The sequence below is a fragment of the Rhinichthys klamathensis genome, unplaced genomic scaffold (assembly GCF_029890125.1).
Source record: "Rhinichthys klamathensis goyatoka isolate OS25496 unplaced genomic scaffold, OSU_Roscu_1.1 h1tg000250l_1, whole genome shotgun sequence".
Classification (NCBI taxonomy): Eukaryota; Metazoa; Chordata; class Actinopteri; order Cypriniformes; family Leuciscidae; genus Rhinichthys; species Rhinichthys klamathensis.
The window spans coordinates 415-143511 of record NW_026606772.1 but is presented as its reverse complement, the minus strand read 5'-3'; the positions used below and the strand labels follow the sequence as shown (position 1 = coordinate 143511).

The window sequence follows — 143097 nt, the reverse complement described above, 5'->3', positions numbered from 1 at the left end:
TCTGTCTTTCCTCTGAAATAAAAGGCAAAAAACAAAATATTTATACTTATTCTTAAGAATAGGTCTAAATATTTAGATTTAGGCATTTATTTATGAATAAATGGATTATATATAATGGCGAAACCAGATATACACTACAAGTAAAAAAAAAAAAAAAAAAAAGTAAGTAAGAAAGAAGTTTGGCAAGAAACTTTCTCTGACTTATGAAATTGGTGTTTATTGCTCTCTTTCAGGGATTTTTTGTGTCCATTATCTACTGCTTCTGCAATGGAGAGGTAAGTGTGGGTGGAACAACATTAATATTTTAAATACTGACACTTTAGCAAAGTTCGTATTCAAAGTGTTCCTGTCAACCTTTCAGTCAAAGACAAAGATTTTAATGTAAGTCCACAACATTGGGTTTTGCTCATGATCCTCGGTTCTATCCTAAGGTCCAGACTGAAATCCGGAAGACTTGGCTCCGTTGGACGCTTGCGTTTGACTGGAAGGTTCCTGTAGTTTTAGCGAACTACCGCTACGGGTCGGTCCTGAACAGCAGCGGCGCCAGCGTCCAGTCCCAGCTGACCTCTGTGACCCGCAGTTCTGCCCTCCTCACCAGCAGGGTGTACCGTTGCGCCGGTCGAACCAGTGTCAGCTCGCACACACACGCCTCGCATATACACACCACCTTGCCCGGGTACGTCTTCAGCAACTCGGACATTGAGAGCCTCCCGCCTTCGATTCCGGAGGAAAACGACGAGGAGGCCAAACACATCGATGACATCACGCTCAAAGAAAGCGCTAAAAGCGTTAACGGCATCACCGTACGACAGGATGCCCTCAGCATCTGTTTCGAAGAGAGTGGACAAAGCACAACCCACGTGGATTCTGATGACATCATAAAGAGGGACGATGACGCCACCCCTAAGGAAATCACTAAATGCACTGATGACATCACGCTGAAGGATTCTTTATATGTGAGGTACTACAGTTTGGATCAAGAGAAAGAGGAAGTACTTTAAAAAGCAGACTTAATTTAACGTGAATTGCCATTTGCAACCCATTTAGTTTGGTCAACGTAAAAGGAAAGTCGCCTCAGAAGAAAGAGCTTGGGGGGGAAGTACAACATGGATTGATTCATTGTAAGACCCAGAATGTGTATTAAGAAAGTATATGGGGTCCATTTTGATTTAATGCTCACTTGCCATTTGCAACCCATTTTACTTTCATAATGTGACGTATTTACAATTGAAACAGGATATTCAACAACAAAACAACTGGACATTTTCCTTCAGAAATGTATTGGATCTTTTAGAATGACATGCATTGATTCATAGTAAGACCAGAGCCCGTCTATTAGCCCCATTGTGTATCATCTTGGTTGCAGTTCCATTAGAATTCCACTGGAGGTGATCGCGGGCGAGTGCAGAATGAATGGGAGTCTATGGAGCTAGACGGCTAATTGTATCTCTTTCTCCTGCTTGTCGTTGAATCAACATAGATTTTATTGTTGATTCCGCAAGTTCAATATAGATTATAGGCCAAAAGTCGAATGAACGAGTACTTATGTCCTTTCGATTTCTTACAGGTTAGGCCGTTGTTGGCCGGAACACGCTAGCATTCTGCTATTATGTGACGTCATCACATTTTTTAAAGGGTTTTTAGAACAGATAAGTGATCTTAAAAATGCAATTTTCAGCTGAGTGTATTATCTTAGCCCTCCCTTTTGAATGCAACTTTCAAATTACTTGACAAAAAATTACATCCTGGGAAAAGTGGATTTCTGGGGGTGAAACCCCATAGACTCCCATTCATTCTGCACTCGCCTGCGAGCGCCCCCGCATGGAAAGAGACGTGTTACTGCAGCCAGTTCAGAACCCGGAAGTAACCAGACAGTGCCAATTCTCTTCAATTAGACATTCTCTGGTAAGACCCAGAATGTGTATTAAGAATGTAAATGGGGTCCATTTTGATTTGCTTACTTCAAAAATCAGTCATTTGCCATTTGCAACCCATTTTACTTTCGTAATGTGACGTACTTACAATTGAAAAAGGATATTCAACAAAAAAAACTGAATTTTATCCTTTCTGGAATTGAATGGATTGTCAAATTGGTCATACATACCAAAATGGAGCCAGACCTGAATGCGACTTTGCTGTGCCTAAACAGCACCGCCTAAGATGTCAGCGTAAAAGGAAAGTCACCTTAGAAAGAAGAGCTAGTTCTGGGGGGGGGGAGTATTTCTTTGGAATGACATGCATTGATTCATAGTAAGACCAAGAATGTGTATTAAGAATGTAAATGGGGTCCATTTTGATTTAATGCTTACTTCAAATTTTCACAATGAATTGCCATTTGCAACCCATTTTACTTCCGTAATGTGACGTATTTGCAATTAAAACAGGATATTCAACAAATAAGCCTAGATTTTATCTTTCAGGAATTGATTGGTCATATACCAAAAATGAAGCCAGACCTGAATGCGTGTTTAAGAATGTGTATTAAGAAGTTAACGGGGTCCATTTTGATTGCATCTTTACTTAAAAAATGATCACAAGCAAGTCAAACAGAGGCTATACGTGTTGTATAATGCATGAAAATACTGGTTTTGGTTTGGTTTGGATCAACTGGTTTCACTCATTTCTAGGCCTTGCGTTCAAAGCCCAGTTTGCGAGAAAGACTAATTTCTTTGCTGGAAATCAGCATCATCGCACTGCCGTACAAGATTTGCGTCATTTGGTAAATTAAGTGTGTGTAAATATTTCCTTCACAAAGTGTCACTGTGTTTTTTTGCGATCAAATGATGTTGTTCAGTCAAACAATGTGATTCATTCATTAAACTCAAGCTGAATGAATTTCTGTGCAAGTAGTTTGTAAAATCATTCTTACATGTTCTTAGTTTATGCAAGAATGCTTTTGCAAATCTTTTCCACAAATTCCTTCCGCTTGTTTTATGTTTGTAAAATTGTTCGCAAAACCATTTTGCATAAGTTGGTTTTACCAATAAATTTAGACAAATATGTGTTCTGCTCGTGTTTTATGAATGCGACCCAATGTTCAGAGTTCTGCTTTGCGATGTAAGAATTTGATTATGCTTTTAGTAAGACAATCAGTTGGTCGCTGCTTGGCATGAATGTTTTATTGTACAAATTTTGTATCGAGCTATTTTTTTACTGCGGTTTGCCAGTAAATGATTTTCTTAAATTGTTTTAAATGTATTAAGGTTTCACGCAAAGGTGTAATAAACGCAATTAATCATACATTGTATTTCAGAATATGAACTAACAATATAGCATGTGCATGCAATGTGCATGTCAACAAGAACACTTAAATTTACATTGTAAAATGTAAAAAAAAAAAAAAAAAAGATTTCAAGAACACAGAAATAAGTATATAACACATTGTAATATAGTTTAAAAAATATCAAAAAGATTTGATATAACTGGACTAAAAATCACAAATTTATATATTGCCAAAAGTATTGGGACACCCCTCCAAATCATTGAATTCAGGTGTTCCAATCACTTCCACGGCCACAGTTATATCAAATCAAGCACCTAGGCATGCAGACGCTTCTACAAACATTTATGAAAGAATGGGTCGCTCTCAGGAGCTCAGTGAACTCAAGCGTGGGAACGTGATAGGTTGCCACATGCGCAATAAGTCCATTCGTGGTAAGTCCATATTTCCTCACTACTAAATATTCCACGGTCAACTGTTAGTGGTATTATAACAAAGCGGAAGCAATTGGGAACAACAGCAACTCAGCCATGAAGTGGTAGGCCATGTAAAATCACAGACTGGGGTCAGCGCATGCTGAGGCGCACAGTGCGCAGAAGTCGCCAACTTTCTGCAGAGTCAGTAGCTACAGATCTCCAAACTTCACGTGGCCTTCAGATTAGCTGAAGAACAGTGCGTAGAGAGCTTCATGGAATGGGTTTCCATGGCCGAGCATCCAAGCCTTACATCACCAAGCGCAATGCAAAGCGTGTGATGCAGTGATGTAAAGCACACCGACACTGGACTCTAGAGCAGTGGAGACTTGTTCTCTGGAGTGACGGATCACACTTCTCTGTCTGGCAATCCAATGGATGAGTCTGGGTTTGGCGGTTGCCAGGAGAACAGTTTGGGGATGCCCCCTTCCTGTTCAACATGACTGCGCTCCAGTGCACAAAGCAAGATCCATAAAGACATGAATGAACGAGTTTGGTGTGGAGGAACTTGACCTCAACCCGATAGAACACCTTTAGGGTGAATTAGAGCGGAGACTGCGAGCCAAGCCTTCTCGTCCAACAGTGCCTGATCTCACAAATGCTTTCAGAAGAATGGTCAAAAAATCACATAAACACACTCCTAAACCTTATTGAAAGCCTTCCCAGAAAAGTTGAAGCTGTTGTAGCTACAAAGGGTGGGCCAACTCCATATTAAACCCTACGGATCAGGAATGGGTTGTCATTAAAGTTCATGTGCATGTAAAGGCAGACGTCCCCAAAACTTCTGGCAATATATATGTGTGTGTGTGTGTGTAGTCAACATTTGTCATGTATAATATCAACATATGGACATCTTCTAAAATGTAAACCCTTTTACGTATGTACAAATCTTTACAAATACGCAAATTATGTAGATGTGTTTTAACTGCATACTGTATAATGGAATTAAATATGTATAATCCAATTTATTATAAATACAATAAAATAAACATGAATTCCAGAAAGATAAACTTAAACAGAGGAGTCATACAGAATTCTACTTCTCTAAAGTTCTTACTATGAAAATACGTAACAATTCATATGTTGATATTGAATGTACTGTATCAATCCAAACGTACAAAATGAATCGATATGTCAATACAAACATAAAAAAATGCTATAATGTTGCATTTGAATACTTATGAAGACTATAGGTTCACGTTAAAATATGATCATACAGGTGATAATTATGATGTATATCTAAAGCACAACATGTTTACTTGTTCCAGTGAATACGCTAGCTGTATCTGAAGATTACAACAGGCCACACACATTTGTGAGATAGTATAGTTAAATGTAATTTGAATTTGAATAAGCTTCATCCTGAATAGCTGAATTAAAAGAAAGCATTAATAGACTCAAGTGTTTACCGTTCTGTACCCCAGGGTGCCCTTAATATGTCTTGCTCCGAGCTTAAATCAACTGCACAGCCATTTATGGCCCCGTGGGAGTCGGGTTATGTGTTCGTTCTGTGATTACAGTTATATAACCTTTCCCAACAGGGCTCCTGTTTAATCACAGAGAAAGTTTAGTTATAGAAAATAAATAATCAAGTTTAGGCTTACAACCGCAGGGTTAGGTGTTTCTACATATACATCAGTGTTATTCAGATATCATTTCCCTCTGATTTTGGGTTATTTTAGGACTTGTCTTTGAGGAACATGTCTTGCTTGGCAAAATCACGGTGACCAGAGATATTTACATAGGCTACATTTCAGCTATTTAACTAGCCTGGTTAAAACCAGACCATTCTCAGTTGTAACTGAGTTATGGTCTGGCAAAGCGTCATAGACAAATCATTTCCAGAGGGGCGTCACCAACGGACGTCGCAGATAGACCTAAAACCAATCAAAGCGATGAAGGAGATGATGTATGCAGTGCGGCGGAGAAACATCTCCGAGTGTTGTTCTTTGCTCGGTTTTTAACAAAAAGGAAACGTTCAAATCGCTTAAAACAGACGCGATAGCTGATTCGAACGAGTGTTGTTCGACGGCGGCATCCATCTTTGTAATGTAGGCTACAAAATCTGCTTCAAAATCCCAGCGCTGTCGTCATCATGAAAAGCCCGCCCCAACGTTTCTGATTGGTGCCTCGATTTCGACGGATTGGAAATGGGCTTGAATGAGCTCTTTGCCAGACTAACTTTCAGAGCAAATCTAAATTTGCCAGAAGTTGTCTGGGTTTTCCCAGGCTTCTATTTAACATGCCAGAAAAAAAAGAAAAAAATTAGACATTTTTACTTTCTCAGTTGCTTGTCATAGAAGCAATGAAATTAACCCTTTACCTGTCACCCCCCCCCCCCCCTCCCCCCTTTTGATAATTGACATTAAAATGCACTATACAAACTTAAATGGTTGTAGTTCAAGAATGCTTTGGAATATATACCTAAGTTTGGTCTTGTTTTAAAGAAAACAATCAGCAGATTATTACTGAAGTGAACGCACTTCAAAAAATAAAAGTATGAAAAAGTTATGGAAGTTATAATTTACAGTAAATCAAATATACTTTATTAATATTTTTTTTAATATAAAATAAATATTTTACAAAATATTTTTTACTATAAAATTACTATAAAATGAAAGATATATATCTAACCAAGTTGTGTTCCAAATTTAAAGTTGATATCACAAAAATTGAAGTTCCCATGAGATTTTGTTTAGACGTTATACCAAAAATAGCCACCGGGTGCCATTGAATTCCATTGAATTTAATTGTATGCATTTTGCCATAACAAATTAATAAATTTCTATCCAAATATCACTTCTGTCACTAAATATGGAACATTGAGACTCAGACCTTTCTGAAAATATGTGTTTTGTCAAGATTAGAAAAGGTTTTGATAATAAATTATGAAAGATGATGCCCAAAAGGGGAGGGGCCTAATAAAAATACCGTTTCTATGGTAACGCAACGTCCAATTTCAAAACGGTTTTCACAGGATGAATTCTGAGTTCGTAAGCTTTCAAATGATACCTAATTTATGATAACTACTAAAATATGATATAATAATAATAAAAAAATTATTATTATATATAGCTATATAATATATATTATACTTTTTAGAGGACTTCTTACTTTACTTTTTAAAATATAATTTTATCTTTTTTTATTGACAAATACTAGATTATGTTTTATTATGAACTTTTTGCACTAAAAACCAAAGTTTCAATTATTAAAAGTGTGTGCGTCGACTTTTTGTGACAAAGGTCAGAAACTCCTGTAATGACGTCGATTTTTTGAGGCGCACTCTTGTCACAAATTCATATATTACTGTTCATTCATAATTTGTAAGAAAAAAACAGCTCTAAAATATCTATTTAGGAACCTTTCCAACGATATATAGTTTGTCATGACTAGATTAGGATTTAATAGTAATATAGTGAAGTGAATTTGAAAATGGTAACCGAATTTAGACTTTTATATAAGTTTCCTGACTTCCAAGATTTTTCAGATCCAAAAAATTGAATGAAATGTGGTTGTTTCAGATGATACTGATGTGTGCAGAAGAAACTACAAAATTCTCTACAATTCCATGCAAATTATCTGAGCCATGCAATGCATTTTAATTTTAATTTAATTATTTTATAAATATATATTATAGTATCTAACTATATATATACTGTATATATATATATACACACACAGTATACACATTAGCACAAGTTATTCATTTTTTAACTCTTTTACTAGTCTATTGAGTCTATTGAGTCATAGTCATGACTCATTTATGTCTCTTAGGAATGGAACTAAACTCCATAGGAATGAAAGAGCAACATCTGAACATTGTCCTTTTGTGGATCATACATTCTGAATTCCATTTCGATTGGTCGATGGTAGACATTCTTGTCTAAACTGCAAAAAGCAAGCCACATCCATCCAATTTCCCCTATAAAGAAGCTGAATAGATGTCCTCAGACTTGTGCCAATATTGATTTGCCTCCTGTGAAAAGCAACTGATTCGTTGCCCTTTTGAACATGCACACAAAGTCTTTTCATAGAAAGGAAATGGAAAATGATTAACTTTAATGATGGCCATTGAGTAAGAGCAGGTGACAAAATGTCGCTTTCTCACAAATTATTATACCTTTTTAATGCCCCGTCATCGCTAATCTTCCGAATTTCTGTCTCCATTAGCAAGCACATCAATGCAAAGTCTCTCACCTCCCCCTTTCCTCTTTTAATCATCCCTTTCCTGTATGTTCTGTGCTTATTAGCCACTACGACAAGCTCAGCCGGTGAAACCGATGTTAATGGGCTTCATGTGCAACAACTCTTTCGCTTCAGCGAGGACCCCTGGGTTACTTTGCCCATTGGACAAAAAAAAAAAAACACCCTTCTGAATGCTTGTTTCTCTGTAACTCTTGTGTAGAAGTGCCAGAAGCATTGTTATTTCCATGCAATCTGTGAAAAGAACATCTCTTTTTTTAACAAAAGGAAGAATATTTCAGGCGATGGCAGAAATCACATTTTCCCCATGCACCACCGGTGCAAAAAACTATGTGTTTTTTTTGTCTTTTTTTATTATTATCTTGTCTAGCATGTAATTAACGGCTTGAGGCATAATTCATACGGTTATAAGACTTGCCGCCAAGCCATAGTTTCATATCTCATCACTGTATCCAGTGAGGCGTAACTTGCAGATGATGGCTTCATTACAGACACTAAACACTTTTATCTTATCTGAATGGTTTCATTTCTGCAGGTGTGTTTTTTTTTATCTGCTGATTGATTTTTATTTGAAGATGAATCTTTATTGCTCAGAGATTGCACTTTATTCTCTGTTATGATTCAAATAAGCCTCAGTAGCAATGGTTCCATCCACCGATTTTCATGCAAATTTTAGGAAATTTAACCTGATCTCACGAGAAAACGTAACTATGTTACGGGGTGGCAATTCGAATGAATTAGTACAATGTGACTCATACAAAAATGTTATTGGAAAAAACTTAAGTTAGCTCCAGCCCTAAACATACCTGTCACTGGGGTGTAAGCAGATAACGTAGTCAAGTCAAGTCAAGTCATCTTCATTTATATAGCGCTTTTAACAATGGAGATTGTTTCAAAGCAGCTTTACAGAGATAAACATACAATTTACGGCGTTCTCTCTAAACAGACTTTAAACGCGAACCTGTGACCTGATGGTGTTCACATGCGCATTAAAAATTGATTCTATAGTTATATTCGTTTGAATATGTGTACGCAGGTTTGTAATTTCCAAACACGCCATGCCTAAACAAACTACTTGTCTTGCCTATAAATTTGATACAGAATTTTATTTTATCACTTCGAGGTACGCGAACCGGATTTTCAACAACGCTTTATCTGTAGAGTGGGAAAAGGGATCCTCCATAGGGAGAGGATAGTTGACACTTCAGCACTGCATTGTCATCGGGTCCAGGCGAATCTCCTTCGTCAGATCTGGATACGGCCTGGATCCGGCAGGCTGCAGGAAAACCTCGGGATAAACAAAGACACTAAAGTTAGCGTAGATGCCATTCTTCTTATGATGTAACGAGTACATCTGGATTTAAGGGAAGTGTTCCCAGTTCCGGCTGACCTAATCTATGCAGCCTAACATTGAATTATAGAAGTCTATAATGTATTATGTGTATGCTAGGTCAAAGAGATGTGTTTTTAGTCTAGCTTTGAACTGACAGAGTGTGTCTGCTTCCCGGACAATGGTAGGAAGACTGTTCCAAAGTTTTGGTGCTAAATAAGAAAAGGATCTACCGCCTGCAGTCGATTTTGATATTCTAGGTATTATCAACTGGCTGGAGTTTTGAGATCGCAATAGACGTGAAGGACTATAATGTTTTAAAAGTTCACTCAAGTACTGCGGAGCTAAGCCATTTAGTGCTTTGTAAGTAATCAACAATATTTTAAAATTTATACGATGTTTAATAGGCAGCCAATGCAGTGTTGACAGAACCGGGCTAATATGGTCATATTTCCTGGTTCTGGTAAGAACTCGAGCTGCTGCGTTTTGAACTAGCTGTAGTTTATTTATTAAGCGTGCAGGGCAACCACCCAGTAGAGCATTACAATAATCTAGCCTTGATGTCATGAACGCATGAACTAATTGTTCTGCATTTGTTAATGAGAGCATATGGCGTAATTTAGATGTTTTTAAGATGGAAAAATGCGGTTTTACAGATACTAGACACGTGTCTTTCAAATGAGAGATTGGTATCAAAGAGCACACCCAGGTTCCTAACCGACGACGAAGACTTGACAGAGCAGCCATTAAGTGTTAGACAGTATTCTAGGTTATTACGTGTGGAAGTTTTTTGTCCAATAATTAGAATCTCTGTTTTTTCAGAATTTAGTAGTAGGAAATTACTAGTCATCCAATTTTTTATATCAGCTATGCATTCCGTTAATTTTGTGAATTGGTAAGTTTCGTCGGGGCGTGAAGAAATATACACCTGAGTATCATCGGCATAACAGTGAAAACTAATTCCATGTTCCCTAATGATAACTCCTAATGGTAGCATGTACAGAGTGAACAGCAATGGTCCTAGTACTGAGCCTTGTGGTACACCATACTGAACTTGTGATCGATAAGACATATCTTCATTTTTTGCTACAAACTGATAACGGTCAGATAAGTATGATTTAAACCATGCTAGTGCAACTCCACTAATGCCAACATAACTTTCGAGTCTATTTAAAAGAATGTTGTGGTCAATAGTATAAAATGCAGCACTAAGATCAAGTAACACTAATAGAGAGATACAACCACGATCGGATGATAAGAGCAAATCATTTGTGACTCTGATGAGTGCTGTCTCGGTACTATGGTACGGTCTGAATCCTGACTGAAAATCCTCGCAGATATCATTTCTTTCTAGAAAGGAGCACAGTTGTGACGATACTGCTTTTTCTAATATCTTTGATAGAAAAGGCAGATTCGAGATCAGCCTGTAATTGACTAATTTTGTATGATCAAGTTGCGGTTTTTTAACAAGCGGTTTTATCATAGCCAGCTTAAAGGTTTTTGGTACGTATCCTAGAGACAAAGACAAATTAACGATAGTAAGAAGAGGATCTATGACCTCTGGAAGCATCTCTTTCAGTAGCTTAGTGGGTATAGGGTCTAACATACATGTTGTCGATTTAGATGATTTAACGAGTTTAGAAAATTCGTCCTCTCCTATGGCAACAAATGAATCAAATTTTTCCTCATGGACACTACAATGCACTCCGTAATGCGATACTGTGGTAGACGGTTGCATAGTTATAAGATTGATAATATCAGGGACAAAATTATAAGTAAAGAAGTTCATAAAGTCATCACTGCTGTGTTGCTTGGACACTTATGCGGTTGAAGCTTTCTTTTTCGTTAGTTTAGCTACTGTTTCAAATAAATACCTAGGATTATGTTTATTTTCTTCTAATAGGGTTGAAAAATAAGCAGATCTACGTAGAATGAGATTGAACGTATGAATGAGATTATACGAATTCATACTAATTAGCCACCAATCGGCAAAACGTAAAATAGTTACGAATTGCCATGAAATTGTGTTAGGATATCACATAGAAAAATAGCAAGATGTGCATCAATTCTTAAAATGCGCATAAAAAAATGTATGCACTCAATTGAGGCGGATCATTTTTTATCCGATAAGAAGACAAGCACATTAACTACAATGGAAACCGAATAAATACCTAAAAAAACAGCGTCGACAAAGCATGTGATTGGGTAACTGGACTAACCAATGGACCAATCGCATCGCACAGCCTCTCAAATATTGCTTCGGTCGCTCTTAAAAACCTGAGCCAAAGTTGTCATCAAAATGGTTTGGTATTGTGACCTCCCAAAACTGTCTCACACGATTGCGTTCAGGCATCGGAACGCAAGATATCGTGGCAGCGTTTATTGTTTCGGCTGCATGTAGGCTACTGAAGTGCAAGTCATTAATCATGTAGGGGAAAAAAGCCACGGATTCTTCACTGATTGCAGCAACTTCCATTTTCATTTTTATTTTATTTTGCGCCAATTTCCCAGGAAGTGACATGACATGACTTTTGACCAAATTATTCAAAAACGAAAGGTGCTTTGACTACACTGAAGCTAAATACCATGTGTTTGTTTGCAGATATTTTTGAAACATGCTAAGTTCTCTGGAAAAAAAAAATTCTTTGAAAAACAATGCTACAGGCAGTTATTTTACTTTGAAGTGTGCGTTCTGTGACGGAATGTCTGTTTTTGTTTTGGTCCGTGTGATTCTCGCCCTCTGCCAATTTACCCAATAGTATTTCGCCACCACAGGTTGCCAGTTGGCGGAAAACACAGCGTATTGCAGCCATGGAAGCCAGCAAACAAACTGCGTCAGTGGACGCAGATTCTACCAGACCTAAAAAGCCTCGGCAGTCGGCATCCATCTAAAGTCTCCTCGCCTTCCATTGTCAATTGCGCTAGCTCTTTTTGCGTGTCCTCAAGAAGAGGAGGAGGTGGGGAAACAACTCTCGACAATTTAGAATTTGGACTGCAGTGCCCATTTCAACCACTAGCTGTTAATATTACATACTGCACCTTAAAAAACTAAGTGAATATGTCAATTGTTTAGCCTACCAGTATATGGTGCAGTCATCCTTCTTTTAAAGGATTAGTTCACTTCAGAATTAAAATTTCATGATAATTTACTCACCCCACGTCATCCAAGATGTTCATGTGTTAATAAATCACATTCAAAGGTCACGTACATAGGCGGAAGTACCGACCTAGTGTTTACGAAGCGAACCTGCAAAGACTAAGTCAAACTCCATTTACTAAAAAATAAAAGGTAAAACAACAAAGTCGGACGATTTTGAAGTTGGAGGACAAAATGAGGTAGGCCCTATCCTATATTTTTGAACCGGAACACGCGTGACCTTTCAACGTGATTACGTAATGAGTGGCGCATCACAGAGCTAGTGCAAGACAAGCATTTGAGGTTAAAAAGTATAGAAATGTTTATATTTTTTAGAAAATGACCAATGGTTTCGCTAGATTAGACCCTTATTCCTCGGCTGGGATCGTGTAGAGATCTTTGAAGCTGCATTGAAACTGCAATTTGGACCTTCAAACCCTTGGACCCCATTGAAGTCCACTATATGGGGAAAAATCCTGGAATGTTTTCCTCAAAAACCTTAAATTCTTTTCGACTGAAGAAAGAAAGACATGAACATCTTGGATGATGGGGTGAGTTAATTTTTAGGAAATGTTCATTCTGAAGTGAACTAATCCTATAAGGTATCTTTGTGTTAAAGATCCCAACAAAGTTTCTAAAAGGAGGAGGAGGAGTAGCAAAAAATGGTGTTTACGTATAAATCCAAGATGGCCACCAATTTGACGGATGTTTTTCACAGAAACAAAGACACAAAATATTAATCATATAGCCCAGAAAAAATGAAATATTTGAGTTTATTTTGAGATCTCTTACTTTTGATTGCAGATCTTGGCAGCAAAGTTTGAAACTTTATTGAGATTCTGAAACTCATGTGTGGGGGGTGTGTTTCTCAGAAGTAGGAGCCTTAAGCACAAGTTAATTTGCGATCCAACTGAGAAACCAGATATCATTTGTGATTTTGCTTGCTTATGGACTATGAAAACCAGCACCAATTTAGGAAATTCAACATTCGTTATTTCTGGTTGTTACTCACATGCACTTGCATGCAAAATAATGAACACCAAACAAACCCAATAACAATAGAAGAAGAAAAAAACACTTGAGATAATGAGATCGCACTTATACACACATATATAACGAGTTTTCCATTTCAGAACCTTGAACATGGGGTTTCCAAGTGCTCGGTTGATATTTGCACCTGCTAATTATACAGCAAGAGGCCATGCATAGAGCGATGATTCAATAAAATTAAGCTTTACACGCACCACAGCTTTGTTTCCCTTTTTGTTGTGTTGTGATCTGGAACATCAGAGATTCTGATCTACATCGGGTGGGTGTTGTGATGGATGGAATATATGGGATTTGAAAAAGAATGTGATGATAATTGACATAATGAGCTGAACGGGCCCAGTGGCATGGAAATCAACATAATGTGAGTCTTCAGGGAGCGACTCCTTCCTTGTTTTCTGTTCTTTGATAATGATGTTCTCAGGATCTGTGCTAAACAGAGGTTGCAAATGCATATTCACTGAACGTAAAGGGCTGGTTCACGCAAGAATGAAAATACTGTCGTCAGTTATGTGTCTTTATTTCGTGGATTATAAAGGAATGTTTGGGCTGCTCAATCTTTTCTAGAGCTGGGTAAAAATGTGTTCCGAGTCATCGCGATCTTCACTGGTTTATGAGATGAAGTCAAGATTATGAAATAAGTCATTAATATGACATAAAAATTTTAAATTATGACACACTAAGTCAAAACTGACTTAAGTCATAACTATGACATTAAAAGGTCATGACATAAAGTCGAAATTAAAACGTGCTTTTTGAAATTAAGTCAATTATGAGATGAAAAGTCAACATTATGACAAAAGTTGGCATTATGAATTAAAAAATAATAAGTCATAATTTTGACACAGTGTTTCATAATTATGAAAAAAGGTTGAAATTATGAGATAGATACTGTAGGTCATAATTATGAGATACAAATGTGAGTTATTACATAACTCAATTATGAGTTACATGACACAATTATGAGATTAAAAACCCGGAATTTTAACTTTCTACGCAATAATTATTTATGTCAGAATTTGTACTTTTTGTCATGAATTGTCAACTTTTCATTTAATATGACGTCATCATTTTGACTTTTATATAGTATATCATAATTTCGACTTTTCATCCCAAAACTAGAACTTAGCTTCTCTTTTGACTTTTTATCTCAAAATTATGACTTAATATGTCATCATTTTGACTTTTCGTCCTATAAATAGGATTTATCTTGTCATAATTTCGACTTTTCGTCCCATAAATAGGATTTATCTTGTCATAATTTTGACTTTTTATCTCATGATTATGACAGTATATATCATCATTTTGACTTTTCATCTCATAAATAGGATTTAGCTTGTCATAATTTGCAATTATGACTTAGTATGTCATAATTTTGTCAATGTTGTTAATTCCCCTGTTGTTTTCCACAGAAGTCAGTCAGTCATGCAGGTTTGGAACAACATGAGGAGAATAAAGACAGAATTTAAATGTTTGGGTAAACTATTCATTTAATTTCTCATTGTATATGTGTGTATATCCATCACAATGGCCTTCTGGCTGTCTTATTACAGTTTTCTTGCTCCAAATGTCCCTGTCTCTTCGTTGTGACACATCATTAGATGCCATTCACACCTGTTGCCCACAATGCAATTTTAGGGAACAAGATTTGGCTCGCTGTTTTCCCAAAACGTCCCTATCATTCAGGTATGATAAAAGATTGTGTAGTCAGCGAACTATCACATATTCAGATAGACAATACTCAATCACACCATATTGATGTTCTCCCACGATACTCCATTTGTTATGCTGCAATGCATTGTGGGTGATTGATTTTCACTGTCTTGTCTTACTGAAGGCATAACTGATAAGAGATTGTGTGACTATGCTTGACTAAAGAGATACAATCCAAGAATGAGAAGTTGAGAAAGAAGAAAAGAAAAGTTCCAGAAAAGAGAAGGGAGAGGTGTACTAAAACTACCCATAAGCCCGTAGGTTTTCTATTAACTGGAAAGAGACTGACAGTGGACTACATCATTTCAAAAGAACTTACAAAAGAAACCCATGTTCTTTGCAGTCCAATTCCCCCTGAATGGTAAGTGGAAATTCAAGAGAAAATCAGTTGTACTGCACATTTTTTGTTCTCATTTTGTTCTTACTTGACAGAAAATACAGTCTGATTACCCGAGCCCTCCGTTTTTCTTTTACTCATGGTCTAACTGTATAGTACATCATTATCAGTGTTATCATTATCAGAGTTCAGTACCAGTTAGGCCAGAATCACTAGTCGACACACATATAGCACATGATCTCGTTGTACATAATAGGCTAATATTACATTTTGACCATTGCTCTCATGTCTCAAACGTTTTTAACTGCAAAAACAATGTGTGAACGGGCCCTTAAGTGTGTCTTGCAGATTTTCTTCCGATCGATATTTTCATTTCTTTTGCTTGAACATAAAACTCATGAGCGTTTAACCATCTACCAAATGTTTATGCTAAAAAAACAAAAGTTATACTGAAGTCGTCCATGGCCAGTTGTTTGCGTAGTTAGTTGCGTTAAAACGAACGTGTGATTTGATACCAGCAGACAGATGAGTACGCTTAATTATGCAGTAGTGATTTGCAAAAATATAGATTTGTGAAATGTAACACGTAAAATATTTAATTCATACCTTCGAAACAGTGTGTATTTTGCTCCTATGCAGTGTCTTGCCCATAGATGTCCATTCATGTCATTTTAAAGGGACACTTCACCCAAAAAATGAAAATCATGTCGTCATTTACTCACCCTTATGTTGTTCCAAACCTGTATGAGTTTCTTTCTTCTGTTGAACTAAAAAGAAGATATTTTGAAGAATGTTGGTAGCTACTTGGTAACCAGACAGTTGCCATTGACTTCCAGTAGGAAAAAAAATATGGAATTTCTGAACTATAGTTCATCCAAAATCACCCAAAAATGAAAATTCTGTCATCAAAATGATAGCACACGTATACATGATAGCATACGTACATCACGGAGACGTCTATTTGATGTGCGTGTTTACATCTGGAAGACGTATTTTTTAGAGTGTTTGCTCATCTGCAATACATCTATAGGACGTTTCCTGTCAGATGTCAAATAGACGTTTAGAAAATGTCTTTAAGATGTTTATGATTTAGAATGTACGTAAAACTGACATCTTAAAGACGTCTATCAGATGTTAGTAAACAGCTAGCACACGTACGTCTGCAAGATGTCTGTTAAGATCACTTCATCTGGAAAGCATCTGATGTTTACTAACATCGGATAGACATCTTTAAGATGTCAGTTTTACGTAAATACATTCTAAATCATTTCATCTTAAAGACATCTTCTAAACGTCTATTTGACATCTGGCAGGAAACGTCCTATAGACATATTGCAGATGAGATGAGCAAACACTCTAAAAAATACATCTTCCCGATGTAAACACACACTCAAATAGACGTCTGATGTACGTGTGCTAATTCTCGCGGTGTTTGTTGCCGTCGATTTCCACAGAACGCAATTTTGATTTGTCGACTGCCTGGCTCACACTACAGGAGTTTTAAAATCCTAACCGATTGTGAAATCTGGTTGCAGCACACACTTAAAGAGAATCTTTGCAGATTTTCTTACCTGAAATCTTAAACATGCTCATACTACAAGATTTGAAAATCCTGGCGCATCACACACTACAAAATGTTATTAAGATTATCGGGCCAGAGGAAGCGCCTCACGTGATCTACGCAGCAGATCGGAAGTGGGAAAGCGGATGTAAACAAAATGGATACTGTAACACGAAAACTTGCTGTATCAATAATAATCGTTTGTTGTGAGAAAAACCAAAAGCGTAAGAATAAACGAGTGTGGATGAGAAAATGGTTGAGGAGACGGGCTCAACATGGATTGTCAGTTCTTCAGCGAGAATTGGAGGTAAGAATTTAATTGACCTTATTACTATCGTAGTGTGCTAGAATTTGTACCGTTATAATATTGACTGCCTAGGTCAAAAGCGATATTGGCACCTGCTACAGTGTAGATCTGTGCAGTAAAATGAAAATACAATTGGTGCTATTAGAAAGAAATGTGTCTACTAGTACATTTAACAATGGTTTGTAGTTTTCTCTCTCTCTCTCTCTCTCTCTCTCTCTCTCTCTCTCTCTCTCTCTCTCTCTCTCACACACGCACAATGACAATCCCCTCTCTTTCACTATCTATCTATCTATCTATCTATCTATCTACATAATTATTATTAATATTGCTAGTGGGACTCAAATGGCTATGAAATTACTAATTCAAGGGTTAAAATGTAGTTTTTTGTTTGTTTCATATATAGTTGGAGGATAGGTCAGGCTTCAGGGAGCTGCTGCGCATGACCTCAGAAGAATTTGAAATTCTGCTAGGGAGAGTAGAGCCACTTATCACCCGACAGGACACCAAGATGAGGCGGGCAATTACAGCCAGGAAGAGGCTCTCCTTGACCCTCAGATTCTTGGCAACAGGTTTGTATATATAAAAAATGCACAGGTCTGTCTCTTATGTTTTCATTTTGCAGTAATGTTAACTTTCTGTTGAAGGCGAAACCTACAAATCACTGAGTTTTCAGTACAGAATTGGGGCCACTACTGTATCTTATATAGTGAAAGACACGTGTGCAGCCCTACATCATGTCCTCAAAGATGATTTTCTAAAGGTTAGACATCCTTAATACTTTTATCATCAGTATCACAACAGCAAACATTCTGACATGCAGTATGTACAAATATGATAAAATACATTTTTGTTTGTCTTTATGAACTATGCAAGATATTATGCTTGACTGGGGAGAATTGATTGAACAATTTAGTTACTGCTGAAATGGAAAAAATGTGTGTGTGTGTGTGTGGTGGTGGGGGAGGTGACTTGAATTAATATATTTAGAAATTCAGCACAATGCTTTTATATTTTCAGACACCAAAATCAGAGGAGGAATGGCGTGCAATTGCCAAGAACTTTATGGAGAAATGGCAATTTCCACATTGTCTAGGTGCCCTTGATGGCAAACACATTTACATCCAGCCCCCAGCCCACAGTGGGAGCATGTGGCACAACTATAAAGGCAGATTTTCTGTTCTCATGATGGCAGCTGTAGATGCTAATTATAAATTCATTTATATTAGTGTTGGTACTCAGGGCAGGGTCTCGGATGCTGGGCTTTTTGCCCATTCTGACCTGAAGAAAGCACTGGACCAGGGTCTCCTGAATGTTCCTCCTCCAGAAAAGCTCCCCGGTTCTGATATTGTGCTGCCCTATAAGTTTGTGGCGGATGAGGCGTATCCTCTGAGAACAGACCTGATGAAACCCTACCCCTTCAGGCAGCTGGACCACAACCAGAGGGTCTATAACTACCGGCTCTCACGGGCGCGCAGAGTTGTCGAAAATGCCTTTGGCATTCTCGCCAATAGGTTTAGAGTGTTCCGCTCCACAATCCTCCTACACCCAGAGAGTGTCACTAAGATCACCCTTGCTTCAGCATGCCTCCACAACTTCCTCTGTGATCGTCGTTCAGAGGCCTACATGTCTCCAGCACTGGCAGACTGGGAGGATGCAGGCCACAGAGTCAATGAAGGAGCATGGAGGAGAGATGGTCTGGGGGCCATGCAATGTGTGCCAGCTGAAAGGTCACGTAACCCTAGCCTAGCTGCTAAGCAGCAGCGTGAGCTACTTAAAGATTACTTTGTGTCACCTGCTGGCCAGGTGCCATGGCAAGAAAAATACATTTAGGCAATGGACAAACAGAAGTGTTTGCTAGTTGTACTTTAGTGACTTGTAATGTAATCTGTTAACTATGTACATTATTTTTGTTGTTTTCCTGTTGATTTATTTGTTGGTTGTGATCTAAAACACTACTATTTTATTCTGCTGTCCTGTATTTTGATGAGATTTTATATTTTTATAATTGAATCTCGTATAGCTTAATTTTTTAATGTTTTAAATAAAGACAGCATTCATGATCACATTTCAGTTGTTTATTGAAGTATTTTCAACATAAAAAAGGATTAAATTGCCAAATTAACATTTCAAACCATTCATGCAACTCAAAAATGTTAATTTTGACTCACAAAAGTTTTAATAGCAATATATAATAACATATTATACATTACAAGAGTTGAGTAACCAATAAATAAATAAATACATAAATAATGTGCAAGTGAAAATGTGTGTAATGCAACTACTCTTCCAAATCTAGCATCCTCAAAAATGTTTGAGGCTGAACAGGGCCCTGGGGAGGCTTGTATTGATGGTAGTGTTGAGGCATCTGTGTGTATACAGGGGTTGAGGAGGCCATTTGTGCAGGTGTAAGAGAAGGGTATATGGCTGGTGGCATGTGTGAGGAACTAGATTGGTCAGCCTCCTGGGCCTCAAACAAAGCATTCATAATTTGTCTTTTTACCTTGGTCTGTATACTTATATTTTTTATCAACCTGAGTTCAACAGCAACCTGACTTCCAAAGGAATGGCATGCATCTGGAGGGGCAAGAACAGAAGCAGACATCTGCTGTAACAGGTTGAGTTTTTGTTGCTCAAAAGTATCTATGTCACTTTTGCGGCGTTTCTTTGCAGGCCTGGGGGTGGGAAAAGGCGATGTTCGGTCTTCATCCCCTTGTTGGGTAGAGGGACATGGTCCTATGGTTGATGAGATAAAAGATTAAATTATAACATTATTAGTAGAATTTCTATCAAAGTAAGTTTTTGCATACGGCCAGAAGTATTTGTAAACTTTTACAAATACTTCAAAGACAGAAATATAGAAAAGCCAAAATAATTTTAAAAAGATGGGGGTAAAAAATCACATGAATTCCTCCTGACTTGCTTTGCAAGTTAGTCTCCCATTGTTCTGACCAAGTTGATGTGTGATGTGTGTGCATTGCACACTGACTCTGATGTAATCCGAAAATCATCTATTTAGCTTATGAAAAATGTCTAAAACCATCCTGTGCAGTACTAACATACTATAATTATTATGACCACACAGTCAGTGTGTAATACTATGAGAACTGGTGATATCATATGAAGCAGATTTGGCTGTTGAGGAAATTTGAGTTCTTCAAGAAGCATAAACAATCCTAGTAATGAATAATAGAATAACCACACTATTTGAAACACATAAAAAGTAATTACCTCTAGATTTGCGCAACTGTACACCCTAAATTACAAAACATGTAATCGGTCATCACTGTTTCCATTTTCCATGGTCTTTTACATCTACAGTTATGATTTTACCTAGTGCCTCAGATGTGTCTGCAATTATGTCTTCATCACTGGTGGGATCATCCATGTCCTGTCCTTGATTGAGTAAATCTTTCACGGATTCATCAAGCTGAAAAATAATTTTATATAGGGTTTGTAAACGTTTATCCATCCATCAACAAAGTACTGCCATAACAATTTCACTGTATTGTTTTACAATATTGCTCCAGTAATATTTCGCACCTCTGCAATTTTGCTGCGAAAAGACATGTCTGTTTTTTTTGGTTTTATTTGTGGTCTGCTGAAAATAATTAGTTTAATTAAGTATTCTTTAAATATTGAATGGATGAACTGAGAGGAGAATAATGTCACCTCATTTGTACCCCATTTTTAAAACACATCACTGATTATTTATAGTTTAACAGAAGTTACCCCCATAATTCACAAAAAACTTCATGGGGTGAAGGAAAGAGGTAAAAGACACAATAGCACATCATGTCTGTTCATAGTATTACATACTTACACTGGTCTCACTTGGGCGTTGGGCAACATGTTTCTTCAGAAAGTCCAAGTTAGTTAATAGCCATCTCTGTTTCTCTGTGAGGCCTTTCTCCCCACTGCCACTAGGTTTGGGTTTGAGAAGTTTTGTAAATTGAGTCCTTAATGTGGTTACTCTTGTCTTCAACTCTTCCACTGAAAATACACAACATACACTGATAAACACCTCTATTCAGCTTTAATCTTATTAAAATATAAATGGGCAATACTAATCTTTTAATGTCCCTTGAATTATTTTTTTTTCTCAAAATGTGAAAAACAAACATAATATAAAACAATTATAAAGGTTGGTGCCTGTGTTTGATTTTTTTTTACAGTCTATGGTTACCTTTATGCTCTGTTGAGAGAGGAGTGAGTGTGTGTGTGTGTGTGTGTGTGTGTGTGTGTGTGTGTGTGTGTGTGTGTGTGTGTGTGTGTGTGTGTGTGTGTGTGTGAGGGATTTGAGAGTGTCTTGTGGACGTTATATATTAATGAATTGGTATGTTATCTTTTGACAGACATGTATGTAGCAGATGGTAAGGTTAACTGACATTCCAACAGTTAATGTTTACATTTGCTAGCCTAGTGCGCTAACAATTTACGTTATTCTCACCTGGTACGTTTAAAACAGATGCGATTTCTCCCCAGCTCTTCTCTTTATCGGTGCGGTTATGGTACACTTTTGAAGAAACGTTGTATAGGCATTCATGTTGTTGCCACATTTCAACAAGTCTCTCCTCCATCTCCGAAGTCCAACGGATCCGTGTTACAAGTTTCGCGGTCGCCATTTCGAAATGTCCGTCACTTCCGTCTCGTCGTAGACTTGTTTCCTATTGGCTATGTGGCAGTACTGACGTAATCACAATCTTGCTCATCCCGATAAATATCAAACATGTTTGATATGATCGGGGCGAGCCCGATTTGTGTGAGAGCAGATCGGGAGGTGCAAGATTCGATCTGTGAACGCCTCACATTACCAGATAATCTGTGCCGAACATCGGAACCGATCGAGGTCATCAACAAGATTTTTTCTCCGATTCTCGGGAGGGGGAAATCGGGCATAAATCGGCCTAAAACTCCTGTAGTGTGAGCCAGGCATTAAAGGAACACTCCGACTTTTTGGGACTTTAGCCTATTCACCTTATCCCCCAGAGTTAGATAAGTCCATACATACCTTTTTCATCTCCGTGCGTGCTATAAGTCTGTTTGACGCACCCACCGCTAGCCTAGCTTAGCACAAAGACTGGATGTAAATGGTTGCAGCTAGCATACTAATCCAAATAAGTGACAAAATAACGCAAACATTTACCTATTTACATGTTGTGATTTGTATAGTCACAGAGTGTACAAAAAACAAAGTCACATGAGACACAGACATATTTTAACCGTATAAATACTGGGAACTATATTCTCAGAAGGCAGCACCTGAGACGCGCCATGGTGAGGAGCAGAGAGAACGCGTCTCAGGTGCTGCGGTTATCACTCCGCCAAAGTGGCAGTGCTTCGCCCTCTGAGAATATAGTTCCCAGTATTTATACGGTTAAAATATGTCTGTGTCTCATGTGACTTTGTTTTTTTGTACACTCTGTGACTATACAAATCACAACATGTAAATAGGTAAATGTTTGCGTTATTTTGTCACTTATTTGGATTAGTATGCTAGCTGCAACCATTTACATCCAGTCTTTGTGCTAAGCTAGGCTAGCGGTGGGTGCGTCAAACAGACTTATAGCACGCACGGAGATGAAAAAGGTATGTATGGACTTATCTAACTCTGGGGGATAAGGTGAATAGGCTAAAGTCCCAAAAAGTCGGAGTGTTCCTTTAAACCAGCTGTAAGTTTAACTTGTAACGTTACTCCACAATTTAACTTGAATGAACTTTGCAGAATTTTTTTTATCTTCTCATGATGGTTTGTACGACGGCGAGAAACTAAAAAGATTTGCAGCCTTAAGGGACGTTGTTTTATAAGGCAAATGTAAAATTTATGAGCCAGAAATTTGGGGACAGATCCCTTTGGTTGGTTCAAATTTAACAGTCTATTTTTGATGTCTGAAAGCTGGTTCAATTGATGAAACCGTTTGAAGATTAAATGTTAAAATTCTTCCACCAGTAATGAGTTCTGAGGAAGAAATACATGCAGAAAAAAAGACGCTAAAACGATATATTTTTGGATATTGAAGTGACCATGCAGTGAGCCGAATACACATATCTCTTTATGATGCAGGGCTACACAGGAACGTTGACCTTGAATTGCCGTTATTCCTTTTGTCACAATGACTGTGGGACTTCAGCACAATAACAACAGCAAATCACTACTATTCCGTGCTCTAAATCCATTCAGAAAGTGCTGCAAATGGTTTTTGATGTCACAGGGGCATTGCAATTATTATATGTTCCTCTTGTAAATTATTAGCACTTCTTTCTGTTAAGTGTTTGGGTGAATTGTGCGGTATGGTTGTTCTAATAATTATGAATATTAGTTGGCATAGCGTGTCGACACGTGTTTCATATCCGGTGACTGATTTCCTCTCATATAAAGAAGGTAAAGAATAAAAATCTGTTTTTCTTGAACTTGTGGTGTACACTTTCTCTGAACTCTGCAGTGTTCCTTAGTAAATAGCGCCACCATGTGGCTGAAAAGGTATAACGCAAACAATGGGAATAATAGAATGATAAAGAGTAAAGAATAATGGAGTAAAGCATAAATTAAAAGCTATTTATGCTATTTTATTTGTGCATTTATTTATTATTGTCAGTTACTATTCAACAGCAATTGTTAAATTAAGATGTATATATGTGTAATTAGTTTCTCAAAGAAAACAAATCTGTATTATAACCGAAAATAAACTACAATATTGAATGAAGTTCCTCCTTTGAACAACTAAATCATGCTGCATTTATTCAAATAAAATAAATAAATCAAATGATGTGTGGACAAATGTTTGATTTATTAGATTTTTATTATAATGTTTATATTCCACTTTACAAATTCTTACAATATTCCTGATGCAAAAAAATCCCTTCTTTTTTCAGAGCATGTTTTTGGCCTTAATTAACTTCATCTTAATACAAACATGATCACAGAATACATAGAATTTATATAATAAATTACTTTAAAAAAGAAAACAATAGCAAAAAAAATAAAATAAATCCAGTAATAACTGAACCACAAAATTTGCACCAAGTTTCAAACAAAATTGAAAATGTCAGGAGGACATCCAGTCTTTGAAACAAAACAGATCTGCTTTCGTAAGCTTAAAATAACACGTAGGGAAAACAAGGGCAGACGAATCACAAAACAAACTACTCGGACGATGTTCCTTTAATATGCTAAACACTAAAGCTGTACTTTTTGAAACATCAAAAAGCAAAACTGGCGTATAGAATAACATACGATACATTCAAAACATCAATGAGAACTTTGAAACGAGCGATAACGCATTCAAAATAAAGTGACGATGCATTCAAGACGAGCGAAAAAAGAAAAACGCAAGATCAAAGCGGAACGAGTCCCTCGATCTAATGACTTCGTAATGCTCCTTGATGTCACAATGTAGAATGTTACATTGTAACAATGTAACAAAAGCATCAAAGACACAATGTAACACTGTAACGTTTTTGTGCAATTACTGATTGACTCAGTTTTATGGCAACGTAATTGAGATCAGGCATTAAATGTACAAAACTTTCATCGTGATAGTCTTGATCTACAATCAGCTGATGTCTTACAGATCTTGATAATAATATCATAAATAGTCAAAGAGGAGCTGATGAAAGAACATCAATCTTTGAGTTTTTCTGGATACGGTCAGCAACGCATCACACATTGGGGGCGTGGTTTAGCGCCAGGTGAACGAATTCCGGTTACCATAGTTATGTGTTGTTTCTAAGCGGAAAATGAATCTCATGGCAATTAGTAACTGTTTCACTTTATTGGCATTCGTATCTAATTCGTACAATCTCATTCGTACGTTTTTGTATGATCTGCTTACGCCCCAGTGGCGGTTACATTTAGTGGTGGGGTTAGTTTGTACGATTTAGCCTACATTGTACCAATTCATACAAAAGCGCTGCCTAGTAACATAGTTACGTTTTCCCGTAAGATCAGGTTTGCCGCTTTTTAGAAAGAAAATACTGAAAAGTATTGCTGCGTTCACGCCATTTTGTACTTACCGTAATCTGTAATACCGTAATTATTACATGTGCCATTATATTTGGAGCTGTTTACGTCCTCGGAAGTATGCGTTTCTATGGCAACACTATCAACGCCTAAATGAATCTGCAGCGGTCAGGTGGTACAGCGGTCACATGGTACAAGTAGGACCTCTTAGAAAATTCACATCTTACAAGCTCGGCGAAGACGTGAACGCTTTTTACAAGATGTAATTACAACATGGCATGAACGCACCTTATTTTTGTATTTTTTCTGCCATCCAATTGACTAAAATAAACTATAAAATAATGTTTTTAACGAATAATGTCTAAAATAGCCACAGTTACACTGTAAAGATGGGAGTAATATTTGAATGGGAAAAAAATGCTACAGAAAAATGTTTCTTGGATGACATCATGTTCCCTTACCATATATGGTAAAACGTATTTATATTTAATAAGACAATGTGAGCACTTTTATGGTAAAATGTTGTTGAAACATAATTTCATGTTAAATTTGAATGTAATTGTGTTATTTTATTGTCATGCGCGTAACCCTATTGCTGTTTTTTTTTGTTTTGTTTTTGCAGTGTTTTGGAAATGTATCTTCATTTTATTCATAAAAATATGGTACCCATGGTAACCAGTATTTGCCCCTCCCCCATTCTGATTGCATCTATATATGCCCGTTGTGCAACTGTATTTCTGATCAGTGCGGACGTCTATTCCAAGAACAGACCGTTTTCAAAGCCATTACGCTGTATTAACAATCACTTAACAATATAGAATTCAGCACAATAAATATAGAAACACAATACAAAACAAGGCCTCAGAAAGTGTGTCTCTGAATTGTTCTCTGAGAAATAACATGAGTGAACAGCGCTAGAATCCTGTCATTTTTCACCTGCTATTAAAATCCCATGAAAACTGCCTGAAATTCCACATTATATTGAATATTGAATCTGTGTTCTCTAGTTCCTGGATATTATCATAGCTTTGCGTGTGTGTGTGTGCGTGTGTTTTAACAGTCCGAGTCTTGGAGTCATCATCGCGGCATTGACGCCCAGAGATAGAGGGTGTGCGGTCACAGTAAGACGCAGTGCAGCCTCTGGGAACCCGAAGGTCTGTCCGCCCGCCATTTGGCTTTCCTCTTCTTCTTCAGACCCCGTTCTGGAATCTGCTGACTGTGAACAGAGAACAACATCAATGCTATTGAGACGAACGGGAATGCTAACGCGTAGCTAGCTTTGTAGCATACGGAGGGTCAAACTAGACGTAACTCCGACGCACCGTATCACTCTGACGAGCTCGTGAAACGCTTTGTCTACATTCATGGGCGGATCTTTTGCACTCGTCTCAATATACGTGATCTGTGATGAAGACATAAAAACACAACAATTAGAATAGCAAAAATTATTCATAGTGAATGTGACATGATTAAAAAAAGATTTAGTATTATTAGTATGATTATATTATTGTTTTTAATACAAATATTAGAACATGTCTGATAAGAAAGAATCATGAAAAATTCAACATGAAATCAAAATTCTTAAACGTTGATGGTCTTATTGTGAACTATTTATTGGTTTGCATTATTGTAAGAAAATACTGTAAAATATTGCATAAAAGATTAATTAATAACAAATTATTGATTAATAAGATGTCTGAAATATGTGATGAAGAACTATAATAGCAAAAATATTAATAGCAGATTTGTTGCAATTAAATTAATAATAATAATTATATTATTGTTGTTGTTGTTTTTAGTATTAAAATATTAGAACATGTTTGATGAGAAAAAATGAATAAACAAATCAACATGAAAATAAAATGGACTATTTCTTAATAAACATTGATTGTCCTATTGTGAACTATTTATTGGTTTGCAATATTGTAAAACATATTTTTAAAAATAGGTGTGATGTGTGATTCTAAAAGATCTATGATTATTATAAATAATAATTATATTATTATTATAACATGTCTGATAAGAAAATGAAAAAGATTCAACATGAAAGCAAAATTGACGCTTTCTTAATAATAAACATTTCTGAACTGTTTAATGGTTTGCAAGCATTATGAAACAATATTGTAAAATATTTTAAAAATGTATTTAAATAAAAGGTTAAATAATAACAAGTGTATAGATCAATAATAATAATTCATATTAAAACAAAAATATAATGTAATAATAATGTAAACATAAAAATAATAATGTAGAAAAATGTCATTGGTCTTATTGTGAAATATTTAATGGTCTGCATTATTGTAAAATATATTTTAAAATATTTTTCAAAGATTAAATAAGATTATATAATCACAAAGGGATCAATAATAATAACGAATATTAAAATAATAAAAAAATAATGTAAAAATATAATATAAAAATAATGAAGTAAAACATTATTATTTTTCAGAATTTTTCATCAAAACATACCAACTTTCTTTTTTATTCTGCTAATGTAATCGAGGCCTTGTGAGTTGGAAAAATAATACTAACCAATAACATAATCTCCTAACATGTTTTACTTTTCACAATCCAATCAAATCCCAGTAGATAAAACCATATGATTTTCATATGAATATGCTGGTTCATTCAGAATGATGTCCGAGGTTTCACTCACGCTGTGTTTGGAGGCCATCTCTCGTCCCTGCTCACTAGTGATCTTGCGTAAATGCACCAGGTCAACTTTATTTGCCACCAGAACCATGGGAAACGACTCCCTGCGACACAGGCACAATCAGGAGACACAGTCAGGGGCTTTTACTCACAGCTTTCAACTAAAAACTTTGTTTTGGCAGTTACACGACCGGTGTTTTGGGGGCCTGAAAACACAAACGTTTGAAAACGGGTTTCAAAGAGCAAGTTTTTGAAACGATACCGTTATCGTCTCTGTGCAGGGAGATAATATATATAGGGCTGTGTTGAAAAAATCGATTCACCAATTCTGAATCGATTTTCATATTAATTTCTAAAGATCGATCCGTAACTCAGAGGATCGATTTAATAATAGGAACTTTAACTTGCCGCGACTGGGAGATCCCTGTATGCGCATTGAAAGGCTTTCACTCAGCGCGCACACTGTTTCAACATCGGGCTTTGAGTGAGTCATTCGTTCATTCAAAGAACACGTTCAAAAAAGCTGATTCATTAAAAGAGATGTAATGAAACAAGGTGTTAATTATTTTTAACTTGGAGTTCCACTTTTCAAGGCTCAGCTGAGCAGCAATGCGTCGCATGGGTAACGCTGAAGCTGATGCTTCACTTATTAGAGACCAATATGGCATTGATTCAATGCGTGACTCGCTGATTTTATTTCCCCGCGGCTTCCTCGCGCTGTGGAATGCTGACCAGCGCTGCTCCTGACGCACATTTATGGTAAATACCCGTGACGTGAACGTTTAAAGGATGATATGACAAATATTTCGCTTTCCTTTGACACGGCAACCTTTTTCACGAATACATATGACTTCAAAGACAGCAGCAGGTAACCCGCACGCGCTCTGCCGATCTCTCTCATTCACTGTCTGTGCGAAGCCTCTGTAGGCTACACATCACCACGATAAACAGTCTTGTTTGTTATCATTATGAACTTGTTTAACATTCAATACACATGCATGAAGTTCAAAACAAGCAGTTAAATGTCTATAATAGCCTAATAGTATCAATATGTTGCATAACTACAGTCCTGTAATTCAGGTAACAGCTGGAAAAAACAAAAAAACTCATATCTAAATCTCGAAAATCAGATCAGATCGGATCGGATCGAATCGAATAATGATAATCGATTCAAGATCTTGAGAATCGGAATCGAATCGATTCTTGAAATTTGAATCGAAACCCAGCTCTAACAAATATTAAAAAAATATTAATTTGTGAGTGATTTTTTTTTTTTTTTTGAGATCGACACTGGCGACAATACAAATTGACACGTTGTGATTGTAAAATGTGCATGTTATGTGCGCGTTCTGTGACCGACCAGGAGCCTAATATCACACCATTTGTTGTGTTGACCTAATAAAATCAGATTTAAAATGTAAGTTCATTGTTATGTGGATCTTAAAAAAATTATTTGATGCCTTAAAGGAACACTCCGACTTTTTGGGACTTTAGCCTATTCACCTTATCCCCCAGAGTTAGATAAGTCCATACATACCTTTTTCATCTCCGTGCGTGCTATAAGTCTGTTTGACGCACCCACAGCTAGCCTAGCTTAGCACAAAGACTGGATGTAAATGGTTGCAGCTAGCATACTAATCCAAATAAGTGACAAAATAACGCAAACATTTACCTATTTACATGTTGTGATTTGTATAGTCACACAGTGTACAAAAAACAAAGTCACATGAGACAGACATATTTTAACCGTATAAATACTGGGAACTATATTCTCTGAAGGCGAAGCACTGCTACTTGGGCGGAGTGATAACCGCAGCACCTGAGACGCGCCGTGGTCTTTGTGCTAAGCTAGGCTAGCGGTGGGTGCGTCAAACAGAGTTACAGCACGCACGGAGATGAAAAAGGTATGTATGGACTTATCTAACTCTGGGGGATAAGGTGAATAGGCTAAAGTCCCAAAAAGTCGGAGTGTTCCTTTAAGTGATTTTTTTTTGTCTGGAGCCCTGCTGAGTAAACAACAAAAAATTACAATTTGCGAAAACAGTGATGTCATGCGCATGTGAATTATGTGTTCAGTCTATAGGCGCGTAGTGTTTCTTTTGACATCGCCATCTACTGGCCTGGCATGAATAACACAGCGTTTTTAGTTGATTGGTGTGAACTGGTATTGTTTTGACAACGTTGTCATCTGTACGTGAAAAATGTGAAGGAAAAAAACTTTCCGTTTTTGTCAAGTAAATCGCACTGTGTGTTGGTACCTGTCCTTCACTCTCAGAATAAGCTGGTGGAAACGGTCCACGTGTTCGAAACTGGCTTTATCGGTGACTGAGAAGACGATGAGAAAACCGTCTCCGGTCCTCATGTACTGCTCCCTCATGGCACTGAACTCCTCCTGTCCGGCCGTGTCCAGAACTACACAAACACACAGATCGCAACTGCAGTATCACACAAATACACACTGTCGTTTACTTCATTCAGTTCAAGACCCCCCTGTCAAGTTTTTAATGTTGTTTATATATGTCTATGTGGTGTTTTTAATATGCTTTCAGACAAACCATGTGCAAATTCATCAGTCAACACCATTGCTGAGTATTTTCTCCTTAACTGCAGTGAAAAAGAGACTCAAAAACACAATTTGAAATCGCCCTTGTCACAAGCATGAACTGTATATCTTTCCAAGTTGTTCAAAGCGTTTCTAAGGATGCTGATTGTTAGAAGGCAGACAGGAACATGGTTTGAATAACATTAGCAACACATTATTAGCTGTTTGATAACGTAGTCAAGCCAAAGGCTAATCATGATAATTACAGTTATGCGTCCGACGTTGTAGAGTCAGTGATACATAAAACGCATTACCATTCTGATACATCAACATGTAGATGAGCCTCTATGAGTGAGTGGAGGCGGGGCTCATTTGCATATTCGTGACTCCACGTATACTAAATTAAGCAAGGGTGTAGAGATATATTCAAGCTATTTAAGACATGAATACATTTTTTTCACAGGAAAAAAAAATGTTTAAATATGTCATTTTGGTGATCAAAGATGAGTTTTAAGGGATACAATTATTGACTACACGGGGACTTTAAGTATTTTTTGATTTACTATTTTATTTGTAAATTAAACTTTTCACTGTCATTGTTATGTTGATAATTTGTAATGAAAAAAGAAAATTGTTAACAGTTATATAATTCTTATCTTAATCTTTTATATTGAAAGGTAAAAGTACAATATTTGACAAATTCGTTTATTAAATTAAGCTTTTTCGAAGTAATATTTGCTCCTCTTTTGTAGGGATGTAACGATTCACTCGCAACCGGTTGAAAATCGATAAAAATGTGTGACGATTCAAGTCGGTTGAAATGTTAAACGAATCGCGATACACGTTTTAAACAGCAGGGCGCGTTTACTATAGCCTACTGTGAAGTTGTGAACCTCGCTTTACAATAGCACAATAGCAGCGAGCACACACTGGCGTGAAGCTAGCGAGTGTTTTCACTTCATTCATGGAACTTGATCTTGTGTGAGCCAAGCTCAACTTCCATAGGAATGAACTGAAAACGCTCGGTTTGCTCCGCTCGCGCCGCACCAGTGTGTGCCATAGACTGGTGTGCACGTGCCGTCAAACAGTAGACATGGCTTTGGCGACGGCAAGCGTAGATGTTGACGTTGACTCATTCAAATCGGAGGTGTGGCGGCATTTTGACTTTCCGTAGACTAATAATAATCACCACCGTGAGTAACACCAGTCACCTCCGTTTTCATGTAAAAGTCATTAATACTACAATTGCGAGAGCCACGGAGATCACAAGGTGCATCAGTGTTTCCGTGGCAACCAGGTGTTGTATTTATTTTACTATCTCTTTCTCTAAATGTGTTTTTTTTTTACTCTTACTAGTGTAATGATACAAATTATAACAAAATTAGAATCTTGCCTTTATTACAATGTAAAACCCCTGTCAATCTGGTACTACTAATTTTACACAGTCTTTTACATAGTGTGCGAAGGTACCAGTGTCCAGCCTCTTGACCAAACAGACAGAAAGACTGAGTTGAAACAACCTTGAAGGGAATTTTTTTAATGTAGTTTTATTATTTGAGAAATATATTTTAAATTAAAAAGAAATGTGCAGCATTTTGTCTGAGAAATAATAAAAGGGACACTTTTGTCTTAAATCGCATTTGTTAAAAAAATCGTGAGAAAATCGTATCGTGAAACCAGTATCGTGAATCGTATCGCATCGTGAGATGAGTGAATCGTTACATCCCTACTCTTTTGTATGTTTTTACTTCATTTTATAAAAAAAATCTTATTTATTTAATATTTAATTTTTTTCTTGAACTTTTCACTCATTATGTTGATAACTTGTAATGAAAAGAATGAAAATATTTTACATTAATATAATTATAGATTTTTTCTTATTTAATATATATAAGTCCCCCTGTAGTCAATAATTTTATCTCTTAAAACTCATCTTTGATCACCAAAATTACATATTTAAATGTTTTTTCCTTGAACATTTTTTTATGGAATATAACTCTACACCCTTGCCTCATTTAGTATATGCGGTTCTATGAATTGCAAATTAGCATCAACACCTCTGATTGGCCATTGTGTTGACGCGCTCAACAAATATGTCTCTGATTGGCTATTGTGTTGACGCGCTCAGCATATACTGTCTCTGATTGGCCATTGTGTTCACGCGCTTAACATATATGTCTCTGATTGGCTACAATGATCAACAATGACATCTTTGACGTTTTTCCCCGAGCGCTTAAGCCTTACACAGATACACACGGGAGCGCTTAAAAGCATCCCTAATATATCCGCTGATAGACTCCTGCTTTAAAATGCTCCAGTGTGTATCTGTGTAAGCGCTCGATAAAGAGTGTCAAAGACAACATGTTTTTGAAGCGTTGATCATTGTAGCCAATCACAGACATTTATGTTGATTGCGTGGACACAATGGCCAATCACAGACATCTATGTTGACCGCGTGAACACAATGGCCAATCAGAGACATATATGTTGAGTTATTGTAATAAAAGCATGTTGTTTGCTTTGGTTATTTTAGTTTAAGTATTTTTATTTACTATTTTATTTTTAATATTTGATATTACAAATATTATATTGTTATATTGATCATTCATAATGAAAGAAGAAAGTATTTTACAATTAAATAATTCTTATAACATATTCAATAAATATAATTTATATAATATATATAAAAAAAAATATATATATATATATAATTAAACTTTTCACTGTCATTGTTATATTGATAATTTATAATGAAATAATTATTTAATATTTTAAAAGGCAAAAGCTCCTCTTTTGTAAGAATATTTTTCCCATTTTGCAAGTTGCTTTGGATAAAAACATCTGCTAAATGCATAAGTGTAAAAAAGACTTTTAAATATATATCTTAATTTATGACATCTCTTCGTATTACACATGGGACATTTAATTATTTATTCATAATATAATCATTGTGTTTATTGTTAACTAAAATTAAAACGACTAAAATAGAAATAACACTGAAATAAAATATAAACATTAAATGAAAAATGTAATAGAAAATATATCAAATAACTGGAATAACTGTATTTGCACTTTAAAAAAGTTGAATTAATAAAACTGACAAAAGGACATAACAAATTACTAAAACTTAATCTATAATGAAAATTGTAATATATAAAAATAAAAGCTAATACTCTAATAGTACATAAATAATACCAAAATAACTCTGAATATAATGCAGTTGTGGTATATAACATAATATTTTATTTCTTCTTTCGTTTCTTTCCTTGCAACTTTTGACTCTAAATATTTGATAATTTCCAAATATCTTAAAGATTTCTTTAATTGTTTAAACTCTTTTAACTCTAACTCTTCATTTTGTGATTAATGTTTTGTGCTCATAGAAATATTTAATAGTCAGAAATGACTGCTTCATGATTTCTTCTTGTGCATAAAATAAACTCTGATATGTTTTAGCTTGAGCTGCACTGCCCTCTATTGGCATGGTATTGAACTGCTCACCGTCCAAAATGGCCCATTGTCCATCAATCTCGGTGTGTTTGAGGTACGAGTCCTCGATGGTGGGGTCGTAGTCAGGGACGAAGATCTTCTGGAAGAACTGTATGGTGAGGGCGCTTTTCCCCACGCCTCCGTCTCCCACCACAACCAGCTTATATGTGGGCAGGTTGTCCCCGGGAACCACGCTGGTCGCCATGGAGACAGCTACACCTGCAATAGAGAGAAAATGGTGTCAGATGAGAGATGCTGCTGTCGATTTGCCAGGCAAGCATACAAATGATGCATATTATGTATATACAGTTGATAAGACGTTAATCTGTATTATTTAATTAGCTGAAATGATAGATTCAGTATGATAAATTGTCTTTGCACTAGTGCCTTTACAGAGTTTCTTTGTTATCTGACAACATTTTTATAGATAAAAAAGTAATAAAAAAAATATATATGATTAAAATATTTTTAACAGCAATCACTATTGTATAAATCAAAACTATAAAATAACTATAAAAAATAAAAAGTTAAATGATCACAAATGGATCGATTGATAATGATAATAATAAACTGTAATAATAATAATAATGCAAAAATATAATATAAAAATAATGTAAAACCATATTATTTTATCTACTCCTTTATCTGCATTTACAATCTTTTATCAAAATGTAACAACTTTCTCCGCATCTGAAACAACTTTTCACTTCTGCTGATGTCATCAAGGCCTTGTGGGTTGGGAAAACAATATTAACCAATAATACCATATCCTAAAATATCTTCTACTTTTCACAATCTAATCCAATCCCAGTAAATCAAACCACATTTTTTTTCTTCTAAATATTCTGGTGGTTCATAAAGAATAATATCAAGAACTTGAAAGGTATGATTCATGAACGAAGGCTTCGTACACCGATTCGTTTAAATTTTATTTATTTTTTAAATCTGACTCAAACAACCAGAACATTCTTCAAAACATCTCAGTGTTTTACGAAAGAAATAAAGTGAGTTTAAGTACGACATGAGGGTGAACAAATGCTGATCGAACTTTAATTTTTTTTGGGTGTGCTGTTTCTTTAAGAGAAAAGAAACAGCGATTCAGACTTTTAATGTCTGAAATGCCACTAATGGACTCTATATTGGCATAAAGAAGAAGGCTTTTCCCAGACATCCAACCAGATCATCACACACACACAGGAAATGCGGTCTAGACGAGACACTTGGATTGCCACGCTGTGATTTTGCAGTGTGATCTCAGCTCAAAACTGCCAACAACAAGAAAGCCCCTGACAGATTGACCACCAGTGAGCTCAAACTGTACAAACCAACGTCAAAGCTTCTGAAACACAGGGAACAACCTCAAAAACACAAACACAACCTCTCATTTCAGAATTAAACACCTCAAACTGCTGGATCTTTACCCCTGATGTCAGATGTCAGTATTACACATCTCTTCCAGTTACTCTTCCTGTTAACCACAATAGAGGGAAGTTCAGGATTTCCTTTCTGAAATCATCTGGGATATGACTCCGCTTCTTAAGGATGGTGAAACCACCTGGATCTAAAGCATTTGTGAATCACATTCTGTATTACGAACCCCCACACATGATATGCGGTGAAATTATGTGTATCGCGGCTACAAATTAAGAATTCGTTCCAGAACTTGCTAATATGTCAGCACGTTTTACTAATTTGTTCCCTCGTTTTTAAGTGAATCGTGTGCACCATGTAATATTTGTTCATCGTTTTAGTAAATCATGCGCACGATATAATAATTTGTTCCCTTATTTTACTAAATCGTGCGCAGAAATATAATTCGTTCCCTCTTTTTATTAAATCGTGCGCACAATATAATAATTTGTTCCCTTGTTTTAGTTAAAACCATGGAACGAATTAGTACAACATGGCCAGGATTTACTAAATCGAGGGAACAAGTGAACAAATCGTAGGAACGAATTCTTACTAAATTTAACTAAATCTAATTTGATATTTTTTGTCTGCATGTCATGTGCGAGGTTCCGTACTAGATAATGTAGTCTGTAATTTCAAATACCACAGTCTAACGACGATGCATATACGACAAACAGTCCATTCGTGTTGCGAAAAAGTGGTTTAACGAAGCCGATATAAATATTACAATTTTACAATGGCAAATTTACAATTTTACAATGGCAAATTTACAATTTTTATACTTAAAAAATATTTACTTAAAAGATAAACATTTAAATTATAATATATTAGCCACTATTTTTATTCAATTTAAAAATATTTGAGTAAATAATTTGCACAATAATTTTTCACTAAAAATAACTGAAAACGTGCGCAATTCGCAATATTTTCTAAATAGACGCTAGGCGTCGCTAAAAAAAAATCGGTCGATTAATCGGCCTTCCGTTAATCACTACTAAAAACAACCATGTCACATACTGTGCCTACTTTCAATCATACAACTGTACTGTCTCTTTTCAACTAAAACTAGATTGTATATTTGTGCATGATGTGTGATATATTGTCATATCTGTGCATGGCTTCAGCACTCTGAGCTATGCATGTATCAATACTCCCACCTTGATCATTCTTGTCTGGGTTGCCTAATGCATTACCCATTAGGCTTCATCTTAGGTATGTGCATATCTATGATATCCATTATATGAAACTACCCTGCAATGAAAGCATCTTCCTGGCAAAAAGGAAATCATGCAGTCTCCTGCATTTTAAGATGTGTGTGTGTGTGTGTGTGCAGCGGTCAATGTTGCAATTCACCAATTTGATCACTTAACATGTTCATGCATAATGCATACATGCATGATTCAACTGGTAAAACATGGATATCTATATAGAAACAATTAGGTATCATCTTAAAACGCCCGTTTAATATATAGAGACCTAGATTTGATTCCTTCGTCCTGTTGATAGATGCAATCAGCATGCATGCATTGAAAATGATTACCTTATCACAAGATGACAGCATATGCCAATAGCCCGATCCGTTTCCACAGATGTTGCTGCCGACATTACCGAGTAAATACTCACGCGGAAACGTTTGTCTATTTGTTATACAACTGGATGCAGTGGCTTTTTATCGGGCCGCGCGAAGAGCCGTTTTCAGTTCCTCACACCTCGAGAGCGCTCACAGTTAGTTCACACTGATTTACAGCTCTGGCAGGGGGAAACCGGGCAGCTCTGTGAGAAATATCAAACTTATTTTAAATACTCGACGGTACATATTTGTGATACTGCTTATTTTGTAAAACGCTATTTACTAAAAAATGGATCATTTGAATTTTAGATAGATATATCAAGGATAAATCTGGAAAATAGCTAGTTGGTCACCCCTCTTCCTCTCGGCGTTGGTACGTTCCGCTGTCAGAGCTCAGTTTGGAAGCACTCGCATTCCTTATTTCAATACTTTTTATTTTTTACCTTATAGATTTGTTTTACTCGTTATATCAGACAAACAAATGAAATATATAGCAAAAATACAGATTAAATAATTAATTTACTGTATATTATCTTAAAAGAGGGAAGGGAGCAAGTTTTACACAAGTTTTATATAGGCTACTGTATTTGACGGATGCCACTTAAAATTTTAATTGAATAAATAAAATAAAAAAATATGTATATTATTGCTATTGAAATAGTATTAATAATAATAACAACTATTTTACATTCAATAAATGAAGTATATATTTTTTTAATTCAAAACCAAAATAGATTTATCGATAATTATAATAGTAATAAAATATTAAAAATATAATTAAAAAAATAGTGAAAAACAATATAATCTTATCTAGGCTACTCTTTTATCTGCATTTACAGTCTTTTAAAAAAAACGTAACAACTTTCTCCGCCTCTAAAACAACTTTTCATTTCTGCTGATGTCATCAAGGCCTTGTGGGTTGAGAAAACAATATTAACCAATAATATCATATCCTAAAATATCTTCTACTTTTCACAATCTAATCCAATCCCAGTCAATCAAACCACATTTTTTCCTTCTAAATATCATACAGAATAATATCAGATTTAATGTCACTGAAAAAAGTGAGACGTCTGAAGGCCCTTTCAAAGTCAGATACACAAGGCACTTTTGTTACATGTCCAAAAAATGGCGCCATGTAAAAAAGGCCCCTACTTCTTGTATCTTTCATTTATATTTTAAGGTTTTAACACCAAATTTCAAATCTGACATGGCTTTATAGTCTATCCAACAAAATTCATTCATTTCAAACTGTCGAGCTGATGCTATGATTCAACTGTTAATTCCCCCGCCCACGCTCTTTGAGTTGAAGATAAGAGACATTTTAGTTTTCCGGCTCATTTGTACACAAACAAATTATGTAATTTACTACAGGAGAATATGCTGGAAACAGATCTGTAGCAGTGATGTGTTCTAAAATCGCTCTGTGACTTCATAATGGTTGCCTAGTAACAGACAGGCTTTCTCTTGAACCCTAATCGTCATCTAAACCTGCTTTAAAAGATCATCGGAGCCTGAACCTTCCATTTTAGAATGACAGAGTTCGATCTAGAGTTGTTGCCTTCAATAAAGTGTTAATGGGGTGTAATTATGTTAAAAGTGCAGATTCAGGTCACACCTTGGGAATGAGACATAAATACATCCTCTCCAGGAGATGGCGCTACAAACACACACAAGCTTAGACGAGAGGATGGTGATGTTAAAGGGATAGTTCACCCAAAAATGAAAATTCTTTCATCATTTACTCACCACCAAGTTGTTCCAACCCTGTATGAGTTTCTTTCATCTGTTGAACACAAAAGAAGATATTTTGAAGAATGTTGGTAGACAGTTGACGGTAGCCACTGACTTCCATAGTAGGGGAAAAAACCGGAAGTCAATGGCTGGTGACTGGTTACCTACATTCTTCAAAATATCTTCTTTTGTGTTGAACAGAAGAAGGATTTGGAACAACTTGAGGGTAAGTAATGACAAAATGTTTTTGTTTTTTTTGGGGGTTGAACTATCCCTTTAATTATGTATTGTAGGGGCTAGTTTGTAAAATATTTGCTCTACGTCCTATGATATTCCATCACACATTTTCATGTTACAACTAAATTGCGCATTTAAGCATTTAAATGTACACAAATGATTCCCAACTTATGTCCGTCTGAGAAGTGAACCTTTGCATTCTAGGCCCCGCCCCGCGTCTTGGCCACGCCCTCACGTCAGACCTATGAGAATGTAGGCGGGGCGTGTGCGGTTGCGCCATGTTAACGCTGCACGTTGCAGCCGCAGCAGCCAGTAGCGGCAATACAGAGACATATGCAGGATTATAGAGCTAAACCCGGCCAGCAGCCACAGAAAAGATTGCAATTGCGTTTGAGGCTTTTATTTAATGCACCGCGCCCAGAAGAACCCAGGATCGCGTCCCCATTTTGGAATGATTATTTCTTACAGTGCCAGAGGCCCCTTGAATTGAATGTAATGTGAACATCTACAGCAATGTGGTTATTTTCCTGCAGATGAGCTGCCGTTTTATCCTCTCCCCCCCTCCTATTCTCCTTTCATCATAAGTCAAGATCATCTTCAATTCACTGGACTCTCCTAAACCTGTATATGAAGGTAAGCAAGGTTGTATTTCTGTATTGGTGTCACCATTCATGCATGCATGCATGTCCTGTCTTCCTTTTTTATCCCATTGCATAGCAACCAATCCAACCAATGCAAGCTTCCAGAAGATCCCTGAAATGGTGCACAGGCAGAGGCATAAAGCGTGCATTCACCTTGCACGCTGGTTTTAGGGACAGGTTGCTTCGGACGCCATGCAAATGCCTTTATGTAACGTCCCGGGTTTAATTTCTGCTGCATGTCAAGATAATCCATCCATACGATGCCCAAATGCATGCAGTGTGTGTGTGTGTGTGTGCAAGCCAGGCAACATGGATTGAATGCATAGTGTATTTCGTTCTGTTCTTTATACCTGGCAACCCTCTCAATGGCCTCTTTTCGAGATCCTTCAGCTGTCATGTGAGATGTATTTGAGCTTTTGTGTTCATTTAAGGTTTATGTCACATCTGTACATCTCAGCTGCTCCCATTGTGCCTTATTTTCTCTGCCACATCATTACATAACCCCGGCTCTCATCCTTTGCATGCAAATAATCTGCTTGCATACAGTTGGATCTAGAGGGGACCTTATATTGGTGCAATAAGGTTTGTTTTAATTGTTTTCGGGGCACTACGCATCTCCCCTGGTTGAGTCGGTGACATCATCTACTGTTCTGTCCCCCTGGTGTGTGTGTGTGTGTGTGTGCGCGCGCATTCTTCAACAGACTGTAATGCAAGATCTGTATGTGTGGTTTTCTTCTGATAATGTGCTTGTTTGGATGAAAAGCCCTTTTACATGCGAAAATTGACGTGTCATGCAACTATTCAGTTGAACGGTTTTTATTGCAGTAGGGTTGGATGGTCCTGTAAAGCTGGCTTTGGTTCAGGTGTAATAGGTGACACATGAATGAAAGCATGAATGACATCCTGTTGGTCTGTTAGCATCTTGCTCAGTGGTTCTCAACTGGTTTTTGCATTGGATGTTCACAAGCAAAGTTTTAGGTATACATTTAAAAAAAAATGTATACAAATTTTTTTTTAGTAAAATTTGAAATAAGCGTGAAATTTTACTGGTACAGTTTTTCTTGTCAGGTCCAACAGTGTCTTGTATGGAAATGTTTTGTGCTGCCACTTTAAAGATCTTTGCCTTTGGCTGTTTACACACAACATTTTAAGTGTGTATGTAATTGGAAGAAAAAAATTGCTTGTGAAATTTAAAAAATACACTTTTTTTTTTTTGAGAATATATGCACATATTTTTTACTTGTAAAATGTTGCTTGATAGGTCCAACAGTGTCTTGTAAGATACTGTTTTTGGCTACCACTTGACAACACATGTTTACAGGCAAAATTCTAGGTGTGCATGCGATTTGTAAAATATTACTCTTGTAAATTTTAACAATGTATGCAATTTTCCCTGTTGAATGTAGTATCTGGGTCCTGAAGCAAAACCAATTGAGAACCACTAAGCTTACTTGTATAATTACTTGTAAAATATACTTAAAATTGAGCATTGAGGTGTGTTGAAAATACCATAAACTCCATAGGTCCAAAATATACGCGAAATTTGACGGAATTGGAATATTCACAATTTTGAAAGTGCATTATTGACAACAGAACAAAAACACATGGAACAAATAGTGGGCTAAATACTGTATTATTATGGGCCAAATTACAAGAAAATTTGCTGTAAAATACCATAAAGTTTGATTTGACATGACGGTTGACAATATGGCTTCCCCTGACTAAAGATTTTTTTTTTTAGTTAACTAGTAGTCGTTCATTTACACCATTAGACGACTATTGGCACGTTTATATTAATTTAATTATTTAAACGCATGCTATGGGGCAGAATATATAGCCATTCTACGCTCAAGTGCACGCATAAAGCTTGCCGCAAAGCACCAGCGAAAATAAAGATAATGAATGTGTCGGAAATAAAAAGTAAAGAGCCATTTTATTAGTTTTTTATTAATAAACTAGTGATTTGAGTCAGTGTTGGCTCAGGCTGCAAAGATGAAATTGACACACCATCTGACACACCATCTCCACTATATAGTGGACGCACATTTAAAGAGTATACAGATTTCTAACTGGTTAGAGTATTTATTTTGGTTCGTTTGAAAGTAGACATTTCAAGCTTTCTATATTTCTCATGTCTGTGAGGCAAGTAGTCATTATACCCTGAGTTTCGGTTCATTTTTGTGACGCGCTCTCCAGTTAACGGAGACAGAGACGGCAGAAAGCGCATCATGTTTGTTTTCTTTATTTTACAAAAGCACAACGTTTTATTGTGAGTTTACAAAAACAAAGTACACCCTTTACAGTTTTGAATGATGCATCACTCTATTATCTATATGAGCAAAAACGACTTATAATATTTCAAGTTGATTTCCGCTGCTATCAAATGCAAGTGATCGCGCCGGCTAATACTTTAGCTTCCACAATCCGCACAAACACTTGGATATGCGCCTAATAATAGCGCATTTATTAACAATTATCTAGGTTAACATTAGAGTTTTGTAAAGTTTCTACAACATGTTTCAAATGATAATAAGCCATATTTAAGGACGATGGATAACCGAGCGTTTGGTTTTCCTGCCCGTCATACTGTATTTATCTGTCCCTCGTGACTTTGCTTTTTTTTTCTGCGACCTATTGATGAAATAAAATTTTGGTCGACTAAGCCTCTTCTCTTCGATTAACGTTTAGTTGACTATTAGGGGACAGCCCTAGTTGACAATGACATCAACAACAAAAGATATGTAAATATTTTTTTTTTTGTATATTATAATTCTAATTTGTTCAGCAATCTTAACTCTACACAATTGTTGCCTTTATTATTTTTTTATATTATTTTTGGCATTCAGCATTGTATTTTCCCTTGATGTTCACAGAACACTCTGTAGCTTATGATGCATTAGTTATAGGTTATGATAACATAAGAGAGAAAGGTGGAAATATTGGGTGGAAGGTGGCTTAGGGGGGCTGACCGAGAGAGGTTTTTTTGGGGTGGGGGATAAACTCATTTTGTAACCCCACTGTCTGAGATCTACTGAGGTGTCGGTGGTTTGATCCCCACTCAGTGGAAAATTCGAAGTGTTTCGGTGTTTGTGGTATTCGATGACATCCGGGGAAACTTCTACAGAAGACAAATGTTCCGCCACACACATGCTCTCACACACATCACAGTTTAGCAAGTTATACAAAGAGATTGTCCTTTCTGCATTGACACGCAAGACAAATAAGGTTGCTGATGCAAGTATCAGACAACCGTTATTTTTAAGGAGTGATTTTGTGTTTTTGAGATCTCACGATTAAAAATCTTTGCGGTTCTTCTACTTCAAATCTTTTCATATTTCAACAATGTCATCTTAACAGTAAGTGTGAGATTTTAAGAAACAGTGATGCTTTTGTTTCAAAAGTCTTTCTTTTAAAGGTGCAATGTAAATGTAGTCGACCGGATGTCAAAGGAATGCTCAAATGCATTTGTTATTGATTTTGTCTGCCAGTTCCTTTCCATGTAGGTTGTGTCATAGATTAATAACTGGAGTAAGTTGGGTGTGTGAGTTTGAATAGGCGGCTGTGACCGTGCTGAAAGGTCACATGTTTGCTCCTACAGGTCATGAACTCTGACCCCCCTGTTGTTTACGCAGCTGCCTTTTAGTGTTATGGGAGCTTGTTTCGTACACCGCGGACATGTGTAAAGAAACTTAGTTGCGTCCATTTTTAGAAACCACAAAAAAAAAAAGTAAAAATAAACTTTAGGCGACTGTGTGAATGATAAGTGATACAAATGCCATTTCAAAGGGCTTCAGGAGAAGACAATGCTTGGGGTGGATTTTAAAGAAAGAAATTATTTTTTCTTATTTGTTTGTAAAAACCTTTCAGATTATCATTAATTCACCCTCATGTCGTTCCAAACCTATATGACCTTCTTCTTATGTGAAACACAAAAGAAGATATTTAGAAACATTTCTGTTTTTGTTTTGTTTTTTGTTCTTATTATGGAAGTCAATGGGGTGTTCTTTGGAAATTAATTTCCAAATGATATTCCTCAATATATCGTTGTCCTTCTCCGTGCGATACGAGAATCGATGCGCTGGCACCAAATATCGATATTTTAATTAATAAAATAAGGCGCTCTTTTCCCTGCTCCCAGTGTCGCTACTTCATGGCTCCTCGAGGTGGCGCTCAACACACGAATGAGGGTAACCTGAACATAAGTTAACTAGCCTAAGAAAAAGAGTTTTAAGTCCAAAGTCTGAACGCACTTCGGCTTTTATACCATTGATGGAACAAACATGTTGTAAATCGACATCTTTGACGCTCTTCACAGAGCTCTTCCACAGATACACACGGGAGAGTTTGAAAGCAGGCGTCTCTCAGCAGATAAAGAGCGTCAAAGATGTACAATTTACTATATGTTTTGGAAGCGTTGATCATTGTAGCCAATCCCAGACAACAGCGCTTAAAATGCTAGGGGGAAATGCTGGTATATCGTCACATAAAAAAAATTTAAATACCCAAGTCGGGACCTTTGACAACACTATTCCAAGGTTTATTTTATGGGGTGGTATAATGCCCTATTCACAAAATGTAAAATAAGTCTCTGATGTCCCCAGAGTGTGTATGTGAAGTTTTAGCTCAAAATACCCCACAAATATTTTTATATAGCATGTTTAAATTGTCACTTTTTGAGAGTGAGCAAAAATGATCTGGTTTTGTGTCTGTCCCTTTAAATGCAAATGAGCTGCTGCTCCCAGCAAAGAGGGCGGAGTTTCAAGAGCTCTGGTGTTAGCAGCAGCTCAATTACCTCACACAGACACACACTGAAATTTTAACAAACTTTTAGCCTTTTATGTTCAAACCAGAGTCGGACAAAGATGGAGAGACTCAAGAAGTGACATGTAGAATATAACAGGACATTTCTGAATGGTTAGTTGATGAATTTTTGTTGCTTATGTGTAGTTATCTTCTAGTCATTGATTAGCATATTCTGTCTTGATAATTTATATATAGTGTTTCCGGGGGTTGGGTTTATGTACATTTTAGGGTTAGTGATGTCATTAACCCGGGAGGAAGCTGTTGTAGTCCTTAAAAAGTGATTACTGTAAAAGAAAATATCATCCTTTGTACTTTGAGCGTCGTAACTTTGCAGATGTTTATGCTCAAAAAGCAACCTTACACACTAACTAAAGTTAAAAAAAAAAGTGAAATCATAATCAGCCACCCCTTTAAGTCAAGTCAAGTCATCTTCATTTATATAGCGCTTTTAACAATGAATTGTTTCAAAGCAGCTTTACAGAGATAAACATATAATTTAAGGTAACAGAGATTGCTTTGGCTTTATAGCGGTTCTTGAATAATGGGAAGCTGATAAACACCGAGATGTTCCCAGGTTTAAATAAAAGAGGTTGTTCAATTTTGAAATGTACGAGGTTTAGATGAAACAAATCGATAAGCAGTTAAATCGCCCGTCGGTGTATGAGTGAGTGAGTGAATGGGTGAATGTGAGGCAAATTGTAAAGCGCTTTGGTGGCCATTGGGTCTGTGAAAGCGCTATATAAATGCAGTCCATTTACCATTTACCATTTAAATGTGTCAGTTTACAAAGAAAGGTTTAAGCTTTTAAAAAGTATAAGCATAAAATGTTTTATTTACTTAAAATGTTAACTTTTTGTGATGTTTTCTAACGGTTTATAATAAAGAGAGAAAACCTTCACTTAAGCTTTTCACGGCCATTTTGTTTTAATAGTTAGACAGATATTGTGATGTATCATTATAGGATTGTCTAGCAATATATCGATTATCGCAGAATTGCTGTATTCCTGATATTATCGGTGAGCCGTGTATCGTATCGTGCTTTACCCTGTGATAGCCACGACTAGGCCTTAGTTAGGATTACTGGTGTCCATCTTGAGACAAAACAATGACACTGACATATTTTAAGATATGCCAGTGCAAGTTGCTTTCAGTTAAAACAGCTCAAACAGGCATTTTAGTCTGGAACTAGGCTTAAGCCTTGTGAAACCGGGGGAAAGACTAGATTGGGTGGTGTGGAGGCAGAGACGCAATAGTTGGTTACAAACTCTCTAGAGTTAGAGATTTTAGCTCTAGGAAACTCACTGTGAAGTCTTTGATTCTACGCCCACCAAGTCTAGAGTATTTGGTTCTAGATGTCTTGCTCTAAAGAGTCCAGAGTGGGCTGTCTAGAGCTAAACAATAATTATTAAAATGTAGTTGTTATTTCATCATGTCATATTCATTTATTTGAGTAAACTTTAGTAATGCATTGAAACAAATTTTTTACCAAAGCACCGAAACCCAAATTTTCATTTTCGTTTAGTTGAAAACCATTGGGTTATTGGGTAATTGAACTCTTTATGAAGTTCTTTCACAACAAGCTGCCTCTTGATATTTCAGCAGAAAAAAAGAAAAGTCACATATTGCTTCTCTAGAATTATTTTTGTGTGTGCATCCACACTGGTGATATTATTTACTTGTTTTAGTTAATCTGTGTTTTGTTTCCCCAAATAGACGCTGACACAGTCAAAATGCTCATGTTAAACGTCACAAATTTTAACATTGAATTTGAAAAACCTACAAAAAAATGTTTGCTGTTTCGGCCAAATATTGAGTTGCCGAAAATTCGGTCCATCGCTAGTAAATTGTACTCTCATTTTAGTTGGCAAAAACAACATTTTAGTTGACGAGGAAGTTCTATATAATCCAAATGTTCAAACATTATATATAAACATGCATCAACATTTAATTTCAAGCAATTTGCAATTTTGCAAAAAACTTTATCTCTTTAATTATTTATTGTCCGTGTTTTAGTGCATTGTTACGGAAGGAGTGCTTTCTCAACAAGACTTGCACATTCTGACTAGCTTAACTTAATCTTCAAATGTTCGTTTGCGACATTTTGTACACAAGCTAATTTTAATATGTTGATTGTGTATAAATCTGATTGATTATACATGTATAAGGTGTGTGTTGGAGTTAATTAACCCACTATCAGTGTGCATTAGTTTATCACTGTTCATTGTTAGCGTTGAAAGCATTGTTAGCATAGTTCATTTTTTGCGGTATTGTTTTTTTCTTGTCATATTTTCGTCAACACATTGTTTTAATATCTGCATTAATGTGCATTTTTCACTGTGTTCTCGTTATAATTGATGACATCATTGCCAATCAGAAACGTGGTTAGGTTTGAGAAACTGTGGCTGTAAAATGTTATGTCTCTTTTTGCTAGGTGTTCAAAGGAAGAAGAATCATTTTTTTGCTCTTGTAGAAATTCTTCTGTATTATTTGTGTCTCTTTTGAAAACCTATTTATATTTGAAAAGACGGAGCTATTTCAAAGAGAACCTCTTCAGTTGGCTGATAGTCTTGAGGAATCTGGTCAGAATTGACCTTGTTAGCTTAAAGAAGAGTGTTTAGTATCACTGAAACCTTGAATGAAACAGTTTAATGTTATGAATATCAGCAGTTTCAGAAGCTGAATGAGGTTAGCTCACAGGAAAAAAAGGAAATATATTTGGCAATTTCCTTTCATGAGTTGTATATGATGACTTGTCTTCACAACAACCCTGACCTGCACTTCCTTTACGAGTTTCTTCAATTGACAAACCATTGTCTAACTGTCGTCGTGTTTTGATTTTTGCTATCTCGTTTCTACTAGTAGAACCTGAAAGCTAAAATCTACAAAACTGCTCGCTTTATAGCCGTTTACTGGAACTTTTTAGGTGGAGTACAGATGAATGTTTGTGAATCATGTTTGCCGTAGGATCACATGCACTGGTGTGTTTTTTTACACCGCTTAATAACGTGTACAGTGGTGAATGCGGGTCAGCTGACGTTGTTGGTGACCTTTAGCCTTGTGTGTTTTGCAGACGGAGTGGGGACCGTAATGACCGCACGCTTCCGGTTGCCTGCTGGCAGTACTTACGATGTGGGAGCGTTGGAGGAGGCCAGAGAGAGACAGCAAGCGCAGGTGGTGTGTAACGTTTTACTGCTGGACAACACAGTACAGACCTTCAGTGTCAATGTGAGTACACACGTTTAACCTAAGCTACTAAATCAACCCTCAGGAGGACTAGTTGTTTTCCTAAAATACGCCAAATTTTGATTTAATATTAAACTTCAGTATCCTTTGTGCTCCATACTTGAAAATCATTTGGATCGAGCATGTTTTTTTCTTTTGTAAGAGATCAGTTTAGATTTTCATTTGGTGGATAACAAAACATGCAAAAAATCCCTGGACTTGGGCCAATAAGAAACCAACTAGCAGTAGCAACCAATCAGAATCCTCCAGCAAGACCGTAAAAACCAATCAGAACACCATAGCAGCTGCATAACAACGCCCTGGCAACCACTCAGAACACTCAAGGATCTTGGCAGCAGGCCAACACCACTCGCATTTACTTCAGAAAATGAACAACAACAAAAATCAAGATTAATTTAACAGTACTTCAATCCTAAAATTACCAAGATTACAATAAATGTAAAAAACTCCATTCATTTTCTCCAGAGGGAATTTAGTTTTTTACAATATTTTCTAAACCTTTAAAGACAGACCTGAGTTCCGATGTTGTTAATCGATTGTATATGCTTTTGTGGAAGCCGTCCATTAATTCTTAAATCTTTATTCCTGTATGGCAAAGTCTACTTGCAGTGAACATCCTCTCCCATGAAGCACAACAAAAGACATAATCAAGAAAAAATACTTAAATATTTGTACATATTTTACAGTAAATGAAGTGTTGTTTATATAGATATAATCAACAACTTAACTTTTATATTTTTCCATTTTCATTGTCATGCGCAATGCTTCATGGTATTTTAGCTCTTTCCCTCATTAAAGCTGTTACACAGTCTTGTACCTTTTGTCTTTTTGTCAAATGTTCAATTTTTTTGGCTTCAAATTTTGTAATGTTATGATGCACCTCGTAGCTGGTTGGTTTGGTTGAATGGCTTATGCTTTAAAGAAGCCTTTTTTTAAAAATCCTTATGGGAAAAATGAATGAGGAAGACAGGACTCTTACTTCTGAGTTAACTGTTACCTTTACTAACCGCGAGTACATGTTTTAGAGTTGTGTGGATAATGATCTTCTATCTAGAGGTTGTAAGTTCAATCCCAGGTAGAGGTGACCCAGAAACCGCAAAGTTACTGATGTCTCTCAGTTTGGCTGTATCAGCATTTTTACTCCTGAGCTGCAGCGCTGCCGTTAGTGTGCAATAAATTGGTTTGGATGAAAAATGTCTGCTAAATGGCAGGTCGGTAAGAATCACCACAGGAGACCAGCCGTCTATGAGGTACAATAGAGGCTGACTGGAGTTATGCGGTGTGGCGGCTCGGGTTGGTTTTCCGCGTGGAGCTCAGAGGGGCTGTTTCGGGCAGATGCTTCACATTCCTGGGTTCGACAGAAGCGTGTCCTGAGGCCATGGCTGTCATGATCATACATGCTGCACAGATCTGCTGGGCTGAAGGGTTAAACTAGCTTGCAAACGTTTGTCTATTAAAACTGCCTTGGATTCAAAGGATAATATTTCATGTCTCATGTTTTCGTTTGGTAATAAAATAAATTGGTAATAAAATATGCTGTTTTACCTATACTATATTTAACTATTGCACTATATTTAGTGTTTTATTGTGAAAATACTATATTTTTGTGGGAATTCCGTAAAAAAACTGCTTGTCCAGAAACATGGCATTTCCATGGTGCCTAATGAACATGGTGTTTCCATGACAGGTCCAAAATAAAAATGTAAAGTTTTGAAGTCATTGTATTATCAAAAAATACATTACTTAATTTCTTAGACATTGCTTTTTTTTCCCCAAGATTTTGTTTTTGTTTCTTTTTGTGTTTTGTTTGGTTTGGTGTGTGTTTTGATTTAGTGTTTGATTTGGTGTTTATTGTGTTTTTGTTTGTTGTATTTTGGTTTGGTTTTTGTTTTGTGTTTTTGTTTGGTTTGGTGTGTGTTTTGATTTAGTGTTTGATTTGGGGTTTGTTGTGTTTTGGTTTGGTTTTTGTTTTGTGTTTTTGTTTGGTTTGGTGTGTGTTTTGATTTAGTGTTTGATTTGGTGTTTGTTGTGTTTTTGTTTGTTGTATTTTGGTTTGGTTTTTGTTTTGTGTTTTTGTTTTGTTATTTTGTTTTGTGATTTTGTTTGGTTTTGGTTTGTTGTTTGATTTGGTGTTTGTTTTTTGTTTGGTTTTGATTTTTGTTTTGTGCATGGTTTGGTGTTTGGTTTTGCTTTATTTTGTCTTTTGGTTTGATTTGTGTTTTTATTTGGTTTTGTGGTTAGGTTTTTTTTTTGTGGTTTGGTTTTTATTTTGTGATTTAGTTAGATTTTTGTTTTTGGATTTGTTTTTTGTTTTGTTTTTGGTTAGTTTCTCTGTTTAGTTTAGTGTTTTTGTTGGGGTTTTGGTTTGTTTTTGAGTGTGGTTCTTTAATTTTTTATTACAGTGCCGAACTGATATGAATGCATACTTTTTGTCTCTTGTAGAAGCAAGATCAGGGGCGGATCTTGTTGGACGTAGTGTATAAACACTTGGAGCTAACTGAGCAAGACTACTTCGGCCTTCAACTAGCAGACGACTCTTGTGACAGCCAGGTAGGCGCTTGCCTGTCACTCAGCCGTCATCATCGGCAGTAGATCACCCATAAACCCTTGTTCATTCAAGCAGCACATCATGTTGCGCAAAAGAGCATTGAACCTGAAAAATTCATATTTTTGCATATCAATGATATGAAAGATGCAAAAATATTTTCCCATGTACCTTGTTCATTTTCAGTCTATTATTTATAGCGAATACGAAGCAGTTCAGTAGTTATTTTGGTTTCTAGACACCGTGTCTGCATAAACAGGAAAGTTGAATCTCAGGTCACACATTAAAACGCTGCTCTGTTTCTGCTCCTAGTAAAACAAGGTGAATGTTTAATTCATTGCGTTTAATGATGTAGTTTTTTTTTTAATCGACAAGCAATTTTGGTGTCTTTCACATTGCTGAGTTTGTGTGATTGTCATGAAAATGTTGTGCTATGAGTAAAAAGGGGTCTACATTTCATACACGCTGTTTTATATTGTTTATGAATGTGTGTTTCAGAGGTGGCTGGACCCAAACAAATTTGTTAGAAAACAGCTTAAAAGTAGGTTTTTTTTTTTTTTACATTTTTAAATTTGAAGGTTTGGTAACACTTTACTTGATAGGGGTTTGCATAAGACTGACATGACACCTTCATAACCATGACATGACATATGTCATGAATATGAAGTAGGGTTTATGCATGTTTATGACAACTGTCATTAAGTGTCTTTCGCTCAATAATGACATTTTGAATGCAAATATGACATTGTTTAAGATGTCTTTGTTATGACATCTTGACATAAACCATAACATCATAACCTCAGTGTCTTTGTCATGACAACTTGACATTAAATTAAGTTAAACTGTCATGTGGTTGGTTTTGACATTGGCTGTCATCAGTCCATTATAACTGTGTCATGAATATTTTTCGTGACCTCAACTACAGTGGTACAAATTGAATTTGTCATTAAACAGTTATAATGGCTTCATGACAGCCAATGTCAAAACCAACTACCTGACAGTTTAATGTAATGTTAACCAACAAAGCTAAGTAGTTTCTTAAATTTGATAATTGTCATGTTTATGACAGGTTGTGTTGTCTTAGTAATGTCAAGTTGTCATGACAAAGAAACTGACAGGTTATGATGTATTGGTTTATGTCAAGGTGTCATAACAAAGACATCTCAAACAATGTCATATTTGCATTAATGTCATAATTGAGTGTATGACACTTAATGACAGTTGTCACAAACATGCATAAAACCTCCTTCATATTCATAACATGTGTCATGTCATGATTATGAAGGTGTCATGTTAGTCTTATGCACACCCCTTCAAGTAAAGTGTTACCGAAGGTTTTTATTTGTATGATGTATCAGAGTAAAATGTTCTTTTTGTAATTATTTTACATTTTCAGGGCCATCCCCACATAATCTGAGGTTCAGGGTGAAGTTTTTCGTGAGTGACCCTGGTAAATTACAGGAAGAGTACACAAGGTACAGTAAAAAAAAAAAAAGATTTTTACACTCCTACGCATATGAAAAGTAAAAATAAAACTTAAATCATATTAATTAAATCTCTCTATATCGTAAAAAAAATAACACATTTTCTCACTCTGTTGCTCATAACATATTTATCAGTGATTTTGTTTGTGATATTTTTTTTTTTTTTTTTTTTTTTTTATCATAGATATTTGTACTTTTTGCAACTGAAGCAGGATATTCTGAGTGGCAGGTAAGGATACACGTTGTACATCTAAAATGTATAATTTTCCCTCCCAAAGCCAATCTCATGTAACAATTTTCATTTGTTTCTTTGCTAGGCTTCCTTGCCCACAAAACACTGCAGTTCTTTTGGCTTCTTATGCAGTTCAGGGTAAGCATTACAGATTATTTCTGCATTAACAATTAGTGGGTTTTTCAGTGCCGATATCTATAGAGCATGGTAGCAGCCATTTACCTAATTTTAAATTTAATGTTGACAGATATTTTGAAATGCCTTTTGAGATTTTGGCAAATAAAAAAACTAATGTAATGAGGTGTATTTTGTTTCTGTATTTTGCTATTGTGCGAAGTATATATCACTTGCCATTCATCATTACTTGAACATCTATTTTAATTACGCAAGTTTGAGAAACAGATTGCAGACTCTCTGACCTGTGGTTTTGTTTGGCTGGTGATATAACCGTCCGCACAGGATGCACAAAGGCTGTACGGTTTGCCAAATAGTTCATGATCTGCCTTTTGTCTCTTTCCTGTCCTTGTCTGACCCATTTCCAGTAATAAAGCTGAAAAATGTGCCGATTTATTACATGATTAACAATCTGTTTTAGTAGCCAGTCATGTTACACTCAGCACAGCTCATGTGTTTTATTAGTAGCTTCCCATTTCATTCTTTTATCGTATGGAAATCACATACGTTTGCTCTGTTTTTAATAGGTTTTTATATTCATTTAGATTTTTTTCTTTCCATTTCAGGGTAAATATGATTTTTTTTTCTTCTTTTGCATTTACAATATTGGATATTAGTGGTATTTTTCATTTAGATTTGTCCTATTTTTCATAGTGCTGACTTAACGTTAATAATTAATAGTACTAATAATTTAATAACTGCTAAATGAACATCAGACATTCTTTAATGCTTCAAATTTGAATTAAACGTACTTGCAAATTTCTTTGTTTTTTTTAAATTATACAAAAATGTTTGTTGCTATAAATATACATACTTTTCAAAATTGTTCAGTGCTTCAAATTATTATCAAATTTTTTTTTTTTACATGTTTTTTATTAATTATTGTTAATTTTATTAGGTTATTGTCCACAAATATTTTTGATAAAAATGATCAACTTATCAGTATCAGCCAATTTTTGATAAAAGTACTAAAAGTAAATGGTGTCGATTTTGATTCTTGTTGACTTTAGGGGGTCTCCTGTAGCTTCTATGAGGAAACTGGAAGCCTGGCTCTATGAAAGGGTGAAAGACACATTGTGCCTCGCATTGACATACATACACACATGGTTTCTTGGCCTATTTTGTGTTTCAGCTGAGTTGGGGGACTACAGTCACTCCGAGCATTTGTCTGGGTACCTCTCCGAGTACAGCTTCATTCCCAACCCTCCGCAGGACTTTGAGAAAGAGGTCGCCAAACTTCACCAAGAGCACAAGTAAGACATGTCCATGAAATCCTCCAGTGTGTTAAAGATTCTTATATTTAACTGAGTGTCAGTGGAGACGGAGGAACAAAGGGTCACAGCTGAACACACACACACATACACGGGCAGATTTGTGGAACAAGGCGGTTCATTGTTTGTGGATCTCTGAGATTGAGTCTCTCTTCTCTCTCTCTCTCTCTCGCAGTGGACTCACACCAGCTCAGTCCGAGTTTAACTACTTGAATGCTGCGCGGACGCTGGAGCTGTACGGCGTGGAATTGCACTATGCTCGGGTGAGTGACCGGCCCAAATTACCCCACTGGCTACCCCTCTTGTTTCATATGTACTGCAAACAAACACACTAGAGGCTTGAATGATATCTGGTGCCACTTAAAACTAGGGATGGACCCTTGTTTTGTGTTTTTTCTTTTTTCTTGTTTTTTTTTGCAATTTTCCCCACTAATTTTAATATATAAAGTTATAATTTGTTTGTCTGTCATTCATTCTCTCATCCGTTTGTTTTATTGGTCGTTCTATATATTGTAGTATTGTACCGAAATGTTTTTTTTTCTGTAACAAAAAGCGAAATTAAAGTTTTCATTTAGCCGGAAATCAAAATGGATTTTTTTTCTTTCTTTTTTTTTACTAATCAATTAATCAATCAAATTTTATTTAATCAATACTAAAGTAAAACTTGTATATAAACATTAGAAAAATTGCACACAGGAAAAAAAATGTAATGGTATAATTTTCTCTTTTTTTTTTTTACTCTAATTGGTTGTTGAAATATAAACATCCAAACAGTGGCTGTAATAACTTGTTTCCATGACAGATTTATTCAAATATTAAATAATTAAGACAACATGTTAAGGAAAAATTTAATATAGTGCATATTTTTAGCAAAACGCTCCTCTAGAGTTATTCACAGTTCAACATCACAGTTTCAGTCAATGATTTTGGTAATATTAATAATTTTTGGTTGCCGAAATTGTTGCATAACTAATATATTGTTCTATGCATCATCATGTGTTCTGTCAATATATTGTTCTGTCATTCATTTGATCTGTTGTTCGTTCTAACTATTCTATCCATCTGTCATTATTGGCTGATAGCGAAATGGTCGCCAATATATTGAGCATCCCTTCTTAAGCAAACCAAAAGTCTAAGCACTCTTTAAAACAAAATGGTTTTGATGTTGCCGTGGAAACTGCATCCTTATGGTTTCCCACTCTTCATGATTTCAGGACCACTGTAACGCAGAGATATACATGGGAGTTTTGTCTGCCGGCATCTCCGTCTATAAAGACAGGGTACGAGTCAACCACTTTCCATGGTAAGGGTCGTTTTAGCTGTAAATCTCTTTAGAATTGCGAATTTCATTGAAATAAACACATTCGAAAGCTTGTGGATACAAGTTCTCATTTGAAACATCTTTTATGTTCCCTTCCCTCTCCTTCTCTTGTGTTTCAGGTTGAAAATTGTAAAAATATCTTTTAAATCTAAACAGTTTTTTATACAACTAAGAAAAGAACTGGTATGTATTCGTTTAGATGTATTGTTTTGCATTTAATCGAAATCTGTCTTTACCTTAGATTACTTACAAAATGTAGTCTGTTACTGTACAAATTACATGATGAAAATTCTCAGTCAGTTACATTACATATTTTAGGTAATCAGACTACTTTTAGATTACTTTGATTACTTTTAGATTACTTTTGACCTACTTCATAAATCACATTGATTTGAATAGGATAATCTTGTACAATATTGATATAAAAATACAAATAGATAGAAATGATATTCTATTCTTTGCATCAACAACATGCATTGCATTGACCATTACATTACAGCAGGGTTTCCCAAACATATATAAGCGAAATGATGTAATCAATAAACAAATAACTGTATTCTGATTATGAGTATTATAAAATGTAATATAATCTGATTACAAGTGCTTAATGTTTGGAATCTGATTATGTAATGCATATTATATGATCAGTTACTACCCAGCTCTGGCTGTAGTAGTGAAATTGGAATTGAATTGCGAAGCTTTATTGGTATTGATACTAACTATTGAAATTGTTACATACTAAAATGGATTATCTGCAAAATACAGTGAGCTCACCAAACCTTCTTTCTCGTCTTCCTCTATCTTTTTTCCTTTGTGTCACAGACTGAGAGCAGAGAGTCGTTATTGGGTTTCAACATGATGAACTACAGAGCTTGTAAGAACTTATGGAAGGCCTGCGTGGAGCATCACACGTTCTTCAGACTGGAGCGACCCGTTCCCCCTGAGAGGAACCTCTTTCTGCAGTACTTCACCCTCGGATCCAAGTTCCGCTACTGGTGAGAATGTTAGAAGAGGTTGTTTATTAGGGTGTAGTGGATATAGGAGCACGCAATGGCATTTGGAAAATTACATTTATGCAAAAAATAAAAAATAAAAATGTCTAGTTTTCCATTACAAATATCCCCAAAAAATGTTTTAAACCAAGATAGATTTACTTAAAAATCTAAATAACTTAAAATATGAAGTCTTTTTTTCTGGGGGGAAAAAACAGCCAAAATAAGTGAGTTTATGCTTAAAAAAACAAAATCAGTCTAAAATAAATTTAATTCAAAGGTAAAACAAGATTAGTTTTCTGACCCCATTTTTTTTTTTTTTTTTTTTATTCAAGCATAAACTCACTTAATTTGGATGATTTCTTTCAGAAAACAAGTCTTAATATCTTACGTCAAATAGCTTCTCAAGTTAATGTATCTTGGTTTAATAATGTTTATACTGGAAAACAAGAGAAAAATGCTGAGGAAGAATATCATTTTTTTGCAGTGTAGATGTTACACCTGAAGATTTCATGCTGGAAAACCAATGTCAAATTATTTTGCTGTTCTTTTCTCCTTGTATATATAATGCATTAATATCAAAATGTCATACTGAATTTAATTGAAAAGCTAAAATGGTATGTTTTATTTATTTAATATTGCCTACCCTTAGAAATATTTTAGTTGTGGTCACAGCTGTAAGTCCTTTTGTCATCTGTTGTACGACCATCTCTCCTGATTCTTGCACAAATGGAGTTTAAAGAGTCGGCAGTGACACTATGTTCTGGCTTTTTTGCAGTGGTAGGACAGAGGCGCAATCTGTACAGTACGGAAAGGAACGAGGCATCAAGAACAGAGTTTTTGCACGGTAACACTTTTTTTTATTAACCAATGAGGGGGTGGGGGGACACTGTGCAAGTAATATGCATTATGTAAGTAGAGTTTTTGAAAAGGAAATGTTATGCGGTAGTAATACCCAACCATTGTCTTTGTTTGTTAACGGCAGTGTTATTTTAATTGATATCCTATTAGGTTTTATTAGTTTTGAATTAGTTTTCATTTGAATATTTTCCGTTTTAATTGTAAATTTAATTAAAGGTTTAGTCATTTGTTGTTTGTCAATTGTATTAGTTTTTTTTAAATGTCTATTATTTTATTACTTTTTATTTAAGTTTTAGTTTTTTAGTGTCAAGCATCAAGAAAAGTTGCCTTGGCAAGTTAATTCTAATAACCCTGGTTCACGACACTGCAGATTTTGTTTATATCAGCTATATTTGTTAGTAAGGCGTGCGGATATACGGTATATCATGATAACGAACATGCATGATATTGTTATCGTGGGCACTTAAGAAAACCGTGAATAATTATTTATTATGAATTATTATATATAACATTTAATTTATAGGTAAAAGATTACAATACTGCTATATTAGTTAACATTAGTTAATTCATTAGTTAACAAAAACTGACAATAAACAATACTTCTAAGCATTTATTAATCTTAATGTTGAATTCAGCATTTAATAACACATTATTCAAATCAAAAGTTGTAACTATTATTTAATGGATCTGAGCTAATACGAACTAAAAATAAGCTGCATTTCTTTAATTAACATTAACAAAGAATAATAAGTTCTGTAACAAATGTAGCTATTGCTCATTGTTAATGCATTAACTAACGTTAACTAATGAGACCTTATTGTAAGTGTTACCTATTGTTCCTTATAATCCTTTTGCACTTTAATCTGTTTGAAACATGTTAATTTATAAATTTTTTGTGTATTGCTTTATTGTATTTAAATGTTCTTTTCATTATAAGAAAAAGTTATTAAACCTGTTATTGTATGACAACACTTTTTTGCAACTTATTTCAATACCGTGATAAAACCGTATAAAAGCTTCAGCAATTATCACAACATGAAAATTTAAAACCATCACGTCTGTTTGATAGTATGTGCCGATTTGTGTGTGTTTGGGTGTGTTGCATCCCACCCATTTCGATCCCTGTGGTGTTAAAAGTGTCAGTGTGTGTTTGTCGAAGTGTGGTCAGATGTTCTCAGAATGACACCCAAACACAGGAAGTTTAAGCAGGGCTGTGAAGCACACGACTGTGAAGGGCGTGCGCATGTCATGCACATGTTTGTGAAAACACACTCAGACATTTGTTTTTCGAGAGCAGCGTTTGTTCGAAGATGCTGAGGCTGAAAATCAAACTACGGTTTATGTTTCATCATAGGAGGTATTTCTTTTTGTATGCGATAATCGTGCTTTTGAGGAACGGCTCAATCTAAAGATTAGCAGATATTTGTGGTTTTTAGAAGAAGCATGTGTACGAACATTGTAACATAAAAGCAGTTGTTTGTTAACTACTGGTTGGCTTTGTGTATTTTTTGTCACATTTTGTTGGGGGAAAAAAACATTGTAAAATGTGTCAAATGTTCCATCTTGGTTTATGTAAATGTTAAGAGTTGAGTTAAAGTGGGAACGTTTTTTTTTTCTTAATTGTACAAAATCTAAGTAACTTTTGAGAAAAGTTTCAGGGCACTTTGATTGAAAATGCTCAAGGCATTTAGAAGTAGCATGTGTATGAACTAGGCAAAAGGGTTTGTTGTAAACTAATGTTTGTTTAGTGCTACTATGTAGTTGTTTAGTATGGTTACTTAAGGAGTAACTTAAGTTTACAGAAAATAACATTTTGTTTGTAAACTAGTTTTTGTGTAATCCCTTTTTCAGATGTTTCTTCGGAAAAAGTAAAAAAAAAACAGTTTTGTTGATAGTTTTTAGGAGTAGCATGTGTGCAAACATCGTAACAGGAAAGAGTGTTTGCTAGTGTTGGTGTTGCTTGTAACCTTTTTCTGATGTATTGTAATGTGTAAAATGTGTAATGTTGGTTTACATAATTATGTGAAATATCGCAAAATTGTGAAAAATCTCCTTTTGAGGTATGTTACAAGGCACTCTTTTCGAAAATGTTCATGGTTTTCAGGAGTAATGAACATCGTAACAGGAAACACATTCAAATAGTTTGTTTTTGTACTTTTAAAGCTTTTGTTAACCTTCAGAATGTGTAAAAATGTATGTTTACGTTTACTTTTTTTCGCAATGTTACTAAAGTTGACACTAGCAAAGATCTTTTTTAAAGAGTGAAATGTATAAAAAACCAAAGGTGACAGGAAACAACTTTTGCTTGTAAAGTACTGTTTCACTTACTATAACTGTTAGAATTACGATCTTTATATGATCTTCTATAGTTATATAATGTATGTTACATATATGTCACATGTGCCATGTTGGTTCACGGAAATGCTAAGTGATGTCACATTAGTAGTGGTCCTAATATTTTCAAAAGCAAACAATTCTGATCTTGTTTTACATTGGAAATTGAATTATACAATGTTCCTTTTGGTTCTGGTTGATGGAGCAGGTTGTCGCATTATAAATGATCTTTTGTGAATCCGATGTGTTTCCAGGTCACCAAGCAAGCCTCTGGTCAGGAGACTGATGAGCGGTTTGGACTGGGAGACCGTCAGCAGGAATTCCCTCTCGGACGACCGACTCGAGACTCAGAGTCTGCCGAACCGTTCTCCGCCGGACTCGCCCGATCAGTGAGTTCACACAAGAACAAACGTCCCTACATATGCAGGTTCATTCACTTACACAGTTTAAGTTTTTTCATTTGTTTTCTTTCCTCAGCAGTAACTCCGTGTTTACCACAGAGGGCGCGCGGGTAAGGCCGTCCTCCATCGGTCACCTAGTCGATCACGTGATCGATGACTCGCCATGCCAGACGTTCACCAATCACAAGTCTGCATCCTCCACGCAGGCCAACAGCATCAGCCTGGACTCAACACCGTGAGTTTCGAACTTTTTTTTTTAAAACCTATAAATGGCATATTTTATATGCCATTTATGCCACCTATAAATATGCCACCTATAAATGGCATATTTTATCTACAGGATTTTTTTAAAGCATGTTCTTCTTGTACAATGTGCAAAACTGGTAGCAGATAATGTAATGTACACTATACAATTTGTGTAAAAAAGTTTTAGCGTACAAACAGTCGATATTTGCGTCAATTTATGATGGTTTTTGGTAAAAAAAAAATTGGGCCTAACATTTTGTAAATCATTCAGAAAAGCATGTTTGCTCAAGCTATTGCATTCAATTTAATACGCAAATTTATAGTTTACACGTAATGTTGAAATAAGACAGCCTACATTAGGGCTGCACGATTAATCGCAATTAACATGGAAATCGCGCTTAACCGATTTGGATTCATGTGATGATGAAATCTCAAAGGCTGCGATTTATGTTTTTATGCGCAGCTTGTCAGTGAAGCACGGCTCTGTGATCAATAGTAAACACTGCTCCATCTGAAATAACTGCGAGTTTGAGTCGCTTATAACGTGCATTTGAAAAAGCAACACGCGTCAGACATCTGTCCAAACATGAGAAGCATTTATGAACCTCTTGTCCAACAAAAGACAACATTTAATAAATGTTTTAATCTTCTGTTTATTCAGCTACAGCGATAGTATGAAGCCCATAGGGATTTGCTGGAATGACATGTGCTTTGTCTACTTCTGCGGCTGCAAAGCGGGGCATATTTGTGTCTGCGTGAGAGCGCCCTCTTGCTTTCAGATGGAGCAGCATTTACTACTGATCACAGAGCCGTGCTTCACTGACAAGCTGCACATAAAATAATCGCAGCCTTCGCCAAATCGTGTGCGGTTTCATTTAGATTAATCGTGCAGCCCTAATTTGGAGATTAAGTGTGAAATGATTACAATTTAAAAATATATTTAAAAAGTTGCCAGCCTACAGCAGCGATTTTGGTCATTTTCATGGCCCCCAGAATTTTTTGTTGTATAAATATCTAAAAATGCAATATATATCAAAAGAAATAACAGAGCCTCTGCTTTTAAACAAAAAAATCTGTTTAATTCTTGTAACATTAGGCTATTTTAATTTAAATGCTGTTTATTGTTGATGATCGCGTTATTTTACATATGCATCTGCTTGCATATGAGATCACTGGTTTCTGCTGCCTCTTTACCTGTGTTTTGGTCTGGAGATTCTGTACTCGTTCAGGAGATGTGCAATAGCGCCCCCTACCTTATAACAGTGATAACACGGAAATATCTCATCATTGGCAGGGAAGAGCTTTCTCATAAATGACGAGTTAACTTGTCAATGGCAGGGAATGAGTTAAAATCTCTAATGTTAGTCGCGATTAATTATATAAAAATGTGTGAATAATTAGTTAGTTTTTTTTAATCGATTGACAGCACTATATAAGATCTGTTTATCACAAACTTTCATCCTCTTCAATGACTCAATTGTCTTCAATTATTTTTTAACCATGATTTTTAGCAACTTGACATATTGAGGGTTTTTTTGTCGTGGCATTTGGCAGTGTGTTTCAGGCTATTGTGAAGATAAGCCACTTGAATGTTTTCCCCCAGTACAGCTCGTATGCAAAATGTTATGATGCTAAAACTTGCTGCCTCTGTTTGACAACCACATTGTATTTGTTTGCTTGTGCGTGTCCTGTAAAAGTTCTAACTGGTCACTTATTAATTACCCCCGGCCTTTAGTTATATACTGTGCAGTCAGACAATTCTGATATATGTATTCAAAGATTACACAATTCTAGATTTTGATCTGCTTAATGATGCGTTTTCGGCACACAAGGGCTGGACTGACACACTTTGAGTCATCAAAGTTTCCGCTGTGAAATGTTGTTCTTATTTTAGCACTGCACTGTAGACGCACACTCTCGCTGGCAACCTGAGGTTTAATATCGTGTGACCACATATCTCTGACGAAATGACACATTGTTGGTTAGACACTATTTTCACACACGTTTAAGATTGAGAAACGGCAGGTTTTCGAGCTAGTGGAAATTGCTGTGAGCTTTGTGGTGGGCACAGTTCAGTGTGTTACTGTGGCAGGACCGATTGAGTTCACACTGGTGAACCCAACATTATTTTCCATTGGAATGAGCTCTGACCACGCTTAACACATTTCCTTTCTCAGATCGTGACACCAATCTCGTTTCGCAATGTCAGAATTTCCGAATCAAGGCTGTCCAGTACAGCTTCGACTCATTGTGTGAGTTTTTCATGTTCTATATAAAGATGAGTCGCGCTTATCTCTTTTTTTTTTCTTTTTTTTTTTTTGACCTGAAAGAATATGAAATAAAATTCCTGTACTTGCTAGGTGAAATGTGATCAAGACTAATCAAGAGTTCAATTCAAAATTCAATAGCCTAATCAACATTCAGTATGCAAATAAATGGAAGAAAGTAAGGACCAATCAAAATTCAGTATGCAAATATGACTGACATCATTGCTAGATTATTTTTGTTAGATATTTTTAAAAGCTGGAAATTCTTTGAGTTGAAGAGTTTTTAAAAAGTTAGTGCTACTAACAACCATTTAAAAAAAAGTATTTATTAATTGATTTATTTGTTTGATTAAATGATTAATTGGATAAATTGTATTTCTAGCATGATGTTCTTGTACAATGTGCAAAATTGTACAACAAAACTGTTTATTTTATGGAAAAAAAAAGTTTAAAATATAAATGTTACAAGGTTTTACAAAGTGAGTAAAAAAAACATAAGTGATATTGACTTTATTGCTTAGTTTTTGCTGTCCTCTTTTTTTTGGGCTGAAAGAAATTACTTGCTTTTCGCTACATTTATCGTTATAAATGTATTGATTTTGTTGCTAAGTGTTTGCGGTTCTAATGTTTTGTTAATATTTTTTTTTACTCAAATTAAAACATGTTTGCCCAAACTTATTGCATTCTTAATGCGCAATTGGTGTTTATCGCTAGTGAAATTTCTCGGCAATTTTCATTATTATTTCTTATTTAGTTTATCGCCTAGTTATTGCAGCCTTCTAGTGTAGATAATTATTCGTAAAACCATTTTTGCGCAAACTATCGCATTTACACAATTCGTTTTACTTATGTTTTGTAGGGCTCATTGTTTGCGAGAAAAATCTAAATATAAGACCCAACTAATAGCTTTTTATTTTTAGTTTATCAATTGAATCATTTAGTGGTTACAGCCCTAACATTTGAAAAGTTGACATTTTCTTCAAATTCAGTGTCTAAGTTTGTATGTTAAGTGGATCAGGAAACTTGACCTAAAACTGTACGCGATCTAGCGCCAACCCTTGATTCATTTCGTCTATTTAGTTTCACGTTGCGTTTCTACGACTTCGACACATTCAACTGTCACAACCCACATTTAAACAACACACAAGGCGAATCGGATGTCTCTCCTTCAGCCTGACAATTGAAACAATCCTGGTCTTCGTTTTAACGGTGACATTTTTTTTTTGCCTCGTTTGTTTTTATTATGTAAATGTCCTGGAGGCCGGGGCGCTGAGCGCTGTCTGTAGACTGCAGAGCAGAGGGGCTTTCATGCTTGAAATCTGAGCATTCATAATGAGACACACACACACACACACACACACACACACACACACAGACATGGCTTCTCTCTGAGGCAACAGTCCCGGGTCTTAATACTCTCCGCCTGGTATGCAAATACTGCGAGCTTTGATGAATTGTTGGAAATCTTCACTAAACACCCAGCAGATATACAGCGCTGCTCATGCCTCCTGCTTCTTACTTACAGAACATAAATCATCGTTGTTGCCTAGGCTACGGCATTTTATGAAAAGTCTGCAAATGATTATGAGGGAATCAGATCATCTTACCCATGATCCTTGGATGGTTTACAGTTCAGTTTATCCCGGTTTACAGGCAAGGTTCCCACGGACGGTCATGGAAAAAAACTGAGATTGGGAAAATGTCAAATTTTAGACTTGGAAAGAGGAGTGAATTAAAGTTGGCTAGTTTACGATTGGCTCTGAAATATTCAATCTGCTAGAAATTGGTAATCGTGCACTACTGAAAAATTTCAAATTTAATAGTTATTAATATTAAATAATGTTGTGATGCCTACATTCACTTAAGTGCCATAACATTGATAAAATCTATCTAAAATCTAAGATAAAAAAGTGATATATAAATGCTTATGTAAATAAAAGAAAAATAAATGGCACTAATGTGGCATAAGAAGGGATGTGTTGTTTATTTCTCTAAAAATGCAATAGATGGCGCTATACACTTACACAAACACTCTTTCACACGAATCATGGACTCTTACATGATTTTTTTGAGTTACTTTGATATTGTCAAATGTTTGATTTATGCATTTCTTTGATGTTACCAGCCCTGCCCCCACAAATGCAGTATGTGATGTATTCAGTCATTCACCTTTGCATTATTGTTTTGTTTTTTTCAGGTCTCCCGATGTCACGACCGATGAGCAGCCGCCCGCTCTGCCCCAAAACAGTCCAGAAAAGACCCTCTGACCCACAACGGCAGATCACAGTCTCAGCACGAGCTGGACGACCACCTCAGCGAACTATACAACGTACCTGCGTCGTCGGGAAAGAGCATGGTGGGGAAAACTTGTCTTAACACACACACACTCACACTACATGTGTTTGTTCGTACCGGTTTGTTTGATTCATATTGTCTTTGTTTCCACAGAATGGAGCCGTGCCTCATGACAATCTTGTTCTGATTAAAATGAGGCCGGATGAAAACGGACGATTTGGATTTAACGTTAAGGTGCGTTTTTTGATTACACGGTTTATAAGCTCAAATCAAATGTCGGAATTTGTAAATGCAAATTCTGAATGTATGTACATTATAAAAGCATATTTTGGATGTTGTTTATCTGTCTGGCAGATAGATGTTTAGATGAATAGCAGATGAGATAACATGCTGTCAGTGTGCTATCAAAGGTCTTGCTTCAATTTATGATCATTTATAATTTATAAAAAAAAAATTATAACAATAATAATGTTGGCTTGAGAAAGACTATTGTCATTATACAATAAATAATTGAGTATAAAATTAAATAACTGAAAGTAATTCTTAATAGTGCATTATTTATAGAGAGAGAGAGAGAGAGAGAGAGAGAGAGAGAGAGAGAGAGAGAGAGAGAGAGAGAGAGAGAGAGAGAGAGAGGAGAGAGAGAGAGAGAGAGAGAGAGAGAGAGAGAGAGAGAGAGAGAGAGAGAGAGAGAGAGAGAGAGAGAGAGAGAGAGAGAGAGAGAGAGAGAGAGAGAGAGAGAGAGAGAGAGAGAGAGAGAGAGAGAGAGAGAGAGAGAGAGAGAGAGAGAGAGAGAGAGAGAGAGAGAGAGTAACCTTTATGTATTTATGTATAGCAATCAAGTGTGATGCATTGTGTGCATATAAATGTGTTATAGAGATATATAAATGTAGATATTAAAATACTAGTACTGTAAATAATTAAACATTTATTTTAAAATGTTACATTTATACAAGTATGTATTTTTAAATAACAATTTTAATTAACCATTTAAACATTTTTTTAACAAAATTGTAATTACTGTTTTAAATATTCTTTTAAAAAATACATATTAAAAATATGTATTTTAAAAAATTAACTTTATTTTTTATAGATAATTAAAGTATTATCTTAATTACAATTTATAAGACCTTAATTCATATGAATATATTGTATATTAAATTGTAATTATATATATATATATATATATATATATATATATATATATATATATATATGTTTTTTTATTTTTTTTTATTGCAATTTATGTGTTGTGTGTATAAAAAATAATATTGATGTATTTTTATATATTCATTTATTTATTTTTAATATTATATATATATATATATATATATATATATATATATATATATATATATATATTAGTTAAATAATTCTCCTCTTCATCCACAGGGTGGCGCTGACCAGAGGATGCCCATCATAGTGTCCCGTGTGGCTCCAGGAACTCCGGTAAGTTTATGCGTCACACTCAGATCAGATTGTTTACTTCTAATGTCAGGTGATATATGTGTCCTATTAAAGTCACACACCTCAGCCTGATGATGACTGATTCTCGACTGCATCCATTCAGACAGGAATATTGAAGTTTAAACGATTTTGAATTCAGTTTGTTATTTGAAAAGCATTAATTCAATGTTGTATGCATGTTGATTTCTTGACTTGTCACTGTTTTTCCTCACCCTAACCCTTCATCTGTGACCTTTGACCTCTCTCAGGCTGATATGTGTATGCCGCGCCTCAACGAGGGCGACCAGGTCGTGCTGATTAACGGACGCGATATCTCAGAGCACACTCACGATGACGTGGTTATGCTAATTAAGGCCAGCTGTGAGGACCAATCAGGAGACCTCATCCTTCTCGTCAGACCCAATGGTACGATCCACCTGAATGGAGCTCCAAAATTAGATTTTTTTAACAGTTAGAATTATATGTAAATTTGTAATACACTCACTTTCTCTCCTTCCTTTTCCTTTAGCCATCTATGATGTGGACGAGGAGCAGGAGAAGTTGGATCTAGAGCCAGATTTCCAGTACATTCCCGAGACGTCCAGTTTAGAGCAGAGCCACTCCGAGGCTGATAGTTTGAGGTCCTCAATACAGCTGCTGAAAGACGGTCTTTCCAGCGGTACCGTGCTTGCGCAGTTTGATGTAAGTCAGCTGACACACACTTTTCGATTTTATATATATATATATAAAATATACATATACATATACATAAAGTAGTCAACATTTGAAGTGGATCAAAAAAGTTGTCCTAAGACAAGAACGGGTATTGTTCAAAATGTTGACTACTGTGGATATTAAAATATATAGTAATTAATATAGAGATGGATATAGATATCAGTTTAAATAATATATATATATATATATATATATATATATATATATATATATATATATATATATATATATATATATATATATACTGCTGCACTGGGCTGTGGGCTGAATCACATTCTAATCACATCATTTCCTGTTGTTCTTTTCCGGCTGTCTCGATTATGTCCTGTTTGCTGAGCTTACTGTTTTTATGTCATGAACTTGTACTAACCAAAAGCTTAATTTAGCTTGTTTATTAACAATAAATAGGTTAGGAATGAAACATGCTAATGTTGCATAATAACATACAGTAAACAAGACCAAGTTAAATAAGTGTTATTTTTATTTTTCTCATCATAAGTGTCTTAATATAGGCGGAAATTGTCTTCTTTTTTTTTGGTAAAAATCCAAAAACATTTGTTTGATAGCAATTATGTTTTACTCCTATAGCAACTGTACAGGAAACGTCCTGGGATGTCCATGTCATGCGCCAGATTGCCACAAAACGTCTCCAAAAACCGGTATCGGGACATTTCTCCATGTGAGTGCACAGCTTGTGTTTGTGTTGGACTCAGAAATGTTTTCATGATTAGCTGGATGTTCATAACAGTTTATTTTGTGACACAGATGACACCACTCGAGTTGTATTAAAGGGGACGGATGATTATATCAATGCAAATTTCATCAATGTGAGCGTTCTTCTCAGATCATCTTTTTATTTTGAAGTTATTTTGGTAATGTTTTGTTCTTCGAGAGTGATAATCTGTATATATGTGTGTGTTTTCAGATGGAAGTCCCGAGTAAAGGTGAAGTAAAGCGGTATATTGCCTGCCAAGGGCCACTTCCTGGTACATGCTCTGACTTTTGGCAGATGGTGTGGGAACAGAGCGCCACCCTTGTGGTCATGCTGACGACACAAGTTGAACGTGGCAGGGTATGAATGTATTTTTTAAAGATTCAATTAAATTAAAATTGGTATTCACACACACAAAGGTGGTAAAAGTTATGTTTTTTGTTAATGGGTTATTTTTTAACTAATATTTTAAGAGATGATAGAAACTTCTGTAATTCATTAATAGATAAATCGACAAAAATTCTCCCTGGTTATAAAAACAATAAAACTATTAATTCCATCATGAATGCTTCGTGGAAGGTAAATGATCTACTACATTGAAAAAAAAAAAAAAATCTGATTTCTATTGATTATCTAACATGGTATATTGGACATTTTCCCTTTTAGGTGAAATGTCATCAATACTGGCCAAATGTTTCCGCAAGTGGCGCCTATGGAGGGTTCCAGGTTACATGCGTGTCGGAGGAAGGGAACTCTGCGTACATGCTCAGAGATCTGACTCTTACACACCTGGAGGTGACGCATCTATTCAAATGTTCCTTATTTATTAATGTAAATAAACCTATGTGCTAATGTCTGTTTGGATGTTTGAACAGAGTAAAGAAGAAAGGCAGATTTGTCAGATGCAGTACTTGGCGTGGCCCGATCACGGCGTGCCAGATGATTCGTCGGACTTCCTGAACTTTGTCAGTCAAGTACGCAGCAAAAGAGCCGACACTCCAGATCCTGTTATGGTTCATTGCAGGTCAGGCCTGGAAAATGTCCTGACAGAATCTCTTACAAGTAAAAAAAAACAACATGATTTGTTTATTGACTCCACCCCTTTCTCTTTCAGCGCCGGGATTGGTCGCACCGGGGTGCTTATCACCATGGAGACAGCTATGTGTTTGATAGAGAATGGTCAGTCGGTGTATCCCTTAGACCTCGTGAGGACCATGAGAGACCAGCGTGCCATGATGATCCAGACTCCTGTGAGTACGCAGAAGAACAGCCTACTTAAGGGGCTTTCGCACTGGAGGAAACTTTTTATAGTTCCTAGAACTGATGGCGGCAGAACCCACTTTTTGGCGTGTTCGCACCACAGGAACTGGGAAGGATTTTAGTTATAGGAACGCATTTTGGGGGGGACTAAATTAGCTCCTACTTCAGAGTAGGGTCTAACCCAGCACAATAGGAACTACCAGTGATGTAAGTGTACGCTGATTGGCCGAACACACGCGAAAGACTAGCACCCGCTATTTAAAAAAAGCTGTGTACACACATTTTACTCCACGAACATGGAAAACAGTGATAGATGGAGCTCTCAACCATAACGCTAAGGAGAAAATCCAATGCGATTTTATGTATTTCTGCTCAGCTAGCGGCATTGTGCATCAACCACACGGCAAACGCTAATAATTTTTAATATACTGTTTACTTTCTTTGTATAACAGTTCTATCTAATAAATGTTAAACAGACCGTAAACTAATGAAGACGGAGAATGTGAGCGCTGTGTGCTCAGGGTCTGGCGTTCTCAGCGCCGTCAAAATAAGTCACAACGAGCGCGGCTTACATCACTTCAGAGTTCCTACTAGCGGTGCGAATGCAATCGGGAAAAAGGCCCTAGAGGAACATTTAGTTCTCGGGTAATCACCCTGGTGGCTAATTCCTAGAACTAACAACCCGGTGCGAAAGCCCCTTTAGACAGGAAGAGACTGTTTAATTGACAATGAACGTTTAGGACAGATTTGCAGTTATGCATTTGTCAGATGTTTTTATCCAACATAAAAGGTTCTAATATGAGCTACATAGTTGACTTGCTATGAAATATCTCAGTCTAAGTTTATAAATATTGAAGATTCGATGCTACAAATCTTGATACAGTCTCTCAAAAATTGCATTGAATGATCAGGTATACATAGTTGTTTTTATCCTGCAGCTGAGTCACTTCATTTCCTTTTTGTTCGTTTGCAGAGCCAGTACCGTTTCGTCTGCGAAGCGATTTTGAAAGTTTACGAAGAGGAGATTGTAAAACCATGCGAGACTGAGCCTCCGGTCGAAAAGGAAGAATGAACACCACCCGTTCAGCGTTTCTGAGCTTCTTCTGTGATTTACAACTACTGCCTGTGAGATCTGCGCTCAGCTCGCTGTCGCCCCCTGCTGGAAGGCAGTGGACATGACTGCCTGCAAGCTAGAATACAGACGAAAAAGCACTATTGCACTTTACAGCGACAAACAATGACTTGAGGGGTTTTTTTTATTTTTACGAAAGAAAAAAAAACGCGCAGTATCAGGTTATTGATTTATAGGTACTGTTAATAACGTTAATTATTTGGGTCGGAGAAAGAAATGAGCTTTTGCTTTTGTGCCAAAAGCTGAAATGAGCCACAGTCCATGTCAGAATTAACTCTTGCAACTAACGACAGCATTTTACATTTTACTGGTTATTTATTTGTTTTTGGGTTGTTGTTTTTTTTAACAGTTGACTTAAAAGCAACAGGTGCTCGCCCCATTATATTTTCTTTTCTTGACCGTGACTGTTTTGTTTTAACGTTTAAAACAAGTTTAAATCGTTAACGAAAAAAAATTTTGTTTCGTTTTTAATCGTCAAACAAAAGCAGCCCATCGATGAAGCTTTTATTGATACACTTTCTTTCGTTTTTACCCTGAAGATTTTGAGGTTATTCGCAAGGGACTTTAGACTTGCGTAAAGTACTTTCGATACTTGATACGGTTTCCATGGTATCATTACGGTTCTCTCTAAATTTAGTGAAATTATCGGGCACCAGCTGCGTTGAAAATGAGCCATGGTGAAGATGTGTCTTGCTGCCAAATTTCACAGCTGTTTGCCTCTAAAACCAATTGGTGCGTCGCGTTGGCTAATCGCTATTTATTGCAAGGCTACGTATAGTGCGTAAAACGCCTGACGTTTGTATCGTTAAATATGCATCAGGCAGCTGTTCTGCTCTCAGATCCACGTTTGCCGGATCTTTGAAGCGTTTTATTTAGAAATTAAAGCTGTGAATTTCACATTAGCTTCGTGGCGGACACTGCATACTCAGTTGATGAGTATGTACTCAGACTAATCGTTTAACATACGATTTAGCCTAGCATTCTCTTTGGTCAGCATAAAGATCGTCACAGTCTCAAATCCCAATTTTCTTCCATGTTTACAATCCAAATTTCAAGACTTCTACTGCAAGAAGCCGATTACCTTCAGATTTAAATGGTTCTCCCTGTATGAATAATTGTGTTCTGTGTTGAGTAGTGATATCTGCTCCCCTCTCTGAAGATACAGGTTAAAATTCTGCTAATCATTATTTATTCTTATCCATATCTCCTCTTCTCTAACTAGTTACCCGTTAGCTATTACATGCAATATACTCGTAAGGTGGTCATAGTTCATTTAGTACTTGCTATGGCTGTAGAGATGATGGCATTTACAGAACACATTGGCCACTTTAGCGTTTTATTCACCATAAGTGCAACATTTTTACTAATGATCAATGAATTTAACATGATGTTAGTTTGCAAAACATGAAGTTCTCATTCTGAAGGGAAAGGATGTGTATGAATTCTAGAGCAAAACGTTTTTAATGCGACACCATCTTAATTGTTTGCGAACATTTTTTTTTTAACGAACATTTCCCCCCTGTACGATGTTTTGCGGTGCCATTGCGCAAACGAATTGGCGTCAAGGACCAATCCCGCCCACCGTTTTGAATGTGAGCCGATTTTGCTTCAGTGTACGTCGTTATAGCGCAGCAGCTAGAAATTTACTACCGGCGTTGCGTCGGAAGTGGTGGTATTTTTGTATTTAAGGGAAAAAACGAACGAAAAAAGGACAGCACTTTGCAACTGACTGTGGTAGTCAGCTGTGCTACTGTAGAATTTATACTGTTATTGTGTGATGGGGAAAAATATGCCGTTTAATTATTTATGTTGAACATTTTTGTCAAATACGGACACCTGTGGGGGGCTCTTAACTACATAGTGTCATATGTGAAATATTTGTAAATACAATGTTATATATTAAAAGTGTTCTGAAAAGATAACTGTGGTTATTTTTGTTTTAGTGCGTTTTTAAAACGTCAGAAAAGTACTTAGGAAACTGTATGTCATGTTTGTATATCTCACAGTTGTGTTTGTATGTCTGTGAGAGAGCGAGTACGTCTTTTGTACAGAATGTTTTGTTTCTTACTGGCGTAAACTTTGAAATTGTGCTTAAGAAAAGCTGACTCGTCTTTTGGCGCTTGTGACACACGTCAAATCAAATATAATACACCTCAAACTCCTTTTTTCAGTGTTGTTTGTGATAAATATCGACCTTCCAATCATCCAAGAATGAAAGAACAAACACATTTTATTTCGCAGCTTGTCTTTTTTTATGTAATTTATCTTTGATTTTACATGAGGTGTTGAACAGGGATCATTTATTGAATTTAATTCACGCTGACTTCATGGATCTCGTTGATGATGTTTTTACTTCTTCAAGACTTCGACGTCAACGTCCTCTGTGCGAGAAACAACCTTCCCATCAACCACCTCTTCGATTACGGTGCGAACGCGCTTGGTCACCACAGGTTCATCTGGAGAAGAAAAATCAAGAAAAAAACGATTACTTTAATATATAATAATATTTGAAAATATAATATTTTATTAAATGCAATGTATATTGCTTTTAACAAAAAATTTTAATATATTTTTACTCAATTTAAAACCAAAAACACTTACGCTTGGGGGGAGGAGGAGCTACAATCTCTACAACTTTGATTGTCTGTCTCCTGTAACACAAAAAGTTTATTAAATTTCAAACAACTCTTGTGATCTTTAGAAAGACAATATGGTTAATTTTTTTTATTTATATATATATATATCAGTCTTACTGAATGTCCTCTCCATCCAGAAGTCTCCTGTACTCGGCGATCTCCATCTCTAGTCTGGTCTTGATGTCCAGAAGCAGTTTGTAGTCACTGCCCTGTCTTTCGATGTCAATTCGCATCCGAGAAAGCTCTGTCTCCAAACCGTTAATGACGACCTGCAACTGGTTGAGCTGGAGGCTGTAGCGTGACTCGGTCTCTCCCAGTGTGCCCTCAAGAGCCGCTTTCTGCAATTTCACAAAGCGTAAAAGAGCGGTTAGGGGGCGGGACTATGCATATTAAATTGTGCAAATTGCTCCCTCTAGAGGCAGCTAGTAGACATTTGAGCATAGGATGATAATTAGGGGTGTTGCTATGTATATTAGATCAAATAAAGCTCCCCCTAGTGGTTGAATGGTTCATTAAAGATAGTACACATTTGACTTTTACCATGCTAAGTTGCGACTGTAGTTCGATCTCCAGGTTCTGCAGTGTTCTCCTGAGCTCGTTGACTTCAGTGCGGGACATTGAGAATTCTTCTTGTCTGGTGGTGACCGTCTTGTTCAGTTCGTCGAACTGCGGGGAAAGAGGTTCGAGGTCAACATCTAGCTGATTGTGTACGGGTTGGCTATCGCAGACTGGATTAATAACAATGAGCACTCACTTTGCCCTTGTACCAGGTCTCCATGTCTCTGCGGTTCTTCTCGGTGATGCCTTCATACTGGTGACGGATCTCCTCCATGATGCGGGCCAGGTCTTGCTGAGGCGCGGCGTCAACCTCCACGTTTACGCTGCTGGAGGACATTTGGGCACGAAGAGCTGCGAGCTCCTACAGATCAATGATATACATGTCGTTTTTCACACATTGCATATTTTTAGAGAATGGATTGAAAAGCGGGAATTGCTGTTGTTGGAGAAGTTTGCTCTTTCAAGTAGCATTGGTTTGAAAGTGACTTCTGTGTGAGCTGTACTCCATCCATCTCTACATTATACATTATTGACGGACCATGGACCTGTCTTTCAAGGTGAAATTTCGCTGAAAATTCGATTGCGCGATCACAGAATAAGCATAATTTTGTTGGCAATAAAAGGTCTGTTGTCAAAAGCATAGCGATTGAATGAATCACTGCTCACAGAGAAGTCAATTTAAGAACAAGCAGCTTTCTGTTGGTCAGTGCGATGAATTCACGTGGCCAACTTAGAAATTAGTGTGCTGAACTGAATACAAAACTCTCAATCGTGCAGATTTCCAGTTGAATTACTGGATTTTGCCAAACAATGGTAGCAATATGACCACACCTTTAGGCTTTGAACATACGGTAGTACAAAGAACTCCATGGCTTCAGGTTATAGTAATTACAGGACTAGCGTTGCTAATAGAGCCTAGTGTATAAAATGACACTTGATCAGAGAAGATTATTGGTCTGGTGGACTATTGGGTAAAAATCTTGCCTTGCTTCACCAGGTTTGTCCTACCTGGAGGGCCAAATTTGGTTTTTGATCTCACCTCTGCATGGTTCTTCTTCAGGTAAACAAGCTCCTCCTTCAGACCCTCGATCTGCATCTCGAGATCTGAGCGGCTCATGGTGAGGTCATCCAGAACCCTCCTCAGGCCAGCGATGTCGGCCTCCACGGACTGGCGCATGGCCAACTCATTCTCGTACCTGAAGCCGCCAAGAATAGCAATGGTTAGGATGGGAATTCAGACGAACTGAAGTGTTAACTTTGGGTGTGTCATTAATAGACTCATAAAAAAGGGGAAATCCTGCTGAGGGAATAAAGCATCTTAGATTGGTTTGCTGGTCTAGGCTGGTTTAATAAGATGTTTTTTCAGCATGGAAATTCTAATAAGTTTTAATAACCAGTGTGGGGTATGTTATTAAAATCAATACTAACTTCATGAAAAGAGGGTAAATTTGAGGGTAAAGGTTTTTGCTTGTACGTACTTGACTCTGAAGTCCTCGGCTGCCAGTTTGGCGTTGTCGATCTGAAGGATGATTCTGGCATTGTCCTGACTGGCGATACAGATCTGAAGACAATCAGATGAAGAATTGAGACTCAAATGCAGCTTATGAAGGTAAACCAAACATTTTGCATTGGCACAGTCAGTGTCTTAGACATTTATTTATATACATATGTGTGTGTGTGTGTGTGTGTGTGTGTGTATATATATATATATAAAGTCAGTTTACATATTCTGTAATGTCAATTAATATATTACTTTTTATCAATAGATTAAATTTTATGTTCTCTGATCATTTAAGAATTGATTATTAGATATAGTGATTTTATATATATATATATAAATCATATACATTTTAAAATATGTAAATCCTAAAGTTAAAGATTTTTATTCAGATATCTTCCTTTTGATAAGAACTGTGATGACTTATTCCACACTAGATAATATAAAATATATAACTCTATAATGTAAAATGACTCACTTTTTTGCGCAGATCTTCAATGGTGGCGTAATAGTGGCTGTAATCTTTGGAGACAGGGGTGCTCTTCTCGTACCACTCTCGGATCTGGCGCTCCAGCTGCGCGTTGGCTTTCTCCAGGGAGCGCACTTTCTCCAGGTAAGTGGCCAGACGGTCGTTGAGGTTCTGCATGGTTGATTTCTCGTTGCTAGCCATACCGAAGCCATTGTCACCCCCGCCGAACGCGCTGGCCAGGTCGAAACCGCTGTTGTTGCTCTGTCCGTAAGAGATGCGCACGCTGGAGCCCCCCGCACCTCCGTAGACACTTGGCGCACGACCGACGGCGATGCGCTTGGAGTATCCACCGGTGAGAGAGTGGGAGGAGAAGGGACGAGAGCTGGAGCTGGACATGCTCTTGCGTGAAAAAGACTGAGTAATCTGAGTCATCGTTTCCGTTCCTGTTGCCTCTGCGCTTTGTTGGACACCTCTGACAGCTGCGTAATGGTTTAGGAGAGCTGAGGATCTTTTATACAATTTTGGGTATAAGGGGTGGGGTTATTTCAGCTTATTTATGATAATGATTATCGGAAAACAATTAAACAGGTGTGTACAGGGTGTGCTCATAAAATGGCACAGCTAGGACCCTGAGGCACAATTAACCTGATCGACATGATTTTATTAATAAACATTAAAATTCCCTGGAGTTTAAGATTTGATGGGTCAGGATATAAGAGTACCACTTTGTAACTTTCGTTACCGGTAAAAGTGATTAAACCTGATATAGGGCTAAAAAGGTCAGTAGTTCATACATTCAATAGTTTTGCTCTATATAATTCATAATTGTTGCGGTGTGACATGCTCTAAAACTTAAAAATACTGTTTTATAACCACACATCAGTGCGACTAAATTTAATATTTTAAAGAGTTTAATGTTTATATTAAATGTGTATTTACTTTCTCACACTGTAAAAAAAAAAAGTTGCTGCCTTAAATTTAAGCACAATTAACTTGGATGTTCAAGTAACGTCAACTTAAATTACATTAAAATGTCTTACTCATTCAAAATAAAAAATGTTGAACCTTTTTTAAAGCCTAAGTCATACAAGAATCAACTCATTTTTAAAGTAATCTAAAAACATCATAACTTTATTGATCATATACTTTTTTACAGTGTAGGATTTGATTACTTCAGCTATAAATGAAATCGTTCCCATACCACCTGTCCAGTGACTGTGATAATGATAAGGTGATTGTCCTCTTCGGTATTTGTAGAATGAGGACTTTAAGCCACTATAGTTCATTATCTCTGTCACTCCACGCCCTGATTAGATGTGAAAGTGTATGAGAAATATGCTTGATTTGACGGACTGCCACAAAACAGGCCAGAGGCTACTTTAGTCAGTGATCATAGTACCAGAACTGTTGTCGTGCAAAACAATTATTGCGCCATAAAATGGTTTAACAAGCTCCAGTTTCAATGGAAAATGTGAAACACGTGAAGGTAATTCGTTCAATAATAACGAAAAGCCTCGCGCAAGAAGTGCTTGAATATGTGAACTTTTACTTTTCCCCCAGTCATCCATTATCAACCTTCTAGTAAAGTAGCCTACACTTTAACCATCCCTAAGGCATGTATTTACAATGTTTTCGAGTTGGGCCTACATATGTCCTAGACACGCCGTACAATTACATGATCGTGTTCCCTAGTCGTTCATCATGACTGTGTGCTTAATTAATTTGTCTTTCACCTTTCCCTTTGTTATTTCTTTCCCTTCCATACCTGTCGTAGCCTAATTCCCTCATTCGGAGCTCATTTCTCATAGACTAATGAGGGAGTGTCTCGTTTTCCGTGTTATTTTTCCACTCCCTTCTGCATAGCTCACTTCATCCAGACCAAATCCACGTCTCCATCAGCGTTCAAGAACTCGTCTTTCAAGCGGATCTCGTGACCGGCGTCGATCGCTTGTTTCCATTTTGAGGATGGTCTTTGGGGTCATGAATTTCTTTAAACCCATTTGTTGGTGATTTCACTCATTTCAATCTTTTATTTTGATTCCGGTTGATCCGCCGGGTTTGTTAGGAGAGAGTGGGTAGCTGTGCCAGGTCAGCATGGCCATATGACTTGTTAAAAAACACTACTTGGGGGTAAGCTGTGTCATGTGAATGGTTTGTCAACTGAATTATTTTGAAATATGTAACGGATTACAGCAAATAATATAAAATAAAACAAAGGTTAACTAAATATGTAGGCTACAATTATTCAACAAAAATAATGATAGGCTATAGTAATTAATCACTTTGCTTTGCATGACACATTGACATTACAGTACAGATATCGCGGACTTGTATAAGCATTCGTTTCAATTGGACGGAAGAGACTCTCGGGACCGCGCGTAACACATCCTTTTGAATTTCCCGGAAAAACGTCCCGAGTTCTTCATATAAAAATCAGGCTATCATAGTCATAGACAACCTACGAAGTCAGGGAAAGTCTCGTTTTTTTAGTTTCTTTACAAGATGTTCATACATTGGCAATAAAAAATGAATGAATACAAGAACATTCTTACATAAAGCACCTTTAAATAATAATAATTCAATAATTAATAATAATAATAATAATACAATAATAAAATATGAGCATAAATTATATCTTATCGCATATCAGTATCCAATATCATATAATATGACATCATTTATGTATAAAGATGTGTTTTTGTGTTTTGTGTTGGTCCTCTGACTAAGGAATGACCTTTGGGTGAAGAACTTGCAGTATTCAAATGTAAAGGCGATACTGGGCCGTGGTTTCGTGGTAAGGTGATATACCAGGGGTAAATGGTAATCAAAACAACAAAATCTTGCATCAGAAAGTGCACTGGATTGCTTTTTAAGTGCAAGCATAAACATAGAATCAGTTTACTATAAATAAGAGTTTAAAGTGTGGTCCATGCTATGTAAAACACTCATCGACATTTACAAGTTTTACAAGTGATTTTCTCTCACACGCTGCTACCTGTCGAACAATAGCCAAACTATACTGTCCAAGCTATGGTGCGTAAGCTATGTCCAAGCTAAGAGGCATCACTTCTGTTTACACAGCAAAGGTCATGTGGCTTAAAGGTCAACTTAACGCCTCGGTAAGCCAAAAACCAACGGTTCATTTCGTCACCCGGACCAGTCTGACGAGTCTTATTGTCGTTTGACTTAATGTGCCCATCCTTGTTTTGGTTTTAATCATCAGACACTCCTCTACATAATTGTTTTCTGAGACTTGCAGTCTCTTTTCTCACCCTGAGCGACTGCCAATCAGTGTCAAAACAAATTAAAGAATTCTTTTGTGAAGGGTTTCACTTCAAAACGCGACTTAAACCCTTAACACGCAAGTGTTTTATTGTGCCAATGTTCAGGCTCTCAGCTGATACCTCGTTGTGGTTGACCTGCTGTAGTTTTTGTGCAAAAGAACCATTTTTCATTGTATTCTTTCACTTGAGATGCTGATGTAGCCTAATAGTGTAAATTCTCATGAAGGTTTATGTCTGATTTATATAAATCTTTAAATACCAAGATAATTATGATGAGATCATCATTCAGTATGACAAATCAATCTTGATTTCCTCTTCAGCATGCGGTCACTGTTAATTGTTTTCATTTTTAAGGGATGATGCCATCTTTTCAGATTAATTAACTAGGCCTATATATAAAATGTTATAATATATATTGTTATATTAGAAAATGTAACATTCATTATTTAATAAATTATTTAATTTAACCCTCTATGGCATGAACTTTTATTTTGGGGGGGACATTTGCTCACTATAGGGGGTAATTGGACAAATAGTGGGTTCGTGGGACAGGGGCTTGTGGCGCCACACTGAGGATGAAGGCGGCGTTGCTTTCTGGGGTCTCGGACTTCGGGGGGCTCCCGTCAGGCCCCGTTGACCACACCTGGGTCAGTCGGTCAGCGGGGGAGGGTCGGCGGAGGGCGCTAGCCGACCCCCCCAAAAAAACACGTCCGCAAACCCACTGCCCAATGGCCGTTTGGATGTTTTCTGAAAACCGGGACTAACTGGAGATAGTAAAAACATTGACTATTGGTTCAAGTCATGTCAGAAATATTGTATTTGCGAGTTGAACGCACATGAACGCCACCACAAAGTCATAATTATGACTGGGAAGTAATGGCGGAAGCAAATTGTTTTCAATCATGATGAATTTATTTCTGAATGTTGAATGCATTGTGTACGAGAGATCAAGTTTACCAGAAAACAAACTGAAAAAAAAAAGAAAAAAAAAAACATTTTTAGTATATAAATAAAAACAAAATATGTCTTTAAACAATCAAACATTCTTCTTTACATACTGATGCATATATATTTTTTTTATATAAAGTTATTTCAAATTGTTTAAAAGTGATATTTCTCTTACCAATTGGTGGCACTGTGTCCCATGCGGCCTTGCTTCCCAAACAAGGGGCCACAAACACTTCAGCCCCTCATTTCATTGGACAGACATGTCAGGTGCATATATATATATATATATATATATATATATATATAATTATTAATGTTTTTTTCAATAAAAAAAATGAAAGGGGTGGTGTGAGGTCCAAAAAGGTAGTTTGTTGCCTGAGAGCAACACCGTGCCATAGAGGGTTAACAAATTATAAAAAATGTAAAAATTATATATATTATGTTATATGTGTATAATTTAAATCAATTAGATAATGAATATATTAAACATTTATTATATATAACTTATAAATGTCTGTGTATATGAATAGAATGACACCCTTTCAATAATTTGCTTTCAAAGTAACTGTCTCTTTCCATTGACGACATATAGTTTTTGTTAAATATGTCTTTTGATGTGGCTTTTGTGACATTGCTGTTCTTTTCATGGCTTTTGATCATGTTTCGTGTGGTTAGTGCGGACAAGCAGTACATTGTCCGATAATGAAGCAGACGAACGGGATGATGTTTCATGTTTGCGGAACAATGTGCGTTTTTAAGTGGGAGTCATGAATGTTTGTTTTGACTGATAGATCATGACTTTGCTTGAGTTATTTAACGGCAAAAGACCGTTGACAGTGTGTGTTTCGATTCAAATTTTTGCCTTTTTACTGTTAATCCTGTTTGAGTGTTTGTTTATCTTACCTAACAACTCTGGCTTATTGAAGCATCTCTTTGAATCACCTCTTCATGAGCTCCTAAAAAAACAACTGAAGTGTAACATTAAGGTCTTTAGCGGCTCTAAACTGGGTTTTGCTCTAAATTTCACATTGAAAATTCAAATAGCGACAAGTAACAAAGTCGTTTATCAGACCTACCAGTTGAATGCTAATACTAATGGATAACTTTCTCCAGGAGACATCCTTGATCAAAAAGAGCTAACCGGTTTAATGCTAATGCTAACAAATAACTTTTTCCAGGCATTAGGCTATAGACATTGATCAGAAAAAGTCCAGTTGAATTTGAATGCTTATTGTTAACTTTCTCCAAGTTGATCAGAAAAAAAAAACTCAATTGAATGCTAATGCATAACTTTCTCCATGTTAGACCTCTTGGATTAGAAAAGACTCACTGGTTTAATGCTAATGTTAATAGCTAGCTTTCTCCAGGTATTACAGGTCTCTTCCATTAAAACAAACTCACCAGTTTAATACTAATGCTAACAGCTAGCTTTCTCCATCTGTTATGGTCTTTCTTGATCAAAACAAACTCACCAGTTTAATACTAATGCTAACAGCTAATTTTCTCCATGTATTACAGTCTTTCTTGACTAAAACAAACTCACAAGTTTAATAGTACTATTAATGCTATCAGCTAACTTTCTCCATGTATTACGGTATTTCTTGATTAAAACACTCACCAGTTTAATACTAAAGCTAACTTTCTCCATGTTTTAGTCCAGACATTTTAGTTTAGAACAGACCTGTCGGTTGAAAACTACAAGTATTAGCTAGCCTCCTAGTCTTTGCAGTAAAAGACTAACAACATGCATAAGACCTAATTACCTACAGTAATTGTCATTAATACGTTTCTCACGATCTTATATGTTTATTTAAATTAACTGTTGTTTCTACATTGTTTGTTTGAGTGGCAACACAGCTATGTGTATTTATGGCGACCAGAGGACGTGCCTGTGCATTGTAGCGTCGCATGCCTAGCGTTGTTACCCTTTAAATGCACAGGTGTGTCCAGGTGGAGCACCTACTGTCTTTCTGCACACACTTTGTGATGAGACATATGATTATGTACTGTGGAAATTAAGATATTAACTATACACGCAAAGTTATACTGTAATTTACATGTTAGCGCATGTTCTGGACAGAACAGTCATGGAAAAGGAAATTAATCATAATTTCTATAAGCGTAATGGAAAGTCATTCTTTTGAAAAGACAGTTATATAATAACACCCTGCACTTATATATCTTTATTACCCTTTCCATCCACCTTTTGTATATGATTATATTTACTTTCTCATGTGACTAAGACCAGCTCAGCAGTTCTTCTCAACATGTTGTTTAAATCGCTGCAGAAGTCAGATTATCTTAAGAGTTTCTTTGTTATGACGGCGATGGATTAATGCTAAAAGTACAAGCGATTCCCATTAGTTTACACCCACGATAATGTTGTTAGTACTTCAAAAAGATGCAGTTGTGAGGAAGACTAAACAAATCTTGGTGCAAAGCTTTGAATTCTTTAAAAGCTTCTAACCGAGACATCCTTGTGTCAATAAACCCGACGAGACAGTCATAAAATGTCTGCTGAAGAGTTTAAGCTGAATTATGACCCATAATTATTGTCTTACGGATAATATATGGAGCTGATTTGAGTTGCTGACATCCAGTTTTTTTTGGTCAAGATTTATGAATTAGAGGAATAAGTATGTTTTTTGTTAATATAAATAATCTGAAAAGAAATTATGAATGTTTTTTAATATTAACAACATTACAAATAAATAATTTGTTTAGTAAAATTATATTTAAAAAAATAAAAAGTGTGTGTGTGTATATATATATATATATATATATGTGTGTGTATGTGTGTGGATTGTAGCGTCGCATGCCTAGCGTTGTTCCCCTTTAAATGCACAGGTGTGTCCAGGTGGGGCACCTACTGTCTTTCTGTGATTAGACGTACAGTATGTTAATGTACTGTGGAAATTAAGATATTAACTAGCCTATACACGCAAAGTTTTACTGTAAGTTACATGCACAGACACGTCCCCTGGATTTAAATAGGCAAATGCTTAAGAGTCTGATTGAATCATTATTGCTGTGATTATTATGTTTCTAGCATGTTATATGTTTGGCAACAGTTCTTCAAATCCTAATTGATGGACGCTGTTTAATCAACCATGTAGGACACATCCTGGCAAAATTTCAAGAAGTCAATGTCAAGATTCATCAGGCTCAAAGAATGTTCCGGAGGGAGCATGAAGAATCATTTTCACACATGAATCGGCACCTCTGAGTCCAGACCTTAAATTCAGTGAAAGTATTTGGGAATGTGCTGGAGGAGATTTTACAGAGTGCTGGACTCTTGCAGTGTCAATACAAGAACTTGACCAAAAAATGGATGCACCTTTTGATGTTATAAATGTGGCTTCGATAACCATTGCCATTTCTAAAATGCTAAAGTATGATCTTATTTGGCTCAGGACTGTAGACAGGCGGGGACGACCGGGAACATGCAGTCCTTGTAAAACACTGTGGGTAGTGTGTCACCTTCCGGATCTCAAAGTTGGTCCGAGTTGACAGCTTCTGTTTTTCCCGTAAGCCATCTTGTAATTTAGCTGTCGGACAGGTAGCCGCTTGCTCGGTCATTACCTGTTTGTAATTACCTGCACTCCTGTTTCAGACGACTCATGAGACCACTTTGTTTTCTCATGGAGCACGCAGCGCCAGGGCCTAACAGGTCGGGCTGCATTCCCCGTCCCGTAACTTCTGAGATGTTCAGGTAACCAGACACGTCGACACCCCATGCAGAACCAGATGTGCGGGGTGGGACCACCGCAGACAGACGGACTCTCACTGTACTGTGACTGGCACACTTCAATGACTCGCATCTGGGGGGAAATCACCTGGGCAGGGACGGTGGAGAAGAAAAGGGGTGTGACGGGCGAGGGCGTGTTGGTAAGTCGATTGGCTTTTCTTTCTTTCTTTTTTTTGTCTTCTGATGAACTTTGGTTCGGTAGATCAAACGGACAGAAACTGGCACAGCATTTACCGTCATCGTGCTGTTTGCGCAACTGCGTAATAAACAAGTCATTCTAGTAGCACCATTTGGGTTTGTATGCAAATTACTTCTTTCCTTCATCTGTTTGTCTCAGTCACAAGATTTTTCTCTTTTGTTTTTCTCTCATCGAGCTGACAGTGTGTTCTCTGAGGAAGCAAGGAATGGTGTTATATATATATATATGCACACACTAAAAACTCATGGGTCAAAAATAACCCAGAAAATGGGTTGAAGAAATAACCCAGGAGTTTTTAGTGTGTAATAACACCATTATAATGAATGTAATTATATTTAATTTGTTTATATTCTTCTAATTATCAGTTATTATAATTATTATATCAAATGAATTTTAATTATTATATTTATTTTTATTATAAATAAATGTCATATTATTAATGTAATCCTAACACACACAAATTGTACACACACACTTATATAATTATACATTTTTATATATATATATAACATTTCATTAAATGAATACAACCCGAATATAACACTTTATATTTATAAATATTTGAAAATGAAACACTTTTATTTCAATAATATAATTTTAAGTTACATTCAAAATCATATATGATTAAATATATATAAAACATATATCGTATATCATTTTAAATAATTTTTTCAATTTAGAATTTCTTATACATTTATAAATAATGAGATTAATACAAACTGGATATAACACTGGACTCTTTTGTTATACATCTCTTTTTAAAGAAAAAATTAAAAAAATAATAATACAAAATAAAGAGAGAATAACATTTTTAAGATAAAAAGATACAAATAAGTCTTTAGTATTTATTGAAAGTTTAGAACATAAGTTTGAGAACATACTATTCTTTTGGCTCTTACCTTTTTTTTTATATACTTATGCAGTATTACAGTGTAGAATATTCCAATAATGTGCAGACAATAATTAGATGGCATACTTTATTTGCTACGAAGGATATGTTAGGAATGGCATACTATACTATTTATGCAGTACACACATGTTTACAGCATTTAAAGTCCTCATGAAATCAAAATCGACCCTTTTTAGTATTTACGTTGTTTTGCTATTCTATGTTGCTATTGCTATTATATTACTAGTCTTGTGGTGAACAATTAATCCGTTAATACTCAGGATTTCTTTCTATTTTTGTCAGTTTGATGGCTTGGGTTGAATATCCCTAACCGCTCTCCTCCGACCGTCAGTCTGCTATGAGCGAGGGATGGAGAGGTGGTGCGCTAAAATAAAACCCTGCACTCTATTAAATATTCCGTTTCACTTGGAAATACGTCAAGTAAAGTCGGTAAATAGTAAAGTCGGTAGCAAGCCCTGGATCACGGGGACTTTAATAATAACTTAACTTTCTACAGGAATTAAGGGTTAAGGGTGTTTGTTATGGCATACTAATTACATATTTTTTTTGAAGTATGCAGTGTATGTTGGGTTCAAAAAGCCAGCACGTTATGCATGCAGTAATCAATGACACAACTTTTATTTTTTCATTGAAAGCTCGGTTCTCAAACTATCCTCGAACTTTATTATTCTTCCATACTTTATTTCTTGTTTCTATCTACAATATTAACCTATATTTGTGCATAGCAGTAAACTAACATAAATGTTCATAATGCCCAGAATGTTTTGGTTAATCCGCACGGCTTAAGTGAAACGCTGGAGCTGTAAGGCAGTTTGTCTTTTGTAAGTATGCCCTGAAGCTCTTAAACATGCCTCGACGTCACAACTCTGAACCTGAGTTCACCTAGACAGGAAAAACTATTAAGTAAAAGAACTGAAGGCTTCATCAAATCCTAGAATCTAATAGTGAAAACAAACACGCATATGCACACAGCCTGCGGCGGTACAACCAAACCGCACGAAATACGAGCTACAAAGCTGGCACAAACAAAAACACACATGCAGAATTGCAGATAAAACACAAATGGACTTTGACCTGTGCAGTGTGTGTGTGTGTGTGTGTGTTGTTTATGTGTGAATTGTGACTGTAATCCAGGATCAGCGAGAACAAAAGCACCAGTAAAACTCGTGACACAAATTGTGGCCTCTTGCTTTTCACTTCGGCACGAGGCTGATGGGACCCTGGTTGGCCCCTTCCACTGTCCCAGTACCAGTCCGACCCCAAGGGCCAGGGAAAGGGCCTGGTCCCTGTCCCTATAGGAGCCACGTCGACGGTCGGTATTCAAGCAAAATATTTACTCGGTAAACATCCTATCATCTGAGGCGTGGCAGGACAGCACGGGCTCTGAGACATTTTGTTTTGCTCCGCGCAAGAGGCCCCATGGAGGGACTGGAAGAGCCAAAATCGGCCCTCAGGGGCCTGAACGAAAAGCTGAAGGGGTTTCTGGAGCACGTGAACCAGTTGGAAAAGACCAACTGCGAATTGGAGGAGCAGATCGGCGAGTGGGGAATGAGGAACGTCGCTCCTCGACGGAACTGGAGCGACAAGGAGGCGCTGGCACAGGAACTTTGGGCTCAGGTGGGTTGGTGACATTTGTGCTTATTACCTGCATCTTATCTGCATCATTACATTTGATATCCCAAGGCATTAACACAATGTGGCCCTGAAAACCCCCTCAGACTGGCTCTGAGGTAACGAGTTAAGACGTTAAATCTTTTTCTCAGATGCGTTATCTACTGTAGTGTTTCTCAATTCGGCCCCTGGAGGCTCCACTGCGCATTTTAGGTGTCTAAGTACTTTGACACACCCAAATCAGGTCATGTAGCCTCTGCTAATGATTTTTCAGAGGCTTGTCTGGTTAAAAAACGTCAAAAATGTGCAATTCTGGCGGCCCCAAGGAGCCCTATTGAAGTTGGTTGGTTTATATGTGGGCCCCAAATCTTTGTTAAATTAGTGCCACTAATATATTTGAAAGGATACGATCAAACTACTCATACTATTTTGTAGTTTACAGTATGTGTACTGTTCAGCATGTAATAATTGCCTTCATTCTATATTCAAGATTAAGGATTTATTCGTTATGGCATACTTTATTTTTTTGCATACTCACTTTAATACTATTTATGCAGTATGCATTATGTTATTCTATATTCAAGATTGATGGCATACTAACCATACTATTTTTTTGCAGTATGCAGTATGTACAATACACTGAGTTCAAAATGCCACTATGGCATATGCATTCAGTAATCATATTACAGAATGCCTACTACTGTACTACTCATACTAATTATGCATTATGTTAATTGTGAAGAATATGCTAAAATGTTGTATGCATGTAATAATTAGATAAAAAACTATGTTTGATACTAAGATTGTTTCGTAATAACTACATGACATTCTATAATCAAGATTAAGGATGTGTTCGTTACTGTACAATGCTTTTTGCATATAATTTTGCAGTATGTACAGTACACCAAGTACAATATACTATATATATGAATCTAAGGATATGTTTTGAGTGACACTACCACATAACGCTTAACCACATATTTATCTATGCTGCAGGACTCATACTGTATACTGTGCATAATTACATATTCTTCAACTTGAATATACAGTAGAATGTTATGTTCTTTATGGCATACTATTTTTGCATAGCATTTTTTTTGCAGCATACTGGGTACAATAAGCAGGCAACAGTTAGATGACATACTATAAATTTGAGTCTCTTGATAAGTTCAGAATGGCATAAGTACTCATTCCATACTATTTTTGGCGTATATGTAGGTACTGTATACTGTGCTGCATGTAAAAATTGCATGACATTCTATATTCAAGATTGGATATGTTGGTTATGGCATTTTATAGCTATTTTTAAAAACTATTTTGCAACATGCAGTATGTACAGTTTACTGGGTACAATATGCATACATTAATTGGATGACATAATATATATTTGATTATACCAACATGTTCAGAATCCCATACTACAATACTACTCATGCTATGCAGTATTCTGTGCAGAGTATGCATGCTATAATTGATACGACGGACATGTTTGGAATGGCATATTACCGCACTACACATTCCGAACAAAAACTAAAACCAAAGCACAATATGCCCTATGTGAACCTTTGTGACTCAGTTTGCATTAGCTGTATAAACACATAAGCATTCACTATTAGCTGTGCTAACTCATTATATCACCTCAAATTACATTATGGTGATTTTCAGTGACATTGACAATGATTAACCAAACATTGCTGTCACGAAAGCTCATGAATCATAAAAATGGCAGACAGCCAAACATAATGTGCTAAGATAATATTGTGCTTCATGAGAGAAACAATATTCTACCAAACTATACCGTTCTGTTGATAAACCTGTTTATAAACACTTAATTTGGAATGGAATACCAGTGTACTGCTTATTATTATTTTTAAATAGTATGCTAAAATATAAAGGAACAAATCTGTGTTTATTTAGCATTTTTAATCCAAGTTCGTGTAAAATGTCTGATCAAGCAATCCAGAGGAATTATGGGAAATATTAAATGTCGTACTGCATTGTGGGATACACAAACCCAGTGGAATTCTGGTTTTATACAGCACATTTTGACATATTTAGTAGGTCATCCAAGTATGGTCATGTAAAAAAAAAAAAAAAAAAACTGTGCACAGTATGCATACTAATTTGCTGAAATAGTAAGTGTAGTATGCTAATTGCCAAAGTCAAAGTTTAAAGGTTTTAGGCGGTTGGTTGGTAATAGATGACACTATATATTTTAGTTTAAAAAAAATTAAAAATGCCAAACTACTGTAGTACTATTTATGCAGTATGCAGTAGTGAACAGTATACATCCTTCATCTCAAATACGTAGTATGCCATCTAATTATTGCATGTATTGTACCCAGTATTCTGTATATAGTGCATAATGCAAAATAGTATTAGTATGCAAAATAGTAGGCAAAAATGTCATAATAAACAAATATTAATCTTGAATGTCATGTAATTATTATAAGCGGCACAATATTTAGAATGCCATACTACCACAGTACGCTTAATATTTATGCAGTATGTTAACAGTGTGGAGTATGCCAATATTCAGTAGATGACATACAGTACTATATATTTTAGACAAATACTGTTCAGAATGCCATACTATAATGCTATATATATGAATCCAAGGATATGTTCAGAATGCCATACTACTGTACTATACTATTTATGCAGTATAAAGTATGCAATTTACTGTGCCACTCATACTAATTACAAGATGTTCTGTATTCAGGTTTGATGACTTGTTCATTATGACATACTCTTTTTGCATACTTGTTTTTCAGTATGTTCTGTGTACAGTATACTGGGTACAATATGCATGCAGTAATTAGATGGCATAACTAACGGGTACTTTAACTCATTACCAGAGGGATGTTGGACAGACGTCTAACACCTGTGTTTCCTAAATCCGTTCCGGTGCCAGAGGCCATACTGACCTTGCGAAAGATCGTTAATCCTTTCGCACCTGGCTTGATCTTTGACCCTAACATAATAACAACCTGCAAAAGATTTGCAAAAATGCAGACTTGTTGTCTATGTGTTGGATAGCTAACTGTTTTATGTGCTCTGGAGGGGAAATCAATCACTCCGTCAAGAGATCAATCAATGCAACAAGCAATGTGCACAACAAGCATTAGGTGAAAAATCCTGGCAGCATTTTAGTCTTCATAACTTCCTTTAGTCACTGTGTTTTGCATACACTGTCTGACTGGAGGTAGACAGCCAGAAAAACAGCATGTTGATGCACAGCCTAATCTTTCAGAAGTTCCCATGGTTAGATGGGTGTTGACAGTCATTAATCATCAATAAGCCTTGTAAGTTTAAAAAAAAAAAAAAAAAATTTTTTATAAATTATATCATAATTTCGACCAAATTGCTAAAGTGTGTAATTTCTACCCACAGGCAATTATAATGTTCTCTATCTTGATTAAATTTATTTTTTTTTCCCCTCCTAATTCTCCTTCTTCTGTGTTTGTTTTGACAGGTTAGCATGATCCTAATGGAAAATGCAGATGTTTTGCTCCAATCTGATGCAGTGAAACTCAAGGCCGCACATTTAAAGACCAGGTTAGAGGAAGAAATATGAAAATCACCTGAAATTACCAGGTTTTTAAATTGACACAAAGTAGACATTTATAATTGTTGTTATTTTAAAGAGGAAAGTTGAAGGTTGAAGACTTTGCATTGTGGGAAATACACACCTATAGCATGTTTTGTGCATTTGTCCAAATGAAGTAGGTCAGGAAATTTGCATATTGTGGAGCTTATTCATTATGCGCACCGCATTCTGAACATTCCAATGAAATATTTCACATCAAAAGAACAAAATATTACTAATATGTTGATTTGAACATGTGATTGCCCTCTTGTGTTGAAAAACAGCAAGTGCCTGGAAATACCACTGAATGCTTGATAATTAATTAAGCTGAAAAAATTACAAATATGACGCATAATCTTCAATTACATAAGATGTTCTCGGATGACATCCGTCTAACTTTCATAGAAAGTCAGCGTCTTGTTTGTTAAATATGATCAGTTTATTGCATTTAATAACAGGGCTTGCACCGAGGCTGTATGTTTATATGTGATATTTATTATTTAAAATTGGGTTAAATGCATGCTGTTGATTACCACAGAAAATAATTACAAGTCATTCTTCAGTTTGTGTAAAAAAAAAAAAAGTGTGTTTACATAAATATTTCTGTGCCTGCTCCACGTGCTTTCATTGAAAGTGTATTTCTGTCAGCACTTTTTGGGATGTTTTTACAAACTGAATTAAGAATCCAAATGATTTTCTGTGTAAATCATTTACAGTAGAACCGAACTTTTATTTAATGTGGAATATTCCTTTAAGGCGAGTTTACCCAACAGGGGGTTACCTTTGGGATTTGTGAGAAATTCCAATTTAATACTTGAATTTAATGAAATATAAATGTATAATAAAGAAATATAATGAAAATAAGTGAAGGATGTTGTAAAATTAATTCTATTTGCATTGACCCTAAAAGACTATTATTTTATATTATTGTATTACGATTATTATTCATATAATTATATATATATATATATATATATTTTTTTTTAGGGACATTCTCAATTGTCAAGTCGATCTGCATATAACATATTTTAGTTTTAAATGCACTTTAAGGTTAAAAATGCAGTTTAGCTTTTTTATAAAAACAATAGTAGTCTGTTGTTGTGTGTCTTACATTTAGATACCTAAGCATGTGCATGTGTGTGTAGGTGTGAAACTGAGGAGAAACTCCGTCTCCTAAAGGAGCAGGAGGTCTCGCGGCTGAAGATGAAGAAGAAAGAGGTGGAGACGGCCAACACACTCCTGGAAAAGCAGCTTTATGAATCCCAAAATGAGTTGCAACAAATCATAGAGGAACATGAGGTGGAGACACTGTGTTTCAGTTACTGATTGTGTCTAATTGTTTGTTACTGTGCATGACATATTATATTCATCATTTAATGAGAGAAACCTTGACGTCTGTCTTTTGTATTAATACTTGTTAAAAATGTTCCCTGATGCCTTAGTGCCAAGTTGCGGTTAGCCTCGGGATAGGGTGTGTGCATATCATGCACAGTTGTTAAATATGCAATGCTGATGTAATATTAGTTGTCTCACTCAATTGTAGTTACCTTTTACATCTAAAAAAATCAACTACAAAAAAGCAAAAAATCTAACTTCTATCTGTCAGTGAACAAAGTTTCCCCTCCAATGTAAATTCCTCCATAGGAATCAACTGTTTCGATTTAAATTCATGTTTGCTGCAAATATTTGGTGTTGGGGTGAACAAATCTTTATCGTTTCGTCTCGGAGGTTTACGAGTAACAATATCTATCCTGTTTATGTATCTTCTCCATAACTAGTCGGGCCAATGACATACAAATATAGACAAATGAAATTGGGTTGCAGATGTCTGAATGACGTGTTTTTGTTGTTGTAGACTCGGGAAGAAGTTCTGCCACAGTATGTTTTCGTCAGACCCTTTTGATTCCTCATGAGAGGAGCCCTTTAAATTCTCCTCTTCCTCCCTTTCTTTTTCCACCCCCTCTCTCTCTTTCTCGTTGGCTGACAGAGAGAGCTGGATCAGCACCAGCGGCGAGCAGTAGAGGAGTGTGATAAAGTGCTAGCGCAGGTTGCTGCAGGAGAGGATGGCAGAGGAATGGATCTCTGCCGGACTAGCACCCAGTGCGACCACTCCAGCCCAGCCCAGAGCAGCCCTGATTCAGCCATCCCACCAAATCCAGGCCCAGGCTCCTGCCCCGCTTCACAGACAAGGCCCAGAAAGGATGCAACCAGCCCTACGGCTGTGTTTCTGCCACAGGTACGAGTACTTTCTCTCTCTCTCTCTCTCTCTCTCTCTCTCTCTCTCTCTCTCTCTCTCTCTCTCTCTCTCTCTCTCTCTCTCTCTCTCTCTCTCTCTCTCTCTCTTCAAACACTCTCTATGGTCTGCTGGCCAGGCACTGCAGAGCAATCGTAGTGTGTGCGCGCGTGTGTGTGGGAATGAAAAGACTGCTAAACATCAATTATTATTAAAAAAGGAATGAGGGATGTCAGTCCCATTGAGCATAACCATTGTCTTTGCCTGTTCTCATCAGTAGGTGATTGCTAATTTGTCTTCCTGAGAATTTATGCCCTCACACAAAAACACGGGCCGCTGGCCTCATAACTCTCCTTGAAAAACAGCAACACATTGCAGCATGTCTTTATGAAAACTCCTGGGATAAATTGAGGGTATTTATGCCATAGTACTCCAAGGTACTTGGTGGGTGTCCAAAAACAAAGGATTTACATGGTACCATGTTTAAAATACAAGGTATTACCATGAGAAATGTTTAAAAAAAAACGTGATATTCCAATTGGCAGGATAAGAGCACTATGTCTAAAATCATGGTGGTACTTTTTTATTAGTGTGAACGTTCCATTTAAAGTATTCATTTATCATTCATATTGGATAAGATGTTGTTTTTGGAACAAGTACTTTGGAACACATGCATGTAATTTTCCATTTCTATGGAACTGCTATCGTTCTTATCAGATGGAGACTGAGCTGATTCCTGGACTCTGATCTACATCAGCTCAGACCACAAGAGGATCTGTTCAGTTTTCTTTAATGTGATCTTTTGTGTTACCAGTCCTGAATGAAGTCCCACTTTAGCACATAACTTTATTTTGTGAGGTAAATCATTGATTACTAAAACAATAAGCCAGAGAGGCTATTTATTAAAGTAATTTTACCATGAGTAAGATGTTTCCTAAGGCACAGTGTGATAAAACCTCCATAAACCATGGTAAGCAATATAAAAAAGGCTCAAAAATGCATATTTTTGTTGTTTGCAGTATTCTTATGTATACACTGTGTGTGGTGGGGTTTGTGGGTAGGTGAGAGCAGGTGACGAGGTCCTGAAGAAGGCACGAGCCGAGCTCACTGAGGCCCGAAAGCGATGGCACCGTCTACAGGTCGAGATTGAATCGCTAAATGCCTTGGTACGTTAAATTCCCACAAACATGCCCACAGACACACCCGGACACACATAATTCAATTCAGGAACATGTAGACACGCCTAAACACACACTCTCACTTTCACCTTAACACATGACACAATTAAAATATCACTAACTGCTAAATTGTATGAACGCAGGTCTTATGCCAGAAGAAGCCAGATCTGAATCCGGAACCTCCGGAATTGGATTCAACAACTATTTTAGTAGATCAAACAATTAGTTTGCAGTGCCGATTGAGTGTTAAATGCACATCCACACTTTACCTTGAGGGAACGGGCGACGAATCCCTGTAGGATTTGTCACCATTCTTTTCATGACTTCATAATTTACCAAAATCAAGTAGCGAGAATAACCACAAATGGCTATTTCAAGTGACAATAGTTTTTGATTTTGGCAAATCCCAAAGCCCAAACCCTATTGTAGGCACCATGTTATGCAGGTTAAGCCCTTGAAATCTAACCCAAGTGTTGGTAGAGCCTTGTTCTACCACTTGACCAGTTCATAAATTGTAGAATTATTAGGATTTCCAGTGACCATGTGTCCTTGATCAAGATACTTAATGGTGGTGGCTTTGTGGTTAAACTCAAGGATGATAAACAGAAGGTTGCTTGATGTCCTGCAAGGAATTATCCACATGCCATCACCATATACCCTTGAGTCAGCCTCTTAACCTTAGATTTATCCGTGGGATTATTGTCAGTTTCTGGAATATTGCTAGTTTGATCCCTGCAAAATGGGATTCTTGAGTCATCAGCATTGTGCCAAGGTACTCAATAGCTTGTTCCTTCAGGGGGACCGTCAATAAAAAACACTCCATGGTTCAGTCACCATAAGGTGCGATCCATGAGCCATCACCATTGTGCTCTTGTGTGAGGCACCTAATCCCAGGTTGCTCCGGTGGGATTGTCCCTGTAAAACATGATGTCATCACATGAACCGTCATCAAAGGACTTTGTGGGGGAAAATAACTGACCACTAAAATGACTTGCCCTTAATACAAGTTGCGTTGCTTGTGTTACTTGACCCTACAAACTTTAGTCACTGCTCTCTATTTTCAACCCCCTATTCCATTCCACCAACCATGGAGATCCATCCATCCATCCATTCTCAAATTGCTTGTACTCATGTAGGGTCACAGGGATGCTGCAGCCTTTCCCAGTATCTCGTGCTGTAGGCTGACCCTAGTGATTTTGGTAATAAATGACAAATCTGTTTTATCCCACCAGGAGAGGAGTCTCAAAAGCTCCCTACACCACACTCAGCTCCAGTACTCCGTGCAACTCAAGGATCTGTCCCGGTCTGTAAGGAGTCTGGAGTCTGAGCTGGAAACAGTGCGGGATGGTCTGGAAGTCCAGAGACAGAACCACAGCCAGCTCCTCAACACCAAGATGAGGCTGGAGAGAGAGATCGCGACCTATAGGAAACTCCTAGAACACGAGGAGGGCAGGTAAGGGAGGGATAGATTTACTGAGGTGTATTCGTTAATGCAATAAAACCCTTAGCACACGCTCAAACTTGTATGATGTGGTTTATGCAACTACCAAGGTAATACACTGGAATTTTAACAGAGTTGGCTGTGCGCCCTTGATATTATTCACAGTCAGTAAACCCAAAGAGGTTTCGAAGGTTCCTAAGAAGTTGAGTGTGTTCTTGAGTGTGCTTTTTCTTTCACTCCTGAACTGCAGGTTTCTGACCTCAGATGTTCAGTCTCTAAAGCTGAAGCCGTGGAAAGGGTCAATTTCTTCTCTTGAGCAGAACGGTCTACCCAACGGATGTGAAGAGGATATTACTGAGCCGTTCTTCACTGAGAGAACACCAATAAGAAGCCCAGCCCTTCAACGACAGCAGAGTCTTGTCACCCTGACAGGTGAGGATGATGTCAAACATCCTCAAACTCATTGTCCAACCTAACACTGAAATGCACCTCGTTTCAGACTTGAGGTGTCATTCTCAACAACAGTTTCATTATACAACTGTGAGTCTGAGAGATGTTGTGCAACTTGTGTTTGTGGTTTTCATCCAGAACCAGTCAGAAATAAAGACGGGGAGATCTGCACTGTGAAGACTCAGGAGATTCTGGAAGGAAATGTAGTGAGGGAGAGTGCAGAGGGTCACGGAAATGTGGAGTGAGTTTACATTAGACTCATTTTCAAGCCTTGCTTAGCTGCACTGAAGAACCATAAGCATTTCACACCTTCAGAACAAAGATCTTGACGTGTTTGCATGAGACTTTGCAGGCAATAAAAATGATGGTGGAACTTCATCATCATCATCTTATGCTCCAAACGTCCTTATTAACCTATTGTGTTGCTTTTTTGTGTGCGATAGGACAGAGAAGATTGACAAGGTCATCAGGCAGTGGGAAGGCTCATTCTTTAAAGGAAATCCCAAGCTGAGGAAGAAGTCTGTGTCTCTGCGTTTCGACCTTCACATGGCTGTTGCGGACGAGGGCTGCAGCCAAATAAAACAGGACAGTCTCCCTAACGTGGAGGTCCGTCTGGTCATGAGACGGTCTCGCAGCATACCCACCTTTGCGCAGTGATGTCAATGCTACTACATCACGACTGTGACATTTCTCAGCAGCTAATGAAAAGTGCACCACTTTAGTGACGTCATAGAACTTTTGCCATTTGAGAGAGAAAAAAACCCCGTCAAATCGTCAGTAAAGTGTTCGAAAAACAGGAAGTCAAATTGCTCTTATGATTGTAATGAATTAAGAACATAAGGCTACTTTAAGAAATTGCGAGCAAAATTAATTTTTAATTGATTGATTTTTCTTCAAACTGAGGTCTTTGACTTTGACTCTGAGGCAGTTGTGACTTTACAGTATGACGTTCTCTGTGGACACTCTACTGCCAGATTATTTTTAATTATTAGTATATATTACGTTACTCAAAAAATAGAATAGCAATTGGTTGGTGAAAATGCGTTTAGTTTATATATTTATTTATAGAGCTTAGTCTTAAGTCTCACAGTGGAAAATGGCCAATGTGGATACAGACAAGATTTCACATTCAGTGCAGAGTAACAAAAGATGCCTTATTGCATTTGACAAATGCTACTGGAATTAATTTTACACTCCAGTGAACGCTAAGGGTGTATCAAGTTCTGTTTCTGCAGGAAACTGTAGTGTGAATCAAAACAAAATATTGCGAAATTTGCAACTATAGCAAAACTCAGCAGCCAAAACAAAAGATTTATGGCAACACCGATGTACTGTCCCGCACAGACGTTTACAAAATGAGTAACAGTAAAGGTCATCAGTCTATTACTGCGGGGAGAATGAGATGCTAAAAGGAAAATGTCGACTACGATCTTCTCTACTAATTACACTCGCCTCAAAAAGTTACATTGCTTCGTATTACGAATGCATATAGTTTACACTTCATTTAAAGTGCAAATACTGTGTCTTCCCATCTAAAATTATGCAGGATGGAAAACTTGACATGATCATGCTTTATTACAAAAACCTTAAAAAAAAAAGATTTTGCATTACTCTCATGCATATATTAATCATTTAAATGTATTTATTTACATACCCTACCTCTGGTTGTTGTTGTACTGTAAATACATGGGGTTCTTCTTGATGCAACAAAGAAATGAGTACACATACAGTATATATTTAATTTAAAGTTATATTTAATCTGAATGAATCTATATCCCTGAAATATGAATGATATCACCTTATGGGCTTATTTAGCGCTTTAGGTTATTATGTAATGCACACTCTGGTGTCATATACAGTAGGAGAACCTTCACGTTTCATCTCCTACCCAAGGGATTGTGACTTACTTTAAGAAATGAGAAAGAGAAAATTACACTGTATGCATTGGTAAAAATGCCTATTTGATATGCACTTTAGAGGCTAATTTTCAGATTTTTATCTGTATTCTACATTCTTTTTCCAGATGACTATCCTGCTTTTTGTGAAACATATCCTTTTTTTTTTATCTGTATAATATCCATAAGCTGTGCCCTGCTGAGTGATTTGGCTTATACACTGTATGACAGGTGCTAATAAAGCTATTATTATTTCCAGATGAGCTATTTATGTGATCAGCAAAGCTGTCCAAAGATACTTCAATATATAGACCGCAGTGCCTGGGAAACTAGAACACAACATGGACGTCCCAGTTAAGTCTGGAACAGATTGTAACAGAACAAAAATGACAAATGAAAGTGATTTAACATAGGTTTCATACAGATAATGGGAAACGAAACAAAACATGTTGCACAATTGTTAAACATACCAGGTTAGCATTGTTTATTATATGTTAATAATGCCCAAAACCGCATTTGTGCAGAAGAAAAGTGAGTATGTCATGTCCTCTTGTTTAGTTGTTGAGAAATGTAATGCCAAAGCTTGACAAGTAGAGTTTAAATGTACAAAACCAAAACATTTAGCCAAAGGCTAATGCAAGCAAGTGTGCTATTCATATTAACAGCGAAGTGCAAAGAATGTAATTGGTGTCCAAGCTATAACCTAATGGTATGCTTTGGTATTTTGGGATGTGGGGCTCATATGTGGAAGATTAAAGCTGTTTATAAAGATTAACTTCACAAGTGAATATGAACCGCAAAACCCATTCTGAACCTGAAAAGCGACAACCAGTGTCAAAAAGTAACTACGAATTTTTTACTCAACTTCAAAAATATATTTTACACCATCTCCATTAGTACACAAATAGTGTTTGTGATATTTTTCCATTTTCTGAGGAAAATATGAGCCTGCCTATATCCTATATGATGCATTGTTGTGGCTAACTGGGCATTGATAGTGTTATGAAGAAAAAATGAATGCTGCTCCCTAGTGGTCATATGTGAACATGCAGGGCACACAACAAGTTTCCCTCCTTTTTTACGAAGTGTTGCATATTTTTGAGTATGTACTGAATTTGATGAGGAATGTTTTTAGGTATGCAGATATACATGTCTATATTATGTTTACAAAAGAGCCGAGACACACAGAAACCGTATTACATGTTTTTTTACTGAACTTCCTTCCTTCCCACACCCACGCATGCGCACACCATAAAACCTCGCGCAGCTGATTCTATAACAACCAACACAGCTAGTTTACTTCATAATAGTAGCCCCCTTGTTATTCCCCTAACAGTGTGTAAATAAATGATTTTAGTTAATTATGTGATTGTGAACACAACATTTCCCCCTCCCTCCCAAGAACTAAACTTATGCAAAACTGAGTCCTTGCCAAAACAATTGAACAGTCCAATACCTAGTGCAAGGCCTACACTGTCACTCTGTGACAAAGTCCTTTAAGTAAGCAGGGCGGACCCTGGCCCTTACGGGTCGGCCCTCCGCAACCTCAGGCTGCGGCCATTCCAGAACCGCTGGGCAGTTCCCCATAGCTGGACTTTTTACAGCCCTGCCCTGGATCTGACTGACGGCCAGGGGAAAGCAGGTGATATTGCAGGTCAGGGGCAGGTTGCTGGGGCGCTGGTGACGGTACGGCCTGAGGAGTATGGGAAGCCTGCTGTGGCCCTGTACATATCGGCACCGGTGGAGGAGGGGCCGATGGCAGTGGAGCCACCATTTCCTCACCTGGGTTCCGCACTTTCCTCAGTCTTTTAGCATGCCATCGTGATCCGTCACTAAGCATGAATGTGGCTGGGCCCAGCTGGCGGTGCACCTGAAAGGGCTGGCTCCAGTATGAAGCCATCTTGTTGCCCCGATGCGGCCTACGTGCTCGAACCCAGTCACCTGCGGTAATAGCCGTGGCCTTGACCCTGTGTTTCCGGTCAAAATACTGCTGCATCCGTCGCTGGTGTCGGTTTACAGCGGCTTTGGTCCGAGCCTGAGAGCTGCCGGCTGTAGGCACTGCCATGCCTTGTGCTTTAAGTCTGTCCAGTGGCAGTTCCATCTCCCGGCCCAGCATGAGGAGTGCTGGAGAGGCCCCGGTTGTAGCGTGTTGGCTGGCCCTGTAGTGCATTAAGGTTTGGTTGAGTGCTGTCCGGAATGTACACCCCTGAGCCAGGTTGGCCCGGACGCCATTCTTTAGGCTCTGGTTGAACCGCTCCACGCCGCCATTTGCTTGTGGATTGTAGTATGCTGTGCGGATGTGTTTGATTCCCCTATCACTGAGGAACTGAGAAAAGTCTGCAGAGAAGGTCCATTATCTGTCGTGATGGCGCGAGGCATGCCCCAACGCGCGAACAAGACTTCTAGAATGTCTGTGATTACCTGGGTTGTGACAGTTCCAGCCGGAACCACTTCAGGCCATTTCGAATGGAGGTCGTACAGCACCACAAGGAAACGCTGATGATGGGGAATTCCACGACCATGGATCTCTCCACAGATGTCAAGCTGGAGATGTTCCCATGGGCGGGACGGCCATGGAACCGGCTGCAGAGGGGTTGGCACTGGAGGTCCAGTTTTCCCACTAAGGAGGCATGGCACACAATCTTTAACGAGGGCTTCAATATCGCGATCGATGCCTGGCCACCAGATGAGATCTCGGCATCGCTGTTTGAGTTTAACAATGCCTAGGTGCCCCTCGTGTGCCATGGATAGCACGCGGGCCCGCAGACTACAGGGCACCACGGTGCACAAGCCCCTGGAGACACAAACATCACCCCAACATGAAAGTTCATCACGCACCCTTGTGAATGGCATGAGCTCGTCACAAACCTTTGCTGGCCATCCAGAGCGAATGTACGTGCGTAGCGAGGACAGTGTGGGGTCACGCTCTGACTCCTGCTGCAACTCCTCCAATGACACGGCCGACTGCAAGGGCGTGTGAAGCATGTGAATTAATTCAGTCTCTGTGTCCTCGTCAGGGGAGACCATGGGTGTGGGGGCATCGATGGAACGAGAGAGTAAGTCGGCGACTACATTGTCCCTTCCGGGGGTAAATTTCAGTACATAGTCATATTGCCTCAGCCTTTCCCCCCATCTGTGCAGGCGCAGGGGTTTATGACCGGATCCAGATGCCGTCAGCAATGCGGTCAGGGCCTGATGGTCAGTCCTGAGGGTGAAACGCCGTCCGTAGAGGTAAAGGTGCCACCTCTCTGAAGCCCAAACACAGGCAAGCGCCTCACGTTCACCCACCGAGTAGCGCTGTTCTGTTGGTGTTAATGCCCTGGAGGCGAAGGCTACAGGTCTCTCCACCCCGTCCTGCACCTATGAGAGGACTGCACCAATAGCCCGATCTGAAGCATCACAGGTGACTAGAGTCAGACATTCAGGGTTGAAGTGGGCTAGTACAGGAGGTGTTGTGAGCTGGGCTTTCAGTGTTTGTACGGCCTCAGAACATGCTGTAGTCCAGTGCCATTGCTCTTCTTTTTTAAGCAGCTGGCGGAGGGGTGCAGTGGTCTGTGAGTAGTGGGGCAGGAAACGGAGGTAGTAGGCCGTCATGCCTAAAAATGAGGCCACTTGAGAGGCTGAGGTCGGCTCTGGAATCCTGTGTATGGCATCGACATTGGACTGTAGAGGGGAAATCCCTTTGGCTGACAAGCGGAACCCAACAAAGTCGATGGCTGGGGCAGCGAAGCAGCATTTTTCTGGGTTTAGAGTCAGGTTGTTCTGAAGAAGGGCTTGAGCCACCCTCTGGAGGTGCTTGTTGTGTGTCTCGATGTCTTGGGCATGAATAACAATGTCATCCAGAAAGACTGCTACCCCAGGGATGCCGGCCAGTATTGTGCTCATCACCTTCTGAAAGCAGCTAGGGGCGGAGCTTAATCCAAAGGCCATTCGAGTGTACCGGAACACCCCAGCATGCGTCACGAAAGCAGTGAGGTCCCTGCTGGCTGGGTGGAGTGGTACCTGCAGGTAGCCCTGACGCAAGTCAAGCTTTGTGAAGACTGTTGAGCCGTGAAAGTGTGCGGTGAGCTCCTCTGAGGTGGGCAAAGGATATCTGTCTGGAATAACTGCCTTATTCACCAAGTGTAGGTCCACGCATATTCTTATTCCCCCAGATTTTTTCTTTGCAATGACTAGGTTTGAAATCCAGGGAGCAGCGTTGACCGGTTCAATAATTCCCATGTCCAGGAGTGTCTCAAGTTTGCGGGTGACCTCGTCTCTCAAGGCAAAGGGGATCCTGCGCAGGGGCTGGATGACAGGTGACACGTCCGGGTTCACCAGAGGCCTGTGTGTGAAGGCTGAAAGACAGCCTAGGCCATCGAACAGAGCCGGCCACCTTTGCTGCCAAGTGGAGGTGATGTGGTGAATGTCGGAGCCAGCATCATCCCGGAGCGTGAACCCCAGGCCTGTGAACAGGTCCAGGCCTAGAAGGTTGGCTCCCCTCCTCGCAATGTGAAAGGGAAAAGATGGTAGGTGCTTGGAGCCATAGTGGACCGGCACGTGGAGCACACCTAGGATGTCAATCCTGGAGCTGTCATAGCCACATAGAGCGGTGGCAGGATGATCTAATGGCAGGTGAGAGAAAAACTTAAAGTAAGTGCTTGAATTTAGGAGCGATGCAGCCGCACCAGTGTCCATTAATAAGGGTAGAGTTACGTCAGCTAACTGGACGGTACATGTTTTGAACGCCACCTGACCAGCAGTCACATTTCGGATCTCTGTATAGTTGTGCTGAACTGGTGGAGGTCCAGTGTGTTGTGGGAGCGTGGCCGGGGCTGAACGGCACATCTTGGCAAAATGGTTGTGCTTCAGACAGTTTCTACATTGTTGTCCTTTGGCAGGACAATGCTGTGCCTTAGAATTGTGTGATTTAGAACCACAGTTACCACATACCTCTGCAGTTCGCCTATGGTTCTGTCTCTGCGTGAATTGTACTGGGAAACCTTGCTCTGAACCCCGACTGTCATATGAGGAGTGCATGCTGGTGTGATAGGCAGGCTGTAACTGCTCTGTAGCTCTGTCCGCGCGCCTGCAAGCTGAGACGTGCATTCCATGGCTGTCTCGATCTGCAGCGCTATCTCCACAGCTCTGCTTAAAGTCAAATCGTCTGCTTCTAGTGACAGCTTTTCTCTTGTTTTCTCACACGATGTCCCCTCAATGAACTGGTCCCGAATTATTTGATCTTGCAAAGCCCCATAATCACACAAGCGCGCCATGTCTTTCAAGTTTGTCACGTAGCTTCGAACAGACTCACCGGGTCGTTGCAGGTGCTTCCGAAGTTTATACCGACGGAGTAAAGTCCTTTGGTGGCCAGTGAAATGGGTCGTCAAGAGGGTAACTGCAGCATCATAGTCGTTGGGCGTCCCAAGATTGCGAAAAATGCGTTGCCCCTCCACTCCCAGACAATGGCGGAGGAGCGCCATTTTCCTCTTGTCGGTAATGTCATCAAAGCCTTAAGCGTCCAGGTAGACTGTGAAACTCTCCAACCAGTTTGCCCATGGAACTGGAGGATCTCCGGGGACGGCAAGAAAGTGTGCAGGCGGGGGTAAACCAAATTCAGCCATCCTCGTCGCCAATATTATGTTTACAAAAGAGCCGAGACACACAGAAACCGTATTACATGTTTTTTTACTGAACTTCCTTCCTTCCCACACCCACGCATGCGCACACCATAAAACCTCGCGCAGCTGATTCTATAACAACCAACACAGCAAGTTTACTTCATAATAGTAGCCCCCTTGTTATTCCCCTAACAGTGTTTAAATAAATGATTTTAGTTAATTATGTGATTGTGAACACAACAGTCTATCCACCACTGTAGGCAACTTTGACATATAGCCTAAATATAGCCTAATGTACTAACAACACCACAAGAATGACTTAGCACTATAGCACTTGCATTTGTAAGCTTAGCTCTCCGCCATTTTGTATTCATCCTCAACTCCTGTGACATTATAGCAAAGTGTAGACTGTTTGCACTTTAGAATCTCAACAAATGCAGATTATTGTCTATTTCATGAATATTAGTGAATTATTAATGTATTTTAAATCTGGAATCCTAATTTCCTTTCTCTGTGTGAACTAGCTAGCTAACTAGCATATTTAGCTCCAATATCTTCCTCTGTTTGTGTCTTTAACCAGTTTCTTGTTCATCCAAGCGCTGATTTTGTTTCTTGTGGACACTTCTAGCCATCTATTATGCTATGTATATTTTTATATACTAAAGTCCTCTTAGAGCATTTACTAAATTTGATAGCCGTAGCTGTTTTTTTGCTAGTTGTAGAGAATATGTATTGTTAGACATGAATATATTAAACAAATAATTAGGAAAAAAATAAACTGTCTGTGCGTTTTTGGGTGGAAGTAGGTCACACTGAAGCCATATAAGCTTATCTAATCCCCTGAAATTTGGCAGAGATTTTAGCTTGCAGCCAGGAATGGCATTTTGTGTCTATCTGAGCATGTTTTCACATTTTAAAGTGTATTACACACGTTTGTTTGTACTACCAGCTGTTGTGTAGCCAAGAATGTTGTGTAGGCCATGGAAGTTGGTTATACACTTCTCTGAGCAAAAATTTCAAAATGAGTGCATGTGGTTGTGTGTGTGTGTGTGTGTGTGTGTGTGTGTGTGTACTTACCAACACAGTTGAATAAACACACACATCCAAACAGACCCCTGCGCACGTTGCCGTCTCTATGCCCTATAATCCACTAGTCTTTTTCTAGAAAGCACTGACTCAATTTTTGGATCTGATTTTCATGACAAAGCAAATGTCCTCTTTACAGAGAGATGTCTGGGTATAAAAGACCTGGAGTGGGACGGGCCTGAACCAGCACAGCTCCGCACCTCTACCCCCTCCACAGGCGCCGCTGCCAGCCGAACCTCTGCAGAATGGGCCGGGTGAGTACGAAGGTGATCAGGACACTCTGCTCTGATTATTGATCATTTTATTAAAAATATTTATTCTATTTTATATATATTTTACAGATTTTTATATCATATTTTTAAATAATATATAGACCTATAATGTAACTAGAGGTAGTTTATTATAATAATATACAAGGATGAAATAAAATTCCACCGTCTCCTTCGTACAGATAATCTTCTACGAGGACAAGAACTTCCAGGGCCGTCGGTACGAGTGCGACAGCAACTGTTCGGACTTCCATGTCTACCTGAACCGGTGTAACTCCATCCGTGTGGAGAGCGGGGCTTGGGTGGTCTTCGAGAGGCCCAACTTCATTGGCTACCAGTATGTTCTGACCCGGGGCGAGTATCCAGATTACCAACGCTGGATGGGTCTGAACGACCGCCTCTGCTCCTGCAAGATGATCCACTTTGTAAGTTGCACACATGAATGCAAAACATTGTGAAGTGCGTATTTGATGTTCAATAGGTGTCCCTTCCTCTCTAGGAAAGCGGTTCTGAGTATAAGATCCAACTCTATGACAAGGGAGATTTCGCCGGCCAAGTACACGAGACCGCCGAGGACTGTCCATCCGTGGTGGACCTCTTCCGTACACGCGAGGTTCACTCCTGTAAGGTGCTGGATGGGATCTGGATCTTCTACGAGCACCCAAACTACAGGGGGCGCCAGTACCTACTTGAGAAGGGGGAATATCGTAAGCCCGTGGACTGGGGCGCCGTCTGCCCCACGGTTCAGTCCTTCAAACGCCTGACGGAGTGACGTCTGACCTTTAAATCCATCCATCTTGCAGTCCTCCTTTACAACCACAACAGCCTCAACACACCTGTGCTAAATTAATAAATGTGTGGTTGCAAATGAAACCGTTAAGGGGTTCTGTCTCTTTTTGTGGGTGTGTGAATAACTTTGGAAACTACATGCTTCCCATATACATAATATAATCATTTTAAATGTAGTCAACTGTGCAACTGTGCAGTTTTACTGGGTTTTCACTCATGCCTTGGCTTTTTGGATATTTTAGTTTTTTTTAAAGAATCTTTCTGTTTTTATTAAACTCCACAGGAAGGCAGGAACTGAACTGAAGAAGCTCAAAGGTTTGATGCATTTTTGTTTGTTGCTTATATCTTTTCATTTCTCGAACTGCTTGTTTATTGTTTCTCAAAATGTTTGTGTTAGCTACAGTTTCCAATGTGCCGTATTTAGGTTTCTGTGCTCTTATGCCTCTTTTTATTAAATGTAAACACAAACATTGGCTAGATAGTTCACTGTTTCAAACAATATTCAGTGTTTTTTACTTAATCGGTTATTGATTTGTTATTAGGCCTATTAGTTAACTTTTATTTTCAGATGTTTGTAAATAGATTATTTTTTATAATAAAAATAATTATTATTATTATAAATATTGGCCATAAAAATATTGGTAATGTCGGTCAGTCACTATATGGCAAAAACAGGGCAGAACCTCAGACAAAATAAACCACAGCAGCAGTTTGGCTTGTGTGTTATTGTTTAATTAGCATATATTGCAAAAGTCGAAATCTACCGCTTCTCTTCTCCTCTTCTGGATGTGATGTCATAAACCACTATGGCAACAGTAGCCACGCCTACCACAGCAGAGATGACCAATCGCATCACAGCTTCAGTGAAACTGCAACATTGGACAGAGTCTGAGGACAGAAGAAGACTGATTCAATGTTCGGATGAAATATACTATAGGCTACTGCTGACCACTGGCTTACCTGGACATGGTTGGCAGAGTTCAGTGTTGTTAAGAAGTTTAGTTTGGTTGCTGGTGGAATTGTTGAGCACACAGCTGTAGGAATCATCCAGACACTCAATCTCCAGAGGTAGAGAGATGCTGTTATTGAGATCAGACACACTGATGCTGGAGAATAAACCGTTTCCTTTGTACCAGGAAAGAGTCACATGACTCACATTCACAGCTGAACACATCAGGACACATTCTGAGCTTGATGATGAAGGACGTTCACTGGTAATGACAGGGACCACCAAATAAGACAAATTCCATCCTATAATAATAATAATAAAAAACATATTCCAGAATGAAAAAAACTATGTGAGAAATAATATTAAACGTAATTTAATGCAGTATTATTCATTGTGTTGATGTAATTTACAGGGCGGGACATATCAAACAGCTCTCCTTTGGAAAAAAAACAACAAAACCCAATAGTGTTTTGTTTATGTCACAGCTCGACCAGAGCCGTTTGAGCTTTTCCTCCTAATAATCCCTACAACCATTTCTCCTCCATGTCGCTTTAAATATAGCATTCTGTGCAGAATCTAACCGAGTCCGATATGTTTTCTGTTCTGCGCCGACTCGTGCATATGATCCGCTCTGTGTCGTGTCTCTGGACCGAAGCAGACTGTGTGCGCGCGCCGCGCTGTCGGTTCGCGTGACACTACCAAACTAGACTTCATTCGCTCCAATGGAAAGCATTTACACTGACTGAATAGTTCATATCCCCTATAGTGCACGTGCCATTCACCAAATAGTAAATGTGTGAACAAGTGACGATTTTCACCACAGCTTCAGTGTATATTTATAATGTAGAGGGCTTTAGAATCTAGAGAACATTTGATTGGACAGAATTTTTTTTTTTTTTGGGACAGAAAATCTGAAGTGCAGAGTGATGTCATCAAAATCATTGATTAATATTGGCGGAAGTGAGAGACTGTCTGTAAGTTTCGAATATATCTTGTAAATGTGAATTTCGTCATTGTTTTGGAGTAGGCTATCGCTAGCTTATAGATAACAGTAAGACTAACATATTCATAATACAAGACAAAAAACCCTTGAATTTTGATTTCATGGGGACTTTAGTTTGTAGTAGCGTGGAAACATTCTCTCTTTTCATAAAAACACGAATGCCACCACCTTGCGTGAATGACTTGTGTCACACAGGTCGAGGGGAGGAATGCTCGGATGACCAACCGCCCCCCCTCTCTTACTGAGTCACCACCGTGGGGAGCCGACACCACAGGCACACAACAGAGGACTACGGAGACACAGGTAAGTTTCAAAGGAGGAACAATCTTTATTGAACGATAAAACAAGGGGCATCAATGGGATAGCCTTCACTGTCCTCTAGATATCCTTCTGTCACGGGCGGGCGTGTTGCAACTGTCACGGTGTCCCCTGGGCGGCAATTTGGGGACTCCGTTCACAGGGGGGCGAGCCAGCGAATCACTAGACGGCTTCACCAGCGATGCTGCATGCTTCTGGACTCAAACAGTAAGTAGAAACAGGTAAGGATATTCACAGTACCGAGAACTCTCATCGGTACACCGTAATGGAACAATGGTTTGAAAGCTTACTTTTTCCCAGCAGTGCTGCCGACTTCCGAACTCGGGCGATAAGTATAGCAGGTAAGGACTCTTCACAGCGCACGGTACTCTTCGGTCCACAGGAGGAAGACAGTGAGTTAAAGGTTTGCTTCGCCCATGATGCTGCGTCCTTCAGTGATGCTGTATACCTCTGGACTCGGACAGTAAGTAGAACAGGTAAGGCTCCTCACAGTACACAGTACTCTCTTCAGCTCGCAGTAAGGAGACAGTGAATTAAAAGGTTGCTTCCCAAATGATGCAGTGTACTTCTGGACTCAACAGTAAGTAGAACAGGTAAGGCTCCTCACAGTACACAGTACTCTCTTCAGCTCGCAGTAAGGAGACAGTGAATTAAAAGGTTGCTTCCCAAATGATGCAGTGTACTTCTGGACTCAACAGTAAGTAGAGCAGGTAAGGATCTTCGCAGTACAACGTACTCTCTTCGGTACACAGCAGGAAGACAATGAATTAAAATGGTACGTTACCAGTGATGCTGTAGGCTTCTGGGCTCAAACAGTAAGTAGAACGGGTAAAAATCTTCACAGTACAATGTACTCTCTTCAGTGTACAGTAAGGAGACAATGGGTTAAAAAGGGTACGTTACCAGTGATGCTGCATGCCTCTGAACTCAACAGTAAGTGGAACAGGTAAGGATCTGCACAGTACTCTCTTCGATTCACAGTAAGGAGACAGTGGGTTAAAAGATCGTTTCTCCAGTGATGCAGTAGGCTTCTGGGCTCAAAACAGTAAATAACAATTAAGGACCTTCACAGTACAGAGTACCCTCTTCAGTGCAGCTGTATCACACTGGACTTCCAATGGGGAGCAGATATAGTAACTTTCCACAAACGTGTAAATGGGGCTAGGGCCACTTCTCAGCAAAGGCACAGCACACTTGTGTTCACTTCAATTCCACAGCCACAAATCAATGTGTATCAATAAGGCAAAAGCACTGCAATTCACTCACACATTAAGGCTGGTCAGAGGCCCCACTTCGTTTGTTGCGCTCGCTCCACGAGGGATTTCTCTCTCAATTCCTCCTCAACACACTCTGAAACACATAGCTCTTCCGACAATCAGATCCACATTTACTGCATCCTCTTCCAGCAATTTGAACGCTCATAAGATGAAATCAGTTCACTTATCTCTTCTCTCTCCTTCCACAGCACCAATCCAGACGATAGCTCAGTCCAGCAGACTTCCCACAAACGATCACTCTGATCCAGCAAACTCAACTGGGCGATCTCCACACCACAACGGTTTTCCTGAGGAAGCTTGTATCCAACTCTGCTCCAAGTCAACCCTTTAGGCTCTTCAACACAGCGATCGCTGAGCTTCCCCTTCCCGGGGCGCCGGTTGTCCCTTACCAGCACTCGCTCCCCAGGTAACAACGGGGCCTCTCGGGTAGTCCGGTCATATAACCGCTTATTCTTGGCGGCTGCTGCACTCAGATGGTCTGAGACTCGTCGGTAGGCATTGAGCAGTTGGTGGTGGTGCCGATTCACCCAGTCAGTGGTACTATACCCTCTTTCTGCAGTCTCGGTCCCCAGGAGCAAGTCCACAGGCAAACGGAGATGGCGCCCAAACATAAGGTAGGAAGGAGCATACCCTGTGACACTGTGCACACTATTGTTATAGGCTTGTAACAGCGAGGGAAGATTCTCGGCCCATTGGCCCTGTTGTTCACTCTCTAAGGTCCCCAATAACCCCAACAAGGTCTGGTTAAATCTTTCGCACCCCCCGTTACCCTGAGGGTGGTATGAGGTCGTATGGGTTTTTCGGCACCCATAAAGGTGGCTCAGCTCTTGGATGACCCGGGACTCGAAATTTGAACCTTGGTCTGAGTGTAGGGTTTCTGGGCAGCCAAAAGGTTGTATCACTGCTCTCCAAAGAGCGCTGGCCGTGGTAACTGCCGTTTGATCAACGGTGGGGACAGCCCAAGCATATTTGGTGAATAAGTCGGTCATGACCAGAATATTTTGGAATCGGTCCGTCGGCCGACCCAGAGTCAGGAAATCTATCCCTACAATATGCAGAGGTGCTTTAGGTCGTAGGGGGACCAATGGAGCTCGGACTTCCTTCCTGCGCTTGAACAACGTACACCGTGGGCAACTCTGAACAAACTCCTCAACCTTCTTTTCCATCCTAGGCCAGTAGAAATACCTCCTCAGCAGGGATAGTGTCCTCTCTTGGCCCTGATGGCCCGTATGGGTGTGATATGCAGTCAATAGCTCCGAAACTTGGCCCTCCGGTACAGCAACCTGATGTATGATCTCCTGTGTACGGGGATCCCGCCTTGAACGACAGATTACTCCTTCTCGGAGTTGCAGCCTCTTCCACTGCCCCAGAAGCTGTCGTACCCCCACCGTCTGAGCCCGCCTTTCCTCTGCCCTCGGCATGTTTCCCTGTCTGAGGTACAACAGGAGCTGACCCAGGTCTGCATCTCTCTGCTGCAGCCCTCTCCACCGTCCGGGGTCCCACCCCCAACTGGACGGAACAGGCTCCGGGGCCCCAGGGGCTTCCACCACTGCCACCAACAACTCGTCTTCAGCACCAGGGGTGCAAAGGGGTGTTTGATCGTCTCTCCGGGTGGCTGGGAGTCTAGACAGGGCATCTGCGTTCACGTGTTCTCTGCCGGGACGATATTTAAGCTGGTAATCATAATTTGCTAGCTGTGCCACGCAGCGCTGCTCTACTGCCCCCAACTTAGCGGTCTGCAAGTGTACTAAGGGATTGTTGTCTGTAATCACCGTTACCTTGGCTCCCCACAAGTAGTCTTTAAACTTCTCCGTCATGGCCCACTTCATCGCCAGCAGTTCGATTTTAAAGGAGCTATAATTTGACGTGTTTCGTTCGGCGGGGTGTAAACTTCGACTTGCGTAGGCTATTACTTTCTCCACTCCTTGCTGCTCTTGGGCCAACACGGCCCCCAACCCTGCGTTGCTGGCGTCGGTATACAAGAGGAACGGCCGGGTGAAGTCTGCATAGGCTAAGATAGGGGCCTTCAGAAGTTCCTGCTTAATGTTCTGGAAGGCGGTCTCACAGGTGGAATCCCAGTGTACTGAGGGGGAGCCTTTACCACGGGCACGTCCAGTACCAGCCAAGAGTTGGTTCAATGGCTTCGCAAGCCCAGAGAATCCCTTTATGAAGCGCCGATAATATCCCACGAACCCCAGGAATGACCGCACCTGTCTCACTGTCCGGGGTGGCTCCCATCCTTGGACCGCCGCCACCTTCTCCGGGTCAGGGGAGATCCCTGCAGCACTGACGCGATGTCCCAAGAACTGCACCTCCTTCCGCAGCAACTGGCACTTGTCTGGCCTAAGCTTCAGCCCATATCTCTCCATGGCCCTGAACACTTCCTCCAGATGATGCAGATGGGTGCGGAAATCAGGGGAGAAAACGATCACATCGTCTAGGTAGACCAGCGTTGAGTCGACTAATTGTCCTCCTAGGCAACGCTGCATCAGGCGTTGAAAGGTCGCGGGAGCATTGCACAGACCGAATGGCATACGGTCCCATTCAAATAACCCAAACGGGGTGGTGAAAGCTGTCTTCTCCCTATCTCGGTCGTCCACCTGCACCTGCCAGTATCCACTCGCCAGGTCCAATGTTGAATACCACGCCGCTTGGGTGAGACTGGTGAGCGAGTCCTCAATCCGTGGCAATGGAAATGCATCTTTCTTCGTTACGCTGTTGAGTTTGCGATAGTCAACGCAGAACCTCAAAGCTCCCGTCTTCTTTTGCACCAGAACGATGGGCGCAGCCCACGGACTACTGCTTTCTCGGATGATTCCTCCCTCCAGCATCCCTTTCAACAGGGTGCGGACCTCGGTATAAAGAGTAGGGGGCACCGGACGGTAGCGCTCCCGACTAGGTGTCGCCCCACCAGTGGGTATTTGATGCTTCACCACCCCTGTGCAGCCATAATCCTCTTCGTGTGTTGAAAACACATGTTGCCACTTCTTCAGCAGCTCCTGAAGCTGTACCACTTGTTCCTCTTCCAGGTTCTCACCCTTCAGGGACTCTCCCATCAAATAGGCCGGCACTCCTCTTCCAACCGAACCCAGTTCTACCTCGACGGGACGGACAGCAACTTCCACCACCGCAGGGCTCACCTGTCTGAAGCAGACGTCTTGGTGCTCATGCACCTGGACAGGACGTACTGAGGAAACTCGGGCCAGACGTTGGTGTCGACGAAGGAGCACAGGGTAAGGATTTGTATTCCGTACTTTGACTGCGACTCGCCCACGGCGAACAACCGCCAGCCCGTGAGCCACTTCAACTGGCTGACAATCTTCATGAGGCTCTACCAGGACACAGGTACCTGCCTCACGGGGTCCCGCGGGTACACGGACCCAAAGAACGGTCTCACTCTGGGCTGGGATAGACAGAGCGTACCGACAGGTAACTCGACCGATGTCTTCCCTTTCTTCCATGTGATTAGCTGTGTGCACTCTTCGGCAATCGGCCAGAATTCGGTCCCAGTCCTGTTTCGCCGGTGACGGAGACGTCCGAGCCGGCCGGTCCCGAAACAATTCTTCCCAGCAATCCAGTATAACGTTCATCCCTAACAGTGCTCGATGAATGCCCAAGCAATGATCTCGGACGATAACTACCCCTTTTTGTGGGACGGGGACCCCTCGGACAAGAAAGTCTACCACGATGTACCCAGTATAAGGGATGTCCAGACCATTAGCCCCCCGTAAGGTCAGCTTGGAAGCTTCTGTTGCTTGGAGCCGATGATCTGCGAACAACTCCTGGGCCAGGCTCTCTGAGAATAATGTAACTTGAGACCCTGTATCAACCAGACAGTCTATCGTGACTCCATTAGCTTGAACCTCCACGGTGGGGCAATGTCCCACCCAGTTATCTCGTGCAGCAGGAAAAGGAGGGTCACACAAAGGGGTCCCGGCCACTTGACCCACAGTGGCCGGTGGGACTAAAAACCCCCTTGAGAACCCCGGCGAAGCCCACACTGGCGGCTGATATGTCCCGGATCTCCGCAATTGATACAGATGGGCCTTCCTTGATCATCCCACTGGAACCGGGGGCCCACAGGACGTAGGGGGCGGCGCACAGGGCCTCGCCCCTCCTCTGAATACGACCTCCCTCTCACCACTGCTCCGCCCTCGACTCGTCCTCGACGAAGTTCACCCAGCAGGTTCCGCGATAATTCCGCCATCTGTCCCTTGACATCCTCTAGCAGCTCGGTCCTCAGTTTCTGCTTCCAATCGTCCGGTTCGACAGGAGCAGGTCCACTAGCACTACTTGCTGCCACACAAACTGGGGTACGAGTTACCTCTCCCTGGTCTATTTCCAACGCCAAGGCCTCTTGTCGCAGAGCCTCAAAGGTCATAGTGGGGTCTCGTCGAAGCTGGAGTCGTATGCCCTGGCGTACCGGCCCTTCACGCAGCCCCAAGACGAATTGGTCTCGTAGCAAGGCATCCCCTTCACCCAGTCCATGATCCGGTCGCCCCTTCAGCCGGCCGAACTGCTCCCGTAACTTCAAGGAGTATGCCCGAAGTGTCTGCATAGGTCCTTGTTGATAGCTGAAGAGCTGGGCATGAAGAGTGGCCACTGGGGTAGAGTCTCCATACAATCAAAACAAGAAATCAAAGATAGTTTTCGCAGTAGCCCGTGCGGCTTCCGGTGCAGCCAGTACTTCCCTTTTTGCTTCTCCTTCCAATGACCCCAACACAAACTGTACTCTCTGCGCGGCACTCAATCCCTGTACTCCAGCCAGGTACTCCGTCTGCGCCCTCCAATCCTGCAAACTTAACTCCGACCCCGGTCCTCCATAGCGCTGCGCCCAAGGAGCTCCCATGAAGATCGGCATGACTTGTGGATGAGCCGCGGGTGCCTCTTCGTCCGCCATCGCGTACCTGTGGCCGCTACAACTCACGGTGTGTACCCTGCCGACTACGCCACTTGATGTCACACAGGTCGAGGGGAGGAATGCTCGGATGACCAACCGCCCCCCCCTCTCTTACTGAGTCACCACCGTGGGGAGCCGACACCACAGGCACACAACAGAGGACTACGGAGACACAGGTAAGTTTCAAAGGAGGAACAATCTTTATTGAACGATAAAACAAGGGGCATCAATGGGATAGCCTTCACTGTCCTCTAGATATCCTTCTGTCACGGGCGGGCGTGTTGCAACTGTCACGGTGTCCCCTGGGCGGCAATTTGGGGACTCCGTTCACAGTGGGGCGAGCCAGCGAATCACTAGACGGCTTCACCAGCGATGCTGCATGCTTCTGGACTCAAACAGTAAGTAGAACAGGTAAGGATATTCACAGTACCGAGAACTCTCATCGGCACACCGTAATGGAACAATGGTTTGAAAGCTTACTTTTTCCCAGCAGTGCTGCCGACTTCCGAACTCGGGCGATAAGTATAGCAGGTAAGGACTCTTCACAGCGCACGGTACTCTTCGGTCCACAGGAGGAAGACAGTGAGTTAAAGGTTTGCTTCGCCCATGATGCTGCGTCCTTCAGTGATGCTGTATACCTCTGGACTCGGACAGTAAGTAGAACAGGTAAGGCTCCTCACAGTACACAGTACTCTCTTCAGCTCGCAGTAAGGAGACAGTGAATTAAAAGGTTGCTTCCCAAATGATGCAGTGTACTTCTGGACTCAACAGTAAGTAGAACAGGTAAGGCTCCTCACAGTACACAGTACTCTCTTCAGCTCGCAGTAAGGAGACAGTGAATTAAAAGGTTGCTTCCCAAATGATGCAGTGTACTTCTGGACTCAACAGTAAGTAGAACAGGTAAGGCTCCTCACAGTACACAGTACTCTCTTCAGCTCGCACTAAGGAGACAGTGAATTAAAAGGTTGCTTCCCAAATGATGCAGTGTACTTCTGGACTCAACAGTAAGTAGAGCAGGTAAGGATCTTCGCAGTACAACGTACTCTCTTCGGTACACAGCAGGAAGACAATGAATTATGATGCTGTAGGCTTCTGGGCTCAAACAGTAAGTAGAACGGGTAAAAATCTTCACAGTACAATGTACTCTCTTCAGTGTACAGTAAGGAGACAATGGGTTAAAAAGGGTACGTTACCAGTGATGCTGCATGCCTCTGAACTCAACAGTAAGTGGAACAGGTAAGGATCTGCACAGTACTCTCTTCGATTCACAGTAAGGAGAAAGTGGGTTAAAAGATCGTTTCTCCAGTGATGCAGTAGGCTTCTGGGCTCAAAACAGTAAATAACAATTAAGGACCTTCACAGTACAGAGTACCCTCTTCAGTGCAGCTGTATCACACTGGACTTCCAATGGGGAGCAGATATAGTAACTTTCCACAAACGTGTAAATGGGGCTAGGGCCACTTCTCAGCAAAGGCACAGCACACTTGTGTTCACTTCAATTCCACAGCCACAAATCAATGTGTATCAATAAGGCAAAAGCACTGCAATTCACTCACACATTAAGGCTGGTCAGAGGCCCCACTCCGTTTGTTGCGCTCGCTCCACGAGGGATTTCTCTCTCAATTCCTCCTCAACACACTCTGAAAAACATAGCTCTTCCGACAATCAGATCCACATTTACTGCATCCTCTTCCAGCAATTTGAACGCTCATAAGATGAAATCAGTTCACTTATCTCTTCTCTCTCCTTCCACAGCACCAATCCAGACGATAGCTCAGTCCAGCAGACTTCCCACAAACGATCACTCTGATCCAGCAAACTCAACTGGGCGATCTCCACACCACAACGGTTTTCCTGAGGAAGCTTGTATCCAACTCTGCTCCAAGTCAACCCTTTAGGCTCTTCAACACTTCCAACTCACTGAGCAACGCGGACCCACTGAACAACGACGAACCCACTGAACAACGACGAACCCACTGAACATCAACGACCAACACTCTCTGAATGGTCCCTTTTTATCCTGGCTTGCGTAACAGGAAGCCTGTGTGAGCGCCGCTTCTCTCTCTCTCACACCTGCAATGCATTAGCGCTAATCAGTGCGGGCATGTTTACATCACCGGAGTGGGGCGTGTTGCACACAATACCTTCCCCTGGGAAACTTAGGACTCTCAAGGGGGTTCCGCTTGCCGAGCGATTTTGTCACCCGTGACACTTGCTGTAATATTGTTTTGCACATTATAATGGGCCTTTTCCACTTCAATTAACATTGTAATTTATTTTTTTCCCATAAATTAAATAGGCACTTTTACTTAATTAATACGATTTGTTTAGACCAAATCGTGCAGATTTGCTTTTACAGTAGCTGTCAATATTATAACAGTTTTATAACAATTTTCGACCCGTGTAGGCCTATGTTACCTTTTTTGACTCTTTTTTTCCCTTCTAACTCTAAAGAAGATTAAAAACAGATGGGCAAAAAGAATGGGTCAAAAGAAAATGTCATTTAAATGTTATCTATTGTAATTTTGACAAACGAGACATTTCAAGTGTGATCTATGAGGACAGGGCAAAAATAAAAACCTGAACTGCTCACCATAGACGTTCACATTAAAAATTTTGTTTGAAACTTTGTTGGCACGGGCGATGAGTAGTTCATACAGTCCATTCTGCGTAGTCGTGATGCTTGTGATGGTGAGCGACCCGGTTTTGTAGTCTAACTGGATTCTGTCTCTGAAAATCTCATTGCCACCAGGAAAAGAGATGACCTGCTTAGTCATTTGGGCTATACAAATGTCTGAACTTCTAAGCCAAATCCACTGTACGCGTTTATCTGTCCGTATTTCAGTACGTCCAGTGTGTAGAGTGACCGAATCTCCCTCCATCGCTGATACCGTCTCTGTTCCACCTGTCTGAGGACCAAACACACCTGGAGAACAGACAAGAAACCATTACAGTTATTAAATGTGGTGCTCAACAAATGCTGCTCTCTATATTACTTGTTGTCGATAAATTGGATCGTTTTGATTTCATTGGTTAACTGTTCCTTTATGAACTCTTCCAAAAGACAGATACTGTAAATAAATAAAAAATATTTTTAAAAGCAAAACAGCAAGAATTAAAAGACATAAAAACGTACCCACTAACAGCCAGATGTTTAAGCCAAGAGCACATGTGTAAGCCATATTTTCCAGCAGTTGGATGACCAATGCTTTGGCAGTTTTCTGTGAAAATGATTGATTCTTGCTATAATAATGCAGGTGAGGGGTGTTGGTTGTAGTTGTGCAAATGCAGAACTGAGAACCACTGCTTTTAATTCTGAGTACAGGAAGAAAGGGACGTTGCTATAGGGTTTCTGGGTCCCTGATAGTTCATCGCATATGGGGGTCGTGTAGTTGTTAACCAAAGAAACATAACACTACTTTCAAGGCGACTTCTCATTTCACACTAACTGAACTATTACTGTCGTTCTTTGACCATCATTTCCTCTTTCAGCATTCCAAAACCACGCACAATGTTCAGTGTTTGTGCTGTCATGATCTCCTCCTGAGACCCTGCGGCCTCTTATGAGGACATTACATTTTTGCCTCTTGACACAATGATAGTCAAATTTGTAAATCTTAGACATGTTGGCCACATTTAGGGGCACTGCCCACACCATCTTGTAGTGATACCACAACATTACACCAATGTCAGTGAGAAGAAAATTACCCTAACCCTAACCCTAACACTTCTACACCAGTTCCCGAAAGAAAAATGACCCAGGTAAAAAATCTATTCAAATTATATGAATGAAACAAATGTATCTATGTACAATACTGTCTCTATCATCATATGGGGATTAAAATTTGACATATTTTAGTAATAGTAGCACTCTAGGACATCAGTGAATATGAAGTACTCGTTTGAGGACATTGGGACTATATTACGTTATCCCCTTAACTGTCACCGTCCCATGTGGGACGTTTGCCCATATATATTTAGAACAATAATATCTTAGTAAAAACCTAAAGTAATATTGACAAACTAAATATCATTTGAAAGCTTACAATCTCTAGTTTTCATATTTGGTGGCTGTTTTTTAAAATAAATTACAGAATAGCAGTAATTTATCAATTTGCAACAAGAATATTTCATATTCATTAGGCGTGTTTAGGCCTTTATTTAGAAATAGAAAAAAAACATGAAAAATCATGAAAGATTGGTAGAAACCTCAGTTTGTTTTCATGCCAAGAGTTCAAAAGATAACACTAATTAAATGTTATGAGAAAAAAAGGTCTGAAAATTTTTAGAATATAAAGAAATATATTATGATTTCTCGATTTGTGATGCAGCAGCGAGCTATAATGCACATATGTGCTCTTTTTATGTTTATTAGAGGTTGAAATCAAATCAAATACTGCCAAAACACCCATACTATTTCTGAATAGGACGTATACTTAATAAATTGTATGAAATTATGGAAAGACATGGTTCAGATCACTCAAAACATATGAAAATGGAGACACCCTTATATGGTCAGTAAGGAAGCTGGCTGTCCATCTAGTGAAAAAGTTTGGTACTATGCCCAAATAAAATCTTACTGAAAGCTCATTTTTTGAGATATCAACCTAAAATTTGGAACACAACTTGTTTAGATTTGTGGCTTTAATTTTCTAGCAGTTTTAGAGTAACATATATTTTATAATATATATATTTTATATAAAATATAAATAATTATATTTTTACATTCTATATTTTCATAAACTCAAACTTATATAACTTTTTTTCTGTTTCACTTTCATAATTTATTTCACTTCTACAATAATCTGGCAAATGTATTCTTAAAAACAAGACCAACCATATGTCTATATTCCAAAGCATTCTTGAATTACAACCATTTTACAACCACAAGTTTTTTTTTATTGCTAGTACTGTGTCCTCACACGAGGACATCATATGGTAAATCATAGACCCACTGTCCTCACATGAGGACATCATTTTCTGCAAAAACTACTTCCTGTACAAACACAAATTTTAGTTATTATATTTATTAGGTCCTACTTATCCCAAATAGCAAGAACAATTATAAAATGCACACCAGGCAAACTCTCGGGTCTCAGGAGGTTAAGTTCAGAATGAACAATAATTTAATTTAATCAGTCATTTTAATCTCAAAAGAGTAATAAACTATTAACTGTAACTTTTCTTAAAGGAACATGTCACCCATTTATTTACTCTCAAATTGCCATGATTGTTTGATGAAGGTTCAGTCTATTGTCATTCGCATAAACATTATAATACATTTTAATTTAATACATTTGATAAAGTCCAGAGTCTGTGGTTCTGATGTTCCTGATGGTCAGAGATCCAATCTGATTGTCGATCTGCGGTCTGTCTCTGAATATTTGATCACCATAATTTATCATTTCACTCGTCTTCTTATCAAGATGAATGTCTCTATACAGCTGCAAGTCTCCATATAACTTATATAACGTCTGTGTATATCACTAACATCAGTATGTAGGTCAAGTTTGGAGGCCAAGTGGGCCACATTTAAACCACATAAAATGCCACAAAGGGCCACAAATTATAACTTTCAATGCAAGACTTTTTATTTATTTAGACCTAAGACAATATTTCTAGTATAGTTTTACTGAGTATTTACAAATGCAGTTTATTGTCTAGCTACTGTAATTCTTACTAGTCCTTTAATCGTTGTGCTATATTTAAAGTGTCACTGAATATGAAAAAAAAAATGGCATAAAAAAGGATTAATAGTTTGCTTTAATAGTCTCGCTTTATTCTTGCAAAAATACTGCCAAAATGCATTAAGAAAAACATTCTTGAGCAAATAAACTTAACAAGAACTGATGAAAATAAGTTCCTACTGAAAATTATGCACTGTTTTCACAAGTGATTTCAGGTCTGGTTGTTGCTCACTGAAACAATCTGTCAGTGAGACGAAAACTGCACCTTTTATGGTCTTTTTATACTCCGTTGCACCTTTTTAATACCTTTATAGTGCCTTTTTATACTCAGGGTTGCTTTATAAAGGTTTAATTATTATTATGAATTATTACCTTTTAATTTGGTTAGAATACAAAATCAGTTTTTTGTCACTGTCTCTCTTTCTCACTGTCTCAGACTCTCGTATCCTCTAAGTATAGCCTAACCAACAGTGTAAACACGAAAAATAAGAGATTCTCCGTGAGCTCAATGAAGTGACAGCTCTGTAATGGGAGCGCTCTCTGCTTGCTTTATGTTTATAACACATTGACATAAGAATAAACGTTTTGTTTTTCATACTTCTAAGAGGATCATCGGCCACTTATGTAAACACTACAACGTTTCATTACTTCGTTTTTAACGTACGCGCACAGTCTCGCGCATTCTTGAGTGAACAGGTGCTCGACACATGCGCACTAGAAAGATTCGTCCTTGTCCAGTCTCTGCGCTTTTTCGCTCCAAAAGTTTACGATAATAAATGTCTTAATACTCGTTTAAAACAGAGTTGCTGGTATCTTTAATTTCCCTCACACAAGTGCTCATCAACACGGGCGGCTATTTTGTTTGTTTTTAGAAGAAAAAAAAGTTTTTTTAGACTGTGAAACAATGGTCCGTAGTGTTGAGTCTGACACCTTGTGGACAAACTAAATTAGTGTTAGAATATTACACTATTGGAGTAAAGCAATATTCTTTATATGAAAAAAAAAAAATCGCACCAATTCCAAGAGCTGACTGAGACTTTGTCATCACCATCTAGTGTTCCTGCTTTTTTTAACCAATGGATTTCAGCGACCTTTTTTTCAGTAGTTTGTGAATCATTTTAATTTGCTAATCAGTAGAGCATTTTGTGAACTGTTTGACTGATTGAGTCAAAAGAACAATTTAGTCAAAACTTGAACATCACTGGTATAAATGCAAGCTTTAGCCTACTCCAAACAAGATCAATATTTAGTTTATGAAATATTTACAACAGAAATAAAATGTATATTCAAATTTCCATATTTACATAAAACGATTCATTTTCTATCCTGATTTTGTAAAAATTCTCTGATATTTCCAGGTTTTCTATTACTGCCGTGAGTGCCGTCATTCAGGGACTGACTGATGTTTTCCGCTTTTTTTCAGCTCTTCTGGATCTGATGTCATAAACCACTATGGTAACAGTAGCCACGCCCACCACAGCAGAGATGACCAATCGAATCACAGCTTCAATGAAACCACAACAGTGGACGCGGTCTGAGGACAGAAGAAGTTTTATTGAGAACCTGCAACTACTTTATGACAAACTCACCAACAACATCTCAACTGGAAGCAAAACCATTTGTCTGTGGTACTTCTGTAAATATTAATTATTATCACCGCTGATGTTCAGTACCTGCACATGTCTGACAGAATTGACTGATGTCCAGATGTTTGGTCCAGTTGCTGATAGGATTGTTCAGCACACAACTGTAAGTGTTTTTATCCTGATATTCCACCTCCAGAGGTAGAGAGACGCTCCTGATGAGATCAGACACACTGATGCTGGACAATAAACTGTTTCCTTTGTACCAGGAGAGAGTCACATGACTCACATTCACAGCTGAACACATCAGTGAACAAATCTGGCTTGATGATGATGATGAACAGTTTGAAGAGTCTCTGGTGATAATGGGAATGGGCAGACGAGCTGAAAAATATAGATTTAAAAAAAACAAATTAAATTCATAGAGGGTGAGTAGTGTGGGACTTCTCTATGGGCCTCGAGTGAGTTCACGTAGTGTAACAGCGCAGCGCTTCTGTGTTGTACGTCACACGCATCACACACATGACCAGCGTCGGCCAATAGTGAGCCTACGTGTGACGAACAACACAGAAGCGCTGCGCTGTTACACTACGTGAACTCACTCGAGGCCCACAGAGAAGGAAATTAATAGTTGAATTGTCGTTATTTTTGTTTGTTTATTGCGTAACAAAAAGTACTCTCATCGCTTGATAAACTTGAGATTGAGCCACTGTAGTCACTTGGACTATTTTAAAGCTGCCGTCGGCAACATTTTTTTGATCATATTCAGTGAAATCGACACTATAATCTGACAGAACAACATAAATAAAGTGGTTTTAGAAAAAAACCCGAGCTTCTAACTCCACCTGGAGCGTGTTATTTGTTTTGCAAAAATCCACAGCTCCCGGTTCATCATGTCCAATCAGCGCAGGGGGGTGTGAGATCTGACTGTCAATCACAGATCGGGCACACGCCACCCCTCGCGCACGTTACAATCACATGCACACGCCTGAAGTTCGCGCAGTAACGAAGAGTGATGGCGGAAAATCAAGTACGCTCATTTAGAGTATAAATGACGTTAGCAATTGCAATCTATCGGTAGATTAGCCAGGACAGCATACCTCCAAATACTCCATGGTGTTGATGGATGCTGATGAGACGGGCGCGTTCCAGGGCTCTCAAGTTTTGAAGACAGGTAAGAGTGACACCCAGCCGACGGGGGGTTGGATACATTTTTGTCATTGGTTGTTGCGTTAAATCTTACCCAGATACAATAGTGCTATTTTCTGATTGGCTATTGTGTAGCTCGACGAACAACACCAGAGGAAACACGCTTGATTCATGCCGGTTCCACAGTGAGAGCGGCGCGGCCAGAGTTTTGGGTGCTGCGGCATATTAAATATATTTCAAATAGTTTTTCAGCGTGAGAAATACAATGTGTGGCGGGAGAGCGTGACAAAAGACCGAAATGAGTGACTGTCACGCTCAATGCGTGACACTTGAGAGTCCTGGCGTTCACTGAAAATCTGGTGCACACGCACTGACGAGCATGAACTGGGTGGGAGGGTATCCGTTGATAGTAGGGGAGGGGCATGAGAGTTGTAAACATTCAAAATTTTCCTAAATCCACTCAATCTGCCAGACTTGCCGACTGGAGCTTTAACAATGTCTTTAATAACTTTTCTGGGCAAGTTTCAATCCCTTAGAAAGCCTATGGAGGAGTGATCCAGCTCTCAGATTTAATCAAAAATATCTTAATTAATTTGTGTTCCGAAGATGAACGAAAGTCTTACGGGTTTGAATTGGATCACATGAGGGTGAGTAATTACTGACAGAATTTTCAATTTTTGGTGTACTATCCCTGAGATATAGCTACTTGTGTTAGATATTGGATGTATTCCAAGTACTGTCTGAGTAATGTTTCTCAGAATTAGTGTTTGTTTATAAAATGTTTCTCTTTTCCAGAAACGGTGCTTATAAGATGTTAGATATGGTATTTGAAAGTGCTTGCTTGCTTCGCTTTCTTTGTTCTGAAGGTGTCAAAACCACACCTTATATAGCCTATCTATTTCCATCTATCTTTGCAACCATATTTAGCATTCGACTGGTCATGCTGAACTAGCCGTTACACCAATAATAGGCCAATCATTTTTAGCTTCTTTTTTTTCAGACCTTCGGAGTTTATCACAGCAAGCTTTCAAAGAAACAAATGCATAAATACTGTCATGTCAACTATTTTCTGGCACATGATGTACAATAATTTAGCAGTACTGCTGTCAATTAATATTCTTATATTACAACTGTAAATGAAAATATGACTTCAAACTCAATACTCACCATACACAGTAACATTGAATAACAGCCTGTATTTCATCATGAGTTGATAAAGTCCAGAGTCTGTGGTTCGGGTGTTCCTGATAGTCAGAGATCCAGTTTGATTGTCGATCTGTAGTCTGTCTCTGATTCTCTTGTCGTTAAAATATGTAATATCAGGTCCCCCCCCATTAAATTGAATGATTATAATAGTATTTTCAGGTCCAAATCTCCACTGTACATAAGGTTTATATCTGATAGTATCATCAGTGTGTAGAGTGACAGAATCTCCCTCCATCGCTGACACTATATTTACTCCATCTGTATCAGAACAAAACACACATAACAAGATCCCAAAAATGAATGTTCAGTCGTCAGCCTGCTGAAGTAGAAATTAACAAAAGCCAAAAAACATGTTTAACTCACCAACCAAATGTAATAAATACAAGGAAATAAATGCACAAAACATTGTTCAACCGTATGAGATAGAGGAAGTCTTATAAAGGAACTCTTCTGTCAGTAACTCCTTCAACCGTACTTCATTTGGCTAAAAGTCTGTTCCTTAATCTCTAGTCATGTGTTCCTTACATTCCATGTTAATAGGCTACCTGCTAAACAACCATTTTAATCGACAGTTTGGCACCGCAAAGACTTGCGGTCTTTTATGTGGAAAAGGAATTGTGTAATTTGCACATTTGAGCAAACACATTTACAAGGTTGTGGTCACTGTTAACAGATTTTTTTTATTTTTTTATTTATTGGTTATTGGGTCATTTTCACCATGTCTGATTGTCTATTTCAGACGGGGGAAAATATCCATATTTACAGTCAGTTTACAATTTTGATTCTGTATTCAATAAGTGTTTGTCATAAAAAGGACAAAATAGTTGATTCCTCAACTTTAGCCCAATTGGATTGAACTCTAGAAATACAACTGTAATATTTATGAGTTGACTCTATATATAGTTTAAGAATCCTTAGGAACTGGTGCTTTTGTTTTAACAACTCTTTTGTATGTTTTGATTGACTCATAGCAGTGAATTAGTGGTTGGGTTACTTTTTGTACAGAGCGTTACACAGTATTTGTTTATATGTGTCTCTCCCCTAAGCTGCTCATGATTTGTTTGTGGTTTAGTGCGTAACTTTTGCACCCAATTCCGGCGCAGTTTGTTTCTTGTGAGATTCCTCATTTAAAACGGAAGCAGCGACTCGAATGATTTCCTAATTTTACAGAAAATAACAGATTTTTCTTTCATTTTCTTTAATTTTAAATTGTACTCAAAACTCTGTAAAACTACAAATAATATCCGTAAAATAAAAATTCAGCTGTATTGTGACATTAATGACAAATTGCAGTAATTTATATTTTTTATACAGAAAATGTAGCCTACTGTATCTTTCATTAAATAAAAATATATGTAAAATTATAAATATAATCTGTAATTAAACAGTAACAAAACAGTTAAATGATAAAACGGTCGAATGACTGGCTGCCCAAAAAAACCTGTAACATTAAAGTAAAACATCCTAAATTAAATAAACTGAAAAACACTGTAATTTTACAGGTATTTCCTGCATCAAATACCTTAATTGTCAAACAAAAACCATATAAGTAAAGTAAAATATGCTAATTTAAATAAAGTGCAAAAAACGTTAAGAGAAATTTTATGTCATCATGATGGAGATCAGCTCATGACTCTTGAATTGTTAACATTAGGTTTTTCCTGGCTGCTTTAGCTGTATTTTTCAATACACAATTGTAATGGCAATAAATGCAGGAGAAAAGAACATCAGATGATGTTGGTCACTTATTGGTGATGTATAGTCATCATATGGTGGCCTGATTCATTGATATGACTTTGAATCAAATCTCTGAGTATATTAGCTGAGGTTACATAATGTATATTGAGAGCATATGATTATTGTCACAATTTTTCACATGATGATATTGTGGCATCATTATTATGACAATGTGATATTCTGAAATTAAAAAAGATATATACTGTATATTATACAGAACATGTTTTGAGCTAAGAATCAACATATGAATCTCAACTAGGTGACAATCAACAAAGTCTTTTTGTGACTTTAGTAGCTTGTTTTGTGACGAGTTCAGAGTTGATCTGAAATTTTTTCATTGTCACCATTGTTGCGATTTATATGCTGATTAATGATGTCTGTGTGAGTCTATATGATCCTGTCAAAACATTTTCTGTATAATGACTTCATAAAATCTTTCAGAGTATCAGAGCACTGCAGGATTTTCTGCAGCAGTATTGGGATGCAAAATTGAAAACCAAAATGTAATGATTTAATCAGATATCAAACTTCAGGAGGTATCAGTTAATCAGACCATTACATGATGACTATCATCACTAAAAAGTGACCAACATCCTCAGTTTCTCTACAAATATGTATCAGGGACACACAGTTAAAGCAGCCAGAGAAAAACTGGCGTTAAAAAGTCAAGAGTCAAGAGCCCAACTAAACCAAACACTGATCACCATATTGGCGACATCAAACTTTATTATTTTCAATAAAACATCAACTTCTAAACCTGTTAATTCTCAATAAGAATGAAAGAAATAAAGTCTGGATTGTAATAAGTGAGATGCAGAGATATTGAGAGAACACTGTTAGTGTTTAATGTTCTGTTGTTTCTGTATTGTCTGTTTTGTGGGTCAGGATTAGCAGAGAAACACTGAAGATATGCTGCATGTTGCTTTATTTAACTGACAGTAACTGTGTAGTTGTGGATGCAGTGACGTACAGTCACAGTAAATCATGCATGTTAACTGCAAGATATTAACAATAACTGTGTTTCTGTTCAAAAGTTTAATGAAGATTTCTGTAAAAGTCTTTTGCACTTTATTTAAATTAGGATATTTTACTTTATTTTTATGTTTTTTGTTTGGTAGCTGACAGACATTGACCGTTTTTTTAAAAAGATTTTATTTTTTACAATGTAGGCTATATGTCATTTAAAGGGAAAATTGTGAAATGTCTCTATACACTAGACAAATTTGGACATTTGCTGTTATAACATGGTCTTTGTGTCATGTTTAAAAAAAAAAAGCATTTAGTGTGTTATAACTACTGCAACCTTTCTGCTGCTCCACGCATCTTTCTTTTCAGAAGAGATGACTCAATATTTACAATCTAAAAATGTAATTCTGTTTATAAGGCCAAAATGTTAAAACATTATTCCACGTTCAATCAGGTTAAGCATTTGTGACAATTTTGATTGCAACAGAAAAAATGATTCTGCTACTAATCCTCCTGTTTCTGACTATCTTGAGAAGAATGCCAATAGTAGATCTTCTATAGTTACCTGATTATGATCCATCGTCCCCATCTGTTTCATGCTCTTTGTCATCAGTTTGAGTCTGTTTCTCTCACAACGTTACCAGAGATTGTTGAACATTTGAAGCCTCAAGATATTATTCCTAAACACATTTTTAATGTTATTGGCCCAAGGACTTTGGCTTGATATATAATAAATTGCTGCCTGTCTACAGGTGTTGTACCTGCTTGTTTTAAACAATAGTGCAGTCTATTATTAAAAAACCTTATTTGGACCTTACAGAATTTTCTCATTTTAGACCGATTTTAAAAACTAAAGTTCTAGAGAAAGTAGTTTTCATCCGACTACAGATCTTCTTGCAGATAAATTCCATGTTTGAAGTTCTTTAGTCAGGTTTTAGAGCACAACATAGTACTGAATGAATCAGTTTATAATAATATTTTATGAAGCGTTGATTCCGGAGATTCTGCAATCTTGGTATTATTATCTTAGTGCAGCATTTGATACAGTATCATAGAGGCTTGGTTTCTCGTCTGCACTATGTTGGTTTTCGAAGAGTGGCCCTTCAGTGTTAAGTCTAATAACAGAAGCTTTGCTGTTTATCTGGGTGAATTTTTATCAACTCCAGCTCCACAAACTTGTGTGGGGTTGTTAGCATTTGAGCATATAAAATAATCTCCGTTGATGATGAACATACTCAAAAGAACAATACAGTCACAATTTGATCATGGCTTTCAAGCAAGTTTTACTCAAAACAATATCAATAGTTTATGAAAAAAATTACAGCAAAAAAAGGTATACTCAAATTTCCATTATCTTTTCATTAAGACTTTATTGATTTCCTGTCCTGGAATTGTAAAATTCTCTGATATTTCCAGGTTTTCTATTACTGGCGTCATTCAGGGACTGACTGATGTTTTCCGCTTTTTTTCAGCTCTTCTGGATCTGATGTCATAAACCACTATGGTAACAGTAGCCACGCCCACCACAGCAGAGATGACCAATCGAATCACAGCTTCAGTGAAACCACAACAGTGGACAAAGTCTAAAGACAGAAGAAGAGGTTTTATTGAGAACTCACCAACAGCATCTCAACTGGAAGCAATTGCTGTAACACATGGTTATTTATTACGTTTTGTAAGATGAGTAAACATCATACGCACACAGCTCTGATCAAATATTTTCTTCACCTTCTCTCTGACATATCTCCCTCCTCAAGAGCACCGCCTATTTTCAGGATGGGTTTCAGTCTACATTTGTCTGTGGTATTTATATATAAATGTAGTAATATCAATGCTGATGTACCTGCAGATGTCTGACAGAATTGACTGATGTCCAGATGTTTGGTCCAGTTGCTGATAGGATTGTTCAGCACACAACTGTAAGTGTTTTTATCCTGATATTCCACCTCCAGAGGTAGAGATAGACTGATGCTGAGATCAGACACACTGATGCTGGACAATAAACTGATTCCTTTGAACCAGGAGAGAGTCACATCACTCACATTCACAGCTGAACACACCAGTGAACATTTAGACACTAACGATGATGAACCATTTGAAGAGTCTCTGGTGATAATGACAGGTATGGGCAGACGAGCTGGAAACATGAGAGAATAATGTAAAATAAATTATAATATAGGCTACTATAGAAATATTCTGGGATAAATAAATTTGAGCTCTGTCAACAATGTCCTGCTGTCAATTCATATTTCTAACATCGACATAATATTTAAAAATATAAATTATTTAAAATGATTGTTAAAATATGGCAAGGAAAGAACACATTAAATTTACCTACTCACCGTAGACGGTAACATTGAATGATTCTCTGAAGAACGCACCGTACATTTGATAAAGTCCAGAGTCTGTGGTTCTGGTGTTCCTGATGGTCAGAGATCCAGTCTGATTGTCGATCTGTAGTCTGTCTCTGAATATGTCTTCATCATAATACATAATATCATATGTCTCCTCATCAAACCAAAAAACTCTGACTATCCGAGTATTTTCAGGACCAATCCACCACTGTCTATTATGTCTGTGTTTATTACTAACATCAGTGTGTAGAGTGACAGAATCTCCCTCCATCACTGTCACTATCTTCACTCCATCTGTGTCAGAACCAAACACACATAGATAATCATATTAAATAACAGTTCATGTAAATCCTCTCACTGTACTAAACCTGAAGTCATAAATCATGTTTAACTCACCAACCAGATGCCAGAGACAGAAGAAAATAAATGTGTAAAACATTTCTTCAAAAGTATGAGATTAAAACACTCCAAAAATCTGAAGAAAGGAACAGAAATGTGTCATTAATCTCAAATAAAGTCTGCTAATCGTTTTATACTGTAGAGTCTAATGAGGAAGTAAGAATGTCTCCTTCAGTCTTCACGGCTCGGTTAGATGTCTGTTCCTCAATCTCTGAGTCACGTGTTACAGTCCATACAGCACAACTTAATTTTTTGGCCTATTATTAACAAAATGTATTTAAACAACTATTTATTTATTTATTCATTTTCACATCTGCATCTTAAATTTAAGTTGTGATTGGCTCCTAAATGATTGGTCACATGACATTTATACTGCAGGTGATTGGCTATAATACCCAGGGGCGTAATTTGTGGGGGGATGGGGGGGATATAACCCCCCCAATATTTAAATCTATGCATTACAACCCCCCCATTATTTATACCATGATCACAATATCAGGAGGCATACCCAAACTTCAACCCCCCCAATGTTCAAACCAAATCTACGCCCTTGATAATACCTCACAGCAAAACTAAGAGAAAAGACTGAAAGGCCGTGTACTTCTTCAGCTGCTAGTGAGATGAATGAACGGCTTTCTCCAGATATTATAGACCTCTTGGATGATATAGTCTCTGTTTCACAGAAAGGCTGTTTTGTAAGGCAAATGTGAGGTTCAAATTAGCTGAAAAGCAGTCCAGCACTCAAAAACACAGTCACACTAGCCTATTGAGCTCATGCATTAAAGGAAGTGACTTTCACTCTTTTATCTGTGTTGCTGCCGCCAGCATTTTTAGACTTCTCACTTTCTAAATTTGTTCTAAATGGCCATTTTCTGCATATCTTTTTTCAGCACAATGTAACAAATTTCACTTTAATAATTGATTGTACCTGTTATTCACGAAGAAAACAGTAGTTGGCACTGTAATCATATGTTACAGATGCTGTGCAAGAGGCAGAACTAAATTTCCTGTAGAGTTGATAAAACGTTGACTCACTTGGATTGATTCATATTCTTTTATTTTTCATTATCACACTGATACAGATTCTTTAGCATTTGAGATTGTAAAATGATCTCCAGGAAACCCTTCAAATCTACTGGGATTCAAACAAACAACCTTCAGTTCCTGATGCTCAGTTCAAACTGGTTGCATTCAGCCCTGACTGAACAAGCAAATTATACACAAGAATTTGTAATATTGTTCAATGTCATGCTTTAGATTTTAATTGTCTTTGAAGAAGAAAAGAAGTGCAAAGCAAATATTTTTTATAAATATATATATATATTTTAAAGGTTTTCTGTGACTGGGAATCCTGACATATTGCACAGATGTGAAAACATGTGGATCATTATTCATGGACTGACTGGGATGTTCTCCGCTTCTTTTCAGCTCTTCTGGATCTGATGTTATAAACCACTATGGCAACAGTAGCCACGCCCACCACAGCAGAGATGACCAATCGAATCACAGCTTCAGTGAAACTATAACAGTGGACGCGGTCTGAAGACAGAAGAGGTTTTATTAAGAACCTGCTCCTATTTCATAACAAACTCAACAACAGCATTATTGCAACAGAAAGAAGAACAATGTTTGTGGTGAGTTTTTTATAAATAATTATTAACATCTCCTATGATGTAGCCTACCTGGATGTGTCTGACAGAGTTCAGTGATGTCCAGATGTTCAGTCTGGTCAATGAATGAATTGTTCAGCACACAACTGTAAGTGTTTTTATCCTGATATTCCACCTCCAGAGGTAGAGAGACGCTGCTGATTAGATCACACACACTGATGCTGGACAATAAACTGATTCCTTTGAACCAGGAGAGTCACATGACTCACATTCAACACTGAACGCAGCAGTGAACATCTGGACACTGATGATGATCCTGATGATGATGAAGAACATGTCGAATCTCTGGTGATGACAGGAATAGGAAGATGAGCTGGAAAACACGAGAGAATAATGTGAAACACATTACTATTTACTGTAGACATTTTCTGGAATAAATTAATTCATTTAAGCTTTATCAACATGATCCTTGGCCTGCTATCAATTAATATTGTTTTTAATATATTGACATAAAAGATTTCAAATGATTGATTGTTTAAATATGGCACATTAAATTCAACTACTCACCGTAGATAGTAACATTGAATGATTCTCTAAGAATGAAGATTGTATTTGATAAAGTCCAGAGTCTGTGGTTCTGGTGTTCCTGAAGGTAAGAGATCCAGTCTGATTGTCGATCTGCGGTCTGTCTCTGAATATATGATCACATTCACCATAATATATCATTTCACCTTTCTTCCCTTCAAGCCCCATGACTCTAATGAGTATCTTCAGCTTCAAAACTCCACTCTATATGACGTTTAGGTCTTGGTTTGCCACTAACATCAGTGTGTAGAGTGACAGAATCTCCCTCCATCCCTTTCACTATCTTCACTCCATCTGTATCAGAACCAAACACACATAGATAATCAGATTAAATAACAGTTCAAGTAAATCCTCTCACTGTACTAAACCTGAAGTCATGAATCATGTTTAACTCACCAACCAGATGCCAGAGACAGAAGAAAATGAATATGCAAAACATTTCTTCAAAAGTATTAGATTAAAACACTCAACAAATCTGAAAAACGTAATTTCAAGTCTTCACATCTCTATAAATGGTTTTATGTCGGTTCCTCAAACTAGTCAAGTGATATCAAAATTAATCACCATCTGCTGGTGATTTTAGTGTCTCATTGCATAATAATGAAGTGTCCAGTCTAATGAAGAAACTTCTCATTTTAAGCTTTCCCCACGCCTCGAAACAGCTGTTCCTTAAACTCTAAAACAAGTCACTTGTCAAATTCCACTAGAACTAGCGGCACCACTTTTTTTGTCAGTTTAATTCTTTTTCACAGTCTATGGTTTTATCCACATTATTTTATTATAAGAGCTTTGCAACTTCATTGTGCAAAGCTTCCGGTGTCAAATCGCTTCCAGTTATTTATTTTAGCTGTACAAAAACAGGGTTTATCACAAGATTATGACACATTTGTATAATAAAAAAGCAAGAGTTAATTGACCCTTTTCACATTTCCGGTTTCTCCGAAGCGGAAGTCGTCATAGGTAAATTTCTATTATATTATAGCAGTGCAGAAAGAAAAAGAAAAACTTGTTTAGCGTTGAATGAGAGACTACATTTAATATATATTTTTGTGTTCCCATTTGCTCAAAAAGGCAAAAGTAAAACTCCAGAATAGTGTTTTCCCAACTTTCAAAAAGAGTTAACATATCAACTCACAGCCGCATTAAAGGATTAGTTCACTTTTAAAAAAACTTTTGCTGATAATTTACTCACCCCCATGTCATCCAAGATGTCCATGTCTTTCTTTCTTCAGTCGAAAAGAAATTAATGTTTTTGATGAAAACATTCCAGGATTTTTCTCCATATAATGCACTTTGCTGGGCACCAAACGGTTCAAGGTCTAAATGACCGTTTCAGTGCAGCTTCAAAGGGCTTTAAACGATACCAGACGATGAATAAGGGTCTTATCTAGCGAAACGATCGGTCATTTCAAAAATAAATAAAAAAGTTAAAGTTTTATATGCACAAATGCTCGCCTTGCTAACTCTCCTGTTCGAACTCGTTCATCAAAATGAACGAATCTTTTTTCGAGTCAATGACTCGAAAAAAGATTCGTTCATTTTGATGAACGAGTAAATGACTCGAAAAAAGATTCGTTCATTTTAATGAACGAGTTCGAACAGGAGAGTTCGCAAGGCGAACATTTGTGCCTATATAAAACTTTAACTTTTTTATTTATTTTTGAAATGACAGATCGTTTCTCTAGATAAGACCCTTATTCATCGTCTGGTATCGTTTAAAGCCCTTTGAAGCTGAACTGAAACGGTCATTAAGACCTTGAACCGTTTGGCTACCATTGAAGTCCATTATATGGAGAAAAATCCTGGAATGTTTTCATCAAAAACATTATTTTCTTTTCGACTGAAGAAAGAAAGACATGGACATCTTGTATGACATGGGGGTGAGTAAATTATCAGCAAAAGTTTTTTAAAAAGTGAACTACTCCTTTAACTAGTTTTTTTTTATTTTATTTGATGCAACGGTAATATAATACTAAGTAGGCCATAGTGTTATAAATATGCTATAGCCTACAAATCCTATATTTAAAATAAATAAATAATAATAATAATAATAATTTGTGCAGGATTTATGATTATGTCATCACAGTCTGCGAAAATTGTCCATAATCTTTTATTTGCCTGTTTAACCAAACTCCCCATAAACTACCCATACAATTTAAGAAAAAAACACATTATATAGAAACTTCCTAATTAATAGTATTAGTCTCTGTCTTTCTCTCTCTCTCTCTCTCTCTCTCTCTCATTCAAATGGGCAGTTTGGGTGGTCATACCGGGCGAGATCGGTAGTAAATAATGATAATAGGTGATAATTGTATTTAATAGATTACACTTTCAATAAACCATTTTTAAAGTGTTTGTAAAAAAGTGTTTTATGCTTGTTTGAGCTGAGTTTTCACTACCTTTACACCGTTCTGGTTCTGACTAGGGTTTGTGGTGTTTTGTTAATCAAGGAATATTATTCTTTTTTAGAATATTATTAGACTTATATTATTAAGTCTGCGACTAAATAGCATTCGAGTGAAATGAAGGAGAATTAGGGTGGATGGCAAATAGTTTTACTGTTTACTGCAGTTTATTGTTCTTATTGCTATAGCCTAATGAATCGGAAGTCTCGCACATTCGGGAATAAGTTCGCATAGAAGAGTAAGGTGATTTATTTTGAAAGATGGGTATTTGCTCAGTAGGTCCATGTCCATCCACCCTAAGTCTCCTTCATTTCACTCGAATACTATTTACTCTTAGACTTCAGTGAACGAAAAAATACAAACGATAATATTCCTTGATGAACAAAACACCACTAGCAGTTACACGCCTAAACATCAGATGGCGCAGATGAGTCGCGACTGTCAGAGGTAACAGCGGTCGAACAACAGATCGCGAAATGCTGCTGAATCGGCTGAATCTCTCTTGTTTACAGTCTGTATTCGATTTCTCTCTTTTTTTGACAAATAGGCAAACCATTTTAAAACGTTACAGAATAAGGAACTGTCAACTCGCTGGATTTAAAAAATAGGTACAGTAAAAATTGTTAGATAAATAGCTACGGATCTTCCTTATCGAAGAGAGTGACACTGATATCACAGGGACCAAGAATGACGCAGACACAGAAGTTTAGTTCACTCAAAGTCAAATCTTTATTGAAAGCCTTCAGATTATATACTACGAGAAAAGGTGTGAATGAACCACAGCCTTGATATAGATGAAGTCAGTGTGACAAAAACAATTAACATAAGAGACTCCATGGTATATCATGCGCAGTGGAAAAACACAGAGGACAATATTTGCAAACACTTCCTTCCAATTTAACAAACAATATGCTCATTACAATGACAACATAACATTTAAAAACATATCAGATATCACTTTTATTCTATAATTAACTTTTATTTTATTAGCAAAATCATGGTTTCTGTGTTATTTGGTCTTTTCAGGCATTTTAGCAGCTCAGGATGGCTTTGGTCCCCTATGATGAGAATGTACTTCCTGCTCTGTCAAAGCTTCACCAGACTTCAGCTGAATTTAATCTGGCCAATCACAGGATCAGACTCAGCCAGGACTGGAAGCGATTGGGTGTCGCTGCTGTGGTCTGGGACGCAGTAAGTTCAAAAATCATCATATGCATTGAAGGCTAGTACAGATCTGGACTGGTAAAGGATAGGTTGCAGGTTCGAATCCCACAAGACATGATCCATGAACTGTCACAAGTGTTTATTTTCGTGATTCAGAAGTCCATCCCTGTTTATTTTCCAGGCTGTAGTGCTCTGCATGTTTCTGGAGATGGGAAACGTGGATCTGAAAGGAAAGAAGGCTATTGAGCTTGGAGCCGGCACAGGTTTGGTGGGCATTGTAGCTGCTCTCCTTGGTAAGAATGAACGATTGATTATTTTCCTGACTAAATAAATTTTTTCTGGATTATTTTGGTCAGTACTATTCCATTCTTGCAGGAGCCAATGTGACAATTACGGACCGAGAACCTGCCTTGGAATTTCTGACTGCCAATGTGCGTGAAAACATTCCTCCCAGCCAGAAGGGGGCGGTACAGGTATCTGAACTTACCTGGGGTGAGAATCTAGATCTGTATCCCTCAGGCAGCTTTGATCTGATACTGGGAGCCGACATTGTTTACCTGGAAGAGACGTTTCCCGCTCTCCTGCAGACTCTTGAACACCTGAGCTCGGAGAACACGGTCGTGGTGTTGTCCTGTCGGATCCGATATGAGAGAGATGAGCGGTTCCTGATGGAGCTACGGCAGAGGTTCTCTGTGCAGGAGGTTCATTATGACTCTCAAAGGGACATTCACATTTACAGAGCCGTGAAGAACAGGACCAACGCCGAACTGTAAGAGCTTGCATTGAGGAAACTTTGGGTAGAGCTTCCTGTTTGTAATTCAAAGCATTTTAAGCTTTATAAAACATACTGAAGGTGATTAAATGACAATATTTAACAGGACCATGGTGATTTTTGCTTTATATGTTTGGCTTTTTGCAGGTCACTGCTTAGGCAGCAGGTGGCGCTGCTATACAGGCCTGGAATAATCTGGCCTTGTGCTAAAATAGACATCTGTCTTGCCTTCAGCATCTCTTTCTATTTATTTCCACTTGATTTTTAAAAGTGAGTACTTGGATTACTAGTTAAATGGATTATAATAATAATTAATTATTGTTATTTTCTATATACAATCCAAAACATATCTATTATTATAACTAATATAATTAAAGCTAATATAAAACAATTATTATCATAAAATAAAAAATATTTGTATTATCAAATTACTATTATTATTTATTTATTAAAAAATATTATTTAATAGAATTAATAATAATTATTATAGTATTATTATTATAACTATTATTGCTTTCTATATGCAATCCTAAATATTTTTATTATTATTAAAGTGAATATTATTTAAAGCTGTTATTAATTCTATAGATTTAATATGATATAAAATTATAATAATACAATAAATAATAATTAATAAAACTTTTATTGTTTTCTATACACAATCCTATATATATTAATTATAATTAATATTTATTATTTAATATTAACTAAATAATATATTTTGTATTATTCATTATTATTTAAGTATAATAATTATTATTATTAACTACATTTACATTTATTTACATTTACAGTCAGTCATTTAGCAGACACTTTTATCCAAAGTGATACCAGTGCCTTGAATTTGATACGAGCGGCAGTTGGCAACCAGTGCAATTTTATGAGGAGAGGTGTGATGTGCGCTTTCTTCGGCTTGTTAAAGACCACTCTGGCTGCAGCATTCTGGATCAGTTACAGAGGTTTGAAAGTGCAAGCTGGAAGACCAGCCAGGAGAGCATTACAATAGTCCAGTCTGGATAGAACAAGCGCTTGGACAAGGAGTTGTGTAGCATGCTCTGATAGGAAGGGCCTGATCCTCCTAATGTTGTATAAGACTAATCTGCAGGACCGGGCAGTTCTAGCAATTTGGTCTGTGAATCACAACTCCAAGGTTCCTGGCTGACCTGAATGGAGTTATGGTTGATGAACCTAGCTGAAAAAAGAAGTTGTGATAAAGAGACCTCAAGCAGTTCTGTCTTCGCAAGGTTGAGTTTAAGGTGATGGTCCTTCATCCAACAAGAAATGTCTGTCAGACAGGCTGAGATGCGAGCAGCTACCATTGGATCATCAGGCTGGAATGAGAGTTGTGTGTCATCAGCGTAGTATTGACAGGAAAAGCCATGTTTCTGAGTGACAGATCCTAGTGATGACATGTAGATGGAGAAGAGAAGTGGTCCAAGCACTGAGCCCTGAGGCACCCCAGTAGTTAGACGTTGCGATGTAGACACCTCACCCCACCGCAACACCCTGAAGGACCTACCTGAGAGGTAAGACTTGAAAAACTGGATTGTGGTTCCTGAGATGCCCTTCGCAATGAGGGTTGACAGGAGGATCTGTGTCAAAAGCAGCAGACAGATCCAGCAAGATGAGTACTGAGGACTTGGAAGCTGCTCTTACCTAGCCTAGAAATCTAGACGCACCCTAGCGGCAGCAAAAATTATTTTGCAGCAAAGTGTGGTCTAGCAACTCTCCGTTGGCTTTTCGAGCTGGAAAAACCAAACTCTGGTCAGGCCAATCACATCGTGTATAGAGTTGGTGGGCGGCCTTAACAATGACGGCAGAGATGTGACGGTTCCGCGTGATTTCCCTAGGTGATTTCCCTGCTAACGTTACTTGAAAACAAAAAAAGATGCTGCTGGCGAACAGCGGTCTTTCGAATCGGATTTGGCCGCGACTCTGGAGGACTTGGAGTTAAGAGAACGTAACTTAAGTCATTCTTAAAAAAGGAAGATGTGTTCGGAGTTTTGACGATCGGATACGGCAAAAGTTTAATATATCAACTAGCTCCGCTGGTGGGAAAACGCATGGGTCTCACACAGCCACAGCCGTTCCTTGCTCTGGTTGGTTGTAGCGCTGTCCTATTGCGTGCCGAGGGATATTGAAAGACAACCGTTTATCCCGCCCCTCGGATTGAGGTATGCCAATTGTGAGTTCCCAGAAATAACATCTTGATGTAGGTCTGGCTTGCCAGGCTAGCTCTTACCAGTCTCAGAGCTTCAATTACCGAGAGTAGGGCAGTCTCAGTTGAGTGGCCGCTTTTGAAACCAGTCCGGTTGTTGACCAGGAGGTTGTTCTGTTCTGTGTAAGAAAGGTAGAGACTTGGTTGAACACGACTCGTTCAAGTGTTTTAGCTATTAATGGAAGAAGGGATACCGGTCTGTAATTTTCTAGAAGTGCTGGTTTTAGAGTGGGTTTCTTAAGCAGTGGGATTATCCGAGCCTGCTTGAATGCTGTGGGAAAGGTACCAGTGTGAAGAGAGGTGTTGATGATATGAGTGAGTGCAGGTACAATTGAAGAAGCAAAGGCTTGATGAGATGAGTGGGGATAGGATCAAGCGGACAGGTAGTAGGGTGACTGGAAAGGATGATAACTATTGTGGGGTTTTTTCACTAAATACAATCCATATATATATAGTAACACACAACAGTAATTTGTTATGTTTTAGGACGTAGAAAGCCAAAGCCGGTTTTATGTTAGCTATGTTTTTGATGCATTAAACCTCAGATCAGAATCAGATACTTATCATCAAACTGACCCTTATCTTGGATAAACATGTGTCCAGTTTTATAACAGATAACCCACATCCTGTCAAGCGAATCAAAAACTCCAGCAAAGACTTTACCAGTCTTCAGGCTCTGAGATATTTCAAATGATTAAATAATTTGATAATTTAAAAAAGATTTCTCTTGTTTCCAATGGAGACTCGTAAATGCTATGATTCATTATTGTGTCATGGAATAATGATGGTTTTTTTTACAAATGAGTTATTACTGGACGCTAAGCGCCGTGACATCGTCCCTGATGCCACTAGAAGGTCGTTTACGCACATCACCTGTTAAAAGCGACACAATTTTGTACGTGCCACACCTGTAAGAGGATGTTTTAATGCACCGCGGCCCATGCTGCATTAGGCCGGATCGAATTTAAGTGAGTGTCTGTGTATTTGTTTGCAGAGGAAGTCCGCTTTGTGGCAGATGAGACCGTTCCACCTGAGCGCAGTCAATAAAGAAGACACTATGATATTTGTTGAGCTTTTAACAGGCTTTTAAACCCTTGTTGTCTGCTGTTAAATGATTTCTGAAGATCTGCCGATATGGAAGGAAAAACACTTTGAAGTTTCCTCCAGCTTTCTAAGTCGCAAATGTGAAATATTTTATAAAATGTCATATTTAGCTTTTTTTTCCCCCATATCACTGCCACAGTTTAATTGCGCCACAAATTTAAAGATCTACTTCCGAGAATGGTTGTAAACAGGCTTAAAATGCCCCACAGCCTTTTACTGTTTCCGACTGTGTTCTGTGACATCACATCTTGTCGGCCCCTTTATTGCAGGAGCCTTTCTCTGACGTCAGTGGCATCAGAAGGTTTACCCCTGATTGGTCAAAACTGAAGTCATGCTGGTACTGAGACTCACTAATCGCAAAATTAGCATTGTAATTACGGTAAGCGTCTGTCTCAAACACATGGATGTGATCTTTCACTCCTATACGATAAAAATCTTTTGTGAAATCTGTCGTGTTTTATAGCTCTTGACAGTGGAAAAGAGCACTTTGCCCTTAGTAATCTTATGTTATCTTGAATGTTATATTACCTTGAATTCTTTTTGTTAGAATAAACTGGAAATGGTTTCATCGGTTGCAGTCAGTTTGATTTCAACCCTTGATATATATTTAAGTCACTAATTGTAGTTGCAGTCATTTTGATTTATTGCTAAAATGCAGCAGGTTTTCAATCGAAAACAGTCTCATGAGAAAACTCACTCATTGACACTGCTTAATTTATATGGAATATTGCAGTTTATTATAAATTATTTATTTGCACACATCAATAAATTCATGTGCCCTCGTAATCTTTAATCAAAATAACTTCCCCTCCCTCTTGGAGTGACGTCTCTTTTCTTCTCTGATGATGTGTTTACTGGCCCGAGGGCGGGGCAATCTGTCACTCACATGAAATCGACCAATAGCAAACCACAACCATCCAATCAATTACCCATGGACAAAATCAAGCCCCGCCCTACATTTTTTCTTGTTTGCGAAGTGGCTTCACTCAGATATAAGTCGCAATAGGGAAGAAAAGACTATCGCAACTTCCGTTTCATGCAAACTATTTTACAATGTGGCGATTTCGTATGAATTCGGACAGTTATTTGGACGAAAACGTACTTGTTTTTGAAAAAAGTAACCACCACTAAAGCTAACTATCAGTGGGGGATAAGCAAGCAGATCATATGAAAACGTATTGAATGGAATCGTACAAATACAAATTAGTCACCCAATCATAAAAGATGGATAGATAGACAAGTGAGATTGCAAGAAAAAACATTCAGAGAACATAATGTTTTTATAACCAAATGGGAACATATGTTTTCATAACCAAATGGGAACATTTGCAAAACATTCTAAGAACATATTTTTGTTTGCTGAAGCCTCTTTGAATTAAAGAATCTGTCAAATGCATAATGAAGCATAAAATGTTTATGTATATAAGCTCTTTAGATAATAAAAATTGCCAGGAAATTCCTGTCATCGATATTCCCTGCAGCTCGGTCCGGCTAGTTGTCCAACAGTTGTTCTTTCCTCTGTGGCTTTAAATTAAGTGCCAACACCGTAAACAGCCATTGACTGTCCACAAACCACAACTACACAGTGCACGACTGCAATCCACGGTTATGAAACATCATTGAACACCACACCCAAAGGAAGCATATGCTTAGACACCAAAATAAACAAATACACTCTCTGACACTCTTTCAAAGAACACAGAAACGACGAGGAATGGAAAATCAATGCAGTACATCATGCTTTATGCCAAAAATAAGTGTTCGCCATATTTCTGAATCATAAAATTTGGAAATAAATGTCTAATGTGGGAGGAAGTCCATTTTGACTTAATCAAACTGTTTATACAAAGTAGAAACATATGCGAGATCTAATTTCCAGTTTGGCCTACACATGATTTTAAGAATTGCTTTTAAAGATTTAATTAATTAAATTACGTTCAGATGTTTTTGGTGTAGTATTTGTGTTATCAAATCCTTAAATTGAATCAGGGAATTTGATTTCATAATGGGGCATGTGGACGGCAGTAGAGGTCTAACACACGCTTCATTTCCTTTCAAACAACTCGAGGGGGAAGTGCGCCTATGTCACCTCTCATATTATTTATTATTTGCTTTATCAATGACTATCATAAATGTAATGGTCTGAGAGGCAAACATGGGCCCTGCTGTAAACGTGTCAGAAAACAGGCCGTTACAGTGTGTGCGGGGGAATGCCGGCCTTCTATAAGGTTACATATGGTTTATGGAGAAAATTATGCTATTTTTAGGTTTAAAAAAAAGTTATGCCTCATTTATTCCTATCTGTGCTGATAGTTTATGAAATATTGTGTGAAATGTGATATATGGCCTAATTTTTTTTCATTGCGTTATCAAACATTGCTAATTACTAGGCCTATATGCAGAACATAATGTAAATGTCAATGCTTCGATGGATAAACTAATAATAGAAGCATTTGATTTACTAACAGTTTTAGGTGAAACGCAGGGAGGTCCGATTCATTTAGCGAATCATTTCTTTTTAGCGGTTTTCAATTAGCCTAATCGAATCAGAAGATCGATTCATGAGCCAGTCATTACTCAAATTATGAGTAGTCTCTAATTTTACGTTTGTAAAACAATAGTTAATAGTTGTTAGTAGAACATGTTTTGTAACAAACAAGTAACAAACCAGTTAGGCTACCAGTTGGTAAAGCTGTTTTTTTTTTTTGGTCCGTGGTTTGGACTGGTCAATGAAATAACCTAGCTCGAAAAACAATCTATCATGTCGCAAAACACAGCTAGAGTTGAAACTGAATAACAGGGAACAGTATTTCGAACATTATACGACTGTTAATTATTAAAATCATTAATCATTTCCAGTATTTTGCATGATCTTTTCGACGAGGTCATTAGTCATTGATGTGAATCGTTTCAAAAGAATGACTCGTGAATTGTGAATCACTGATAATGAATATAGCCTACGCTTCATCCTCACATGGTTCATGTGATCATGCAAATATAGAACATTTAATAAAACGCATGTAAAACGATCTGTATTGCATGCATATTTGAGGAAACTGGAATGATGGTGTGTTGTGAGGGAAAATTAAACTTGAGGAAACTTTTTTTTCTTTAGTGCACAAAACGTCATACCAGCTGCTAATTACTCTGACATTCATTACGGAGAAATTACTGTCTTACTGATTAAGTAACCGCGTTTTAGAGGAATGCGAACTTTAATCTGTCTCCACTTTATTGTTTCCTTAACAAGCAAAGTTGAGGTAATATTTAACACTCCTGCTCTGTTCGACTCTCGAGAGCGTCCGCGCGCGCAACAGAGACAGAATTGCGCTGGATAATAACGGAATTCTGAACCAAGACTCGCGCATTTCACTCTAAGATGGTCAGTAAGTGTTAAATAGTGCAAATATTGTGTGCGCAGTTTGGAAATTGCGCTTTTAACTTCTAGAGAGTTGTGCGTAAAAGCGCATTTGGAGAGTAGGCTACCTATCATAAGGTGTTGTGTATGTTGTCTTGTATGATTTAAAAGCGGGTTTTATTTGATTTGGTTATTTTTGTCATGTTTTAGGAAATTGGAAAATGGCTTCTGGCAGCATTTGGGATCGTAGTGATCGTTGTCTTAATAGCTGTTCCAACTGCAATTTTCCTCAACGGTAGGTGATTTTATATGGATAAATCCATCTGGGTTTATGTAGATACGTTTATAAATATGCCTTATGAAATCAAGATTTCTGATTCATAGCTCTGTTACTTCATGTTGAACTTGTAAATGTCCAACTGTTAGTCATTGATTATAAGTGTCACTCCTCTCCATGAAGTAATGTTATAGGTAGTAGGCAGTGGCGGTTCTAGCCCATTTCAACTGGGGGGGCCAAGCTGGGGCCAGTTGTACTGTTAGAGGGGCCAGTTACATTTAGACCTTATTGTTGTCATATCATTTTCTGCACTGCTGCAGGCATTAACAGGGAAAATACCGTGTTTATAATCATTCAACAATGTATTTGCATTTCCATTATATTTTTACATTTGCATTACATATTCAGTATTAGTCACAGTAACTGTAATAGACATGATGTCCTTCTTTCTCTTCATTTTGAGAACTATAGAGCAAAAGCAATGGGGACCAAGAAGCTTATTAATTCATTTACTGAAAATAACTGACTTGATATGTCTAACCGTTTACAGGGTTCCTGCACACTTTTTAGAGTCCAATTTAAGGCTTTTTAAGACCTAAAGAAATCAAAATTAATACCGTACATTAGAGGTGTGCAATATTGACAAAAATATATTTCAACATTTTCAACATTTTGTTAATAATTAGATAATATTTTACTGATTGTGTTTTTGTGCTGGTGCCATGGCTGGTTTAGGCCTGTTGTTGACAGCTGACTCACGAAGATATTAATATTTTTCATATTCTATGCAGTGGTCGATTCACAGCAGTGACAGAAATACATTTTTTAATTAAGGGGCAATTTTTGCCACCTTAAATTGATTTCCAGGGGCATTTTCACCTATATATGGACATTTTTTCTAAACTTATTTAGAGTTATGCATCACCTTTTATGTCAAATACTAACATTCAAATTATACAGTAATTATACTTATTTATACAATAATACTTAATTATACAATAATTATACAGTACCACTGTTACCAGTCAAATTAATTAATTCAATCAAAATCCATCTTTGCAGTGCAGAGGTGACACAGAAGTGGCATTAATATATTTACACTCCATTTACAATTGCATAAATAAAGCTATGAGATTTTTTTCAAATCAATATTTAAATATGAAATTATTTCTAAGTTTAACGTTTTAATTAAAGGATACTTTAAATATGAAACTAAAACCGCCAGTAGGCGGCGGCAAGTCCCTGTAAGAGGGATTCATTCATTCAAACGATTTGTTCAAACGGCCGATTTATTCGGGAAAGAAGCAAGTGATTCGTTCAAAACGCGGATTTCAGTCAAGAAATCATCGCTGTGTTGCATTGAGACTCACTACGGTTTCATTATGAAATTCTAGTCGGCGAAATAAAGGGAAAACAAACAATATTGACAATATTGTGTCTAAAAAGTAACTCCCAATGTTAACTTATTGTTAATTTAACTGTTGTATAACATAAATATCACAGTTGCAATTGTGCACGGGAAAACGGCACTCTTGCTGATGTGATATTCTAATATAAGAACATAATATGATATAAATATAAGACAAAAACTAATTTGGGGACATAGCCTACCTATGAACTGCACACAGCAGTGAAAGGACGATAGACAAATGCTATGTCAGCTCACAGTGCCTCGTACATACCGTGAAACTTCAAATAATAGCCGAGTCCCGAATAGACGCCTGTCTCTTTTACACGCCTGATGTGGCGACAGGTTTGGGTACATAAAGGCCGGTCTCAAATAGAAGCCGGGTCTGTTTTTAGTTTCGGGTTGTATTTTATCTTCTAAAACCCGTCAGAGCGTCCGCTTGCTGCGCTTGACAGTGCATAACGAGCAGAGAGAGAGAGAGAGCGCCCCGGCCGCGCGCGCGCACTCACCTCTTCAAACATTCTGCCGCGATTCCCGCGAATGTGATGCGAATTGTCACGTGAAAATGCAAATCCACAAAGATAGAAAAATAAAAAAATAATACACATACAACGATAGCAAAAAACAGTTTTGTAAAAATTATTTCAAACTCCACATTTAGGGGGGCCACAAGGGGGGCCAAGCTTTTTGTCACAGGGGCACTGGCCCCCCTGGCCCCCCCTCTAGAACCGCCACTGGTAGTAGGATGACTGGCTGCGGGAGTGTTACATCAAGTGTTTTCAGAGCCTGAACGCTTTCCAGCGCTTATCTGGGACATTCTCTTCCCTGAATCTGAACTTTGTACAGATAATGATTTTACTTTTTTTACAATGCACAAACACACGTGTGTGTTATAAAACACATTCACTGAGAAAAGTCTCAATAAATAACATCTATCTATCTATCTATCTATCTATCTATC

The 143097-nt window shown here is 38.0% G+C and overlaps 9 protein-coding genes across 12 annotated transcripts; 5 read left to right on the top strand and 4 right to left on the bottom strand.

Annotated features, from left to right (window-relative positions):
- Positions 1-233: 233 nt before the first annotated feature.
- LOC130101060 (parathyroid hormone 2 receptor-like) lies at positions 234-1092 on the top strand (the record flags this gene model as incomplete). The annotated part of the gene is made up of 2 exons (XM_056266598.1): positions 234-275; positions 432-1092. Coding segments are annotated over 2 exons (612 nt in total), but the record flags the coding sequence as incomplete, so codon positions are not given.
- A 24791-nt stretch (positions 1093-25883) lies between these two features.
- mrasb (muscle RAS oncogene homolog b) lies at positions 25884-37107 on the bottom strand. The gene is made up of 6 exons (XM_056266606.1): positions 36921-37107; positions 33983-34189; positions 30198-30351; positions 27944-28043; positions 26610-26689; positions 25884-26503 (listed from the first exon to the last, which is right to left on the bottom strand). The coding sequence occupies exons 2-6, from the start codon at positions 34173-34175 to the stop codon at positions 26404-26406; spliced, it is 627 nt and encodes a 208-aa protein (XP_056122581.1). The 5' UTR covers positions 34176-34189; positions 36921-37107; the 3' UTR covers positions 25884-26403.
- Positions 37108-39189: 2082 nt separating this feature from the next.
- On the top strand, positions 39190-69447 carry ptpn4b (protein tyrosine phosphatase non-receptor type 4b). The gene is given in 28 exon segments (XM_056266603.1): positions 39190-39554; positions 47436-47590; positions 50051-50158; positions 50652-50694; positions 51550-51628; positions 51822-51866; positions 51955-52007; positions 53176-53296; positions 53490-53577; positions 54529-54617; positions 54755-54818; positions 55458-55630; positions 56406-56474; positions 59077-59211; positions 59300-59458; positions 63934-63971; positions 63974-64092; positions 64185-64265; positions 65424-65480; positions 65747-65903; positions 66007-66179; positions 66801-66891; positions 66978-67039; positions 67138-67284; positions 67591-67719; positions 67800-67948; positions 68039-68174; positions 69158-69447. Coding segments are annotated over 27 exon segments (2802 nt in total). The 5' UTR covers positions 39190-39554; positions 47436-47452; the 3' UTR covers positions 69257-69447.
- A 1192-nt stretch (positions 69448-70639) lies between these two features.
- krt97 (keratin 97) lies at positions 70640-74975 on the bottom strand. The gene is made up of 8 exons (XM_056266604.1): positions 74487-74975; positions 73989-74071; positions 73550-73706; positions 72707-72871; positions 72493-72618; positions 72070-72290; positions 71918-71967; positions 70640-71772 (listed from the first exon to the last, which is right to left on the bottom strand). Exons 1-8 carry the CDS (start codon positions 74907-74909, stop codon positions 71666-71668), a joined length of 1332 nt encoding a protein of 443 aa, XP_056122579.1. The 5' UTR covers positions 74910-74975; the 3' UTR covers positions 70640-71665.
- A 7174-nt stretch (positions 74976-82149) lies between these two features.
- Positions 82150-94734, top strand: krt222 (keratin 222). Of its 3 annotated transcripts, none has more exons than XM_056266599.1 (11): positions 82150-82236; positions 82323-82597; positions 84701-85183; positions 88653-88735; positions 89912-90065; positions 90754-91002; positions 92061-92165; positions 93410-93630; positions 93869-94050; positions 94207-94309; positions 94512-94734. In XM_056266599.1, the coding sequence occupies exons 3-11, from the start codon at positions 84986-84988 to the stop codon at positions 94723-94725; spliced, it is 1509 nt and encodes a 502-aa protein (XP_056122574.1). In that variant the 5' UTR covers positions 82150-82236; positions 82323-82597; positions 84701-84985; the 3' UTR covers positions 94726-94734. The 3 variants fall into 3 exon arrangements, with proteins under 3 accessions (XP_056122574.1, XP_056122575.1, XP_056122576.1); XM_056266600.1 differs by having other exon boundaries at positions 82228-82597; positions 93869-93995; positions 94026-94050; XM_056266601.1 differs by lacking the exons at positions 88653-88735; positions 89912-90065 and having other exon boundaries at positions 82232-82597.
- Positions 94735-102646: 7912 nt separating this feature from the next.
- On the top strand, positions 102647-103791 carry crygs1 (crystallin, gamma S1). 2 transcript variants are annotated; one of them, XM_056266596.1, is made up of 3 exons: positions 102647-102915; positions 103101-103343; positions 103418-103791. In XM_056266596.1, exons 1-3 carry the CDS (start codon positions 102895-102897, stop codon positions 103688-103690), a joined length of 537 nt encoding a protein of 178 aa, XP_056122571.1. In that variant the 5' UTR covers positions 102647-102894; the 3' UTR covers positions 103691-103791. The 2 variants fall into 2 exon arrangements, with proteins under 2 accessions (XP_056122571.1, XP_056122572.1); XM_056266597.1 differs by having other exon boundaries at positions 102650-102903.
- Positions 103792-119229: 15438 nt separating this feature from the next.
- On the bottom strand, positions 119230-122248 carry LOC130101056 (SLAM family member 9-like). Its single transcript, XM_056266595.1, has 4 exons — positions 122143-122248; positions 121741-122037; positions 119515-119808; positions 119230-119375 (listed from the first exon to the last, which is right to left on the bottom strand). Exons 1-4 carry the CDS (start codon positions 122183-122185, stop codon positions 119230-119232), a joined length of 780 nt encoding a protein of 259 aa, XP_056122570.1. The 5' UTR covers positions 122186-122248.
- Positions 122249-125919: 3671 nt separating this feature from the next.
- On the bottom strand, positions 125920-127320 carry LOC130101067 (natural killer cell receptor 2B4-like). Its single transcript, XM_056266607.1, has 4 exons — positions 127233-127320; positions 126825-127130; positions 126326-126619; positions 125920-126065 (listed from the first exon to the last, which is right to left on the bottom strand). Exons 1-4 carry the CDS (start codon positions 127273-127275, stop codon positions 125920-125922), a joined length of 789 nt encoding a protein of 262 aa, XP_056122582.1. The 5' UTR covers positions 127276-127320.
- A 5011-nt stretch (positions 127321-132331) lies between these two features.
- Positions 132332-137658, top strand: mettl21a (methyltransferase 21A, HSPA lysine). Its single transcript, XM_056266602.1, has 5 exons — positions 132332-132443; positions 132862-133026; positions 133181-133292; positions 133375-133768; positions 137363-137658. The coding sequence occupies exons 2-5, from the start codon at positions 132880-132882 to the stop codon at positions 137418-137420; spliced, it is 711 nt and encodes a 236-aa protein (XP_056122577.1). The 5' UTR covers positions 132332-132443; positions 132862-132879; the 3' UTR covers positions 137421-137658.
- Positions 137659-143097: the final 5439 nt, after the last annotated feature.

What these genes read in the sequence shown, in the direction of transcription:
- mrasb (XM_056266606.1), bottom strand. Translation starts at nt 34,175, where the DNA reads ATGGCGACCAGCGTGGTTCCCGGGGACAACCTGCCCACATATAAGCTG. An exon ending in AGATGGCCTCCAAACACAGC is followed by an intron (nt 26,690 to 27,943) that starts GTGAGTGAAACC and finishes TCTTCATCACAG; the next exon opens with ATCACGTATATTGAGACGAG. An exon ending in GAGCTCGTCAGAGTGATACG is followed by an intron (nt 26,504 to 26,609) that starts GTGCGTCGGAGT and finishes CTCTGTTCACAG; the next exon opens with TCAGCAGATTCCAGAACGGG.
- krt97 (XM_056266604.1), bottom strand. Translation starts at nt 74,909, where the DNA reads ATGACTCAGATTACTCAGTCTTTTTCACGCAAGAGCATGTCCAGCTCC. An exon ending in TGAAGAAGAACCATGCAGAG is followed by an intron (nt 72,872 to 73,549) that starts GTGAGATCAAAA and finishes ATTGATCTGTAG; the next exon opens with GAGCTCGCAGCTCTTCGTGC. An exon ending in AGACCTGGTACAAGGGCAAA is followed by an intron (nt 72,619 to 72,706) that starts GTGAGTGCTCAT and finishes CTTTCCCCGCAG; the next exon opens with TTCGACGAACTGAACAAGAC.
- krt222 (XM_056266599.1), top strand. Translation starts at nt 84,986, where the DNA reads ATGGAGGGACTGGAAGAGCCAAAATCGGCCCTCAGGGGCCTGAACGAA. An exon ending in AAATCATAGAGGAACATGAG is followed by an intron (nt 90,066 to 90,753) that starts GTGGAGACACTG and finishes GTTGGCTGACAG; the next exon opens with AGAGAGCTGGATCAGCACCA. An exon ending in CGGCTGTGTTTCTGCCACAG is followed by an intron (nt 91,003 to 92,060) that starts GTACGAGTACTT and finishes GTTTGTGGGTAG; the next exon opens with GTGAGAGCAGGTGACGAGGT.
- crygs1 (XM_056266596.1), top strand. Translation starts at nt 102,895, where the DNA reads ATGGGCCGGGTGAGTACGAAG. An exon ending in TGGGCCGGGTGAGTACGAAG is followed by an intron (nt 102,916 to 103,100) that starts GTGATCAGGACA and finishes TCCTTCGTACAG; the next exon opens with ATAATCTTCTACGAGGACAA. An exon ending in CCTGCAAGATGATCCACTTT is followed by an intron (nt 103,344 to 103,417) that starts GTAAGTTGCACA and finishes CTTCCTCTCTAG; the next exon opens with GAAAGCGGTTCTGAGTATAA.
- LOC130101056 (XM_056266595.1), bottom strand. Translation starts at nt 122,185, where the DNA reads ATGTTTTGTGCATTTATTTCCTTGTATTTATTACATTTGGTTG. An exon ending in GTATTTATTACATTTGGTTG is followed by an intron (nt 122,038 to 122,142) that starts GTGAGTTAAACA and finishes GTTCTGATACAG; the next exon opens with ATGGAGTAAATATAGTGTCA. An exon ending in ATTCTGTCAGACATGTGCAG is followed by an intron (nt 119,376 to 119,514) that starts GTACTGAACATC and finishes TTCTGTCCTCAG; the next exon opens with ACCGCGTCCACTGTTGTGGT.
- LOC130101067 (XM_056266607.1), bottom strand. Translation starts at nt 127,275, where the DNA reads ATGTTTTACACATTTATTTTCTTCTGTCTCTGGCATCTGGTTG. An exon ending in ATTCAATGTTACCGTCTACG is followed by an intron (nt 126,620 to 126,824) that starts GTGAGTAGGTAA and finishes TCATGTTTCCAG; the next exon opens with CTCGTCTGCCCATACCTGTC. An exon ending in ATTCTGTCAGACATCTGCAG is followed by an intron (nt 126,066 to 126,325) that starts GTACATCAGCAT and finishes TTCTGTCTTTAG; the next exon opens with ACTTTGTCCACTGTTGTGGT.
- mettl21a (XM_056266602.1), top strand. Translation starts at nt 132,880, where the DNA reads ATGGCTTTGGTCCCCTATGATGAGAATGTACTTCCTGCTCTGTCAAAG. An exon ending in CTGCTGTGGTCTGGGACGCA is followed by an intron (nt 133,027 to 133,180) that starts GTAAGTTCAAAA and finishes TTTATTTTCCAG; the next exon opens with GCTGTAGTGCTCTGCATGTT. An exon ending in AACAGGACCAACGCCGAACT is followed by an intron (nt 133,769 to 137,362) that starts GTAAGAGCTTGC and finishes CCTTTATTGCAG; the next exon opens with GAGCCTTTCTCTGACGTCAG.